We start from the raw sequence: 144,179 nt of genomic DNA on the forward strand, positions 1-144,179 counted from the left end.
TCTCCTCTATTGATGCCTTGATTTCCTTGGTTTCATCCCACTTCGTCAAATAGTCAGTGCACACAGTGATGTATGGCTTTTTCTTAGAAGGAGGGTCAATAGGTCCAATGAAATCCATGCCCCACTTATCGAATGGCTCGAAAGTCACTTGAGGTTGTAGAGGCAATTCATCCCTTTGAGTAGGCTTTCATATCCTTTGGAATTAATCACACTGACTAGTATATATTCTCACATCCCGATGAAGAGTTTACCAATAATAATGAGCTTGTAACACCTTGAATGTTGTCCTCTTAGCTGCAAATTGACCTCCACAAGGCCCATCATGACAAGTCAAAAGGATGTCAAAGACTTCCTCCTCCCTGACACATCTTCTCAGAATTTTATCTGGGCCTAGTTTGAAGAGGTTTCCCCCAATCAAAGTGAATGGGGTGCCCTTCCTCACAATATTTCTTTTATCATTGGAGGAAAAACTAGGTGGGAACTATGCAGACACCAAATAGTTTGCTATGTTAGCAAACCATGGAGAGAGAACTAAAATGGTGAATAAGTGTTCATCTAGTAACTGACCATCAACCATTCCTTCCTCCCCTGCAGGCAAAGTTAATCTGGACAAAAGATCTACAACGGCATTTTCCTTGCTAGGCTTATCAAAAATAGTTAGATCAAACTGTTGTAATAAAAGTAACCATATAATAATCCAGGCATTCACATCAAGTGTTAAATATTTAATTGCAGCATGGTCAGTATGTAAAAATGTTTGATAACCTGTAATGTAATGCCTAGATTTGTTCAATGAATGCACAACAGCTAGGAGCTCCTTTTCAATCACTCTGTAGTTTAGTTCGACCTTTGATAGACTCTTACTGATAAGGTAAATGGCATAAGGCAATTTGTCATCTATCTAGACTAGAGTTGCTCCTATGGCTTTGTGTGAGGCATCAACATGTATATGAAAAAGAAGGGCCCAATTTCAGCCTCAGAGAATAGGTGCAGTGGTCAACTTGTCCTTCAGGGTGTCTGTTGTGAGCAGGATCCCCCAAGGGAAGTTTTGGAGACTAGATTTTTGTCAGAAGTTATAACTCTAATGTAAAGACTCTGCATTTTGTGGGCACGGAGCGCGTAGCTTGTAAATGAGTCATAGGGTTGTCTACCCTTAATTTTGTAATGTAATGTCAGTGATAGAGATCTACCTATGGTCTGTGAACCATGGGATTATATAAATAGAGTGAGGCTCTAAGTGTAAATCAATAATGGAATTCAATGATCATGGAATAGAAGCATAATGAAAGATCGAAGGGTAAAGTCGAGTCTTTGTGTTGTAGAGTAGGAGAAGGCTCTGCATCTGAGTTCGAGGATGCCTGCAATTGAGTGCACAAGGAGAGTCAAGTCTGTAACTGTTGAAGCATTCATAACAAAAAAATTTACATCAATTTTGTGTATTTATTTCTTGTTCTTTGTATTGAATATATTGGGTATAAATTGCATTTATGTTATCTATATGGTGTACGAACATATATAACTGTGTAAATTAAGTAAATGTGAGTTAAAGTATATTTTTATGCGAAGTTGAGTAACATCTATAAGAGGATAAGTAAGATACACAGTGTAACTTAGGGAAATAGCACAAACCGTTACCATAGCAGCGCGAAATCACCTCAACCCCTGGTTAGGGCTCCACAAAGGATAATTATAGTATATCGTGAAGGTATCACAAGTTATAACAGTGCATGAGGTGACCTGTGCAAAGGTAGGCATATTTGGACTAAATCGACCCCTCACACATCTCCAGGGTGCAGAAACTTGGTTCTAGCATCCCCCCATACTACTTCGGGTGAGACTTCAGCCTGCGCTCTGTAGTCTAATGCCGAAAGGGCCAGTATTGTAGGGATTTGTTTTGCTAAATAACTCTGAACCTGGGTCAGGCCCCATCAAGCCGAAAAATGGTTTTGTTTTTGGGACAGGAAGCTGCATAGAGATGTTTGATGTCATATCATTGGAATCCAACTAAGAAGGAAATTGAAGGTTGGTTGGATAGAAGAATTCATGAGTTCACGGTGCAGGAGAATAGGAACCCGCGACTGAAAAAAGAAGAGTGGTTAGACTACTACTTGTACACAAAGATCCACAAAATCTTCTTCATGTCTTTCCCTAGTGAGCTGTATGAGTGGATCGCGAAGCTAGCAGATAGCCAAGGAAGGTGGAAACTTGACAATCCTATTGTGTGGACTCCAAAGTTAGTGCGTAGGTTGGAAGCATCGGAGGATAAGATCGCGTGCACCATTGGTCATTATCTCGATTGGATATAGGAGGATTCATTACTGAGTTCATGGTGGACACCTAAGTCAACTATAGTGAGGCAGAATGATGCTTTCTCAAAGGACTGTGAGGTAAGTACATAAAGTCTCTGAATACTTGAATTTAAATTCTATTGTGTGAAAAGAGGGTTATTGTTATAGACATTTTTGGGCACTGCAACCCCAAGCATGAAATGTCCATAAACCAAGGGCTCCTAAGTCCCTAAAAGTGTTGTTCTAACCCCTAAAGGAACAAGGTCAACTGATTACAGCTTCTCCCAGAAGTTCTCCATGAAAAACTGCTCAAAACTAGTCAAAACAGGATCATTTCAGCTGCTCCATAGGCAAAGTGCGTTGCATCTCACCTAAATACACTGTGTGGGTGCGTTGCATTTTAAAAAACCCTTCTATGGGGTGCGATGGGCGAGAAATAACAAATGGCAGTGTCATTCCGCGAGGTGGAGAGGCATGGAATCTTCCAGAAACTTCTCCTGTGACACTTGCCTCTTTGAATTCGACCAAGGATGAGTAAGAGATCATCAATATCCAAGTGGAAGCAAGAACTATCAGAGGGAAGACACTAATCAAATCACAAGCTGACTCATCCCCCTTACAGATATCTATATATGGATCCCTCATCCCAGAGATCCAAGGGCTGGAATTTTGCATATTGTAAGGAATTGATGTTGGTTTCTTGAGACAACATCATAAGTGTTGGGTTATCTAAGCTTTGTATGAGGTGAAGAAGGGCTTACTTGCTGAGAGGATGATGCTGGGTCAGAACAACTAGTTGTAACTCCCTTGGCTCTTTCTTGTTTATCAATAAAAGCTATTCAAGTTTTCCTCCATACTCTTGTGTCATTTATGGTTTATGCATTTGTATGGTCAATTTACATCTGATCCTAGAGTGTTTATGATTATAGATCCATGTTCTTGTATAGTGCTATGCTATTGTGATCTTACAGGTACTCTGTGAAGCTGGGCGTACAAGGGAGCAAGTAGCGAAAGACTATCAAGAGAGAGAGGAATCGAACTAGGAGATTAGCGCAAGACAGAGGTTGGTCTTCTTTGTTCTTCTCTCACCTATATTTCATAAAGGAAAAAAGAAAGTAGCTTTACTTTGTTTGTTTCTAAGGTAGCTACCACACCTTAGTGGGATAAGCAGTTCTGTGTAGACACTTTTCCCTGTAACAAAATGGCGACTCCGCTGGGGACGAATTAGTTTGTTTGTTTATCTTCCTTGTTGTTTATTTTATAAACTTACAGATGGAGCCTGAAGTTGAGCAAGGTAGCTTTCAAACTGCATTTGCTATGCAAATGCAAAGTAGATAAATGTCGCTTCAGTCAATCTCTAGGATTTTTTTATGACTTAAACAACTGATTCACAAACTCTCTAATTGCCTTCGTGGCAGCTCTTAGAACCTCCTTAGATCTACTCCTGATTGTTGCATTACCGATTACCATTTACTCGGCCAAAACCCATGAACTGAACTGTAAACTGTGACCCGGAACCCAAGGAAAGTCTTGTCTCTGGCCCAGCGTAGGTATTGTTCTGTTAATCTGAAATTCAGCACACTTCCTGAGTGTAGTAGGTGCGCTGCATTTCAAATTCCCTGTGTTACAGGTGCGCTGATCAGACTTAACATTGTTCAGTTTTGGTTTCTGCGATTCATTCTTTTCAGTTCTATTCATGAATTTTGCTACCTGTAATCAGTATATCTCTATTTGAAACCCCTTTTCCTTGCTGTTATTCCGTCTCCATTGTACAAAAGAACTGTAAATGTTTTTGTGTATTTGTTGAGTCATTTTCAGTTCTCCTTTGCAAAAAGTAACGTAATCGTACTGTCGTCCTTTGATTTGGAAGTGTCACAAGTGTCGTTTTCAGTCATAGGAAAGAGTTTGGTTGCTATTGATAGTCGATTATCTTGTTACTATTGTATTTGGTTTGAATTTGTAGTTTTTCTAGTGTCGAAAGAAAGTATTCATTTCTGAATCATAAAGTGTTGTGATTGTCTCCATTTCTGATTTCGAAAAGAAACTTGTTAGTAATTGTCGCTTAAAAAGTAATTCAGATTTGTACATTAGCTTTCTTTTTTACCATTCATCAACTAAGAAAGCCGAAAAAAAATACATGCATGTGCATTTGCATTTAGACCGTTTGATTGGTTTGATTTAGGACAGTGCATTTAGTGTGTGCTCTTTGCTCTTTGTGAAAGAATACTGTCTCTCTTTCCTTAGTAGCTAGGATTTTTATTGCACAAAGAAGATAAAAGACTGTTTATCATATTAGATTGCATTTTAGGAATTATACATCTACATCTCGCGGTGAACCTAAAAGGCAATTTCTTAAGCAAGATCAACTATAAAATCAATTCAATGAATCTAACAACGCTTTGGAACCTAACGCACAACATCTAGAAGTCTAGGCTAGAGACGTATTCTGGCGTCGTAAAGCCTGGTAACTGTTGTTCTCACTGATGGTTGGGTGATTCCTCCACTTTGAGACGATAAGTGCCAGTACGGACTTGTGCTCCCACGTACCGTTGAGTATATTTTGGGAGACCATAATAGGCTTAATCCTTTATCCATAGGAAGCTGTGTCTGCCGCCCTATCGATCGCAATGCGCTGAACACAGCATTTGGGAAGATTGATTGTCGTACCATAAAAAGTATTCTACAGTTTTGCGATTGGTTTGGTAATCCCTCTACCTAGATTTCCATAGCAGTCCCTTTCGTTCCTTTTCAGACTCCTTAACAGAAAAGGTCCATCTGAGCACTTGTCACTTCAGGCTCATTAAAAATCGAAGGCAACTAGAGTCATCTTTTGTTTTTTCTCGACTCTTAAAATTTGAAAAACAAGTTGTGTCAAAGCGACTAAAATTTATTTTAAACGGAATAATCATCACCCTTTCCCACTATGATCTTAGGTTGAGAAAATGGAACCCACCAACCAAGGAATTCCCCTTGGAGGAAATCCTAGTCCCTTCTCCTCTTGGGGAGATGTTAGTGCACCCCATATGGCCACATTGTCGCTTCCAAGATTGACAATCGGCTTGCCCGTATGGCTCTTCTCAACCTCTGTCGTTCAGAACACCGCAATTCCTGAGCAATCGAGTCAGCAACTAGACAAATCCAGAGTTACCCACCAACCTTCTACTTCCTCCAATTCTTCCTCTCCTCCTTATTCTTTGCTTGATGGGGTTGGTAAAGCCAAAAATCAAGTATCTGAGAAGAAGAAGGAAAATAAGAAGAAAGAGAAGAAGAAGAAGGAGACAAAAGTGAAAGGGGGCAACCAAGCATCGTCTAGTGAAAATCCACACACTGCACCAACCAGGCCTAAATCGCCATGTGTCATTTGCAAAGGAGACCACTATCATAGAGATTGTCCTTGCATCCCTCGGATCTTAAGGGACTGGTCTCCTCATTCGCACAACCCGGTGTCGTCAACCTCTGATGATCATGTTGAAAGCACACCATCGACTAATCAAAGTGAAGCCCCAGGACAAAAAGGAAAATATAGATTTCCTTGTAAACTGTGTGAAGGCGACCATGCCGTCCATCGTTGTCCCTTCTTAGACGAGGCTAAAAGAGTTTTGGACAATCATCCTGTTTCACCGTTACGACTTCCTCCGGGATATAAAAAACTCTTGCCGAGCCCATCACTAGTTGAAAAGTCGGCTGACCCACCCAGGTGGTCGGCCGAAGCATCTATCATTGAAGACAAACCATCTAAACCCATACCAGATGAAAGTCAAAAGGTCAAGGTGGCAGTTGACCCGGTCTTGCCTTCAGAGGTTCCATCTTCAGATGATACATTCACAAAAGAGAATAAGGATGACACCGTCCAAATTCTTTTCATAAGCACAAACTTCGATGAACATGGGGGCAATTTACCCATTCCTTTACCGCAGGAAGGAAGTTCTTCACAGTCATACCTGACCGTCTATTCGGTCCCACCTCCAAGCAACCTAGTTGTCTCCTTCGACTGGAATCAATTACGCAGACCCCATTTACCAGCTAGTGTACCATTCCAAATTATTGCTCAAGTATATAGAATGGTTATGGCTGGTACCATCATAGATGAAGGGGCTTCTGTGAGTATCCTTTCCTCGACTGCTTGGAAAGCACTTGGTTCGCCATCGCTTTTTCTTGAGATGAGAAATCTAACAGGCTTTGACAAAGGAACCAGTCGACCGTTAGGGATCCTTCCCAATGTGCCCATAACATTGAGAGGGAAAACCGTTCACATGAATGTAATGGTAGTTCAAGGACCCATGGATTATAATATACTCCTTGGACAAGACTATATTTATTGCATGGGAGCAATTGTCTCATCACTCTTTAGAGTAATGTGTTTTCCGCAGGAAGGAAGAGTGGTCAAGCTCATAGACCAGCTTTCATTTCCCAGATCACGCATAGCAAATAGTCATATACCATCCCTAAATGGTATTTTCACACAAGGAATGTCTCATCAATCCCCAGTCCGTCCACCTGATGAGCGCGAGTGATTCGGGGGACATGACTGAAACCCAGGGGGCATGCACCCTGGTCTGCTTCGACAGGAAAACTTCAGGTATAGGGTAGGTTTCCACGAGAGATATATGACTATACTGTACTCCTGTCCGTGATTGGAAGAGGGGGTTAGACTGGAATAAGATTCCCTCATCAAAGTTATGTGAGTGGATTGTCTCACCTTTGTCTATTTTTGTAGACATCGCCGAAGAAGTGTTTTGTTTGCGGTGTGAATAGAACAATCTTTGGTAACCTGAAAGAGGTAGACCTTTCCTGATAAAATAGATGTTTTTTTGGTAGAATGAAAGGTGACCTTGAAGCTTTATTTTATACCTGGTGGCATGCAAACCTTTTGGTGTGCAAGTGAAGAGCGACTATTTTTTTTTTTTTAATTTCTAGGTCCTCTAACCCTTTAAACTCGTAGGATTGGTCGTTTCCTAACTTGCACAAAGAAAGGATGTGGGGCAAAACTCTAAAAATTGCCGTTTTAAAATGGGACATTCTTATTATACGACTAGATTAATCAAGCCGTTTTAGCACATAGTTCAAGCTCGTTAAAAAATAAACATAAGTCATGAGCAAATGTTTCCCCTAGTGTTTAAGCTCAATAAAAAAAAATGAACCAATTCCCGGTAAATAACCATCTTGAATGTAGTACTTCAGCCTTTAAAGCCTTCGTCGTGTTCTCATCATCGCCTCCACTCTGTATTGGCCGATCATTCACCTCCATTTGATTGTTTACCCCTTTTGAGGAACAGCTGCGAAGAGTGATCTCACTAGCCATCCTTGTAACACTGTCGTGATTGGAAAATTCCAAACCTTACCTGGAATCAGCTGCTACCCAATTTTACCACTCGTTCCTCAAAAGACGAGTCTCCTTTAAGCTCTTTTCAACTGACTCATAAAATATGAAAAGATTGTCGAGCCATTGGCCCCTCCAGCTCGTTAAAGGGGCTGGAAGTGCTATCCCTCCTTTAGATTTTAATCTTTTTGGACCCAAGGGATTATTACACAAAAATATCCAGTGCTTGTTTTGTTCGGCTCGTTAAAAGTATCAAAAATTCATCCCTTCTGTATTGTTTTATAATTTTTTGGACTTAAGGGATCAGATGACGAAAAAGGAATTTTGGAATTTTCTTTACGTCCCTTTTCAGACTCTCTAAAATTGAAAAGGACTGAGTTATCTTTGTTGTTAAACTCGTTAAAACTTAATAGCGACAAACTTGTCCATAGCAGATAAGAACGAGTTTCACTATCATTAGGCTCGTTAAAACATAGCAATGGGTTTTCCCGAAGGGAAAATTATAGAACAAGAATATGTTATCCTCCTCAAGCTTGAAAAAAATAAAGAGGTACTGGTTAGCAATGACTGGGGAAAATTGGGAAGAAAACTTGAAGAAACTTTGTTGGTAGCAAGTAGCTCTTGAACATGACACTTTCACTCCGCATGCAAGTCGGGTTGGGTTGTTTCATTCACCGGTCACATCACCATGGTCCCATCACACCATCCACATTTGGGGTTAATGCTACCAATCCATCACGTCAGTGTCGCCGATATGTTCAAGAGAAGTCATTCAGAGAATTCACCTGTGTCTCACCCACTACAATACATTTACACTCCATTCTTTCATGACCGCCACCCTGAACCTTATGTCATCAGATCGTTTTCACTAAAATCATTTGCTCCGTTCCGTGTCATTGATGTGGGATTTATTAAGGCCCTCCTGTGACAGATCGCTTCTTATCGACATCAGCTCATTATCCAAGAAGTCCATCTAGGAACACCCCGTTCAGTACTTTGAAGCTTGCATGCCTCAATGGCAAGTTTCTCACTTTCGGCGACAAGTTTACATCAATGACCTTCAACAAAAAGATTTTGCGTGGTGTTCGACACCAAGTCCTTTATTCACACCACGTGAATTGTACTGCAGTACCTTGAGGGTCATTATCATTATTGGTGATTCCTCTCGTGCTTGTTAATAGCTTCCATCATTGGCTGGTAATCAAGCGATGTCTTTCCATGTTCGACTCCAGAACATCTCTCACATGGATAGACTTGTACTTCAAGTGAAGATCGAACGAGATTGAAGACCCCGGATCTAGTTTCATCCATCCAGGCTGTGATATATATTCAAGGAAATAAAGACATCAAATGTACATTATTGCTGCACAGATAATCATCCAATCAAAGGGATGATGACTCTACCAGAATCATCAGTCTACACTCAGACGATTGTCTGTCCTATGTACATGAAAATGAATTTATAAAGCTGAGCATGGGAATGCCCACCTCAACTAGATCATGAAAATATTATGAAGATAATGTATTGTATTGTATCTTATTACAGGTCTCCTCCCATCTTGAAAGAACTTCGGATCCTCATAATAAAGCATTTCACCCGACATCAAAAGATTAACGACCTCATGCTTTAGGGGGCAACTGTTATAGATATTTTTGGGCACTGCAACCCCAAGCATGAAATGTCCGTAAACTAAGGGCTCCTAAGTCCCTAAAAGTGTTGTTCTAACCCCTAAAGGAACAATGTCAACTGATTACAGCTTCTCCCAAAAGTTCTCCATGAAAAACTGCTCAAAACTGATCAAAACAAGATCATTTCAGTTGCTCCATAGGCAAAGTGTGTTGCATCTCACCTAAATACACTGTTTGGGTGCGTTGCATTTCAAAACTCGCTTCTATGGGGTGCGATGGGCGAGAAATGACAAATGGCAGTGTCATTCCATGAGGTGGAGAGGCATGGAATCTTCCAGAAACTTCTCCTGTGACACTTGCCTCTCTAAATTCGACCAAGGATGAGTAAGAGATCATCAATCTCCAAGTGGAAGCAAGAACTATCAGAGGGAATACACTAATCAAATCACAAGCTGACTCATCCCCCTTACAGATATCTATATATGGATCCCTCATCCCAGAGATCCAAGGGCTGGAATTTTGCATATTGTAAGGAATTGTTGTTGGTTTCTTGAGACAATATCATAAGTGTTGGGTGATCTAAGCTTTGTATGAGGTGAAGAAGGGCTTACTTACTGAGAGGATGATGCTGGGTCAGAACAACTGGTTGTGACTCCCTTGGCTCTTTCTTGTTTATCAATAAAATCTATTCAAGTTTTCCTCCATACTCTTGTGTCATTTATGTTTTATGCATTTGTATGGTCAATTTACATCTGATCCTAGATTGTTTATGATTATAGATCCATGTTCTTGTATAGTGCTATGCTACTGTGATATTATAGATACTCTGTGGAGCTGGGCGTACAAGGGAGCAAGTAGCGAAAGACTATCAAGAGAGAGAGGAATCGAACTAGGAGATTAGCGCAAGACAGAGGTTGGTCTTCTTTGTTCTTCTCTCATCTATATTTCATAAAGGAAACACAAAAGTAGCTTTACTTTGTTTGTTTCTAAGGTAGCTACCACACCTTAGTGGGATAAGCAGTTCTGTGTAGACACTTTTCCCTATAACATTTATGCAGTTACATTGATGTTTAGGGCTACGTGAAGTGGAAAAACTTACAGGAACGTAGGAAATAAGGACTAGAAAACAACACCTTGATTTCATCTTTGTGAGGGGACAAGGAAGAACTTGTGAAGGTCTCACCACAAAGTGTGATCCATTTGATAAGGAAAAGAATTCCACAAATACCACCCCCACCCACACTGCCACCAGCTTCACCACCATCACCTCCATCTTCACACATACCACCTCAACCACCACCACGATTCAATATGGCAAGCACGATAAAGTTGCCTATGTCAAGGGAGTGGGAAATGAGGATCCGGGCCAATTTTGGTTCGTTGTAAGAGTCGTATGGGAAGCACAAGGAGTTATAGATGACAATATAAATAAAGTGACACTGGTTAGCACTTTGCAGGACCACACACTGACCTAGTATATTAAGCATTCCAATGATAATCCAAATGTGGGAATCATGGATATCCAAGCAGCACTAAACAGAGAATTTAGCAGGCCAAAGTTTGAAGCACAATCAATCATTAGATTCAAAGAAATCACGATGCTACCAGGCAAGACTCCTTGGGAGCTAGATCACAGACTAAAATGAATGATTCATGAAGCTAATATGAATCTGACAAATGGGCAACATCCCGAATGTTTTGTAGCATCGCTAACACCACATTTGAGGAGTGCGATATCGTAGCAGAAATTAACGAATCAGGCAGAGGCCTTAGAGATCATGATGTGGCTGAATGAGGCCCCGATGTAGGATCCTAACTTGGGAGTTCAGTAAATCCATGCGCAGCTGAAAAATTTATGCCTTGAGATGCAAAGTCTGAAATGGGACAGGATAGCTCGACCAGAAGTGCGAAGAGATGTGGTGCATAAAGTGAAAAGGTCAAGGTCATGACAAGGACCACTGCCCGATTTTTGTGAATTACCTTGCGGGATGATGACCGATGCCATTAAGGCCGGAAGTGCAAGAAGGACCTAACACGGTGCCTGCTTTGTGGTGTGCGATTTGGAAAATAGGTGGAAAACATGCTATGGAAAATTGCCATTTGTTACGGAAGTATACATAAAATTCGCAGCAATTGTTCTATAACTTTTGTAGGTCAGTAGGACATGATGAGAACACTTGTAGAAGCTATGAGTTGATGATGGATAGAACTCCCACCTACAAAGTTCAGGCCGAATTACGAACCCTAGACCAGAATATAGGAGTGGCATGAATAGGATTTTAGGGGCGCGGACAAGGCAGAGGTAGAGGAGGACCTAGAAGAGGTCGCGGTCAGTTGATATGCTACAATTGTGGATGGTCAGGACACTATGCCCTTGATTGTACGAACCCAACGCATCCATCATGTTTGTATTGCAACTTGTTTGATCATGGGACCAAAGATTGTCCTACGCTAATAGCTAGGATATGTGACAAAGGAGAACTACCACCTCCCCCGACTCAAAACCTACAGATGATGAGCTCTAAGCCACATGAGGAAGATCCAAATGTGAACATTGTGCTCCAAAGTGGAATCACGACAGGAGATGACAAAGGAAAGAAACCAGAGGATAGTACTTGGGTTTGCAAAGCTCCGGCGAAGGAAGTAAAGTTTGATTTGGAGCATGCTCGGGAAAATTTCATGGAAGCTAAGAAGAGCTTTGCTGAGGCCTCCACTTCAAGAAGCAAAGATATACCAGAGTCGGAGATGGATCTATCCATGCTCAAAACATTCTTGGAAACATGTATGAAGTTACTGAGCGACAGTAAAGCTATAAAAGAATTGTAGGAAGTCATCAACAGATGTGATGCGACCACGCAAGGAGAATTGCATGTGGTCAGAAAGATTTGCAAGCATAAGACAAGGACAGGAAGAGAAATGAAGTTAACCATGCAAATTGGAGAATATGAAATGGAACAAGTAATTATGGATTTAGGATCGGATGTGAACATTCTGCTGAAGCAGACATGGGAGTGAATGGGGAGACCTATGTTGTAATGGTCTCGTCTTCAGCTGTGAATGGAGAACCAACAGAAGATAATACCCATGGGGTGATTGCAAGGAATCACTGTGGATATTGAGGGAGCGAGCATGCTAGCAAACATTGATGTGATAAAGATTTTTGATGACATCAATCCCTACCATGCACTCTTAAGAATTGATTGGGCCACTGACATAAATGGGGTGATTAATCTAAAGAATTGCAAGATGATTTTTGAGAAGAAGTCACTACACATAGTTATACCCCTGGACCCTGCTGAAGGATCACGCTACACAGAGTCGGTTCACGACTATGAAAGTGATGATGATTTGGACTGCATCTATAAGATAACAGCGTGAAACCAGGACTAGGTGAATCCCACCGCGGATGGGAAGATTGCATGGGAGCGCAAAAGCTCCTGTACTTCGGATTCGAATGAGGAAACAGAGCGATGGAAAAATTAGTTACATGAGGTAACTATGCTTAATTGTAATATGATGATAAGGTCGTTGCACTGTGTATCGACAGAAGTAAGAGACCTGCCTACTTATGATGGCCTAAGTGAAGTAGATACCTTCTTGAATAAGTTTGAAAGGGAGGTGCCAGAAACACAATGCTTCTAAGCCTTGGATTGGGTACTACGTGCTATGCTCGCAAGGTGGTGGGGTATGCACAAGGGGAGAATTGATGACTAGCACGAATGTAAAAGGATGATGCACACACGATTTGGGAAGCCTAGGGTACGATTGAAAAACAAGTACAATGGATGGGGAAAACACGCACGAGTTTGGCCAGGTGGATGCAGGCATATGGAAAACAACTGGCGCAGATGCACATGAGCATCACACTAAAAGGTATGGTCAATAATTATGTGTTGGGGGGACGAGTGTGAAAATGGCTCTTAATGTTGGAAAGACATTATGTAGGACAGAAAATCACGTAGAAGGTTATCCACATGAAAGCATTTAATAAGGTGTGCAATGCACTGAACAAGGTATACAATGCGCAACAAAGTGATTGGGACCTGTGCGTACCCGCAATATTATGGGCTTATAGGAAGATATGCAAGAAACTAATGGGATAGACACCTTTCCAACTAGTCTATGGATTGGAAGCTATAATGCATATGGAATACATCGTGCCTAATCTGTGTATAACGGTGCTCACAGGTATGATAGATTGCGGAGCCCTGGAGGAGAGGCTCACGCAATTGGAGGAGCTCAAAGAAGAATGGTTTTTGGCTGGATTCCACCAGCAACTACAAAAGCAGTGCGAGAAGGCCTGGCACGATCGACATATCAAGTTTCACACCCTTGAGGTGAATGATTTGGTATTGTTGTACGATAGTAAGTTTGATAAATTCCCAGGGAAGCTCCAAATACATTGGATGTGACCGTATGTTATTAAGGAGATCACAGATGGTGGCGCAGTGCAATTGGTAAAATTAAATGGCAAACTCTTCCTAAGAAAAGTAAATGGTAGTCGTTTGAAGCTATGCTCCAGTGGCCCAGCAATCTGACTAGCCACAGGAAGAACAGTCTTAGTGCTCCAAGCAGCTCAAATGAGGCACGAGACTATAAGCTACTCTGCCTGAGAGCTGTGTGATCATAGGACTGTGCAGAGTAGCGAAGTGTCAAAGGGTCTGCGACAGCGTTTAGGATAGCTATGCTGTCATGCGGGTTGGTTGGAAAGTGACTGTTACAATCACTATTCACGATGTGATGCTTGGTTTGAGACCAAATGGAGCGGGCGGCAGACATTTAAGGAAAACTTTATGGGCTAGATTTTGGAAAATTTGCCACCAAGGGAGAATTAATGGACCGAAAGTGGGGGGAACGGTCGAATTCAAATTCAAAAGGTGATATAAATTACAAGTGGTTGTTGAGTGAACAACACTTGCAATTTTGAGAACTGAGTTGTTGCGCTATCAACTATGTATGGACCTTTCGAACTTTGAGGCTTTAAGATCAAGCTCACTGTTTAAAACATTGCTGAAGGAAATACAAAACCTTCTAACGAGAATGATGGCAATGCCAGAGGAAGCCATGGATACTGGAACAATGACCGCTAAGGAGGCCACATAGGGAGTAACGGTAGGAGAAGCCCTAGAAAGTGCCGAGATAGTTGCAGAAATCCCTAAATTGCCATGCATGCCAAGACCCAAGAAAGATAAGCAGCCTATGGTACCGATGCGTGTGTCCCCAGGAATCTGTTAATAATGAGGCTCGCCATGGAAGAAAAGGGGAAGGTGGTCAACTTTGAAACTGATGAGGAGGAAAAATTCAAAGAAATCTTGGTAGAGGAGGACGAAGACATAGAGATGGAGGTGGAAACACAGGATGTGGACCCTCTGACCAGGATACCTGCATATGTTACTCTGCGGAAGGGGAAAGCAAGGGTGCCCAAGGACCTAGATGAGAGCAAAAACTATCTTTAGACCCTGCTACTCCCCAACAACATCAATTTTTGATGGAGCGCACTTGGGGTGAGTGCTGGTTTTAAAATTTAAAGACTGGGATCTTGCGGACCACAAGAAATTCCCACATTTGGCAATCGCGCATCTCATGCACCAGAAAAAAAACACATCACTGAGAGTTATAGAGTTGGAGCCACACCAGTGGTTGCGAGGTGTAGAGAAAGCAAGATTTTTAAACCTACTCTGGGTACTGCATTACTGTTATACAAAAAGTTAACACCCTCATCAGCTCAGAGGGGAAAGAAATGATAGCTTAAACAAAGACCAAGATCACATGCCTTGTTTCCACACTAACGCTGGCTATGCACTGACAACCTGCTTTATAAAACTTCTCTACAAGCCTAAGGGTGTGTTAGTGACCCAACTAACTCTAGTTTCTAGTTCGGGAACAGCGTTAGTGGACCCTAATGAAGTTCTAAGGGTCAAAGGAGCAAATTGACTCATAAATATCTAGATATTTTCTCCTAGATCTACTCAAGAAAAGTAAGGAAACATCTCAAGTTCAACCTATTTTTGGGATTTCTAATCCTAATGAAGGAGGAAAATGGGAAAGAGCTGAAAAGCATGGAAACTTCATTTCTTTTACCCTAAGGAACTCATGGAGGAACTTGGCAACCCTAACTCAATTTCTACATAAGAAAAGCTAGGGCTATGATGATAGGGGTCATATCATTTGAAAGGATAGCATACTTGATTGTTGAGCATTGTCTCAAATCATAAGAAGTTGGTAAGAAGAGAGAGAGAGAGAGAGAAGCTGGAGGGGTAAGGGAAGGCTGATGCAACAGATGGTTGTAATCAATCTTCCAACATTAATATAGAACTACAATTGTACTATCTACTCCATGGTGTTGGTATTATCATTCCTTCATTTGTTTGTCCAATACCTTTTAGCATGAGTAGCTTAGTTATGCGTAACTAGATGTTATTTAATGTATTCATGTATTAGTTATCCGATTTGTATGTTGTGATTATGCTTGTCTCTTCTATGTGCAGGACTTGAGCTGGAGCTGGCTTAGGGGACTTCCACCTAGCTGCATTACGCTCTCCAACAAATCTATATAGAGGCTTGAGGTAATTTATTTGTCCTACTATGATAGTTAGTTATTGTTTATGAACATGCATGTAACTTTGTGACGGATGCATATATTCTTACAGTCTTCCAAAGGTCCCGGGAAGACCTTTGAGGGTATCTCCATTCTCCATACACCGTGCATTTTATCCCCAATGGAGTTGCCAATTCTACTATAGGATAAAATGCACAGTGTATGGAGAATGGAGATACCCTCAAATGTCTTTGCGGGACCTTTGGTAGACTGTAAGATTATCTACAATTGTCACAAAGTTACATGCATGTTCATAAACAATAACTAACTATCAAAGTAGGACAAATAGATTACCTCAAGCCTCCGTGTAGATTTTTTGGAGAGCGCAATGTAGCTAGGTGGAAGTCCCCTGAGTCAGCTCCAGATCAAGTCCTGCACATAGAAGATACAAGCATAATCACAACATACAACTCTGATAACTAATACATGAATACATAAAATAACATCTAGTTACACATAACTAAGCTACTCATGCTAAAAGGTATTGTACAAACAAATGAATGAATGATAATATCAACACCACGGAGTAGACAGTACGACTGTAGTTCTATATTAATGTCGAAAGAGTGATTATAACCATCTGTTCCATCAGCCTTCCCTTACCCCTCCATCTTCTCTCTCTCTCTCTCTCTTCTTACCAACTTGTTATGATTTGAGACAATGCTTAACAATCAAGTATGCTATCCTTTCAAATGATATGACCCCTATAACCATAGCCCTAGCTTTTCTTATGTAGAAATTGAGTTAGGGGTGCCAAGTTCCTCCATGAGTTCCTTAGTGTAAAAGCAATGAAGTTTCCATGCTTTTCAGCTCTTTCCCATTTGCCTCCTTCATTAGGATTAGAAATCCCCCAAATAGGTCAAACTTGAGATGTTTCCTTGCTTTTCTTGAGTAGATCTAGGAGCAAATATCTAGATATTTATGAGTCAATTCTCTCCTTTGACCCTTATAACTTCATTAGGGTCCACTAACGTTGTTCCCGAACTAGCAAATGGAGTTAGTTGGGTCACTAACGCACCCTTGGACTTGTAGAGAAGCTTTATAAAGCAGGTTGTCAGTGCATAGCCAGCGTTACTGTGGAAACAAGGCATGTGATCTTGGTCTTTACTTCAGCTATCATGTCTTTCCCCTATGAGCTGATGAGGGGGTCAATTTGTTGTATAAAATATTCTCGCTAGAGTCTGAGATCAAAGGTTGTGACAATGGACAAAATACTTTACCTAACTGTAATTTTCCTTCTTCAACAAAAAGAGAAAGAGGATCGGAGCTTCGGGTGGTACGGGAAACCTGATACAACACACATATATATATATAACTACTAAAATCATGTCTTGAGTCGGGCATTCCCATGCTCAATAGCTATGTCAGAGTGATTTTATCCAAAGAGATTTGACAATGCTGACCGCCGATAAGCACAATGCGGATCCGGTGTCATAATAGAATCATCCTAATAAGCTATCTACAAAAAACAATATACGCAGCTTGGGAGAGGAAACAAGGCTGAGTGATGCAAGCCTCTAACCAAGGTCTTGATTTCCGCATCATCGAACAACATAGATCGATACATGTGAATATTTGCGTTGATGTCGAACATGCATGAAATCATCTGATTACCAGTCAATAATGGAGACCATTAACGGACACGAGGAAGGCCACCAATAATGGTGATGGTCTCCAAGATGCACAGTACAATCTAACGAGTGTGAAAGATGTTTTTGTTATCGAACACCTGTAGAATCACTTAACCAGGAGCCAATAATGAGAACCCCTAATCAAACACAAGGTGACCTGCCACTGATGTCTGCAAGTACGAAGGCACTGAATGTGTTTTTGGGTTGTCTTCCTAGATAGAGTGTTGAAGTCGATAGGAAGATACCTGTTGAAAGGTAGGCAATAATGTGTTCTACATCAATTGACATGAAACGAGACAAGAATGATTTTTTTCTGAGGAATCTTTGAGCATTGGGTCTAAACAACAGAGGACATGATGAAAGGATATACTTGATGGGTTGATGGAGGGAAAAAAAGGTTAACCCTTAAACAATAGAAGGTGCAACAACGGTTTTAACCATGCAGCACTAGACTCATGAATGCCAAAGAGTGTTAGGATACAGAGATGCAGGAACATTGAGGTATTTAGGCTAAACTCATAAGATGGTAGGATTCATATTGAGATGCTATCACAAGGAAGGTTTATCTGAGGGAGTGCCATGTTCAAGGGAATGATTGCTGCCAAACCATGCTTTCTAATACTAAATGTAGTTGTATTGTCTACTTTCCCTGTCTAATCAGTTTAGTCAGTCCAGACAGGTAAACTTGTCGATCTTTTCATATTTTAAGAGTCTAAAAAGGACTGCGAAAAGAGTGACTCTATGCCCCATCTGAATATTTTAATGAATCTATACAGGAAAACTATTCGATCTTTTCATATTTTAAGAGTTTGAAAAGGATCGCGAAAAGAGTGACACTATTCCCTATCTGATTAGTTTAATGAGTCTGGACAGGCAAACTCATCGATCTTTTCATGTTTTTAGAGTCTGAAAAGGATCGTAAAAAGAGAAACTCTATATCCTGTCTATGTAATTTAATGAGTCTAGACTAAACAAGTTGGTGGCCTTTTCATATTTAGAGAGTCTGAAAAGATCGTAAAGAATGACTCCATGGTGGTCCCTTTGTCAGAGTTGTTAACTGGGTGCGACAAAAGGTTAATAGTATACCCAGATCGGTTACTTTTTTGTGAATTAATCTATTGGGTCTGGATAAAGAGAAATATATCTTCAATAGATGTTGAGCTCATTTTGTTATGAGTACAAGGAGACGGACTAAACTCGTTTTTCATCGTGAATTTTGAACGAGTCACGTGATGACAAACTCAATACCTTCATCAAATTTTAACGATTGAAATGAAGAAAACTCAAGGTATCTTTTTCAGTTTATTGAGCAAGGAAAAAGAGGTAAAATAACTCCTCATTCCTTCTTCGTAGATTTAATGAGCCCAAAGAAGGGGAAAAACTCAGGGATTTTTCAATTTAAGAGCGAGAAATGGTCCCAAAAAAGCAAGTGCTCTTGTTGCTACTGTAGATTTTTAACAAGACCGGTGATAAAAACTAGAGATTTTTCAGTTTAACGAGCAAGAAAAGTACCTAAAAGAATGCTCGGGCCATCTTTATAAATGTTTAACGAGCCTAAAGAAAAAACTCAGGATTTTTTCGATTTTATGAGCGAGAAAAAAGTTCCTAAAAAGAATGCTCTAATGATCTTTTTCAGTTTAATGAGCTAGAAAAAGGGAGAAAAGCAGTTGCTCAAACTGTCGTCGTATGTGTTTAACGAGCCCAACAATGACAAACTCAGGGATTTTTTAGTTAAAAGAGTGAGAAAAAGGTCCCATAAAAGAATATGCTCATATCTTCTTTGTAGTAGTTTAATGAGCCCAAAGAAGGAGACTCGAGGTTTTTTGGATTAACGAGAAAGAAAAATACCATAAAAAGAATGCTCGATATTCTTCATGGTAGTTTAACGAGCCTGAAGAAGGAGACTCAAAGATTTTTTAGATTAAAGAGCAAGAAAAATACCATAAAAAGAATGCTCGATCCTTCTTGATCTCATGCTTGACAATAGAAGGGTCTACACCATGCATTTCCTCATAAGACAAAGGGAAAACATCAAGGAAATCCTTAAAAGGGTAGGTGAAGCTCACAATTTCCTCAGGATTGCAATTGGCTCCAATTTGTATGTTTTCCACAATGCCTGTCATGACAGAAATTGATGAGCAATGTTTTTGAAATATTGCCCCTATTTCCTTCCAAGTCCAAAGTTTGGATAGTCGTATATGGTGAGGAAACGATTTCATGTGCATCAGGTGATAGGATTTGAAGAGGCATCATGTCTGAATCAGATATTGAAACATGATGGTGTGAGTCCTCCTAAGTTCGCTCTTCTAAACTCATGATTTCTATAGTAGCTTCGTCTGTAAGTAGGACTTGATTGAGTGGATTGAAAGAAGGAACCATTATGGGAGGGGAAGTGGTGTCGTTGGACGAAACCAAAGTGACCAGAGATTCAGATGCAGATTGAATTGCTTCATAGGCCAATTTAGCTAGCGATAGTGGCATTTGTTCTCCATAAGTGTCAATCTCTGAAGGGTCCGGTAGCATCCATGGATCGGTAGCTTCATGAGGAATGGATGAAAGCATATTCACCATCTGTGGAACCTTTGGCGCGGAAGAGGGAAACAACCCATTAGGGAAGAGCCCTTTAGTAGACCGGTACCAATACTAATGTAAGAGTCAGGTACACCACCCACTAAGGGTACATAGCTACTAGGTAACGGGGAGTAATCTGGGGTGCAAAAGGACAGCTGGTCTACTGTGACTATCTTTCCATCTAAGGGAAATAGGATGATACAGAAGATCGAACACATAATGGCATTCATGGCATAAGTGCAAGTGCATCCCAAAGAAAATTATAGTCGAGTTTATGTTCCATGACTTCAATATCCACAGTTACCATTTTCCCACTCAAGATGAGGGGGTAGCTAGCTAGCTAACCTTTTGGGATGAAAGTTTGGCTGTCGAAAGCTTTAAGGGAATTCAATGGTGGGGATAGGGTTGGAGAACCCAGAGCGTGCCAACATGAATCCAACATGACGTAGGTAGAAGCAGCTTCATTGATGATAGTTCTGTGTATACCTTTACCTTTCAAAAAAAAATTCACTTGATATGCAAGCTGGTGGGAAAGGGGAGGTTTACATTTTTCCATGTCGAAAATTGCAAGAATGGAATCCTGTGGGTCGATACCACCAATAGCCGAAAGCAAAGATTTCCTTTGTGCTAGACATGTTTGTAATACTTCAAGCACTAACATAGCCAATGGCGCTTGCACCAAGTCTTCTACAATGCTGTCGTTTTGGGCGGCATGTGCAGATGTATTGTGCATTGTGTGTCGAAGTGCCCCTTTAGGGTAGTGAATCACAATGTCAGCAACTGGCCTTTCGATATGCAAATTTTTAGGCGGCAGTGGGTTTTGACTTGAGGAAGGTTCCTCTACATGAGCGATAGGAGTTCCATAAGATTTGGCTCTGGTTTGTAGATCTACCATTTCAAAGGTGTAAACAGTAGAAGATCCTTCACCAGATGAAGGATGTTGCGAACCACCATTACCCCCTTACGGGGTTGGGGTTGGTTTGCGATAAGGTTTTGCTGATGCTGAGTGGGGAAAGGATTATTAAGGATAGCGGGGGTCCTACAAGTATCCTTTTTAGCAATGTATTCTATGCATTCCTGAAGATGCAGACACAAATATGTCATGTGGTATTCAGCACAAATTTTGCAAGGGAATTGGGCGGGTTTATCCTTTCCATCGTTAAAGGGTGTAGCATCCTTTTGCTTTGGGTTTTTTTGCTTTGTTGACTGCTCCTCAGAAGGAGCGGTCTTTTTCTTATTCTTCTTGTTCTTACTACCGGGTTTTTGTGTAGAATGCATAGAGTTTATCACGGTGGTAGGAAGAGCAGCTGATTTGGTAGTAGTGGAAGCATTGGAGTTGTGAGGGGCATTGGGGATTACGTTGTAAAGAGTGCCAGACTGTGAATATATGAGATCTAAGTGCTGGGCATGACATATGGATTGGTCTTCTATAACTGCACCACCTAAAGTGACATCTTTAGCGATTTGCGGGAGTAGGGACTTGTAGGACCAGTCCTCTAAGAGATAGTCTGAGAGGGGAGCTTTGACTAACCTCTGCCTATGTCTCCATTCATGTATATGATTAGAGATGTGGGTAGCAGTATCCTGACGTAGTGAAGTGAGGAGCTCTGTCCCAGTCTCATAGTAGATGGGTAGCTGGAAGTGCTTTAGGAATTCCATCGCTAGAGTGTCGAAGCTATTTACTGACGTGCGTGATAATTCAATGTACCACTTAGTTGCGTTTCCAGTGAGGGTGCAATGAAAAAGATGTAACTAGAAACTATCATCCACCATGGAGTTGGAAACACACCAAAGATGATAGATGGTCATGTGAGTGCTCAGATCCTCCCCTTGTTTCCCTTTGAACTTGGGGATATCTTTTGTTATCTTATGCAAGATCGGCGGCCAAAGTAAGTTTTGGTAGATGGGGTCATTTGTAAGTTTGTACAAGTCAGGGATATCCAACGTTGCCAAGAGAGGAAAATTTTGTGGTGCCCCCGACTTGGACCAAGGCGATGACATATGACTTGAGGAACCTTGTGGTCCTCCCATCCTTTGAGTCCCAATATTATACATAGGCTACGTGGTATAGTAGTTTCCTTGGGGTATGGCGTTGTAGTGTGGATTTCCATGGGGAATATGATGTTGGGGTATAAAATTGTCCCGAAGATAAGCAGTGCCCTCTTGACTCATTTGAATTTATGAGTAGGGTGCCCCCATGGATTGGTTGGGACCTCCTTGAGGATTCCCGCCCATCACAGAACTAACCATATGTCCTTGATTGACATAAGGAATGCTCATGTCAATCAATAACTGACCATGCATGCCTGAGAATGGAGGGGGAACTGTTACGTTCCCGACCGATATGTGCATATTGGGAATGCCCCTAGATACTTGAATTTGGGGGATTGAACTGTACAATGGCTATCGACCATATTGTTAGTGGATGGGAACCCTGTTAATAGTGCTATATTGGGTGTTATAAGGAGCGCTATATGTAGTACTTATCGAAGGTATACAGTTTGACACTAAAGGGGTGGAACCTGGCATCGGCTAGGTTCCACTCGTGGAGGGTGTCATGTGAGTGGTTTTACCTGGGACAAATGGGATAGTGAGGTTTGCCATCAATGGTGTGGTGGTGACTTCCGACTGGGGAAGTGGGTGAGGACCAAAAGTATCCACAAAGTTCCACAACCCGTTAGTCATCGACGGGATGGATGTAAATGTTCCTTCTAAAGAGACAGGGATTACAGGTGCCATGGGAACCAAGAGTGGGTCCAATAGATTCGTGTGCGGAGGGTTAAAGGGAGGAAGAAATCCTTCAATAAAGAAATCCTCTGGCAAACTTGAATCGTCAGTTGTCCAAACAGATTTTGTGTGAGATCTAGGAGACTGATTCCCCGAAGATGGGGAATTCGGTTCACTGGAGCTTGGCGGATCTTCCACAATGAGTGGAGGAAGTCCTAACAATCATCTAGATCGATGACGAGGGCCGAATGTAGCCACGGTGACCATCAATTTTTATCAATATATTTTATCATGATATTTGTTAAAGTCTCAATGATAGCACATGGGTACCTAAAAAAATAAAAAATACACTAAGTTGATCATTCAGCAAACAGAGGGAAATGATCCTGTCTAATAAGCACCGATCACTGGAGATGAAACCCAGTATCACAATGAATAACAGAGAAGGATGGCCAAATGTATAGTTATAGTTACTCTAGAGCTTCGCCCGAACCTCATATTGAGGGGCCAAGTACTCTCATGAAGACGGGCACCCTCCCAAAAACTGAAGACAGAGTAGGTCCATCTGTGTTAGGTACCAGGGCAGCCTACCCCAATCACCTTGTGTAAGTCCCTAAAAGCTTGGCCACTAAGGATACCTCAAATCACAGACACTACTAGGGGGGACATAGTCGCAGACAGTATGCTGTTTGGGCAATATACCTAAGTCCTGGACTCAGCTCCGAAATCCCCGGAGGGGTCCCCAATACATAGAATACCCAAAGGATTTGCAGGCAAAGGTGGGCTACCTTCACTTACAGTCTGATGTTGTCTCGTATTTATCTCTGCTTTAACTGGAGTGGTCCTGGTAGTATGAGTGCAGAAGGAATTTTCTCTCCTTTAATGACACTAGTTTTGGTTTGTGATCTTGGGCAGTTTACTCACACTACCTATCCCAAGATCCTAGCCTGAACTAATGTTTGTTTCCTCAATAAAGAGTTACTGGTTGATTTTAGGTAAATTTTATGTGTACTTTTTTAGTGTCTTTGGTAGGGGAGTTGATGTATGAAATGTGATGGGACCCTAACTCAAAAATCATGCACAAGACAATGCTTTGAAAAATATTCAATTCGATGAAAACAAGTTGTATTCTACATGTGAGAGTCTTTCACATATTCATATTTGTTCCATGCATCCTAGCCATTATAACACATGCATAACCAACATAAATCTTTTCAATGCTTTCCTAACAATTATTTGAGACCAAAATAAAGCAGCTTTTAACTAGCTAAACAAAAGAATGAATAAAAGAATTGATGATTTTTTTCTGTGATAAAAACATTTGCAAGAAAGAAAAAACAACTTATTTCCTCTAAAAAGAAAAAAAAAACTTTTAGGACACCTATCTTGCTAACAAAATGCAATAGAAGATCCTCTTTTAGTCCATGAGCAGGCTTCCTATCCCCTTGGGTTTGCAGACACAGCTGGAAATCAAGATTTTGGGAGACTAACGCTTTGTAGTAGTGGCCACAGAGAGTTACTGGGTCCAATTACGCTCTGTGTGTGCAGACATAGTGCTTTATAAAGCACTATGTAGTCTGCTAACTTGCGTTAGTGTGGGAAAACATTTCAAAACATGGCTTCTTGGATCAGATTCAATGATGAATATATGTAGGCAGGATGCGACAAGGTTTTGGTGGGTCTGAAAGGGAATGCAGAAGTATACAAAGGTCTTAGAAGGAGGAGGAAACTGAGAACTGTCCGAGTAAAATGGGAACTAGATGTATAGTCCCCAATGGAGTTGCCAATTCTACTATAGGATAAAATGCACAGTGTATGGAGAATGGAGATACCCTCAAAGGTCTTCCCGGGACCTTTGGCAAACTATAAGAATATCTACAACCATCACAAAGTTACATGCATGTTCATAAGCAATAACTAATTATCAAAGTAGGACAAATAGATTACCTCAAGCCTCCGTGTAGATTTTCTGGAGAGCACAATGCAGCTAGGTGGAAATCCCTTGAGCCAACTCCAGATCAAGTCTTGCTCATAGAAGAGACAAGCATAATCACAGCATACAACTCTGCTAACTAATAAATGAATACGTAAAAGAAGATCTAGTTACACATAACTAAGCTACTCATGCTAAAAGGTATTGGACAAACAATTGAATGAATGATAGTACCAACACCAAGGAGTAGATAGTACAACTGCATTTCTATATTAATGTGAGAAGAGTGATTACAACCATTTGTTGCATCAGCGTTCCCTTACCCCTCTAGCTTCTCTCTCTCTCTCTTCTTGCCAACTTCTTATGATTTGAGACAATTCTCAACAATCAAGTATGCTATCCTTTCAAATGATATGACCCCTATCACCATAGCCCTAACTTTGCTTATGTAGCAATTGAGTTAGGGTTTCCAAGTTCCTCCATGAGTTCCTTAGTGTAAAAGAAATGAAGTTGCCATGTTTTCCAGCTCTTTCCCATTTGCCTCCTTCATTAGGATTAGAAATCCCCCAAGTAGGTCGAACTTGATATGTTTCCTTGCTTTTCTTGAGTAGATCTAGGAGCAAATATCTAGATATTTATGAGCAAATTCGCTCTTTTGACCCTTAGAACTTCATTAGGGTCCACTAACATTGTTCCTAAACTAGCAACTAGAGTTAGTTGGGTCACTAATGCACCCTTAAGCTTTCAAAGAAGCTTTATAAAGCAGGCTTTCAGTGCATAGCTAGCATTAGTGTGGAAACAAGACATGTGATCTTGGTATTTGCTTTAGCTATCATGTCTTTCCCCTTTGAGTTTATGAGGGGATCAATTTGTTGTATAACAATTGCCATAGTGCCCCAGTGACTATTTTCGTCATTAAGAAGCTGCTCTGCCTGGTGCATGATGGGTGTTTATGGCTAGAGGAGCCCATCCCCATCATGAATCATCTAATTCACAGAATTACCCAGCTCCCTTGCAAAGGGGAGGATCCAACAAACGTATCCGAGGGTAAAAGTGATGATATGGCCATCGCAGAGGCCATGAAGAAGAAGTTCAAGCTGGAGAAGAAAAAGAGAGGGTATGTGATCTCCAGTATCAACAATGCAGCGGTCAAAGTCTCAATGCAGATACTGGCTGGGAAGGTTATGTGGAAGTGTCATGCAGATGAGGTACCCGTGCATGTGGTTGCACTTGCCGCCCAATGCACAGAAGGGGTCTAGTTTAACTGTGCGAATTACTTGTGCAGGGAGTTGCTGGAAAACGACTGCGAGGCATAGGAGCAGGGGAAGACTTTCAACTATGCATGGCTTTTGCTATCCATAGTGTTGGTGGCTTGGGAATTTCCCAAGGACAACCAGTTCCCAACGGTTGTGCAGGATCTTCCAGAGGTAGCGAAGTACACATTGTTGTGGGCAACCAAAGATGCGTAGAGAATCAGAGACAACAAAATATTTTGGGTGTTCATGGAGATGAACATTAGAATGGGGTTTAACCACAAGCTACAGTTATCGCCCACAATTTATAACAACCTGCAGAGCTTCACGGATTTCAAGGTGGAATTTCATCACGTGTACATCAGGGCAAGGAAGGACCCTGCGAAGGCATGGAAGGAGCTACCTTATCTGGCGACGGAAGATGTCATATTCATCATGCTTGAATCAGGGCCACCGGAGTGGCGCATTCTTGCCAGCTCCATGTTGGAAGCAGAGAATTCTGCTGCATAGAGGAAGAAGGAGGAGGAAAAATTGCGGATGGCATAGTTGGTAGAAAAGTGAAGGAATGAAGCAGTAGCAATCAAGGCGCGGGAGGCACACGACGCTGCGAAGGTAGCAGAAGAGTAACAGAAGGCAGCAGAGAAGGAGCATGAAGGCCAAAAGTCCCCTTCGCCTGAATGGGAAATAGATCTAGAGGAAGGTGGCATGGACCCGTAGACAGCATCCACATAGTTGAAATGACATCACCCAGGAGAGAAGGTAGGGTTGCGGAAGAATTCGAAGGCATCAAAGACTTCTTTCAACCCGATGACCCTGACTAAGGCTGATCTACATTACATTGGGGAGACAGTGAGGGACGTCATCATGGAGGCCCTCCAGTAGTTTGCAACGGCACACCAAAAGGTGTTGGGGGTCCTCTAAGCGTAGATACAAGAGTTGCAGGTGTGCACTCCACAGGCTGGCACTATGTCAACCAACATCACACTAGGCACGACAGTGACTGAGGAAATGCTACGCACCCACATGACCAAAACCATAGTGCTACTAGAGGGAGCACTCATGACAAAAAATGAGGACGACAGGCCTATGGTCAGCAGATTAAAGGGGATCGGGATAAACATGGTTGCCCTCCCTCAAGATACACTTTATGTTTTGTAGGATGGAGTTACTACAGAACTGCGAGCTAGGGAGGGTCACGCGCTCCAGGTCATGAGTGAGTAGCGCATCAACATCGAACAGTTGAGCCTGCAGCGTGACAAGGTAGTGGTGCAGAACAGACAGCTAGTGTAGGTGGTCGACGAAGCGTACCAAATGGTCTCGGAGCTGGCCATCCAATCAGAGGAACCAATGGAGGCGCACATCCAGAAACTAGTAGCAGGGGTGCGTGAGGCGAAGGAAGAGATGGCCAAGGTTCAGTTGGAGCTGAACCTTCAGATAGCTGAGCTACAATTGAAGCTGCAGCCTTCAACACCACCGAAGGTTAAGGAACAATAAGCCATCACGATTACAGCGGCCATAGCAAAGGTAAACAATGTAGTGAAAGACTACATCAGGCTATTTGAAGAGTCATTTGAGGTTCTCACCACTCTGCAGGAGGACCCAAACATACAACACTTAGAAACAAAGGTTTGTGAGTTGCATTAGAAATATGATGAGATAAAAGGGACCACACAGATAGTTTCCCTTACACAAAGGCTTGCGTGGATGCAGTAGGCAAAAGCGCTCAAGGAGTAGGTGGATGTTGTTCGACACAAGGAAGTTGTTTTAAAGGTACACATACAACCATGGATTGATGAGGCATTCATCATTACATGCTCTATTGAAGCAAATCTCACGCAAACGAAGGGCACACAGGAACAGGTTCAGAGAAGAAGTTCATCTATAGCGGCTTTTGAACAGCGCGTCTAGCAAGTACAACAGGTAGCTGCTCAGTGCACTGCCAACCTTGCAGCAGTCCAAGAAAATTTGGGAGGTCTATGTGCAAAGATCTCAGCATCGAAAAAGTGACTAGAGGGTGAGTCACGATGTTTTTGTTGGGGGCCTGTTGGGCATGGGATCCCCCAAGGGAAATTTTGGGGCTTAAAGCCTAGATTTTGGTTAGAAGTTATAACTCCGATGTAAAGACTCTGAATTTTGTGGGTGCAGAGCGCATAGCTTGTAAATGAGTCATAGCGTTGTCCACCCTTAATTTTTTAATGTAATGTTGTCTATAGAGATCTACACATGGTCCGCGAACCATGGGATTGTATAAATAGAATGAGGCTGTAAGTGTAAATCAATAATGGAATTGAATGATCATGGAACAGAAGCATAGCGGAAGATCTAAGGGTAAATTTGATTCTTTGGGTCGTAGAGTAGGAGAAGGCTCTGCAGCTGAGTGCTCAGAGGCCTAGTAGTCCGCAGTTGAGTGCGCAGACCCCTCCAGCTGAGTGCGCAGGGCAAGTCGAGTCTGTAACTGTTGAAGCATTAATAATGAGAAGTTTTACATCAGTTCTATGTATTTATTTCCTATTCTTTGTATCGAATATATTGGGCATAAATTACATTTCTGTTATCTATATGGTGCGAGAACATATATATCTGTGTAAATTAACTAAATGTGAGTTAAAGTATCTATTTACGCGAAGTTGACTAACATCTATAAGAGGATAAGTAAGATATGCAGTGTAACTTGGGGAAATAGCGCACACCACTGCCGTGGTAGCGTGAAATCACCTCAACCACTAGTCGGGGTTGTGTGAAGGACAATTATAGCAGATCGTGAAGGTATCGCAAGTCAGAACAGTGTACGAGGTGACCTACGCAAAGGTAGGCACAGTTGGACTAAATCGACCCCTCAGACATCTCCAGGGTGTAGAAACTTGGTTCCAACTATTACACAGTAATTTGTCACCGTCCCTGTTACCCCTTCTCCCGCACATTGGAGGACTTATTCCAGGACCTGTGAGAAGTGAAATAACCTGAAAACACTTGCATTGTATCCTTGAGTATGTACTTCATATGCCCTGAAGACACCTTCTGCAAAATACCCATAGAAATAGCCCTTTTTCCATTGGTGTGGGTCCACTGTGTATCACTTGTGCCAATTGGGGAAATCCTCCAAAGAGGGCATGCCAGCTGGCGCTCTGTCTCAGAGTCGCACTCGCGCCAGCCCAGTTGGGTAAAGTTTTTAACAAACCAACTTACGAAGGTTCTTCCTAACCTATTCATGAATTGATTCCATCTTGAGTTAGTTCAGTTGGGCTTCGAATCTCCATAGAAGGGAAGTAGTTCTCCACCTCTCATGGAAGCTTCTTAGTGATAAAGCCAATCCCATGAATCTTGTGGATGACCCTAACTCCTTCTCCTATATCTATAAAAGCTTGTCCTTTTGTCTTTGACAAGTTAGTCTCCAAGCTCCAAATTCTAAGTCTCAAAGTCTGAGAATTGCCAAGTTCATGCTACAAGGAGCCTTATTCATTCCCATGAGGCTAAATCTTAAGTGAGGAGATTCTTGTCCAAGTAACCAAGGAGAGAGAGGCTTGTTCCCCATTCCCAACAAGCTTTGCAAGGCATGTGCTGCTGATCACCCAGCCAAAGGAGGATTTGACGTCAGAACTATGGTTGTATTCTTCTTTGTTTATCAATAATAGACGACTATCATTATGGTTCCACTCTTATTGTCTTTGTAATGATGATTGAGTTATATCCTTTATGACTGATATATAGTTGCATCTATTGGATTTTATGCTTGTATTTGTGTCGTTCTTTGCATGTGCAGGTGTCCGTTCACAAGGATCATGGGGATTGTGACCAGCTGGAGCAAAGGAACGGGAGTGGCAACCGTTCTACAAATATTAGCGTTGGAATCCCGGTAGGCCCTCATCATCAGTCTTTGATTTGCAATTAGGAACCTGCGTGTTAGCGTTGTTTGATTGTTGCTAGACCCCATTTGCGTTAGTAGGGATCGCCTCTATTCGCAGAGGGGATTTACCTCCACAACAATTTGGCGACTCTGCTGGGGAGTTGGCTTTTTGCCTTGTTGTTTGTTTTGTCTTGTTGTTTGATTTGTAAACTTTAGACAGAGCCAGAAGTATAGCCAGATAGCCTTCGAAACGCTTTTGCTCTGCATTAGCAAAGTAGATCAACGCCACTTCAGTCCATCTCCTCTTTGGTTTACGAGCTGCACGGCTTGGAACTTGCCTTGTTTCTTGGTTGTTTCTTGGTTTCTCCTACTTGATTAGCTTTCTGGGTTGAATCCCTGTGTTGCTTCTTGCCCCTTGGTGTACCTGGGTACTGTTGACTTAGCTTTGGCTTGTTTGTTTTTTATTTTTCCATAGCAAACTCGGCTGGCGCTTTTTTATAGCATTACAGTCGCGCCAGTTGGTGCTAGTTGCACATTGACAACCCACGCCAATCCCTGAAAGGCGCTAGTTTCAGCCTGACAGTCGCGCCAGGCCTGGGAACTTTTGAAGTTTGCTTGTTTCTGAGCCTCCTGAGCTTGGTTTTTGTTCTGGGTACCTTTTTTCGACTACTTGAGTGTGTTGGAGTCTTGTTTGACTGGTTTTGAGTATCTTTTTTGAGAAATTCTTAATTTAATTTCCTTTGGTCATTATTTTTCGATCTTTGGAACTCTCACCCAATTTTCTTGATTTGCACTTGATTGGTTCTTGGATTACATTAGAATCATCTTGTGTTTGAGAATTCTCTTGCATAGATCACACTTGCATAATTAGAATTCTCATTTTCAGAATGTGCATAGATTACATTTGCATACTTTTCAAGTGAATTGTGCATAGATTACCTTTACCCTTTGGATGTTTGCCATTTTCTATCGATTTCACATTTCTAGCCCTAGGGCATCTAGTGGCTTTGTGTGTCGAGCCTTCCTCAGGTGTTTTGATCTTCTAGTGGTCCAGTCGATTCTTTGATTACTCCCTTGCACTTGTTTGGTGGTTGTAAATCGTTTTGTTGCGTTATTTGGGTGACTTGCTTTGTCTTCACTTGAATTCCGCTTCGTCTCACTTTGAGCCTAGATTACACGGCTCATTGGTGTCTTTGGGATCTTTCTTGTTCTTTGGAGTTTTGATTTGTGATTTAGGGAACTGAATGTGCTTGTATTGAATAGAATTTGTTTGTTATCATTTCTCAAAGTTGTTTAGTGTGTTTTGCCATCAACAAAAGAAAAAATCTCTTTTGCTTTGTATTAGTTAATGAGAATTAGAAGCTTTTCATTTTGATTAGTGATTATTGATCTCGAAGAAAAGTTTGTTAATTTCCATTAGTTGCATTAGGGAAGTTATTTTTTGTGTTGTGATCATTTCGTTTGCGTGAAATCCCTCAAACCCTCTCGTAATTAGCATTCATCGAATGAAATGACATATTTTGGCATATAGTTTGCATTTAGGGAATTTTGAGAGATTACATACGGTAAGGCGTGAAAACTGAAACCTAATACAAGATCAACTTTAAAATGAACTGAATAAATCTAACAACGCATTGGAACATAACGCACACTTTTTAGAGGTCTAGGCTAGAGACGTGCTCTGGGATCGTTAAACCTAGTCACTTTTGTTTCCACTCAAGGTTGGGTGATTCCTCCTTTTGTGACTCAATTGTGGTCTAGTACGGACTTGTGCTCCCACATACCGTCGAGTATCTGGGGAGACCACACTAGGTTATCATCCTTCATCCATAGGAAGCCGTGTCTACCACCTTACAAGCCGTAATGCACCGAACACAGCATTCAGGAAGATTGGCTGCCGTACAGAAAGTCCTTGGTTTTCATACGACTGCCAAGGTGTATATGCAGTTTTACGGATTTGTTTGGTAAACCTTTTGCCTAGTTCTCCAAAGTAGTCGCTTTTGTTCCTTTTCGGACTCCCTAAAAGAAAAGGTCCATCTGAGCACTTTTCACTTTAGGCTCATTAAACATTCAAAGGCGACTAGAGTCATCTTTTGTCCTTTTCTCGACTCTTTAAAAATGAAAAGGTCAAGTTTTGTTCCTGTGTCTTAAAATTTATTCACCCGCGATCACACACCCTATTAGATTCTGCTTGTTGGCCGTTTGATTGTGTGTCTTGACTCTTTTTCAGCCCCGTGTGTGATTTTCAATTTTTGATGGAAACTTTTCCAGAGTTCACCAACCCAAGAATCCCCTATGACGGGAATCCTGGTCATTTTCCTCCTTTTGGAAATGTTGGTGCTCCTTACATGGCAACGTTGTCCCTTCCTGGGTTAACTATTGGGTTGCCTGTTTGGTTGTTCTCAACCTCTCTGGTCCCTACCGTCTCAACTTCTGGTCAATCAGTTCCTCCACCCGAACAACATCATGTTGATTCTAAGGTGGACCTCTCCCCTTCTTCGCCTGTTTCTGCATCCTCATCTTCTACTTCGCCTGGTGAAAGTCTGGATTCAAGTAACCAGGTGGCTAAGAAGAAGAATAAGAAGACAAAGAAGAAGAAGTCTCCTAAGTGAGAGGTTAAAATTACAACTCAAATCGAGCCACCTTATGCTCCTCCGCAGAAGGTCAAATTTCCTTATAGATTGTGCAAGGATGACCACCTTCTTCGTGATTGTCCTGGCATTCCCAAGATCTTATAAGTATGATCTCGTGATCCGGCCCACCCCTCATCGTCCTCTGAAGCTCATGGCGATGCTACCTTCTCGACTCACAAAATTGAAGAGAAAGGGAAGATTCGAATCCCCTGTAGACTATGTGAAGGAAACCATCCCCTTCACCTTTGTCCGCTCATGGATAAAGCTTCTGCTATTTTGGAAAGTCTTACAGCTTCTTCACCCCAACTTCCTTTTGGTTATCAGAAGCTCTCTTCTGACCCCCTCCCTGTGGACAAAGAGATCGACTTAGATTCTTCTCTTGTCTGTCCTCCTCCTTCCGAACCTGGCTGTGCCAAGCCTGATCCAGACCAACAATTGGTCGGAAAGAGTGTCGACTCGGGTTCACCACCTGTCGATCACTCTGTTTCAAAAGAACATCATGCTCATGTTCTTCTCATCTCCTCAATTTCTCCTGAATCCGGAAATGACTCTCCTATCCCAGCTGATCCCGAGAGTCCCTCTTTGGTTCCTTTAGAGCATGGGGGCAATCATACGATTCCACCACCAAGTAGTTTGGTCACTTCCTTCGACTGGAATTACCTGACTGACTTTCGCCTTCCATCCAATGTGCCTTTCCAGATTACAGTACATGCCTATGCTAAGGCGGTACCTGGCACTGTTCTGGATGAAGGTGCGTTTGTCAGTCTTATGCCGTCCACTACTTGGCAAGCTTTGGGTTCCCCGCCGCTTGGGCCAGTCACGCAGAATCTGTTGGCCTTCGACGGAGGAGCCTGTCCATCTCTAGGAGTCCTCCCAAAGTTCCCTATTACTTTGGGAGGCAAAACCGTCTATATAGACGTACTGGTTACCCAAGGTGCTTTAGATTTCAGTCTTCTCCTTGGCCGTGACTATGTTTATGCCATGGGGGCCCTTGTTTCTTCGCTTTTCCGTGTGGTTTGCTTTCCACACGACGGAAGAATCGTGACTATAGATCAATTATCGTTCTTTAGTCCCTCGGTGCCTCCTGTGCAGTTGTCATCCCCTCTTGTTTTTTATCCACCGGTTGTATCTGCCCCACCGCAGGTCAACTACGTGGCTACTTATCCCGTGCTTGTATCCCATGATGATGCCGTTGTGCATAGTGTCCTGGGGGCATTGGGTCCTGACTTCCAAGATGTTGTCCTTTGACCAGGAGTGCCACTCTTGGAAGCAACGACTTCCTGTTCATTATGATGAAGTTCATTCCGAGCATAGTTCGTGTTCCTATGTCAAGCTCCTTAAAACATGAAACTGGGTCCGTTCGTAGCATAGTTCCTTTCCTATGTCAAGCTCCTTAAAAAATGAAACTAGGTCTGGTCGGAGCATAGTTCATTTCCTATGTCAAGCTCCTTAAAAAATGAAACTAGGTTTGGTCTGGTCAGAGCATAGTTCACTTTCCTATGTCAAGCTCCTTAAAAACTAAAACTGGGTCTGGTCGAGCATACTTCCCGATCTTGTGTCAAGCTCGTTAAAAAATGAAACAAAGGCTACGAGGATAGTTTTGATCTTATGTCTAACTCGTTAAAAAATGAAATAAGGGTTATGAGGATAGTTCTTTTCCTATGTCAGCCTCATTAAAAAATGAAACAACTCCTCCTTTTCCAAATCGAGTCTTTGATTAAGATCTCGTAAAATCCAAGTCGAGTCTTTCCAAGATCTCGAAAGTGAACCTTCATTCCATCCACTTTGTTGAATGCATTGAAGCTTGGGGGGCATATACCTCATTTTGCGTCATTATGTTGGGGGCATGCGAACTTATAACAAGCATAGTTTTTCGTTTCAAGCTTGTGTAAACATGAAACTGAATCCAAGCAGAGTTCTCCATGGTTCAAGCTTGTGTAAAAATGAACCCATACCTAATTCACATCTTGTGATTGCCGCCTATCCACTAAATTCTACTAGATGAGCCTTGGTTGTTTCATTCCATTGCCACCATCTCTTTGGCCGATCATATGCTTTCACTTGGTCGTTTTCCTTTCCTGAGGAACCGCAGCAATGAGTGGTTTTATTAGCCAACCTCTTGACCATTACATGTTTTGAGCAGTTCCACCATTGCCGGAACCAGTTGCTGCCCTTTATACCACTCGTTCCTCCAGGACGAGTCACCTTTAAGCTCTTTTCTGACTCGTAAAATATGAAAAGATTGCCGAGTATTTTTTTCCCTTTTTGACTCGTTAAAGAGAATAAAAATGGAGGTCTGCTTTTAGCTCTTTTCTAACCATCTAAATATGAAAAGATTGTCGAGTTATTCCTCTTGACTTGTTAAACGTAAATAAGAGGCGGTCGTCTTTAAACTCTTTTCCGACCGTGCAAAGACGAAAAGGTTGTTGGGCCCTTATCGTTTCAGGCTCGTTAACGGTTACGAAGCGACGTGGTTTCGATCAATTTTTTACTTTTTCAGATCGAAATCACTACTCATGAAAAGTACTCCTCGATCGTAATGATCAGGCGGTTCTTTCGAGCATTGTTTTATACTTTTTCGGACTCGAGAGGCACAACTTTATGAAAAAGGACCCCCTAGAGTTTACTTTTCTGTTGTCTTTTCAAACTCTCTAAACATGAAAAGACGCCGAGTTTTTCCTCTGTCAGGCTCGTTAAAACTTGATGACATTGGATTCCGTCGAAATGATGCTTTACAAGCATATGGTATCCCTGTCAAGCTTGTTGATAAAAATAACTGGGGTACTCGCCAGAAATGGTGGGGAAAATGGAACCACAATTATTGTTGTGTCGACAGTATGTCTCTCTTGAACATGGAACTTGTCTGCATTCGTGTCTGGGTGGGGACATCTCATCTTGTTTTTACACTTGCCTTCGTGGGTTTGGGTTATCTTGTTTGACCTCTCATCTGCTCATTACCTCGTCACGATGACCCTTGATCATTTCATGTCAAATACTACCAAGTCCACTATCGTGCCACCAATATGTTCAAGAGAAGTTGACCTCTGCAGAATACTCAACCTCACTCTGATACCTCACTCAAAACATCTTAGCCTTCTCTGTCTCGTGTCGATGATGTGGGAAACATTATGGCCCACCTTCGATCAAGGTCACTTCCTATCGACTTTAGCTCATTTTCTAGGAAGTTGACCTAGAGACTCCCTTCTGGTGCCTTGGAGCCTGCATGCCTCAATGGCAGGTTCTTCGATGTTCGACGCGAGGTTTTTATCATTCGCCTATGATCGAATGATTCTACGGGTGTTCGACGCCGGCTCCCTAATTCGCATGCCATAGATTGTACCTATAGTACCTTGAGGACCATTGTCATTATTGGTGGTACCTCTCCCGTCTGTTAATAGTTTTCATCATTGACTGGTAATCAGACGATGTTCTTGCATGTTCGACTTCGACTCCCATATTCACATGCTTGAACTTGTCCATTGTTCGGGTCAAGATGGAGTGGAAGACCCTGGATTTTGTCTGTTGTGATCCAGGTTGCGATTTTGTGGATTATTATGATCATTACATGACTCATTCACTGGATGGTTGCGACCATGCCTGAGTCTACTTATCGATCCTTACTGGATGGCTGCGCCCATACCTTGAATCTGGATTTTTATGTACTCTGCTATGGATGGCTACGCCCATACCACATACATCATGTACATTGTAATTCTTCATGCAAGTTCTCCGGTGGTAGTGTTTTCAGTTGGCCATGTTCTTGTAAAGCATTTCACCCCTCTCTCTCTCTTAGGACTCATGCTTTAGGGGGCATCTGTTACACAGTAATTTGTCACCGTCCCTGTTACCCCTTCTCCTGCACATTGGAGTTCTTATTCTCGGACCTGTGAGAAGTGACATAACCTAAAAACACTTGCATTGTATCCCCTTGAGTATGTACTTCATATGCCCTGAAGACACCTTCTGCAAAATACCCATAAAAATAGCCCTTTTTCCATTTGCGCGGGTCCACTGTGTATCACTCGTGCCAATGGGGGAAATCCTCCAAAGAGGGCGCGCTAGCTGGCGCTCTATCTCAGAGTCGCACTTGCGCCAGCCCAGTTGGGTAAAGTTTTTAACAAACCAACTTATGAAGTTTCTTCCTAACCTATTCATGAACTGATTCCATCTTGAGTTAGTTCAGTTGGGCTTCGAATCTCCATAGAAGGGAAGTAGTTCTCCACCTCTCATGGTAGCTTCTTAGTGATAAATCCAATCCCATGAATCTTGTGGATGAACCTAACTCCTTCTCCTCTATCTATAAAAGCTTGTCCTTTTTCCTTTGACAAGTTAGTCTCCAAGTTCCAAATTCTAAGTCCCACAATCTGAGAATTGCAAAGCTCATGCTACAAGAAGCCTTCTTCATTCCCATGAAGCTAAATCTAAAGTGAGGAGATTCTTGGCCAAGTAACCAAGAAAAGAGAGGCTTGTTCCCCATTCCCAAAACGCTTTGCAAGGCATGTGTTGCTGATCACCCAGCCAAAGGAGGATTTGACGTCAGAACTATGGTTGTATTCTTCTTTGTTGTTTATCAATAATAGACGACTATCATTATGGTTCCACTCTTATTGCCTTTTATAATGATGATTGAGTTATATCCTTTCTGATTGATATATAGTTGCATCTATTGGATTTTATTCTTGTATTTGTGTCATTATTTGCATGTGTAGGTGTCTGTTCACGAGGATCGTGGGGATTGTGACCAGCCGGAGCAAAGGAACGGGAGCAACGACACTTCTACAAATATTAGCGTTGGAATCCAGGTAGGCTCTCATCATTGGTCTTTGATTTGCAATTAGGAACCTGTGTGTTAGCATTGTTTGATTGTTGCTAGACCCCATTTGGGCTAGTAGGGATCGCCTCTGTCCGCAGATAGGATTTACCTCCACAACAATTTGCATGTACCTCGTTTTGCGTCATTATGTTGGGGGCATGCGAACTTATAACAAGCATAGTTTTTCATTTCAAGCTTGTGTAAACATGAAACTGAATCCAAGCAGAGTTCTCCATGGTTCAAGCTTGTGTAAAAATGAACCCATACCTAATCCACATCTTGTGATTGCCGCCTATCCACTAAATTCTGCTAGATGAGCCTTGGTTGTTTCATTCCTTTGCAACCATCTCTTTGGCCAATCATATGCTTTCACTTGGTCATTTTCCTTTCCTGAGGAACCGCAGCAATGAGTGGTTTTATTAGCCAACCTCTTGACCATTACATGTTTTGAGGAGTTCCACCATTGCGAGAACCAGTTGCTGCCCTTTATACCACTCATTCCTCCAGGACGAGTCACCTTTAAGCTCTTTTCTGACTCGTAAAATATGAAAAGATTGTCGAGTATTTTTTTCCCTTTTTGACTCGTTAAAGAGAATAAAAATGGAGGTCTGCTTTAGCTCTTTTTTGACCGTCTAAATATGAAAAGATTGCCGAGTTATTCCTCATGACTCATTAAATGTAAATAAGAGGCTGTCGTCTTTAAACTCTTTTCCAACCGTGTAAAGATGAAAAGATTGTCGGGCCCTTGTCATTTCAGGCTCGTTAACGGTTACGAAGCAACGTGGTTTCAATCACTTTTTTACTTTTTCAGATCGAAATCACTACTCATGAAAAGTACTCCTCGATCGTAATGATCGGGCGGTTATTTTGAGCATTGTTTTATACTTTTTCAGACTCGAGAGACATAACTTTACGAAAAATGACCCCCCTAGAGTTTACTTTTTTGATGTCTTTTCAAACTCTCTAAACATGAAAAGACGCCGAGTTTTTCCTCTTTCAGGCTCGTTAAAACTTGATGACATTGGATTCCGTCGAAATGACGCTTTACAAGCATATGCTATCCCCGTCAAGCTTGTTGATAAAAATAACCGGGGTACTCGCCAGAAATGGTGGGGAAAATGGAACCACAATTATTGTCGTGTCGGCAGTATGTCGCTCTTGAACATGGCACTTGTCTGCATTCGTGTCTGGGTGGGGACATCTCATCTTGTTTTTACACTTGCCTCCGTGGGTTTGGGTTATCCTGTTTGACCTCTCATCTGCTCATTACCTCGTCACCATGACCCTTGATCATTTGATGTCAAATACTGCCAAGTCCATTGTCGTGCCACCAATATGTTCAAGAGAAGTTGACCTCTGCAGAATACTCAACCTCCCTCTGATACCTCACACAAAACATCTTATCCTTCTCTGTCTCGTGTCGATGATGTGGGAAACATTATGGCCCACCTTCGATCATGGTCACTTCCTGTCGATTTCAGCTCATTTTCCAGGAAGTTGACCTAGAGACTCCCTTCTGGTGCCTTGGAGCCTGCATGCCTCAATGGCAGGTTCTTCGCGATTGACATGAGGTTTTTATCATTGGCCTCCGATCGAATGATTCTATGGGTGTTCGACGCCGGCTCACTGATTCGCATGTCGTATATTGTACCTATAGTACCTTGAGGACCATTGTCATTATTGGTGGTACCTCTCACGCCTGTTAGCAATTTTCATCATTCACTGGTAATCAGACGATGTTCTTGCATGTTCGACTTCGACTCCCATATTCGCATCCTTGAACTTGTACTTTGTTCGGGTCGAGATGGAGTGCAAGACCCTAGATTTTGTCTGTTGAGATCCAGGTTGCAATTTTGTGGATTATTATGATCATTACATGACTCATTCACTGGATGGTTGTGACCATGCCTGAGTCTACTTATCAATCCTTACTGGATGGCTGCGCCCATACCTTGGATCTGGATTTTTATGTACTCTGCTATGGATGGTTGCGCCCATACCACATACATCATGTACATTGTACTTCTTCATGTAGGTTCTCCGGCGGCAGTGTTTTCAGTTGGCCATGTTCTTGTAAAGCATTTCACCCCTCTCTCTCTCTCAGGCCTCATGCTTTAGGGGGCATCTGTTACACAGTAATTTGTCACCGTCCCTGTTACCCCTTCTCCCGCACATTGGAGGACTTATTCCGGGACCTGTGAGAAGTGACATAACCTAAAAACACTTGCATTGTATCCCCTTGAGTATGTACTTCATATGCCCTGAAGACACCTTCTGCAAAATACCCATAAAAATAGCCCTTTTTCCATTGGCGCGGGTCCACTGTGTATCACTCACGCCAATGGGGGAAATCCTCCAAAGAGGGCGCGCCAGCTGGCGCTCTGTCTCAGAGTCACACTTGCGCCAGCCCAGTTGGGTAAAGTTTTTAACAAACCAACTTACAAAGGTTCTTCCTAACCTATTCATGAACTGATTCCATCTTGAATTAGTTCAGTTGGGCTTCGAATCTCCATAGAAGGGAAGTAGTTCTCCACCTCTCATGGAAGCTTCTTAGTGATAAAGCCAACCCCATGAATCTTGTGGATGACCCTAACTCCTTCTCCTCTATCTATAAAAGCTTCTCCTTTTTCCTTTGAAAAGTTAGTCTCCAAGTTCCAAATTCTAAGTCCCACAGTCTGAGAATTGCGAAGCTCATGCTACAAGAAGCCTTCTTCATTCCCATGAAGCTAAATCTAAAGTGAGGAGATTCTTGGCCAAGTAACCAAGGAGAGAGAGGCTTATTCCCCATTCCCAACAAGCTTTGCAAGGCATGTGTTGCTGATCACCCAACCAAAGGAGGATTTGACGTCAGAACTATGGTTGTATTCTTCTCGGTTGTTTATCAATAATAGACGACTATCATTATGGTTCCACTCTTATTGTCCTTTGTAATGATGATTGAGTTATATCCTTTCTGACTAATATATAGTTGCATCTATTGAATTTTATGCTTGTATTTGTGTCGTTCTTTTCATGTGCAGGTTTCCATTCACGAGGATCATGGGGATTTTGACTGGCCAGAGCAAAGGAACAGAAGCGACGACTCTTCTACAAATATTAGCGTTGCAGGTAGGCTCTCATCATCGGTCTTTTATTTGCAATTAGGAACCTGCGTGTTAGCATTGTTTGATTGTTGCTAGACCCCATTTGGGATAGTAGGGATCGCCTCTGTCTGCAGAGGGGATTTACCTCCACAACACTAGCATCGCCCCATACTGCTTCGGGTGAGATTTCAGTCCGCGTTCCACGGGCTGATGCCGAAAGGGTTAGTAGAGTAGGGATTTGTTTAGCTAAATAACTCTGAACCTAGGTCAGGCCCCATCAAGCCAGCAATGTCCAAGGCCTCTTGATAGCTTCTTAACCATACAAACTCAGAGTCTTTGGACAGCAACCCAAATAAAGGAGAAGCTAACATGTTGAAGTCTTTTATAAACCTTTGATAGTATCCAACTAAACCTATAAAACTTCTGACGTCTCCCTTCTTTTGCAGAGGTGGGAACCTTTGGATGATGGCTATTTTTTTTGGGTCCACCTACAGTCCTTGCTGCAATATTGAATGACCTAGCACAGTCCCTTCAGTCATAAAGAACTCACATTTTTCGGTACTAAGGTACATCTTCATTTCAATGCATTTGTTCAGAACCTTACCTACATTAGACAGAGCCTCCAGGAAATCACACCCATAGGGTGTAAAATCATCCATATAAATCTCTATTGCATCATGGACTAGCTCGGCAAATATACTCAGGACTGCTCTCTGGAAAGTGGCAGGGGCATTGCATATGCAAAAATTAATGACCCTATAGGCAAAATTACCCCAAGGACAAGTGAAGGTTGTTTTATCCTGGTCTTCCAGGCTGATTTGGATTTGATTGTACCTGCTGAACCCATCTAGGAAAGAGAAAAAAAATTTCCCTACCAAGCCATCTACAACTTGGTCAATGAAAGGTAGAGGGAAATGGTCCTTCTTTGTGGCTTTGTTTAACTCTCTGTAATCGAGACAAATCCTCCACTTCCAATTTTTCTTTGGAACCAACACCAAATGAGAGAACCACTCACTCTCTGAGATAGGGTAAATGAATCCTGCATATAGCAGTGTTTGCAATTCTTCTTTAACTATATCCTTGAGAGATGGATTCATTTCCTTTGGGGTTGTCAGACTGGTTTACAAAATTCTTTGACATAAATGGGGTGAGTACACACTGAGGGGTACACTCCCTTCATTTCTTTGTAACTCCAAGCAAAGGCATCCAAATGTTCCTTTAGCATGTTGCACAACTTTTCTTCTTGGTGTACAAAAAGATATGGGTTGATTTTCAAAGTTCCCTCAGGGCTGAATTATATGGTTTTAACATGGGTAGGGTTTGAATCAGCTAAGAATAGATCAATTTGATGGTTTTTCTGGGTTTCCTTTACTACTTCCTCTAAGGAAAATGTGCTGGAAGTTGGACTTTGGAGTATGTGTTCAATGAAATCATCTTCATCTGGTTGTCCTCCTCCCATGGTTATTTCTAAGGTATAGAGTTGGGTTGAGTAAAATTATCTTCTTCCTCCTACTCCAGCCATAAAGGTAAGTCATGTTCTAGAGATGGCTAGGCAAGAGGTTACAGGATCAACTGCTTGGAAATATGCCCATTTTTTATAGTCATATTTCTAGCCCTGTAGCTAATGTAGGCATCGGTAGTGGCTAACTAGGGCCTCCCAAGGATGAGATGGTAACCAATAAGATTGGCCTTAGGCTGGAGAACTAGGAAATCTCTAGGGTACTCCCAAGAGTCAATGGAGACCATCACATCCTCCACAATCCCCTTAGGGGTCCCTTTGGAATGGTCTACAAGTTGCATGACTGTTGTGGTCTTTCTCAATGAACCCTGGAGGTTGAGCTTGAGCATCGTGACCTTGGTCATCACATTAATGGTAGACCCATTGCTGAGGCACAAATTCCCCTAGGTTCTTGGTTCAATACCCTAGTAGAGCAGGGGTTGTCTACAATGAAAAACAAGCATTCCACACAGCCATGATGCTAATATAAGCAAACTAAAAAAAGAGAGGTGTACCTGGGGGTCCTTTGTTTGGGTAGATCCAGCCAGGGTCCAAACCCTCTTGGAGTTCCTTTCGATCCTTTAACCCGCGAAACAACTAATTCAAGGAAGCATAGAAGTATATGGACCAAACATCATAAAGAAATCAACTTCATAGCATATTGAAAGGTAGTTAGTTATACAATTGAAACAACTATTCATATGCAAATCATAACATTAACATCATAGGCATGAAGAAGATTTATTTAAGGAATGGGACAAGTGTTTCTTTATAATAGATAACTAAAATAAAGTAACGAATGATTTCACCTGAGTCTTCCTCTCGCTGGTCTAAGTGGAACTGTCCTCCGGGTCCGTCCAATCCCAAGCCTTCAACAAACTCCTTCCATGACTCATACCAAAGTATCTCAACTAGTGAAATAACATCAAAGCTTAATGAAACAAGAGTTTCCTATAATGGGGGGAAGTGTTGGAAGCACAAGGATCTTCAAACCTGATCAGGGATAATATCAGAAGAGTGATTTTTCTCTCTATTCTCTCCTCCTTAGGCCTTCCCATTGAAGCCTTTTTATACTTCTCCCAAAGTAGTTTTTTAGTTGGGAATTCGTTGGGAACAATTGGGCCACGGGCACTAATAGGTAATCAACAGGTAAAACCCATGAACTCCGCTCGAAATTAAGGAGATTTAATTTTTTTAAGTGTTTTAATACATATACGCAGGTTGGGTATACATAGACCCATGTACACACGCATTTAGCTCAGGGCAATGTCGGGTATAGGGAGTAAAACACTGTTTTCTAAGTATTGGGACCAAGTCTGGAAGGAGGGGTTGCCCTAGGCCATGAGTGCAGCATCACAAACATCAAGAGTGAGATTTGGAGCTACAACACCCACAATCAATCAAAGTGTGTGGGATAATGGTGCCATTGATGTGCACATCTACTATAGGGCTTCAGGGTCCAAATACTTTGGACAAATTGCCTTCCCTAGCATTAAGTTGGACAACTGTCCAATCACATTAATGGTAGGGGCATATCTTTTTCACCTCCCTAGATGTTTGAAGCACTTCTCCTTAATCAACTTGTTGTAAATAGGTACATATTTTATATCTTGGAGAAGTGAAATTTTGACACGTGGATTTTTTAGTTCTCCCAGAAGTTTAGTCTCTTCTGGGGTAGGTTGGATTGGTTGAGTTAATCCCTCAAGAAAGGGTGGTGGATTTACTTTAGCCATGCTTTCCTCTCTTTCTTCCTCACTCTCCCTAGGTGGAGGTAGAGGTTGGTTGTCTGGGAGTACTCTCCTATATCTCAGGTTGATTTCCTTGATATCCATAGCATAAGCAAGATAGGATGTATCTCCACTATATACTTGTTGTCCCTGTCTATTGTTCGGGTTTGAATTTGGCTGGTAAGGCATATGGGGTTGTTTAGGTGGAGCAGGGTGTAAATGTTGTGGTTGAGAATGTAGTGAAGGCAATAAAGCTAGAGCATTGTTGTATGGGGCCTCCACCCCTAGGACAGTGCATTCCACTGAGGCTATGGCAGAGCATATGGTTGAAATGACTGGCTGGTCGGCTGGGAATGATATTGAGGTGCAAAGGACCAAGCAGGAGGTGTAGAGTAGGAAGGATGAGCAAGGGGGCAGAAGAGGGAATGGATGTGGTCTAGTTGGGGTTGTAATATGCATGGGATGACCCTTACATGCCCTACTGATATGGCTGAGTCCCATGAGGTCTCCTTTCATTTATGTAGCAGAGTTGTCCAGTCACCCATTCAGCTCCTTGATATACAACTTTTAGTCCAGGTAGAAATGGGAACTTGTCTGTGGAGTGCTTTTCTTTAGAGACTGAGCAGACTTCAATCAGGTTGAATGGAAATTCATTCCTAGGGTGCCTTCTTATGCATCTAGGGCAGAAATTGGCTAAGGCTCTCTTTGCTTCATCATGTTTTCTCTTAATGTGAATAGTGTCCATCTGTAGGGCAAGGGTTTGTAGCATCTAACTCTTGAAATATTCCAGCATGTTTCCAATTTCACCCTTGATGGATGTATTGTAAGAGGATGGACTAACAACAGGTTGACTGCCCCTACCCTTTTTCCTAGCTGCCCTAGAATGGTTTCTAAAGACAGTCTAGATATCTTCATAGGGTAGCTGGTAGATGTCCCCTCCTACTAGCAGGTTTAGGGTATCCAGAAGATCATCCCTTACCCCTCTAAGTAGGACTAGCTTCAGTGACTCAGGGCCAAGTGTGCACTTGGCCCTTTTGTAGCTAAGGTAGAATCTTTCTTAGTAATCCTCTAGGGATTCATCATGCCTTAAGGTCATCTTAAAAATTTCTTCTTTAGTGTCTTTAGACCTGCAGTGTCGTGATATTTGTTGTTGAAGGATTTTTGCATATGAGCCCAAGTTGCAATGATATCCCCAAGTAAACCCATGAACTAGTGCAAAGCTACATCCTTGAGAGTGGATGGGAATAATTTCAACTTCTTCTCATCATTGGTGTAATCATAGTTTCTACATATGACAGAAAACTCAAACAAGAAAGTGTATGTATCTTCTGAGGTCAAGCCATGGAAATGAGGAAGGGCAAAGGGGATTATATTCTTCATCTTGGTATCCCCATTCGTTTCCCTGATGGGGAAGGCACCCTCAACTCTTTCTCTATTTCCTCTGTCATTTCTATTTTCAGCCATTGGGTCAGTTGGAATGCGTTCTTCTTCTTCTTCTCCCCCTATAGGCTCTTCAAATATCTCTGGTTGTTCACCTAAGGGTTCCTCCAATTCACAGCCACTGAAGAAGAGGGAATGTTTGCTATTTGAAGCAGTGGGGGTATTTGGAAAAAAAATCCTAAGTTATCTCTATTCTTATGAGCCATGAAAGAAGCATTTTTGTTTTTTTTATGCTTTTTTTCAAGATTTGAAAATAATTGCAGAATTGAAATTGCAGGCTGAATGAAAACTAACTTCTTGAATGAAATATTACTTGCAAAATGGAAAGGAAAGAAAAGAATGCAGAATGGAAGAGAAAGAAAACTAAATTACTTTTGAAGAAATGAAATTAATCATAGAATATCATAGACAAGAAATGGAAGAAACAAAGCAATAATCATATATTACTTAGACACCTCCCCCACAATGGTGCAAAAAAGCGATGAGCATCATTATTGTAGCAAGGATTCTTCAACTCCTAGGGCTACCAACTTTACCTTATCAACTTGAGGTTTGTACAAACTTAGAGGTGACAATGTTGTATACACAAGTAAATGTGATGGTTCTGCTCGTTGTCACTGCTGAGATGGCAATAGACCACTAAGGTTTTTCAAACCAGACTTCTATGGATTTAGAAGAAGCTTGATTACCAATGAGGGAAAAATAAATATGCTCTAAGAGAAATCTTGTCTACTTCAGTAAGGAAAAAGACTAAAATCAAATTCTAAAACACAACATTTTCTAACTAACTGCTAAGAGGCTATGCTTCAAAAGAATGCTAAGTTAACATGTATGCAATTCTACTATCCTAAGCATGCAAATTCAAAGCATCAAACATTCTATTGCTATGCATGTAAATGAATAAAATAATTATGTTTTTCTTTTTGTCTTTTTTATGTGAAAGTGTGAAAGCTAATCTCTTTTAGTGATGTGGCAGGTGGATTAGGGATGATGGTGAATGGCTAGAAAGTTGGGGAGACCAGTAGGGCACCTTTTCTAGCTTCCTAGAGGCTTTTTCCTCAATTCTACATCAAAACAGACCACTACAGGTAAACCTATAGGATGTCCTATTGCGTTCTATAGGATGTCCTAAAAACCTACAAGATCCCCTGTATTTCTACTGGATACATCCGAGAGAAAAAGGATGGGTGTTGAAGGTGATTAAAGGCTTAGGGAAGGTGGTTGGTGGATGGAATGAGGCAAGGGAGTGCTTAGGACCACTTAAGAACTCAAAACCAAGGTTTGGATATGGTTGGATTTGCTCAACAAGCTTGGAGAAGTTTCCTTGTGAAATGATGAAATTGGTGAGGATTTTAGTGAAAGAAAAGAATGACCATGGATGGATGAAGTTGGAATGAGGTTGTTGAATATCAAATCTATCTGTACTTATGAAACACCTGCACTACATCAAACATTGACATTTACCCAAAAATCATGTAAACAAGAAGAATTTCAATTATTTAAGGAAAACATAATTTCATGAGTTAGCTGCCTACTTTATGCATGATGAGAACTTCCAGAATAATATGGAACTTTGATGAGATCTAATGTAAGAATGAAGGTATAAGAAATGATAACTAAATCCTACTCTTGCAAACTAATAAAATGTTGGCCTAAGTACAAAAAACCCTAAATTCCATGAGAAACTAGAATTCTGTCTTTTTGGGGCTGCATAGGAGTTCTTTCCTCAAACCATGATCCCTAAAGGAAGGAGTGAGGCAAAAACCAGCTATTGAAAACTTTTTGATGTCCCTTTATCTCTTATAAACTACTGCTAAAGTAAAGCACAAATGGAAGAAAAATGATAAGCAAACTAATCAAATCTACACCACTTGCAGTGAAATAATTATAAAGGAAATTCAACCATTAATCTATGAATTCAATCTAAGCATACAAATACAAGAAGAGGAGACTTTTCTGATGGGGTTGGGCCCTAACCCAAGAGCTTCAGATTTTGAGTTAACTTAGTGCTAGATCAAGGAATTTCTCATTCTCATTATCAAAACAGAAAATTACATAACAATGTCTTCCACAAGTCTTGAACTCGAAATTGACTAGTGTTTTTACACACAAAAAAAAAATGAATCGTAATGAGGCTCTAGGGCTCTTTATTTATACAACTGAATTCCCCAATTAATTCCTTAAATATAGGGAGGCTTGGCTCCCAAATTCGAGATAAACTACCTCTTTAACTGCCACTTTCTCTGCAGCCTTTTGATCTCCATGACTTGGCTTCTTGTACTCCAAGCTAGTGTGATTAATGGAGGAATATTTGAATGAGGTAGGAATAAATGAGGAGGATCTACCTCCTACAATCTCTTCTCCTTATCTCATTCGAGTTTCCGCCCTTAATTAGCCAAAATTCCATGATGTGCTCTCACAAACCTACAATCAATGCACATTAGTCTACTAGACATAATATCTCACTTTGACTCACCTCATTAAACAAAATATAATCAAAATATGTAATAAATTCTGAGAGGAGTTGGTTTGACTAAGCTAGGAGGTGGATTAAGGTCCATATAGTTACCCAATAATGAGGCTCATCAAAATCCAAGAGGATCTTCCTCATTGTCATCATATCCATCCATTTCTTCTACATTATTTGCCATCTCTTCTTCTTCTCCCTCTAGTTCCTCACTACGTTCATCAGTTTCCTCCTTTGCATCTTCCTCTATCTCTTCACCACTTTCCTTCTCTTTTTCTTCCGCTTCTTCCTCATATATTTCCTCCTTATCCCTCTCTGTTTCTTCTTCCTCTTTTTTAGTTTATTCTTCATCCTCCTCAGTTTCTTCGTCATCCCTTTCATTGGCAGTGGGGCTCTTGTCATATTCAAGGGCTTTTATATCTCCCTATGTCTGCATGTCTCTGAAAGTTTCCCATGTGATAGTGGTTTTTAGATTTTGGAGGGAATCTTCTATGATAAGTCTAAGTAACCCATGATGGGCTAGCTGTTGATGGTTTCCTTCCTACACCTTCATGCTCATATCTATCACTAACTGAATAAGGAAGTATGGGATTCTGAGTCTGTTTTGAGGAGGTGTGTCTGCTCCAAACCTCAATTCTTGAAGAAGCCTAAAGTGGTATCCATATACCATACTATACCTACCTTCACATGAGATATACTTTATAAGGTGGTAGCTAATTTCATTCCAAGTATAGGGTAGGTTTGCGCTTCTCACTCCATTTTTTTCTTCCATGGCATCCTCTCCTTCTAAAAAGAATTTCTTCTTTGTTGTTTGGCTATTTCCCTTATCCTCCTTTCTCCAAGGCACTCGTAATGGAAATGTTGTAATTTTGCCTATGATTTTAGGGGTGAGCTCTATGGAGAGGCCTCTCACCACATCAATGGCATGGGTCCTAGTCAATGGAATGAGGGAGAGAGAAAAATCTTTGGCTACTTCATCAACATACCCCCTCAATTTCTCAAAGAAACCCATCAAATTGTGTCTTGTGAATATCTCTAGCACAAGAGGGTGTTGATGAATCCTCACTGTGTTGATGGGCTCCCTTTTATTAAATCCCCCAATCATTTTCTCTAATGGATGAAAGGTTTTATAAGTCTGCTACCAAACTTAATGAATGAGGAAATTTATATGAAAATTCTATGTATGCAATTCCCTTATGCTACAATTACATTCAACAAACTATAATATTTTCTTATGTTCCTTTCACTTGGAAAAAAGTGGGGAAATGTAGAGCCTACCTCCTTATCATTTCTTGATGAAGCCAACCACTGCTTTCCTCCCTATGAAACTACTCACTGCCAATCCTGGAAGTGTTGGACTGTATCCTGTAGGATCTCTGATAGGATCCTGTAGGATTTCATGTAGGTGGTCTTGCACAGGAAAAAATGAAATTTTCCTTTCTTGTGGACTGCTGGAGGGCCGAGAGTGACTTTGCTGGTGTGGATCCTCGAGAATGTGAATGCTTCTATGCATGGGAATCAGTGTTTATTTCCTCATATGGGTGATTTGAGTGAGGTGGTGTGCTGGTAGCCAAGGTACGAATGTCTATTTTTGGACCATTGGTCCCACTACCACATCATCATTCTCCTCACCTCATAATCAATTCCCACTTCAAGCATCTGTAGCTTAACTAATTTTGACCTCATCCTTATTTTCCTTGACTTGACTGTTGCCACATGTGTAAGGACTAATTTCTTTCTCCTAGTCTACTAAACGAAGGTGGCCCAGTTAACTGGGCACCTTTCGCTTATAAACCAAATCTTTCACAAATTTTACATCTCTTGACCACATTATGCTAATGAGAGAGTGGAAGCGAGATACTTACCTATGGTAATGATGCCTTGATGATATTTGTTGAAGAATGAAGTCATTTTTGTGTGTTGGTTGCATGTGCTTTTCCCCTTTTTTTGTTGTCCTTTGATGATCTTGTTTGATGTGCAGGTACTTGGTTTTGATGATGATGATCCTGATGTTGCTGCTAGGCTCTAGAGGACATTCTTCTACCTCTGGATCTTCCATGCTTGAAGTTGATTACGACTTGTGATTTTTGTTTTGTGGGATAGGCTACTACAAGATTTCCTACTGGATGTCCTGTAGTTACTTCTCCATCAAAATTCTTAATCATTTTCTACTGCTGGAGCCTGAGGATGGTTCGCATAGGCAGAGAAGGGGTCTAGGGATTTGTAAATGAGAAAAATATGCTTCAGGTGTTTTCCAACCCCTTTCTCTCTGTCGTCATCCTCTTTTCTCTGTGTTTTTTCTTCAAAAACTGAATTTTTTTTAAAATGACTTTTTTTATGAATGCAGGGGTGATGATGGTGGAAAGAGGTATGGTGATGAGATGGTGAAGTAGGAATTTATTTTTTTGACATGGGTAGGTCACCCCTTGATCTAGGGTTACTTCCTTGAGGATTCCCAAGCCACTGTAATTACTACAGGGTCATCCTATAGGTTTTTAGGGCATCCTATAGGTTTACAGGGAATCCTGTAGAAAACACAGAGCCCTTGCAAACTGAGGTAGATGAGTGGAAAAATGGAGGGAATGATGGAATGATGAAGGATAATGAATGGAGAAATTAAAAAAATGAGCTGGATAGGTCCCTTTTGATTCTATTTTGTTGCTTTGATCTTCCTCCTGCTAACCCGCAAACGATATTTTCATAATTTTCTTTTTCTCTCTTTTTTTTTATTTATTGAAAGAAACTAGTCTGCCTGCAAGAGGTTTTCATCCTAGGTGCTTTCCATGGCCGCCTCAGGAGAGGTTTTCACCTAGAGATCCTTTTATTTATCTTTTTTGTTTTACACCATTGGGTCACCTCAAGAGGTTTTCAACCCAACAGTAGGACTCAGGTGCCTCATGGAGGTCCTCAATTGAGTCTCCATTTTTTTCCTTTTTTTTTCCCTTTTTACTTTTTTCTCAGTGACTTTATGAGGTAGGCACTGAGACTTGCTCCACCACCATCATTGTTTTTCTGATACGATCAATGAACTCTTGGTTTGACAATGGCCTCTTGTAAACCTTCAAGTTGTGCCCATTAACAAGGGAACGGCCTTTGCATCTATGGTTCTAATCTACATTGAACCATTATCATGAAATTTCTCTATGACATAAAGCCCTAACCATCTAGGCCTAGTTTGAAGAGGTTTCCCAAATTGTTTGCTATGTCAGAAAACCATGGAGAGAGAACTGAAATGGTGAATAAGTGTTCATATGGTAGTTGATAATCAACCATTCCTTCCTCCCCTACAGGAAAAGTTAATCTGGACAAAAGAATTCGCAACAACATTTTCCTTGCCAGGCTTATCAATAATTGTTAGATAAAAATGTTGTAATAAAAGTAACCATCTAATAATCTAGGCATTCACATTAGGTTTATTCATTAAATATTTAATTGTAGCATGGTCATTATGTAAAAATGTTTGATAACTTATAATGTAGTGCCTAAATTTGTTCAATGAATGCACAATAGCGAGGAGCTCCTTTTCAGTCACTATGTAGTTCAGTTCGGCCTTTGACAGACTCTTACTGATAAGGTAAATGGCATAAGGAAATTTGTCATCTATATAGACTAGAGTTGCTCCTATGGCTTTGTGTGAGGCATCAACATGGTTATGAAAAAGAAGGGCCTAATTTGGGCCTTGGAGAATAGGTGCAGTGGTCAACTTTTCCATCACGGTGTTTGGGGCCTCTTGACAACTTTTTGACCATACAAACTCAGAGTCTTTGAACCCAAATAAAGGAGAAGATAACTTGTTGGAGGCTTTTATAAACCTCTATTAGTATCCAACTAAACCTAGAAAACTTCAGACATCTCCCTTCTTTTGCGGAGGTGGGACCCTTTGGATGATGGCTATTTTGTTTGGGTCCACTTGCAGTCCTTGCTACGATATTGAATGACCTAGCACAGTCCCTTCAGTCATCAAGAACTCACATTTTTGGTACTAAGGGATATGTTCATTTCAATGCATTTGTTTAGCACCTTATCTAAGTTGGATAAATCCTCTTGGAAATCACACCCATAGGGTGTAAAATCATCCATATAAATCTCTACTACATCATGGACTAGCTCGACAAAGATACCCAGGACTGCTCTTTGGAAAGTGGCAAGGGCATTGCATAGGCCAAAAGGAAGGATCCTATAGGAAAAAGTAACCCAAGGAAAAGTGAAGGTGGTTTTATTTTTGTCTTCCGGGCTGATTTGGATTTGATTGTACTCGCTGAACCCATCTAGGAAAGAGAAAAACCTTTTCCATGCCAAGCCATCTAGCACTTGGTCACTAAAAGGTAGAGGGAAATGGTCCTTCTTTGTGGCTTTGTTTAACTCTCTGTAATTGACACAAATCCTCCACTTCCCATTTTTCTTTGGAACCAACGCCAAAGGAGAGACCCACTCACTGTCTAAGATAGGGTAAATGAATCCTGCATCTAGCAGCTTTTGTAGTTCTTCCGTAACTATATCCTTCAGAGTTGGATTCAATCTCCTTTGGGGTTGTCGGAATGGCTTACAACCTTCTTTGATATAAATGTGGTGAGTACACACTGAGGGGTACACTCCCTTCATTTCTTTGTAACTCCAAGCAAAGGAATCCAAATGTTCCTTTAGCATGTTGCACAACTTTTCTTCTTGGTGTACATAAAGATATGGGTTGATTTTCAAAGTTCCCTCAGGGCTGAATTCTATGGTTTTGACACGGGTGGGGTTTGAATTAGCTAAGCATAGATCAATCTGATGGTTTTTATGGGTTTCCTTTACTACTTCCTCTAATGACAATGTGTTAGGAGTTAGACTTTGGAGTATGTGTTCAATCAAATCATCTTCATCCAGTTGTCCTCCTCCCATGGTTGTTTCTAAGGTATAGGGTTGGGTTGAATAAACTTCATCTTCTTCCTCCTCCTCTAGCCATAAAGGTAAGTCAAGTTCTACAGATGGCTGGGCAAGAGGGTAAAAGACCAACTGCTTAGAAATATGCCCATTTTTTATAGTCATATTTCCAGCCCTGCAGCTAATGTAGGCATCGGTAATGGTTAACCAAGGACTCCCAAGGATGAGAGGGTAACCAATAATATTGGACTTAGGCTGGAGAACTAGTAAATCTACAGGGTACTCCCAAGAGTCAATGGAGACCATCACATCCTGAACAATCCCCTCAGGGGTCACTGTGGAATGGTTTGCAAGTTGCAAGACTGTTGTGGTCTTTCTTAATGAACCCTGGAGGTTGAGCTTAAGCATGGTGTCCTTGGTCATCACATTAATGGCAGACCCATTGTTGGGCGCGGGATCCCCCAAGGGAAGTTTTGGGGCTTAGAGCCCATATTTTGTTCAAAGATTGTAATTTTGATGTAAAGACTCCGCATTTTGTGGGCGCGGAGCGAGTAGTTTATAAAAGAGTCATAGGGTTGTCCGCCCTGAATTTTTTTATTGAAATGTTGCCTGTAGAGATCTACCCATGGTCCGCGGACCATGGTATTGTATAAATAGAATGAGGCTCTAAGTATTTAAGATAATCAATCACGATAAGGATGAAGAGTTGAGATAGATCTCAAGTGTAAAGTCTAGTTTTGGGTCATAGAGTAGGAGAAGGCTCTGTAGCTAAGTGCGCAGAGGCCTAGTAGTCTACAACTCAGTGTGTGGACCCCTATAGCTGAGTGTGTAGGTGTTTTGCATGGAATCCCCCTAGCACCCTCCCATACTACTTCGGGTGAGACCTCAGTGCGCACTTCGTGGATTGTTGCTGAAAGGGCCAGTAGTACTGGGATTTGTTTGACTAAATCACCTCTGAACCTGGGTCAAGCCCCAAAAAGCCAACAATAGGGCGAGTCGAGTTTGTGACAGTTGGAAGTAATAATAAAGAGAAGTTTCCTACCATTTCTATGTATTTATTTCCTATTTCATGCATCTATTGCATTGGATAAAAATTGCACTTTTAATGCTTACATGATGCGCAAATGTGTATAAATGTGTTGATTAAGTGAATGCAAGATAGAATATCTATTTACACGAAGTTAACAAAGATATATTAAGAAGATAAGTAAGATACATGGTGTAGTTTTGGGAATTAGTATAGTTCGTTGCCATAAGCAGCGCGAAGCATCTTAGCCCTTTGTTAGGTCTATGCGAAAGATGATTGTAATAGATCGCGAAGTTATTGAAGGTTGGAATAGTGCGCGAAGCGACCTGCACGAAGACATACATAGTTGGACTAAACCGACATCACAGACATCTCAAGGGTGCAGAAACTTGGTTCCAGCATTCCCCCATACTTCTTTGGGTGAGACTTCAGCCCACACTCCGCGGGCTTATGCCAAAAGGGCCAGTAATGTAGGGATTTGTTTAGCTAAATAACTTTGAACTTGGGTTAGGCCCCCATAAGCCAACAAATGGTTCCGTTGCCGGGACTGAAATCTGCATAGAGATGTCCGATGTCATATCATTGGAATACAACTAAGAAAGAAATTGAAGGTTGTTTGGATAGAAGAATTCACGAGTTCACGGTGCAGGAGAACTGAAACCCGTGACTGTCAAAAAAATAGCGGTTAGACAACTACCTGTACATGGAGATCCTTCTCTACTGAGCTATACGAGTGGATCGTGAAGCTAGCAGATAGCCAAGGAAGGTGGAAACTTGACAGTCCTATTGTGTGGACTCCAAAACTAGTGCGAAGGTTGGAAGCATCGGAGGATAAGATCACTCACGTTGTTGACCATTGGCTCGATCGGATTATAGGAGGATTCATTACGAAGTTCGTGGTTGACACCTCAGTTAGCTACAGTGAGGCAAAGCGACACTTTCTCAAAGGACTGCGAGGTAAGTATGTAAAGTATTTGAATACTTGGATTAAAATGCTATTGTGCAAAAAGATGGTTATGCAGTTACATTGATGTTCAAGGCTACGCGAAATGGAAAATCTTATAGGAACGAAGGAAATAAGGGACCAAAAACTAGCCCCATGATTTCACCTCCATGAGGGGATGAGGAAGAGCTCGCGAAGGTCTCACTGCGAAGTGTGATCCACCTGATAAGACAAAGAATTCTGCGAATACCACCTCCACCCACACCACCACCAGCTTCACCACCATCACCTCCATCTTTACCCGTACCCACTCCACCACCATCGCGATTCAATATGGAAAGCATAGTGAAGTTGCATGTGTTCAAAGGTTTGGAAAATGAGGATCTGGACCAATTTTGGTTCGTGGTAAGGGATGTATGGGAAGTGCAAGGAGTTACAGATGACAATATAAAGAAAGTGACACTAGTTAGCACCCTACAGGACTGCGAACTGACCTGGTATATTAAGCACTCAAATCATAATCCAAATGTGGGAATCACGGATATCCAAGTAGCGCTAAATAGAGAATTTAGCAAGCTAAATTCTAAAGCATAGTCAATCAATGGATTCAAAGGGATCACGATGCTACTAGGTGGGACTCCTTGGGAGCTGGATCAGAGGCTGAAATCTACGATTCGTAAAGCCAATATGAATTTGATGGATGGATAGCATCGTGAGTGGTTTGTAACTTCACTACTACCACATTTAATGAGTTAGTTATCGTAGCAGAAGATAACGACTCAAGCAGAGGCCTTAGAGATTGCTATGAGGCTACATGAGACCCATATGTAGGATCCTAACTTAGGAATTCAACAGATCCATGCGCAGCTGAAGAATCTATGCCTTAAGATGCAGAGTCTAAAACAAGATAGGACAGTTCGACCAAAAGTGCACGAAGAAGTATGGTGTGTGAAATGCAAGAGTTAGCGTCATGGCAAAGATCACTGCCCGGTTTTTACAAATTACCTCGCAAGAGGAGGACCGAGGCCTTTAAGGCCAAAAGCGCAAACAGGACCTAGCACGGTGCCTGCTTTGTGGTGCGTGATTTGTCAAATAGCAAGAAAACATGCCACGGATAATTGTCACTTGTTACAAAAGTATACACAAAATTCACAACAGTTGTTGGGCAGCAGATCCCCCCATAGTAGGTTTTTTGGGCTTGAAGCCCGAATTTTGGTCAAGTGTAATGTAAAGACCTCGCGAAATGTGGGCACAGAGTGCAAGAGTCTATGGTTGTCCGCCCTAAGATAATGCAATTTAATGTAAAGTGTGTCGACCAACCCATGTTCCGTGGACGATGGGATTGTATAAAAAGAGTGAGGGTCTAAGTGTAAATTCAGTCTTAGTTTTGACAAGTAACAGATAGATGCAAAGGCATGGTTAGAAGTTAGAAGTAGATCTGAAGGTATTGGGTTGTAGTGATAGGCATAGGCTCTGCAGCTGAGTGCACAAAGACCTAGTATAGTCTGCAATTGAGTGCGTGGACCCCTGCAGCTGAGTGCGTAGGGCGAAGTTGGGATTGTACTTGGACAAACAATTAATAAAAGATAAGTTGATTCTGAAATATTGTGTGTCTAGGCTTCTGTTAAATTTATGCATCTCTTTACACTTTTATGATTACGCACACTTGTTATGAATGTTGAATGATTAATGAGAATATTGAGCCCACACAATTAAATTAATATCTATAATAATAGCACAGTAAGGATAAAGGATCTAGATAGCACCTCTTCACACTCTTTATAGAGTTGATCGACAATAGTTGCAAAGGATAGATGGCTGCGCGGAGCAGCGCAAGCATGCAAGTTTGGTTCGCAAACTTCCTAGATTTCATCAATACATCCCTAGGGTGCAGAAACCTGATTCCAACACCCTCACATAATACCTCGGGTGAGACCTCAGTCCGCGTACTGTGGACTGTTGCCGAAAGGCTTGGTAGTTTTGGGTTTTGTTTGACTAAATCACTTCTAAACCTGGGTCAGCCCCAATAAGCCAAAATATGGTTCTGTTGCCAGGACAGGGATCTGCCTAAGGGATGTCTGATGTCGTGCCATTGGAATCCAAAAAACAAGGAAATTAAAGAGTGGTTGGACAAGAAGATTCACGAGTTCGTGACACAGGAAAACAGAACTCCGCAGGTATCCAAGAAAAGGTGGTTGGATCGCTATGTGTATATGGAAATCCATGAGATCTTCTTCGCATCCTTTCCTTCTGAACTGTATGAGTGGATTGTGAGGTTAGCTGATAGCCAGGGAAGGTATAAGCTCGACCAACCAATAGTGTGGACTTCGGAATTAGTGCACAGACTAGAGGCATCAGAAAATAAGATCACGCGAGCTGTGGACCATTGGCTCGACCGGATAATAGGGCGATTTATCATTGAGTTTGCAGTAGACATGACCATGAGCTACAGTGAAGCAGAATGACGTTTTCTCAGGGGACCGTGAGGTAAGTACATTAAATATTTGAATACCTGTATTAAGATGTTGTTATGTGAAAAGCAGGTTATGCGAATACATTAATGTTTGGAACGACGCAGAGTGGAAAGATATATAAAGGTAGTGGGGAAGTAGGAAAAATCCCCTTAATTTCACCTTCACGAGAGAGTGAGGAAGAGCTCGCTTGAGTCTCTCCAAGAAGTGTGGTCAGTTTGATAAGGCAACACATTCCGCAATTACCACCTCCACCCACGCCACCACCCGCTTCACCACCTTCACCTCCATCTCCACCCACTCCACCTCCACCAACCCCGCAATTCAGCATGGTGAGTGTGATCAAGCTACTCATATTCAGAGGAGTAGGGAATGAGGATCTGGACTAGTTCTGGTTCATGGTAAGAGCGGTGTGGGAAACGCAAGGGGTCACGGACAACAACATTAAGAAGGCTACATTAGTGAGTGTGTTGTAGGATCGCATGTTGACATGGTATATCAAGCACTCTAATGACCACCCAAATGTAGGGATAGCAGAGATCCAGAATGCATTGAACAGAGAATTTAGCCGGTCGAAATTAGAGACACAGTCAATCATTAGGTTCAAAGAGATCGTGATGCTTCTAGGTGAGACCCCCTAGGATCTGGATCAGCAGCTGAAGAGTACGATCCACGAGGCTAATATGATGCTCATGGATGCATAGCATCGCGCATGGTTTGTGGCATCTCTAACACCGCACCTAAGGACAGTGCTGTCGCAACAAAAACTTTCTACTCAGGCCGAAGCATTGGAAATGGCGATGAGGTTGCATGAGACACCGATACAAGATCCGAGGTTGGGAGTTCAACAAATCCATGTGCAACTACAGAATCTTTGCCTGGAAATGCAGAGCTTAAAGTAGGATAGGGCACCGCAGCCAGAGGCGCGTGAGGAAGTATGGTGCATAAAATGCAAGGGCCAGGTCCATGACAAATACCATTGTCCAGTATTCGCGAACTACTTGGCAGGAGGGGGGCCAATTCCATTGAGACCAAAGGCACAGGCAGGGCCAAGTGCATCACTCACATTAGGGTGCGCAATCTGTCAGATAGGAGGAAAACACATGATGGATAATTTTCATTTGTTGCAGAAATATATACCGACACCCCAACAACTGTTTTGTAATTTAGTAGGTCAGTGGGCCACGATGAGTGTACTTGTCGTAGCTACAAGTTAATGATGGATCAGACCCCAGCCTATAGAATGCAGACAGAAACGTGAGGCCTTGACCCAGCCGTGGAGATGGCACGCACTAACTTTCAGGGGCGAGGTCGAGGACAAGGACAAATGGGACCAGGAAGGGGCCGCAGACAGTTAATTTGTTACAATTTCAGAGGACCAGGGCACTACACCCACAATTGTACCAACCCGATGAGAATATCCTGTTCATACTGTGCTCAGTTTGATCATGAAATGATAGATTTTCCTACATTGATCACACAAATGCGCGAGAAATGGGTACTCTAGCAACCTCCGACTCAGAATATCTAAATGAAGAGGTCTAAACAACGCGAAGAAGACCCAAATTTGAACATGATGCTCAGAAGTAGTACGACCATAGGGGAGGATAAGGGGAAGTAGCCCGAGGAAGATACATGGGTTGGCAAGGTTCCTACAACGGAACATGAGTTTGACCTAGAATGCGCAAATGAGATGTTCATGGAAGCTAAGAAGAGCTTTGCGGAGGCCTCTGCTTCAGGTAGTAAGGATCAACCAGAGCTAGGGATGTGTCACATGGAATGAGTCGATCTTGCGGACAAGATAGACCTTCCTAGAATCTAAAGAAGACCTAATGACAAGCAACCCAATCACAAAATATCTTTCTCTAAATATGCATTTATAAACAAAGGCAAACAAGTGTTTTAGGCCTACCTTGGGTCCAACGCAAGTTTGTGGAAGCCTTGCTCCTTTGATCCAAATGAGCTCCCTTGTCGCGAAACTGCAAACACAAACAAGCAAACAAATTAAATAGCACCTGAAAAGCCAATATCATAAAACATATTTAACATGAAAGTCAAGGAATTCATGAAAAAAATGACATAAGACAATTTCTTGAGAAAAATGAATCTGATTGTATTAATTCAAATCAAAAGAAGAACTTTACAACCTATGCCTTGACGTTGTACAAGCTCCTCCCAGGGTCCAGCAAGAAGTCTCCTCTACTTTGACAAGTTTCCTCTTCCCAATGAAGCCAAAAAGGTATGTGATCTCTCCTCTCAAGCTCAACTAGGAAGTCTCAATTCCACCAGCATTTACCCTCAAAAATGTTTAGCTTCTAACCTCCCCAGCAACTAGCCCAATGCCTAAATTTATAGTGCAATGGAGGGAAGTTACTAGGTCCTCCTTCAAAGGGACAAAGCCCTTCTTCAAAGGGATAACTCCTCTCATCAAGGGATTAGCTCCTTCTCTTTTGGGATGCATGAACCACCTAAGAGCAGCCAATCGATGTCAAAATTCCTTCTAGAATCATCTAGAATTAACCCAAAGTGAGTTTTTTAGAATAAACTTGCGACTTTTTGACTTTCATAGGGGTCCGCACCCACTCCTTTAGGGATAGAGCGGGCAGGTCCGCATTTTTTGTAAACAGGGGGTGCGGGACCGCAGGCAACAATGAGAGAAAGTGCGGAACCAGAGCTTTGTTGATTTTCAATGTCTTTCTCTCATTTTTAAAGCTTTACTTGAAGAGCTGAGGTCTAAGACTTGCTTAGGAGGATAGTACAAGTGATGATAGACCCATACTGACTGCAAATAATCACGGTGATGATATTTTTGTGTAACAGATTGCCCCCTAAAGTGCGAAGTCTGTAGTAGATGAGGATTTCATTTATCATTTAGGAAGAGTGAAGTACTTTATCATTTCGAGGATCATCTTGTGGAGACCCCAGTCGGAACCTGTAAAAACATTCAATGCAAGATATATATATGAGATCATATCATCGCTGAGGTAGGCATTCCCATACTTAGATCAAAACTGACTTAGAAAACTAACTACTGCTCTAATACAGGAATGATTTTGTAATACATCACAAGTATAGACTCATGTGGACACAGTATGGACGCAGACATCTGTTTATGAATAGTCCATTATATAATGAATAAAAAATTCCTCGCAGCCTGGATTGCGGAAACTAGATCCAGGGTCTTCATTTCTACTTCCCGAAATAGTACGATTCTATCCATGCGAATGATTATGTTGAAGTTGAACATGGTAGAAACCACTTGATTACTAGTCAATGATGTAAGCTGTTAACAAGTGTGAGAGAAACCACCAGTGATGTCAATGGCTCTCAAAGTACCTAGTACAATCCATGATATGTGAATAAATTGGTTGATGTCGAACATGTCACGGAATCCTTTGATCGAAGGTTAATGATGCAACCTGTCGTCAAAGGCGAGAAACCTACCATTGAGGCATGTAGATCCCAAGGTACTGACTATTTCTAGATCATCTTTCTAGATAATGAGTTGAATTCAATAGAAAGCGATCCGTCGCAGGCAAGCCCACAACACGAAATCATAGATCAAGTTGAAGAAATTTAGTTGCAAGGACTGACTCAGGGATGGTCAATATGGATGACAGATATTTTTCAGATGAATGGCTTATTGGCAATGACCTCTTGAACACATAACGACACAACAGATGGCTTGGTGACAATTGACCCAAAGTTAATACCCAGAAACCGGCTGAAGACTTTCAATGTGGTTTGATCAACTGTTAGGCAAAGGATTTCCCAACCCAGGTGAATAAAAGTGTCTTGTTCAAGAGTGGTTACAAAGTATGACAAACAGGTTCGTTTTTCTCTCTTTTCCCCCACCATTTCTGGCAAGTACCTCTTTATTTTTGACAAGCTTGAGGAGGATAACATTTGCTTGATTATAAGCTCATCCTTCGAATGAGTAAACTTAATTTAAATTTGAACCCTAAGAAGGAGTGGTTCGTTCCTGTTTGTAATTGAACAGGTCCTTTACTGTGAAATTTTAACGAGTCCAGTATAGGAGAAACTCGGTGTTTTTCAATTTTAGAGAGTCTGAAAAAAACTTAAGAAGACTCCAGGGTTAACCTTTTTCGTAAATTTGTGTCTCCCAAGCCCAAAAAAGTATAAAATAATACTTGAGAGAACCGCTTGATCTTTACGACCAAGGAGTACTTTTTGTAATTAGTGTCGCTGATCTAAAAAAGTAAAAAAGCGATCAACAACACATCATTTTATAACCAATATCGAATTTGAAACGACAAAAATCCGACAATCTTTTCATGTTCTTACGGTCAGAAAAGAGCTGTAAGTGGACCGTCTTTTTAGTTCCATTTTAACGAGTTTAAAAAGAAAAACTCGGCGATATTTTCATGTTTTAGGAGTTAGAAAAGAGCTTAAAGGTGATAAATGTTTTTTCATCGAAAATGATAGATTTCACCTGAATAATCCTTTATCCTGAACAAAAATGCAAACATTACTCATACCTGTTTGAAGTGGATAAAAATGCTGCAAAAATTACCTTTCCAAAGTGAAACATAAACAAATTTGCAATTTATTTACTCAAAAAACTAATAAAAAGGGTTTTCGTCAATTCATTTTTACCGTTTGAGTTTTGGGTGAGAAAATAGTGCTTTTGTTCAGAAAATTTCCCGTGAAGATTGCGGAAAATCCAACCGTCGGAATCGAACGCCGTCTTCTCCAGGTAATCCACATCATCCTACTCTTCATTTTTAACCGTTTCATTTTTTGTTTTAGGCTTTTATTTCATTTTTTGGAGGGTTTTTAGGCTTAAAAACCGCACGCGGGGGCCCGCAGGTGTAACACTGGCAGCCCGCGAACCCCGACTTTTTCTCAATGGGGAAAAAGTCAGGGGTCCACACCTTCCATGTAGGAAAGGTGCGGACCCACGCACTGTCTCTAATACAGAGGGTGCGGTCCCCACAGCAAGGGTTTTGAACCCAAAAATTCTCAAATTTGACCCAAACAAATTAATTTCTAGCATTCTAATTTGTCTTTTTATTGGATGTAGAGAGTGCATCATGCTATATTTGCGTGAACGAGAGCATGAGGACGTGGATCTAGCCACGTTGAATCACCAACCTTCGATCGATGCATTGAAGGCATGCGGCTTGTACAAATTCTGGTCCATACCTGGCATGAGGGCCCAGGTGGATTTCTTACAGTGGTTGGTTGACAGATGGAGCATACAGGACTAGTGCTTCTTCATTGGTGGCCAACAGCTCGAAATCGAGCTAGCAGACATATATTTCTTGACCTGTTTTCCTAAGAGAGGCGAAGACTTGACTCTATTCGGGACTAGGCCAGGTGGCCAGTCTGTCGATAGCCTCCGGCTAGAGTTCTGCAACAGCCAGGCTAGAGACAAAGGGATAGACATTAAAACCATATCCCTTCCTGAACTCATGGTGATCACGTTTACTATCACCAGACTTTGCGGGAGTGTCGCATTACATATTGCCACCGGATCCTAGATGCAGATGGCAGTTGACTGCTTTCGAGGCACCATCTTCAACTGGTGCGATGTTGTGTTGGCCAATGTGAAAGGCCAACTGACTAGAGCCAAGAATGGACAACTAAAGACCTTTGGTTATGGGGCTTTGGTTGTGAGCTTTGGTCTGGAGAGGGTTCCCATGTTGATCCCGCAGCACCTTACTGTTGGAGTTGGGCTTCCTCGAGAGCCCAAATTGATGCGATGGGTCACAGTTATGGCCCGTCATCCGTACGAGGGGACAGAGGTTGTTCGATTCAAATCTGAGTATTTCTAATAGTTGGAAAACTAGGTTTTTTCTATTCAGGACTTCCCTTAAGCTGGGGTAGATTTTCATGGTGACCCAGACATGGCTCTTCCACCAGGAGAGCAATGGGATGACTCAGGTAAACATCATTTTCAACATTTTCCTATTTTAATTTTTTTTTATTATTTTTCTATCGTCCCAAAATTGATAGTAAAAGTTTCAAATGCAGATGTGGGTCCACAGCGACCAGCCGTTCTCCGGCCTTATGAGAGGAAACAACCAGTTGCAGTTGCGCCAGCCCCACAGGACGAATCAGCAGAGATTTTGGCCGAGTTGGAGAGTCATCTAGAGCGCTTGACAGGAGATATTCCGGAGACCACCATAGATGACATTCCTCGTTGACCTCAGCGCTATGTGATCGGGGTCCCAGGACCTTTTAGGAGGTTCCTTTGCAATGTGGCCCATGTAGTGGTTTCTTATCGAGATCATCACCAGTGATAGGATAATCGCCTATTGTGGGCACATATGATATTTTTGCTTTTTGTACTTATCATTTTTTCCGATCATAAGGTGTTTTTCAACCTATGATCGAGGACGATGTATTTTTGACACACTCCTATATATATATATATATATATATATATATATATATATATATATATATATATATATATATATATATCACTATTACCAACTTATCTTGTAAATCATGTTATGGAATGTTTTTAAATTTACATGTATGATTATTGCAAATGTCTACTTAACATTCGAGAATCAATTGCATCTGCTAATGTATTTAAAGATCTTGGAATATGTTGATATTCAATATAATCAAAATCACGTTCCAAGAGACGCACTCTCAAAAAGAATCTCAATAACACTAGATTTCTAATGGCATACACTCTATTAAGCTGTAATACAGTGAGTTCAAAATCTAACCTCACTATCAAACTCTGAATCCCAAATGAAATAGATTCAAATAATAACTCAATCACTGCACTATACTCGGCAATGTTGTTCGCTGTTTGACCGAGGCTTACCCCATGCATAGATACCAACTCGTCAGAGGGCGAATAGATAACCCAAGCTGCGGAAGAAATGTTCCGTGTATTACGACAAGCACCATCAGCGAAACCAATGTATGTTTGGAGAGGCATCGACATCTGCAATATCAAGAGTAAAACCGAGATAAGCAGGAATAATGACGAAAAAACACTCTCTAAGCTAAGCACGTTGTTTAAACTAAAACACACCAGCTAGAAAGAAAAACTATCCTAACTAAAAATCTCCATACCCATCCTTTAAGCATAATACCTCTTCAAGTAAAGACCATTTCTGGGTTTACCTAAAGAGTCCCCGTCAAAGTCTACCAATTCATAGACCCCTTTTGCTAGCTTTCGTTTGACAACATAGCGACCATGCCACATAGGAATGAATTTTCCAGCGCCTAATTTATCATTAGCTTGATCGTAAACTAAGACTAGATCTCCTTCCGAAAAATTTTGAGGGGTCACATTTCGATCATACTGAGCTTTCATATGTTTTGCGTGAGTCTCGGTCGCCAATGCAGCATCACGTCGATTCTCATCTAATTGATCCAAGTATAACAAACATTTTTCCTCTTTGGAAGTGGCTGGAAGTAACTCGATGGCCATTTGCAATGACGCGATTTCGCATTCAATGGGTAACACAACTTCCAAACCATAAACTAGTTGGAAAGGAGTGAACCCTGTTGATGTTTTTACTGAGGTTCGATACACCCAAAGCTCTGAAAATAACATGTTATGCCAATTCAACCGATGAATCCCAATGATTCGTCGGATCATGATGACTAAAACTTTGTTGATGGATTCAACCAGACCATTAGCTTGTGGATAATAAGGGGTTGAACTATCGTGACGCAAACCAAGCTGGCCTGTAAGTTCGGTCATCATAACATTTCGAAAATGACGCCCATGATTAGTGATAATCACTTGTGGGACACCAAACCTAGCAATTATATGATTGAACACGAAAGGTGTAGCTGTCTTGCTGTCTGCCTCAAATGTAGGCATCGCCTCGGCCCACTTGGTAAAATAATCTACCGCAAGGATGATATACGCATGACCCCTGGCCGAGTGAGGGTTACATGTAATAAAATCGATACCCCATTTGGAAAAAGGACCAACGACAATTATAGGGTGGAGAGGAGCAGGTGGAGCATGCATCTTTCGATCAAAAATTTGGTAGTTGTGGCATTTTCGAACCACGTAATACAATCTTTAAACAAAGACGGCCAGAAGTAGCCAGCGCGCAATATCTTTTGGGCTGTGGCATACCCAGACATATGACCGCCACACGCTCCAGAGTGACAGTCATTGAGAACCCTTTCAGCTTCCTTGTGAGTTAAACAACATCGAAAAACAGAGTCCGCCCCATGGGGATAAAGAGTATCTCCAATAATCCTGAATTGTTGGGACTGGAATCGTATTTTCCGACGTTCTGACCTTGAAATTTCTGGTTGAAAGGATTGGGTCTGGAGATAAATGATGATATCCCCATACCATGGATCTAAAGTGCTGATTAGAAACAAGGATTCATCTGCAATGGGCTCCTTCGCCACAGTTTCCGTGTTAGCACGCGGTAAGTCACACCTTAACTCCGCAAAAACTAAAGATTTCTTAGACTTAGAGTTTTCAAATTCCAAGTCGAACTCCTGCAGGATAACAATCCATTTAGAGTACTTGCCCCCTAGCAATTTCTTGGTCAAAATGTAGATCATAGGGTTGCAATCCGAAATTACTGTAGTTTTATGGAGTAAAATGTAGTGACGAAAACGTTGGACAGCTTGAACAGCTACCAATGCTAATTTCTCCACATGTGAGTATTTTAGCTCAGTTGGATTTAAAGTTCGACTAAGGTAATATATCACATGTTCAATACCAAATTCATCTTCCTGAACTAAGACCATTCCAATGGTAGAATGGGAGGCGGTGAGATACAGGAAGTAATCCTGGTTGTAGTTGGGAGGATGCAATAACGGTGCATGGGTCAATGCGTGTTTTAGTGCATCAAAAGATTTCTGAGCTATCTCATCCCAATAGAATGGATTATTCTGTTTCAAAAACTGGGTAAAACCCTTTGTAACCTCGGCGTAGTTAGGAATGAATCGTCGTAAAAAGTTTGCTTTCCCTTGCAAACTCTGGAGTTGGCGAAGACTCGAAGGAGGAGGCAATTTGACAATAGCTTCGACCTTCGAGGGATCGACGTGAATGCTGGCTTTCGGAACAACAAACCCCAACAATCGACCCATTTCTATACAGAAAACACACTTGTGTGGATTCAACCGAATCCGATAATGCCTACACCTCATAAATATTGCTCGTAAATGGGTGAGATGATCAGCTCGATGTAATGAATGAGCAGGAAAATCATCGAGATAGGGTTGCACAATGTGCTTGATGTCATGAAACGCATAAGACATGGCCCTTTGAAAAGTTTTTCTGGCATTCTTGAGCCCAAAAGGTAATTTGCAATAAGAAAATGTCCCCCATGGACAAATGAAAGCCGTTTTTGGTTGATCGACAGGTAGAATATTGATTTGATTATATCTGGAAAAACCATCCATGAAGGAGAATATTTCGCTGTTGGCACAATCATCAATGATTTGATCGATATAGGGAGTTGGGTAATTGTCCTTTGGGAGGCTCGATTAATGTCCCTATAATCGATACATATTCTTATTGTCCCTTGCTTTTTGTTAAATGGAACAATATTCGATACCCAATCCGTTAACGGGATCGGATAAATGAAACCTGCTTTGAGTAATTTTTCAACTTTTGCTTTAATAGCAGCAACTTTTCTTGGATGAATCTGACGCAAACATTGACGGAAGGGTTTAGCGTTTGGGTAAGTCTTTATTTCATGAACAACAATCGCGGAATCAATTCCTGGCATTTCCTCATAGAACCAGACAAACACGTTGCGGAATTCTTGAAATAGGGCCTTATATATTTGAATTTTGTTTTCTGTACATGAGGCACCTATATGAATGTTCTCAACAATTCCAGGCTTAACCGAAAAGTCAATAGGAATAGTTCGAGAGATGTTTCCTAAATTTAACTCTGAATCAGGATGTTTCATGGGATTCTGAGGTTCCTTGACATATTCAGTCGTAAAAATTGATGAAAAATCATTTTCAAAACGATCATTCTCGGGTAAAAACGAAGATCTGTGATGGAAATCTTCCCATGGTAAATCATCTACACATAGGATTTCACGAATTTTCTCATCAGGAGTGAACAAGTTTAGAAAACATGATTGAATCCGAGCTTGATGTGAAAAGTGATTCTTCACGGACCACATTCATTAAGTCAATTTCAGTTGAAAATGGGTCGGTAAATGATTGCACAGCTTCATACGCAATTTCATATGGACTCAAAGGCATGACATCACCCAATGAGTCTATCTCAGATTCAGAAGGAACGATCCAAGGATCATCATGAACAATGGTGTCTAACGAAATCATATGAATGGTTGCAAATGAAGATGATGCGTTGATTGGAGGAAAAGGAAAAGTTCCTAGTAAACCAGCATCCTTAACTAGTCCTACTCCAACATCCTTATACGGGATAGTCGTTTTACCGACATGTTGAATACTTTCAAAAGAGGCTGGGTCGGATGAAAAGTAAGCCAGTTGGTCTATTGTTATGATATTTCCATTATGAGGAAACTTTATAACCCGAAAGACCGATGAAACGACAGCTTTCATAGCGTAAGACCAACTACGACCCAAGAGAAGGTTGTAATCTAGAGGGGCATCAACCACCTCCACATCAAGATTAATGGTTTTTCCTTCAACCCCTATAGGCAAATCCTGTAGAATGCCAAAAGGATGAAAACCACGGCCATCAAAGGCCTTTAGAATCGTCGGGGATTGATTTAGCAAAGGAGAACCAAGCGATATCCAACACTGTATCGACATAATACACGTTGAGGCTCCCTCATCAATCATAGTCCGATGAATAGGCCTATTTTTTACTATCACTGGAATCTGGAAAGCCATTTGATGAGGTAAGCGCGGTGTACTATTTTCTAGATCAAAAATTATTAGGTTCGAGTCCTGAACGTCAATAGCTCCTATAGCCGACAAAAGTAATTTACGCTGTGCTAGACATGATTGCAGCACCTCCAAAGCCGACATTGCTGATGGTGAAACAGATAAATCCTCAACAATGTTATAGTTTTGAGCCGCTCTCGCATGTGGATTGAAAGCTAAATTTCGAAGTCTACCCTTGGCGAGCGGTTTGATTACTAAGTCTGGATTAGGTTTCTCGATCTGTAGTGGATCGGAACTGGGAGCTGAGGTTGATGGATTAGAATGAGAAGATTCTGCTTCTTTACCATCAACAGGACTTTTACTAGCATAATCATGCGATCGAGTCGCAATCCTAACATGGGACATCATCAGTATGGGTTCTTCATTGGCACTCGAGGAAGAACCTATCATCTTACTGTCTTGACTTGGGAAAGGATCCTTCAAAACAGCGGGCGTTTAGGAACCTTTGAAAATCTTCGCAACCTATGCACAATGAGGGAAATCTCTTGTAAAATGTTCTTCGTCACAAATGAGACAGGGATAACGAGGTTTGCGCTTTTCATCATTAGATTCTGATTTTTCAGGTTTCTCCTTTGAATTTTTGTCCGCTTTATTTTTATTCTTCCCTTTCTTCTTGCAACAGGATTTTGATTTGGCTGTAGATGACTCTACAACGTGAATATCGGCAGAAATCTCTGCGGAAGAATCTCCTGTCGGGGAATCAGGCAAGGTTATGATAGGAGAAGAATTCTTGGAAGACTTCTTCTTACTTTTAGTGTTAACCGTACCAATCGTACCATCAACGTAATGAGACCCTGAAGGAGCTGCAACGATTTGATTTTGCTTGGGAAGATCGGGGATTTTCTCGTGTAACGTACCTGACTGAGTATAGAACAAATCAAGGTACTACGCTTGAGCAATTACTTGCTCCTCAGTAACAACTCCAGCCTTAGCTAGATCTTCAGTGATTTTTGGCAACAAAGATTTTACAAACCATTCAGCCAAGATCTGATCCGGAATAAAAACCTTCACTAAACATCGTCGACGTCTCCATTCATGAATATAATCTGAAATGTAGGTGGACGTTGATTGCTTTAATGAAGTTAGTAACTCCGTGCCATTGTCATATCTGACTGGCAACTGAAAATGAGTTAAAAACGAGGTAGCTAACTGACTAAAATTATAAAAAGTGCCTCGCGGTAACTTAATGTACCACTTGGCCACGAGACCAATTAGAGTGCGTTGGAAAAGCCTTAGACAGATTGAATCATCTGAAGTGGAGTTAGACGCACACCAGAGGTGATAAGTCATCACATGGTTTGATGGGTCCTCTCCTGATTTGTCTTCGAACTTAGGAATATCACTAGGAAACTTATTCGGCATTGGCGGCCAAAACGGAAGATAATTAATGGGATCGTTCGTTAGGCGCGACAAGTCAGGCAAGTCCAAAGTTGCGATAAAAGGTCACTGACGATTAGGGTCCCTAAAACTCTAGGTCATGAGACCAACCCCAAGAGGAGGATATCCAGGATAAATAGGAATAAGAATTGCATTTGGGATATTTTATCCTCCCGGAAAACCAGGATTAATCGGACCGTACTGGGGTTGTTGAGGTTGTTGATATGTGTACCCAGGGTACGGTAGATACTGATAGACTGGCTGCAGCACAGTAGGACCGAATTGGTACTGTCCCTGGTACGGTTGATAAGTAAACTGTTGTTGACTTGTGAGAACCATACTTGAACCAGGTTGTCCTACAGGCATCTGGACTAAAGTTTGAATCGTGGATCCAGATGGAGGTAAAGATGTTTGAGGAGTAGATACAGGAACAGTAGAAACCGGAGCTGTCGATACTCCAGAAGTGGGTGGGGTAGATTGAACAGATGTTGCGGCAGTTGCAGCAGTCGTTTGAGGTGGAGTACAAGGCGTAATAGGCCCAGGCTAAGAAACTACCGAAGGTACAGAAGTTTGAATAGAAGACTGGACAGGTTGCTGGGGTGTACCAAAAACTAAGGGTTGTCTAGTTTGAGATGATACTGTACATTCGGTTGCAAGACCTGTTGAGTTTGCGACGGATCCCACACTAAATTCATTCCGGGGTATGGACCCATAACAGGTTGAGAATATTGAGGACCATAACCGGGTTGAGGGTAGGATGGATAATTCAAAGGTACATTTCCCGTTCCTTGAACATATGATTGACCGGAGGGTGGTTGGAAACCTTGGTTCGAGTACTAACCTTGGGGTTGATACCCTTGAGGCACGTACTGATACTGGGGTTGACCTTGAGGCATAAATTGATACTGGGGTTGACCTTGGGGTACATGTTGAGTCTGGGGTTGACCTTGAGGAACGTACTGTCCCGTAGGTATGTACTGTCCTTGAGGTTGCACCTCAGGCGCAAATTGGGTACCTTGAGGTTGCCCCCCAGGCGATAATTGAGGATTTTGATGCTGCCCCCCAGGTGGTAACTGGCCACCTTGAGGTTGAGGATTGGGAATAGTACCTGACATCATGAGAATATATTCTACACTCAACGTCTTAGTACCATTGCTTCCAGTTAATAACCCTTGTTCAATGGGTTGAGGAGATGCTCCCAAAAAAGTTCCAGAATGTGACTGATACCCAGAGGGAACAGAAGGACCACCATACAAAAATGATTATGGCGATTGAGTAAACATGGATGACTTTCTTGACATATTTAACGGAGGATAATAACCTCTAGGTGTTAGGTGATAAGGAACAGGAGGTGGTGAAAAACTTAACCCTGGGTTTTCTAAGAAATTAGTCAAAGAAAAATACCAAGCACTGCTCCTAGGTGGACTGTAAAAAATTGATTCACGCTCCCTTAGCTCAATAACAGGTTGATTTTCAGGGATAGGGATGTCTACTTCTTCTTCAGGAGTAGCAAGTTATTCGATAGCTATAAGTCCAGAAGGAAGATTTTGGGTAATTATTCTTTCTACCCTAGGTGAACCAAGACCACTAGAAGCTGGAGAAGCAAACCCCGATGTCGGAGTAGCAGCAAATTCACTTTCAGGTTCAGATATTTCAGGCTCCTCACCTATATCACTAGTAGATGAAAAGCTACTAGTAACTTCGGAAACAGACACTGATTGTGGATTATAATCTGCTACTAAAGCTTGAAAATCAGGATGTACCACCAAAGAAGACTCTCCTTCTTTAGGTGACCCAACTCTACTGTCTCTAGGAGTTACGAGGACTCGCAACCCTTCAGGCTGGCTTGGTGAAAACTTAGGAGGTTGGCCCTGAATTCTACAGGACTTCCTCGGTAATTCAGCCACGGTTAAAAAATTTTAACTACTTCACACGCAAACAAAGTAAAATCTCAATGAAAACCACCTAAAGCCTCTAAAGAACCAAACAAATTTGAATCACATGCCTAAAGAATCTAGGAGATCAAACACACACAAATAGTAACTTTCCGTACTGAAAACACTAGTTGGTGATGAAATCCAACGTCGCAGAATTCAATACAGAAATGGCAGTTGGAACAGTTACCCCGGCAACCTGCTTAATGAATAGACTGGCACAAGTTCCTCCACTTAACCGTCTCGAGTGATGAGAACCCCCCAGAAAATCCAAGTGAGTCTAGCCGACGTCTACTCCAGGTACAATGGGATCTTCCCACCACTGTCACCTTAGGAAGAATCCTAAAGAATATGGTCACTAAGGTTACCAACTGAAACAAATATACCTGGGGGAACAGTCTACGATTCGATACGCACGCAAGGGCAGAGTAGAAAGCTCAATCCCCTTGAAGGCTCCTTGACATAATCCAAGGTTTACCAACAAGTGACCCCAGGCTCCTCGACAATGGTTAATCCGAGGTTTACCGTTTTTAATACGTGAATATCTGGCATTGTTCCCAATGAGGAAGGATTGATTCCCACACTGGTTCGGACACGATCTTGTGCTTCTCCTTTAAGAGGAGCTTTCCCAGAGCATAAATGCAACAATTTTATTTCTTCCTTACCACAAGATACAACTACTTGTTTGTTTTTACTATCTTGGAGAGTTAATTACTCTCCTACTCCAAGACACTGGCCTAAGCTATGTTGGTGTATCAGAGCCTTAGAAATAAAAATGTTACTAGATGAATTTTACTTTAAGCGTTATTTTTATTGGTTTTTGTTTAAGTCAAAAGGTGCGGAGATGAAACTCGTGGTATGAAGACTCGACTCAAAATCACTAAAAATGCACTTAAGATGATCAAACAATCTTTTCTCTTCAATGAACTTCTAGCTAGGAAAGAGTTTGAGAATGCAAATACTTGTAAACACAAATCTTTCTTAACAACCAAATTAAAAGAAGAGCTTTTGTCCTTTCCAATTCACTCAAAACGAGACAAGTAGTTATTTTCACAAAAAATTCCCTTTTCTTTTCAAAGCACTCAACCACTACAAAAACAAACTTTTTCCAAAAGAGATTTTTTATTTTGTTTATAAAACACTCAAAACTATGCAAACGACTAACTTTGAGATCTATAAATTATAAAAACCTATTTGAAGTCAAAGCCTACAAGTTTTCTTTTTTAAGGATGTTTTACTTAGCTAGATGTAAACTAAGGACCAATTTATGCAGAATCACAAATCAATCAAAATCAACCAATTTTGTTTTCTTATTAAAAAATGAAATCCAAACTTTTAAACACAAGCTTTTCGAAGTTTTGTAAAGAGAAAACACAAGGCGGATTCCTCAACAAAGGAATATTTCGCAAATGGTCAGACTCATAAGAAGGCTGGTAGAAACCAAGGGGATCTGAGGTTCCTATAGCTTTTAAGCTCAGAGCTACTACAAGACCAAAATGAAAAACAAACCCAACAAGCAAAACTTCTAGGAATTTCACCTAAAACCCTAACACCAATGAAATCAACCTAAGGAAAGTTTCTGACAGGTTATATGCAGGTCTGGGCAGTGGATAATAACTTCTAAACAAAACTAAGCTGACTAACAGGGGAAATCTTAGGTTTTCCAAAATTTTGACAGGGTCCGCAGGCCCACAGTTAACACAGGTGCGGTACCACTCTGTGCTAAAATCAAAAGTGCGGATAAGTACGCACTGTGTCAAAAGAATAGGGTGCGGTCCTCTCCCAAAGTTATGAAAAACAAAAAATAACCCTGGATCTACTATTTCTACCCAATTCCACACACAACAAGCCAAAAATAGAAACAAAATCACAGTTTCTCAAGTCAAAGTAAAAACAAGGAAAAAATCAAGTCCCCAGTGGAGTCGCCATTTTGTCACACGGAACGAGTCGATCTTACAGACAAGATAGACCTTCCTAGAATCTAAAGAAGACCTAATGAACCCATTACAAACTATCTTTCTCTAAATATGTATTTATAAACAAAGGAAAACAAGTGTTTTAGGCCTACCTTGGGTCCAACGCAAGTTTGTGGAAGCCTCGCTCCTTTGATCCAAATGAGCTCCCTTGTCGCGAAACTGCAAAAAAAAAAAATCAAACAAATTAAATAGCACCTGAAAAGCCAATATCATAAAACATATTTAACATGAAAGTCAAGGAATTCATGAAGCAAATGACATAAGATAATTTGTTAAGAAAAATGAATCTGATTGTATTAATTCAAATCAAAAGAAGAACTTTACAACCTGTGCCTTGACACTGTACAAGCTCCTTCCGGGGTCCAGCAAGAAGTCTCCTCTACTTTGAGAAGTTTCACTCTCTTCCCAATGAAGCCAAAAAGGTATGTGATCTCTCCTCTCAAGCTCAACTAGGAAGTCTCAATTCCACCAGCGTTTACCCTAAAAAATGTTCAGCTTCTAACCTCCCCAGCAACCAACCCAATGCCTGAATTTATAGTGCAATGGAGGGAAGTTACTAGGTCCTCCTTCAAAGGGATAAAGCCCTCCTTCAAAGGGATAGCTCCTCTCATAAAGGGATTAGCTCCTTCTCTTTTGGGATGCATGAACCACCTAAGAGCGGCCAATCCACGTCAAAATTCCTTCTAGAATCATCTATAATTAACCCAAAGTGAGTTTTTTATAATAAACTTGCACCTTTTTTACTTTCACAGGGGTCTGCACCCACTCCTTTAGGGACAGAGCAGGCAGGTCCACAGTTTTTGTAAACAGGGGGTGCGGGACCGCATGCAATAGTGAGAGAAAGTGCGGAACCAGAGCTTTGTTGATTTTCAATGTCTTTCTCTCATTTTTAAAGCTTGACTTGAAGAGTTGAGGTCTGAGACTTGCTTAGGAGGACAGTACAAGTGATGATAGACCCATACTGACTGCAAATAATCATGGTGACGATATTTTTGTGTAACAGGATGGATCCTTCTATGCGTACTACCTTTTTGGAGACATGCATGAAACTATTTTGGGACAATAAGGAAGTTAAGGGACTACTGGAATTGATCACCGAGTGCAGAGGGTCAGGGGAACCACGTGTAGTCCGGAAACTGGGAAATCATGCATTGCGTACCAGGAGGGAAACGAGATTGATGGTGCAGATTGGCGAGTATGAGATGGACTAGGTTATCCTAGACCTGGGTTTAGATGTGAATGTGTTACTGAAGCAGACATGGGAACGCATGGGCAAGCCCACGTTACAATCATCCCCTATTCAATTATGAATGGCAAACCAGCAGAAGATTTTGCCCATGGGGAGGTTGTAAGGAGTAACAGTTGATATCAAAGGCGCGAGCACACAGACGAACTTTGAAGTAATAAAGATTGTTGATGACAAAAATCCTTATCCCGCATTGCTAGGAATAGACTGGGCCACTGATATGAATGGAGCCATTAACCCGAAGAAGCGGAAGATGATATTTGAGGAAAAGTCCCTACGCATAGTAGTTCCTCTAGACCTAGTCGAGGGAGTGCATTACACTGAACCAGTGCGCGACGATGAAAGTGATGATGAGCTAGATTGTATTTACTAGATAACAGCATGAGACTAGGATTGTGTGAACCTGACTGCAGATGGGAGAATCTCGCGGGAGCGCGATAGCTCCTGTACCTCGGATTCAGACAAAGAAGTAGAACACTGGCAAAATTGGCTGCATGAAGTGACAATGCTAAATTGCAACGTGATGATTAGATCACTGCATTGCATGACGACAGAGGCAAGGGAACTGCCAACATATGATGGAGAGACAGCGGTGGATGAATTCCTGGACAAATTTGAAATTGCAGTACCGAAACAGCAACGGTACGGTGCGCTGGAATGGGCGTTGCGCGCAACACCTGCACGATGGTGGAGTACACATCAGAAGACCATTGTAAACTGGCACAAATGTAGGAGGCGGATGTGCTTATAGTTTGGAAGCCCCCAGCGGCGAATGAGAACCAGGTAGCCAGGACGAAGCAACTCGTGCACCCACCTGTGTTAATGGGTGCAGACATTTGTTGTGTAAGCACATCCCAGACTAAGGATCAAAAATCATAACCAGATGCGACAGTAGGAAAAGCGATGCGCACCACAAATATTCCATGTCGGATCATTAAAAAATCTATGCAGAATCATCAACAGAGTTCACTAGGCGAGACAAACTAACTAGGACCTGTGCGTACCAATGATTCGATGGGCCTATAAGAACATAAGCAAAAACCGGAGCGCGAAAGTAATCCCAACACCGTGAAAGTAATCCCAACACCGACAAGAGGAGATGAAACCATAAGAGCAGAGAAGAATCCCCCCTAAAATATCTCCCACAGTTGGGATAGTACGCGAGGACCCAGGTAAAGGAATTATGTAGTTACAGGAAGCCATTTGGCGAAGGAACTTGAAACTTTGTGACTTTGACGACGATTGGTTATGGATGAGAATGAAAAGCATGATATTGGACGAAGAAATCAAAAAACTAGAAACCAAAGTCACACCCGCATGCTATGCCAAGAAACTAAGCACGATGGGACCAGGAATAGCTAGGCATATTACTGCAGTAGAAGGATTTATGACCGTGCTACCATGGGTGGGACTGCACCTTACTAGACAAAGTAAACAAGGGAGAGCACCACAATAGGAGGAACGCGAGGTGCTGACTGGAGCGAGGGTAACTAAGGAAGGCGAATTGAAGCCTCACATCGGTGGCATGACCACCTGACTATCTGTAGGGAGCACAACCTCAGCGCTCCAAGCAGTTGAAAGAGAGTACGAGACTATAAAAAAGTCTATATGGGAGATGCGTTAGACAGAGGTTGCGCATAGGATTGGGATGCTAGAGGGAGGTTGCACATAGGATAAGGTTGTGGCCATGCATAGAGGGTTGTGCTGCTGTGCGGGTAGGCTGGGAGGTGACCGTTGGTGTCATTGTTCATGACAAGAGGTCCAATTTAAGGCAAAAAGGAGCAGGCGGTGGGCAATTAAGACACAAATTAAGAACGAGATTTGCGACGATTTTCCGCCAAGAAGGAATTAATGATGCAGAAGTGGGGGAAGGGTTGAATTCAATTTCAAAGGACGCTATAAAACTCCAGGGACAGCTCTAAGGCAATAATTGGTTGTTTAAAAATTGAGCAAGTACAGAGCATTGAGTTCCGTGTACTCTTACCATGCTCAAGTGTACACACAATGACAACTGCTAGAACAAGAGTGTGATTCGCCAAAGTTATCGTGGAGACCGGTATGGCCCATGAGGAGCCTAGAGAGGCAAAAATTGTGGATGAAGTTCCAAAATCACCACGCACGTCATGGCCACAGAAAGATAAGCAAATGATGGGGCTAGTCCATGTATCCCCAAGAAACCCATGATTTGGAAAATTGTCAATGGAAAAGAAGGGAAAAGCCATCACGATTGAAATAGAGGAGGAGGAGGAAGACTTGTAGGCCCTAATCAACCAAATTGAGGCAAAAGATGATGAGGCGGAGGATGCCTCCCAAAAGCATTCTGTGACAAAGTTACCTCCTTACATCCCCCCGTGGAAGGGGAAAGCCAAGGTACCAAAGGACCTCGAGGCCACAAAGAGTGCGCTCCAGACCCTGCTCCACCCCGATGATATAAGGTTTGAAGGTCTGCCATTGGGACGAGTACCTACTATGAAGTTCAAAGATTGGGACCTTGCAGACAACGAGAAGTTCCCACAGTTGGCTGCGGAGAAGTTAATAAAGCAAAAATGGTTACGCAGTGTGGAGAAGGCTGGGTTACTCCATCTTCGATGGATACTGTTAGGTTCCTATACCAATAGGAGTCATAATTTTTGAATGGCTGAGATTAAACCTGTAATATGTACATACCTTTGCTTTTTTGCAAATGTTTTCCATATTAAAAAAATTAAAAAATCTAAAGAGGGTATGTCCTAAAAGAAAAATCAAAGGATAAAAAGAAAAGAAAAGGGTCAAAAAAGATGAAAAATGAACCCTAAGAAAAGAAAAGACCATGAAAGTGTGCAAGTCAAAATGCCACTCCTAGTTACTTTTGATGCAGAATAAATGACTATGTGTAGCTTGTTACCTTTGCCACAATCCAAGATAGTCAAAATGTTTAAACTTGACTATTTAATGCTTTCAATTTTATGCTTATAGATAGAGAATAAAATCTGACCAAACAGTGTAATCTTGGCAGATAATTACATTAGGTAGAGTGAATAAAAGGAGCTCAACTGTTTAATTTGAGCCCTTGGATGTAATAATGTTAGAATTAGATAGATTACTATTGTAAAAGAAAATAAAATGTTTTGATAAGGGTTTTCCAGCTTAAGTGCACCCTAATAAAGAGAAGTAAAAATGGTAGGATGAGTAGGTGGGTAAGTAGAAGAAAGGTTTTAGAATTGTGACGATTGTTAGATAAAAGCATATTAATCACCTTCATCATCAAAGTTCTGAGTATGGATGAAAATTGGGCATGTATCAAGTTCACAAAGTCCAATTGATTAACTTCCCTCACTCATTACACCTTTCACTTAACTAATTTCCAATAAAAAGTCTTAAGTACCCAAAATCTTAAGCCAAAGGGATGAGAGCATTTCTCTGACTTTGGAGGGACCAGACGCTTGGCCCAATGACTTATAGGTCTTAAGTACCAAAAGTCCCCTCATGAACATTCACCCCCTTCAATTCACTCATAGTCCCAAACAAACCCCTTTTCCTAAGAAAAAACACCATTTTCCTAAGGAAAAATCATTTTCCCCTAATAAACCCCTTTTTCTAAAGATAAAACCTTATTATCTTAGGAAAAGTGATCATCCCCCATAAAAAAACCCCTTTCCTCAAAAAACCAAAAAACACTTCAAGCCTAAGTATAATGTGTTATGACAATAACAAATAGATGAGCAACATTACACTTAGCACTTTCATTTTCATTATTAATTTCTAACTTTATATATATTAAATCCCTAAAGCAATAAAACCTTTCCCCACATAGTTATAAAACAAAACCCTTATATTAATACCCTGCCCCAAAGAAGTTTGAAATATAAACATTATAATATGCCCTAACCCGATAAACAAATTAATTAACCGATCTTTGGTTAATTAATAATCGACCTCTGCCAATGAAATTACCCCCAAACCCACTTTAATCCATTATTTAAACAAAATCTACCATGCTTAATCATTGGTCGAGCCCGTCCATTTCCCTTCGTACAACTCCCCACCACGATCACCATGCTATCGGCTTCGAGTTAATCCAATGGTGGACGATCATATTGGGCGGCCTCCAAAGCCCGACCTTTACCCGCCCGATATGGGAAGTTTTCTTTTGGGCCCCAATGCTACCACTATAAACACAAAAGCAGTGCAATCAAACCCACTTAACGCCTCTCGCTAGATGACAAAAACATCCCATCTCCTGCTAAAGGCCAAATGTACCATTTTCCCCATGTGCCTGCCAAATAGTTGACTTTGCAAATATAACTAAACAACTCATTATTTTTTGGTTTCATCATGAAAAGGACACTCAAACCTCCATGAAAGGGACAGACGACGTCCAATTTCCAACCCACGTCCAACTGCCAACCTGTAGAATCCACTGAACTTCCAGTCGACCCTCCAGCTCAAATAGACCACCTGCAACCATGCACAGTCGCCCGTCGATCTGTCAAAGCCAAAATTCCAGGTATTTATCCAAATACACCATAAACCCTGTCTCATTTCTGAACCAATTACACAATTTCTTAGAGTTATTAAGTAATTAAGTCAAATAATTTCCATGCAAACCCGCAACTGCTCTATAATTGAACCAAATTGCCACAATTTAATTGACAACCCTTTTCCCCATTCTTAAATACACAAGAACTAAGAATGGGCACTCTAGTTGCAATGGATTTATGGCAAATTACCACTCCCCATATAGATTTAGACCATCTCCCTCTGGTGGACAAAGACTTCCAAATCAAGGACACCTCTGTCCATGAATCCCCATTGAAATTAGGCTGCCAGTGTTAGCACCTAAATCTGCCCTAGGCTGAAGGAAGGCAAAATTCAGGGTAACCACAAACCACGTTCAGTCTGGTAGCTAGCCTTACCAGAACAGGAGAGGGATCTCTCCGAGTCACTCTCAGTGAATAGATAAGCAAAAAATTGTCTAAGATGACTTACAATGCAATATTGATCTTAGGCTATTAAGTGAATATGGATACAAGAAACAATTTTTATGAATGACCGAGCTTCTGGGATGGTATGGGACCAATGGTTAGCAAAGAACAGAGAATTTAATACAAAGGCACAGATTACTTCGTGAGGCAAGGCAGGCGGAAAGCGTAGCAATTTAGTTTGGAATAAAGCAGAACAGAGAGATTGCTGAGGAGTGTGAAAAGGGCATAGGAACATGAATCTTTTTCAATAGAAGAAGAACACTGAACATGAAATTTTCCCACAGGCAGAGCAATAAAATTGAATTCTACCTAATCTCACTCAGAAAATTTCACTAGAAATGAACATGAATTGAATTATGAAACATAACGAAATACATATGAAAACATAAGAGACACATTTACTACACTCACAACCACAATAATCTCATGAAACAGAGCCGCTGCCTTTCATTAATTCTCTGTCAAAAATATACAGTGAAGAAACAAAGTTTCTTTCCCACAGTCTCCCAGAAGTTACAAACTAACCAACCCTTTGCAAATAGCTTACATACAATATATAGAATTTGCCATGAAGAGATAGAATGCCCAAGGGTTGGGGAGTTACTCGAATCATTAGAAAATGGAGATGAAGAGCCAACCATCAGCTACAGGTGCAGCGCTACAAACATGGCATTTGGCTTGGGTGACCGTTTGCCTTCCCTCGCCACTTGGATAGAAGTACATATGGAAATAAAATGCTTTAAATGCTTCCTTTGGTGCCAAAAAACCGAAGTGTAGATGAGCGGGCCCACTTGGAGAAGTCGCGAACTGAAATTTCGCGAAACGGAAGCAAATTTGGCAATTTTTCCTCTGTGCGCCATGCCATTTTCTCTGTGCACCACGCTATTTTTGGGCCTGTTTTGGGGCACTTGCATGTGTCTAAAATGTGCCCAAGTGGGCTTGTTGGAAATCCTGTCCTATCTACTTTCTAACCCCACTGGAATTTTTGAATTTGGTGCTCATTTGCCCCTCCAAATCTTCATTCTCCCAAGACTGCTTCGTGTGTGTCAAGAAAGGGGCAGAGAGGCCATTTTTTGGGTGTTTTTGACCTCTAGGAGATTCATATCTTCCCCAAGTTTCTTGTCCGGGCACCAGTAGTCATGATTTTCCATGCTGAATCCAAAAATGCAAACCATTCCTCATTTGGAGCTCTAGATTTTTAGCGTCGTGCCACAAGGAGAAAAAACCTGTGTTTTGCCCAAAAATTTGTCATGTGACCAAAAATTCCCCAAATTCCTTGAAATTTGGGCTGGAGGTTCTCTATGGAGTGCTATGATGTGCCAAGGAAGCCTCAGCCAAGATTCGAAGCTGATCTTGCTCTTTTTCCTCTTTTTCTTTTCTTGTTGCTTTCCTCAATTTCGCCTTCAAACTCCTTATCCGGGCCTTTGCACTCATATTTCGTGTCCTGTAATGATAAGCCATGTGTCTCAGCAAGGCAAGGTCCTGATCAGCCTTGTCCAGTAGCTTCTCTAAGTGCATGTTGACCCTCTCGAGGTTGGCCTCCCAATCCTCATTAATTTCTTGCTCCAATGATGTGAGCTCAGCTCTTCTCCTTTGAGCAACTTGGTGATGCTCATGAATGTTTTGCAGCTCCATAATCACCCATTGTTCCTAAAGCTGCTTGTTTCTCTGCTCTAGGTACTTCATGTTCCACTTGGACCTCTCCAAGTCAAGGGATAAGGCGTCAATCACTGATTTCTGCTCCTGGATGATCTCTATAAGCTCTGCATTTGTTGGTTCTGTATCTGTCTCATCATCATTGAGGAGAATGAATTCGGTCTCTCGTTCACCTGATGGCCCTTCCTCCTGCACTAGCTCCTTACCTCTGCCCTGCTCATGTGATGCCAATGTGGGAAGAGAGGCCCCTTCTACCCCGGGTGGAGATAACACTCACTTTGCTGCTGCAAACAAAGGTCTACTGCCTTTTTGATAGGTGATGTATACTGGCAGAGTAGCAGTCTCATGTCTCTCATACTGATGATATGGGCCACCTATCTCATGCTCTGCCTCTGATACTACCCGTGGAGCGCTAAAGAAGTCACGGGAAATGAATTCCTCCCAAGAAATACCCTGCAATCCCAACTGATGATCCACCAAAATCCAGATAAGAGCAAAGTGATAAACATTGTTGAGCTGCTGTTGAGGGGTCTTGTGCTGCATGAAATTTTTCATCCTCTCTATGTTCTCGCAAATGAAAAATGGGAGGTTCATCATCCGCACCCTAGTAAAGTGCATGAGAAACCTAATGTGATAGGCATAAAGGCGAGAAAACCTCCCCTCACAACTAAAGTACTTCATGATCAATTTCATGAGCGGAGCATACTCATCTCTCAAAAATCTGAATGGGAAACTCTCGTGAGCTGACTCAAACAACTAGCCTTAATGTAAGGCTCATAAGGATTCCTCTCCACCTTCTTCTTCTTATGCCACTATTCTCCAACATTTGGTATGCCTGTTGCCACTGATATGGCTTCGGGTGTCAATGTGAAAGTGACCCCAGCCAAGATAAACTAACCTCCATGTTGGTGAAGTGCAAAAAGACGGGACAACTCATGATGAACTCTGACATTTGTCACCCTTTGATAAAATTCAAAACATGATAGGTGCTGGAAACATGACATAGCAAGAGGGCATGCCTGCAACTCAGTGAGGGTGTTTGGCTCATCTCTAACATGTTTGCCACTCCGGTGATGTCTCCTGGGGGCCTGTTCTCCTGAAGCTGTATCACTGTGGGTCTCCACCTCATACTCTGATGAAACCTCGGATTCAATGACTGTTGTTTATAAACTGAATTTAGGCTCCCCTTTTGATGATGGTGAAAGCTAGGTTGTTTTGATAATCTGCCACCAAGGGGACAATGAAACAAGGGAATATTAGGAGGGGAATAATATAATGGGAACAGGGGTTATAGGGAGAATTTTTTTTAGGGACATGTAGGGGGTTTGGGTATTTTTGATAGGGTAGGGTTTGGGTTTCTGGCAAGGTAGGATTTTATGGTTTGTATTGAGTAATAGGAGGAGGGGTAAGGGAATATGAGTTTGGTAGTGTTAGGGTAGTGATAGTAGGAAAAATGGCATAGGGGAATAAGGAACAGGGGTAGGGTAGGAAAAATAAGCCTTGGCAGCAATAACACTGTTACAGAACCCTAGCAAGATAGTTTCTTGGTGTCTTCTTTATAGATTCTTTAATATTTTTGTTTCATTTCAACCATGGGAATAAAAACCACCATATCTTTATCCAATTTTATGAACAAGTGAGTTTGAGAGCCTACCTTGCAAATAGATGAGCACCAAAAAAGATTTGAGGTGATTTGGTAAAGTTCTAGGCATTTTGTCCTGTGCGTCGCGCGCAAAGCCCAGTGCGTTGCGCGCTCTGTGTGCACTGCGCTGGTTATGATTTAACACTGTGGGCAGGCTCTATGTGCGCTGCACCCGGTGTGTGTGCCGCTCTCCTACCTGTGTGCGCCGCGCAGCCTGAAACTCCCTCCAATTGCTCCAAATCGCTCAATTGCTCACCTCACTACCTTGCAACGTTCTCCCAATGCCTTGATTGCACAATGAGTTTGTTTTGTGATGGAAACTTGTGTATATAGGCTTGGAGGTCATGTTTTAAATTTACTTTTTAAAAAACCCACTTTTCTAATGTCCTGTTCAACACTTTTTTTTTTCACTGACTTTAATATAACCCTGATTTTCACTTTTTCTCTGAATTTTGGGCTCAAACGATGAAATTTTCAACACTTTTTGCAGGGATAGCATGACAGAGCATTTGGCCGCAGAAACCATGACTGCACCTGAAGAAATCAATTGTCGACCCTTTTTTGAAAATTTTGTCACCAATAGCACTGTTTGACTTTTCTTCAAAACAGAGTTTTGAAGAACCGTCGAATTTTATCAATAAGATGATAGAAATCTGCGGATCATTACTTTGAAAGAGCATCCCTCTGGCCTGCATGGATTTACTAGACATATTAAAGACCAAATTGTTTAATTCCTAGACCAAATGATCAAAAATGACCTTTGTCCATTGAAGGACCAGAAATTGATTGTCGTGGATGTTTTGATTATTTGACACAAAGACATAAGCCAGCAGGAGCCAGACATGAGGGGAAATTACTAGCATAACTTTCTCCGTCAGATCATGGCATGCCCCTAGCTGAATGAATGGAGAGGGACACCTAAAAATGAAATGCATAAAGAGTTTTGATCTCTGATGGAGAACTGACCAGACCGACTCTAACAACTAGTACAGAGACCAATACCTAAACCATACAAACAAATTAGGTCTTTGGGAGTCTAATTTACCCAGGTACCAATTCCCTTCAGTACATATCTTTCCTGAAATTGTCCATTACTGCTATACAAACTACAATCCCAGCTAAAGAGCAGTAATGTCCCATAACCATAAAGTACTTTTCACCATCACTTCTGAATCCATCAATGAAATACTGTAGTTGCAACCAAGACAAAATCTGACCCCCATTTCCATTGGAGACCTGCTAGACAAATTCCCAAAGATTACCCCTGCCAGTCTTGTTGAAATGCTTCCAACCTTCATCAGGGAGGGAAAGCATGTCCCAACAGAACCCCCTCCATATGTAGCTACCATATTTTTTAAACTTGGCTAGGACAGTGTGTCCATAATATCTAGTGTCTTAGGATATACTACAAGTGAGTATGTTGATGAAATCATTCTAGCCTTCATGTCCATTTTTACCATGGGACAACCCTCTGCCATCATATATGATTATACCAAATTCATAGCAGATAAAAATAATGGTCAATTCTTAAGAATTAACAATGAAAGAGTATTCAAGTATTCCTCATTTCTGTACCACCTTTTCTTATATTATCAAGCTAATAAATTCCCATTTACCCTTCAAAACTTGATACGAGAGGCAACACTAGGTCAGTAGTCTTTTGGACTCGTATGACCCACAAAATGAATCACCATATCCATACACAGACTTCATAGATATTTTTTTTCATCCTGTTGTGACCATGTTGTTAGGAAGTCCTCCTCCGAGGATCAGTTCAGATATTAGGAGGATCCTACAACTTTCAAAACAATGCAAAGTGGTAGATTGGTACTTTTACCAAAATCACACTGAAAATAGGATCTATGGCTCTGATTTAGCACCATACAAGTTACCCAAATACCTCCTTGTTACCGGGAAAAGTGTATATTTAGAACTGCTCTATCCCACTAAGGTGTGACATCTACCTTAGAAACAAACAGAGAAAACTACTTTTGTATTTCCTTTATGAATTAAAGATAGAGGGGGATAGAAAGAACTGACCTGTGTCTTGCGCTAATCCTTTGATCCAATCCCTCTCTTCTTTGACAACTTCCAGCTACTTGCTCCCTTACTTGCCCAACTTCACCAAGTACCTGTAAGATCACAGAAGAAGAAAACTATACAAAGGCATGGATCTATATTCATAAACAACTTAGGATCAGATTTAAGCTAACCATAGAAATGTAACAAGCATCAATGATACACAAGAATGGAGGAAAAACTCAAATAGTTTTTATTGATATAACAAGAAGATCCAGGAGGAATTACAACCGATGATTCCTGACCCAACATCAACCTCCCAGAAAAGAAGCCCCTCCTCACCTCCAATAAAGCATAAATCACCCAATACTCTGATCTCTGTCTCAAAACCAACAGCAATTCCTTACAATGTGAAAAATTCCAGCCTCCGGATCTTTGGGATGAGGGATCCATATATAGATGTATGCAAGGAGGATGAGTCAGCTTGTGATTTGATTAGTGTCTTCTCTCTGTCAGTTCTTGCTTCCACTTGGAGACTGAAGGTCTCTTACTCATCCTTGGTCGAATTCAGTGAGGCAAGTGTCATAGGAGAAGATTCTAGAAGCTTCCATTGTCTTTCCACCTCGCGGAATGGCACTGCCATTTGTCATTTCCCGCTCAACGCACCCTCATAGTTCATTTAGGTGCGTTGGAACGCACCCATCTAGTGTGTTTAGGTGCTATGAAACGTAGCTAGCCAGTGGAGCAGCTGAAATGATCCTGTTTTGACTTATTCTGAGCAGTTTCTGGTGGAGAACTTCTGGGAGAAGCTGTAATTTGTTGACCTTGTTCCTTTACGGGTTAGAACAACACTTTTAGGGACTTAGGAGCCCTTGGTTTATGGGCATTTCATGCTTGGAGCTGCAAGGCACAAAAATGTCTATAACAGTTGCCCCATAAAGTATGAGGTCGTTAATCGGGTGAAATGCTTTATTATGAGGATCCGAATTTCTTTCAATGCTGGGAGGAGACCTGTAATAAGATACAATACAATACATTATCTTCATACTGTTTTTCATGATCTAGCTGAGGTGGGCATTCCCATGCTCAGCTTTATAAATTCATTTTCATGTACATAGGACAGACAATCCTCTGATTGTAGACTGATGATTCTGATAGAGCCATCATCCTTTTGGTAGGATGATTATCTGTGCTGCAACGCTGTACATTTTAATGTCTTTATTTTCCTGAATATATATCACAGCCCGGATGGATGAAACTAGATCTGGGGTATTCAATCTCGTCTGATCTTCACTCGAAGTACAAGTTGATCCATGTGAGAAATGTTCTGAAGTCGAACATGGAAGGACATCGCTTGATTACCAGTCAATGATGGAAACTGTTAACAAGCGCGAGAGGAATCATCGATAATGATAATGACCCTCAAGGTACTACAGTACAATTCACGTGGTGTGAATAAAGGACTTGGCGTCGAACACCACGCAAAATCTTTCGGTCGAAGGGCATTGATGTAAACCTATCGCCGGAAGTGAGAAACTTGCCATTAAGGCATGCAAGCTTCAAAGTACTGAATGGGGTGTCCCTAGATCAACTTCTTGGATAATGAGCTGATGTCGACAAGAAGTGATCCGTCAAAGGAGGGCCTTAATGAATCCCACATCAATGACATGGAACGGAGCAAATGATTTTGATGGAGGTGAAAACAATCTGATGATATACGGTTTAGGGTGGCGGTCATGAAAGTATGGAGTATAATGTATGGTAGTGGGTGGGACACAGGTGACTTCTCTGGATGACTTTTCTTGAACATGTCGGCGACACTTATGTGATGGATTGGTAGCATTAACCCCAAATGTGGATGGTATGGCGTGACCATGGCGGTGTGACCGGTGAATGAAACAACCCAACCCGACTCGGACACGGAGTGGAAGTGTCATGTTCAAGAGCGACTTGCTACCAATAAAGATTCTTTGAGTTTTCTTCCCAATTTTTCCCCAGTCATTGCTGACCAGTACCTCTTTATTTTTTTCAAGCTTGAGGAGGATAACATATGCTTGTTCTATAATTTGCCCTTCGGGCAAACCCATCGCTATGTTTTAACGAGCCTAGCGATAGTGAAACTCGTTCTCGTCTAAAGACAAGTTTGTCGCTATTAATCTTTTTAACGAGTTTAACGACAAAGATAACTCGGTCCTTTTCATTTTTAGAGAGTCTGAAACGGTACGTAAAGGTAACTCCAAAATTCCTTTTTCATCATCTAATCCCTTAAGTCCGAAAAAGTATAAAACAATACAGAAGGGATGAATTTTCGATAGTTTTAATGAGCCGAACAAAACAAGCGCTCGATCTTTTTGTGCAATAATCCCTCAAGTCCAAAAAGATTAAAATCTAGAGGAGGGATAGCACTTCCTGTCCCTTTAACGAGCTAGAAGGCCAAGGACTCGACAATCTTTTCATATTTTACGAGTCAGTTGAAAAGAGCTTAAAAAAGACTCGTCTTTTGAGGAACGAGTGATAAAACGGGTAGCAGCTGATTCCAGGTAAGGTTTGGAATTTTCCAATCACGGCAGTGTCACAAGGATGGCTAGTGAAATCACTCTTCGCAGCTGTTCCTCAAAATGGGTAAACTATCAAATGGAGGTGAATGATCGGCCAATGTAAAAGTGGAGGTGACAGTGCAAACACGACCAAGGCTTTAATGGCTGAAGTACTACATTCACGGTGGTTATTTACCAGGGAATAGTTCATTTTTTAACGAGCTTAAACGCGGGTGGAAACATTTGCTCGATGCGGGTTTATTTTTTAACGAGCTTGAACCTTGCGGTAACACTGCTCGATTACTGGTGTGCCCAGATGATGGACTCGTCTCCTACGCATGATCGCACAGGCTGTGACTTGCTATCACGAGCATCATTAGACTAGGGTGCCCCCTAGCATTTTGAGTTTTTGGGTCATTTGACCGATTTTGTCTTGGTTACAGAACATTATGTGTAAACCATAAACAGTTATATATATTTTTGATTTTCGGAGTTTTATTTTGGTTGAGTTACATGATCCACATGCAAAACATTGATGATATGTTTCTTTTTATAAATGTTGCAAATGTCTATCTAACACATAGTTTGCTAATGAGTCAGTTAATGTGTTTAATTTTCTGGAAATATGTTGATATTGAATAAGATCAAATTGTCTTTCCAAAATCTTAACCCTTAGGAACATGCGATAAATAGCTGGGTTTCATATGGAATATATACCATTGAGTTGTAGTATTACGAGTTGTGAGTCTAGCCTGACAATTAGCCGGCGTATACCATGAGTGATGGCATCAGAGAGAAGTTCTATCAATGCGCTATACTCAGCGATGTTATTCGTTGATCGACCAATACATACACCTCTGAAACTTACTAACTCGCTGCTTGGATCAAAAATGGCCCAGGCTACAGAGGACAGGTTCCGCGAACTACGACTTGCTCCGTCGGCATATCCAACACATGGCTCCAATAGGTTTGACATCTGCAATAATTGTAAAAAGTGGATTACTCGACCAAAACAAACACTTTAGCGAAAACAAAAATATAACAAAAGCATATTGGTTACCATTACGCATAGTAACGCTTGAGGTACAACCCATTACGGGGTTGTGCCAGTGGAATTCCGTCATAATCCATGAACTCGTAGGCTCCCTTTGCTAACACTCGTTTAACAATATAGGGGTCCATCCATAAAGACTTAAATTTACCTGTTCCCAATTTATCGGATTCTTGGTCGTAAAGCAAGACCAAGTCACTTTCCGAGAAGACATGGGGTTTGACATTTTTTTTGAACTGCGCCTTGACTCGTTTCTTATGGGCTTCGTTAGCCAAAGAGGAGTCACAACGGGTTTCATCCAATTGGATTAATTCCAAGAAACGAGCTTCTTCTTCTGAAGTTCCGGGGAGGAGATCAATTGCGAGTTTGAGAGACGAGATTTCACACTGGATTGGTAAGACTGCTTCCAGGCCATATACCAGTTGGAAGGGTGTGAACCCAGTTGCGTTCCTTACCGATGTTCGTTAAGCCCACAAAGATGAGTACAGGATTAGGTGCCATCTTCTTTTGTGAACTCCGATCATCCTTTGCAGCATGCGTTTAAGGACCTTGTTGATCGCTTCAACTTGTCCATTGGCTTGCGGATAATATGGAGTAGAGCTGTCGTGAGACAACCCTAGTTTGGCAGCTAATTCGACCATCATGTGATTGCGAAAATGCGATCCATGATCTGTGACTATAGCCTGTGTTACGCCGAATCTGGCGACTACATGATTGAAAAAGAAGAGGGCACTTGTTTCACCAGTATTATCTAATGTAGGCATCGCCTCGGCCCATTTGGTAAAATAGTCAACTGTGACTATGATATACCAATGCCCCCCGGTCGAGGTGGGGTTACATGTCATGAAATAGATACCCCATTTTGCGAATGGCCCAACATCAACTATTGGTTGCAGAGGTGCGGGTGGTCTTCTGGTTTTGCTATCAAAAATTTGACAAGCATGGAAACTTCTGACTGCGGTTATGCAATCTTTGAACATTGTTGGACAGAAGTATCCTGCTCGTAAAAAATTTTGTGCTGTAGCATATCCAAATTGATGCCCCCAACACACGCCTGAATGACACTCATTCAGGACTTTTTCGTCCTCCTCATGGGTGAGGCACCTTCTCAGAACTGTATCGATACCACGACGGTAAAGTGTATCACCGACGATCATGTAGTCTTTTGCTTGGTATTGAATATGTTTTTGTTCAAAGTGGGAGGTGTTTGGCCTAAATTTTTGGGTTTGGAGATAAACGATTATATCTCCATACAACTCATTGCTTGTAGATATCAGAAACAAACTCTCTTCCACGATTGATTCTTCGGATGTTTCATCGTTGGACGACAATGGGAGATCGCACAATAATTCTACGAAAACTAGAGCTTTCTTTGACTTGGATTTTACAAATTCCAGATCAAACTCTTGAAGGATTGCTATCCATTTTGAGTATTTGCCCCCCAATAACTGTCGCGACAATATATAAGTCATGGGGTTGCAATCTGACAGAATGGTAGTTTTCCGAAAGAGGACATAGTGTCGAAATCTTTGTATCGCTTGAACAGCTGCAAGCGCTAGTTTTTCAACGTAAGAATATTTGCTTTCTGTCTCATTTAAGTTTTTACTTAAATAATATATAGGATGCTCAATTCCATTGAATTCTTGAACTAAAACCATTGCGATGGTCGTATCTGCTACAACCAGATACAGGTTAAAGTCTCTTTGATAGTCAGGGGCGTACATTAATGATGCTTTCATTAGGGAATATTTTAAAGCATCAAAGGAAGCTTGCACAAACTGATCCCAGACAAAGGGTACCTCCTTTTTCAAAAGACGTGTATAACCCTTAGCAAGTTCTGCGTAATTGGGAATGAACCTCCTCAAAAAGTTTGCTTTCCATTGGAGTTTCTGAATCTGAAGCAAATTCGAAGGTGGAGGCAAATTTATGATTGCCTGGACCTTACATGGGTCGAGACGAATCCCATCCTTGGAGACTACAAAGCCAAGTAAACGACCAAAACTGACGTAAAATACACATTTGTACGGATTGAGTCGTATCTTGTAGTGTCGGAAACGTAGAAATATCGCTCTTAAATGCTGTGGATGATCAGTTCGCTTTCGCGAATGAGCCGGAAGGTTGTCGAGGTATGGTTGAACGATGTTTTTGATGTCATGGAAGGCATAATTCATTGCCCTCTGAAACTTCGCCCCTGCGTTCTTTAAACCAAAGGGTAATTTTAGATATGCGAATGTGCCCCACAGACAAATAAATGCAGTCTTTGACTGGTCCTGTGGGCGGATATTTATTTGATTATACCCGAAGAATCCATCCATGAATGAAAAGATTTTGCATCCGGTGCATTCATCAATTATCTGGTCAATGAAGGGTGTAGGGTAGTTGTCTTTTGGACAAGCTTGACTTACATCCCTATAATCGACGCACACTCTAATTGTCCCCTGTTTTTTCATAACAGGGACAATATTCGATACCCAATCGGTTAGAGGAACTGGGTAGATGAAACCAGCATGGAGAAGTTTTTCAACTTCTGCCTTAATGGAAGCGGCTTTCTTGGGGTGCACCTGCCTTAGCCGTTGTCATACTGGTTTGACATATGGATACATCTTAATTTCATGTTCAACGATACTCGAGTCAATGCCTGGAATTTCACTATATGACCAAGCAAAGACATCTCTGAATTCACGAAAAAGAGCGTTATATATTTCCAGTTCTTATGGAGAACAGCATTTTCCAACATAAATATTCTCTACAACATCTGTTTTGGTCGAGATATTTATGGCTATAGTCTCTTCAATGTTGGACAAGTTTCGCTCGGAATCCACCGTATTTACATTATTTGAGAGAAAATCAAAGACTAAAGGATGATAAAGGTCATTTTGAGTATCTTCTTCACAATCCGAAAGAAGAGAACGATGGTGGGAATCATTCCATGGTGCTCCTTCAATTACCATAGATTGGAGAATTCCTTCGTCGGTGACATGCACTCGCGACCCAGGATCTAAAGGAGTACCATATTCTCTAGACCTATCTATCCAAATGCTTGATGAGCGTTGATTTTGGTTTGCCTCCCAGGCTAGGAATATTGATTGCTATAATATTTCCGTTGGGCTTGGGGGCAAAACCACTGCATGATCCATGTCGATATCGTTTTCTGAGATCTTTGTAGAATATATCATGTTGCAGGTTCCTATCGTCGCTACTTCCACCAGATTGATTGGAGGTGGAAGAGCGAAAGTTCCCATTAGTATAGGATCTTTTAGTAGGCCTACTCCGATATTCTGAAGCGAATGGGGGCTTCCATGGATCATGGGAATGCTTCCAATAACTTGAGAACCATTGGGGAGGAAGTTTTGTTGATCGAAGATTGTAATCCCTCCTTGAAAGGGAAATGCAATCTTTCTAAAATAGGTCGACACAACAGCTGCCATGGCATAAATCCATGGTCTTCCTAGTAGGATGTTGTAATCAAGATTCCCATCGATGACTTCAACATCTATTTCTACCGTTTTCCCTCCTAGTTCAACTTTCAAGTTATTCAGGATACCATATGGGGTATATGTCCTTCCGTCGAATGCTTTTAATGTTGTCGAAGATCGCGACAAGTTTGGGGATCCTAGAGTTTTCCAGCAACTCATTGACATAATGCATGTAGATGCCCCCTCATAAATAATTGTTCGATGAACAGTTTTGTTGAGGGCTTTTACTTGAACAAGGAAAGCTAGTTTAGCTGGTAACTAAGGATCGTATCCTTTATGATCGAAGGATACAAGATTAGAATCCTTTGGGTCAATCCCACCAATGGTCGATAATAAAGCCTGCGTTTGGGATGGGAAATTCTGTAGTACTTCAAGAGTCGACATAGCAGATGGCGATTGGGCCAAATCTTCCACTATGTTCTAATGCTGTGCCGCTCTAGCGCAGGGATTAAATGTCGACTTGTGTACTACTCCCTTTGGCGGTCTTATCGTTAATTCAGGAATGGTGGGTGGCACAACTTCTATCGAAGTTGTTGTCGAACTACTTGGTTGATCTTTATCCTTGTTGTTCGACAGTTGTGGATTCCCATAATCTTTGTTCCTTGTCAATATCAAAGCATCATTTTGTTGTTTTGAAATCGACAAAATTAGCACTTGAGACGGGGAAGCATTTCCACTTTCAACTAGATTTGTTCCTAGATTTGGAAACGGATCAGTTAACACTGCGGAGGTTTTTGAATTCTTCAAGAATTTCTTAAGCTCAGCTTTGTGTGGACAATTTGTAGTCCAATGATCCTCATCGCATATGAAGCATGGATTTTTTGGTTTCCTATCTCCAGGAGGGTTTGAAGAATATTTTTCAGGTGATGATTCCTCCTGTTTCTTCTTCTTCCCTTTGCCCTTATTCTTGCTTCCTAGTTGTTTGGTTTCTTTTCCTTTATTTGTTGATACGACATTTACTTCCGAAGCAAGAAGTTCGTCTTTTGCATTTTGACCTGAAATCTTACGGGCCTTTTTGGATGTAGCCTTTGTCAATTTCGTGTCTGTCGTGCCAATCACGCCATCGCCGGCATGAGAGTCATTGTTTGATTTAGGAGGAGGAGGAATTAAGAATTCCGGTCTAGGGGCGTCAGGTACTTTGTCGTAGAGCATGCCGGACTGAGTGTAAATCAAGTCCAGATATTGTGCACAAGCGATAAATTGCTCTTCTGTTACGACTCCCCCCTTTGCCACATCTTCCGTGATGGAAGGCAGTAATGACTTGATAAACCATTCGGCTAGGAGCTGATTGGGGACGTACGTTTTTACCATCCTATGACGATGTCGCCACTCATGTATATGATCAGATATGTGAGTGGTTGTTGTCTGTTTGAAGTTGGTAAGAAGTTCTATTCCCGTTTCGTACCTTATTGGTAATTGAAAATGGGTTAAAAAGGTTGTGGCTAAGGTACTGAAGTTGTCGAACGAAGCTCTAGGCAATTCAATGTACCATTTTGCCGCTGGACCCATTAACGTCCTATGAAAGAGGCGAAGTCTTATCGAATCATCATTTAGGGTGTTTGACGAACACCATAGATGAAAGGTCATCACGTGATTCGATGGATCTTCGCCCAGATTTCCATTAAATTTAGGAATATCTGATGGAAGTTTATGCGGAATCGCTGGCCACTAAGGGGCGTAAGCAATTGGATCGTTTGTTAACCGATTTAAATCAAGTAACCCTAAGGTTGCCACGAAGGGTAACTGTTGATTCAGGTTAGGTGAAGCATACCCAGGATAAGATGGAATCACCTGAGCAATTGGTCTTTGCATACCAGCATAATGCATTTGATGCTGGTATGTTTGGTAAGGTTGGTGGACATGACCATTGTAAAATGGTTGATTTTGACCGTTTTGAATGTACGGCTGTCCACTGTTCGCAAAGATTTGCTGCTCAGAACCTTGGTATACTTGTTGGAATTGCGGTTGTTGGTATTGCACCAGCCATGGTTGTGAAGCCATGTGCTGTTGCGCGATACTAACTGTTTGACCAAGGTGAGGGGTAATTGTACCCGTCTAGACTTGTGTCGCCCCACTAGTCGGCGATTGTGGTTGAGTCGCAGGGTCAAGGGGGTGTTGCATTACAACCTGAGAAACCTGAGGTTGGCATACAATAGGCAGTGCTTGAACTTGCGACACCGTCACAATAGCTGGCGTAGTCGGGATGTTCGACATAGGTACGCATTGTTGCATCGAATACACAACTCTTGGTTGTTGAGGTAGTATAGGTACCCAACCACTTGAGGTAATTCTAGTGTAACCTGAATGTTGTTGTGAACTCCCGTATGGATATCCTCCCGGAGGGGATAATGAAAGGGCATACTGCCCCCCATACGGTGGTAATCCGGAACTCAAGGGAATTGTTTGCCCTTGGGGACCAGACTGCCCAAATTGACCTCCAAATGGATCAATTTGTCGAGACTCAACATAAGAGTTTCCGGATATTATTCCGGATGAACAAACAGGAACGGAACATACTATCGTAATAGCCCCTGAGTGGGCTCCTTCTAGCGGCTGAGAGCTAGTCGGGACAGATGGTATACTGGCGAACATTGTCGGAGTGATAGCGGGGAGTTCTATCGTCGCTGTGTCAGATGACATCGTCCTAGATGTTGACAGTTGCTCAGACATTTGTAGTCTATCCAAAAGATTACCAAGCGATTCTACAGGAGCATCCGCTGGTGGTAGACTAACTTCTGATGAAGAAGGATATAGAGCGATCCCGACTCCAAAGTGCGTTGGAGTACTTTTTTGAGGATCTTCTACAATTTCTTCAATAGCAATCAGACCAGGTGGAAGGGGAAGACCGTCAGGTCCGTAAAATATTTCTGGCGCCGAAGAAGGTATGGAATCAACGGCGACAGATGTTTGAAGAGCAAGACTCTCCGAACCGGTTGTAGATGGAATTGGTTCGGTAACACAAGTGTTTACTCTCAGACTAGGATCAATATCACTATCCCTCTGTGGCTGTTGAACTTCTTCTGTAGAGGCAGGGATTCCAGAAATGTTTGGAGTAACCGGAGTCTCTGATGTCGTTGGAACACTTGTTCTAACTTTAATAGGAGATTTGGAACCGGTTAAACGAGTTCGCTTTGTCCATACTGGTTTCGATTCCGGAGATAAAGACGGTTGACTCGTAAGCCTCCACGAATGACGGGGTTTCAATTGACTTTCTTCCATGATTGCGGATTACTCAATCAACTAAAATAAAAAAGGGAAGTATGTTTCCGAATTAAATGAATTTTAGATGCTTTGACACAACTTGTTTTTTCAGTTTTTAAGAGTCGAGAAAAAACAAAAGATGACTCTAGTCTCCTTCGATTTTTAATGAGCCTGAAGTGAAAAGTGCTCAAATGGACCTTTTCCGTTAAAGAGTCTGAAAAGGAACGAAAGGGACTGCTCTGGAGGTCTAGGTAGAAAGAGTACCAAACCAATCGCAAAACTGCAAAATACTTTTTATGGTACGGCAGTCAATCTTCCCGAATGCTGTGTTCAGTGCATTGCAATCAGTAGGGAAGCCGACACGGCTTCCTATGGATAAAGGATTTAAGCCTATAGGGGTCTCCCAAAATATACTCGACGGTACGTGGGAGCACAAGTCTGTACTGGCACTTATCATCTTAAAGTGGAGGAATCACCCAACCATCAGTGAGGACAATAGTTACCAGGCTTTACGACGTCGGAATACGTCTCTAGCCTAGACCTCTAAATGTTGTGCGTTAAATTCCAAAGCGTTGTTAGATTCATTGAATTTATTTTAAGTTGATATTTCTTATGAAGTTTTCCTTTTGGGTTCACCACGAGATGTATATGTAATTCCTAAAATGCAATCTAAAGATGATAAACAAACTTTTATCTCTTTTCTGCAATGAAAATCCTAGCTACTAGGGGAAAAGAAAGACACAATCTTTTCACAAAGAGCAAAGAGCACACTGTAAATGCACTTTCCTAAATCAAGCCAAACAGACTGTCTATATGCAAATGCACATGCATGTATTTGTTTTTCACTTTCTTAGTATTGATGCTAAAAAGAAAGTTGATGTACAAATCTGAATTTGCTTTCAAGCGACAAACAGAAACAAGCTTCTTTTCGAAATCAAAAGGTAGAGATGATTACGACACTTTATGATTTTGAAATAAATACTCGTTTTGACACTAGAAAGTCACAAATTCAAACCAAAGGCAATAGTAAAAGCATAACCGACTATCAACAGCAAATAAGCTTTCTCCTATGATCGAAATCGACACTTGCGACAGATCTAAATCAAAGGATGACAGTACGATTATTATACTTTTGCAATGGAAAACTGTAAACGACTCAACAAACACACAAAAACATCTACAGTTCTTTTGTTCAAATGAGGCAGAATATCAGTAAGGAAAAGCGGTTTGAAACAGTCATATACTGATCACAGGCTGCAAAATTCAGAGACAAAACTGGAAAGAATGAAGCACAAGACCCTCAGCTGCACAGGGCTAAGCTGATCAGCACACCTGTAACACAGAGAAACTGCATTGCAGCGCAGGTTTCCCTTTCGGGAAGTGCGTTGAAATGCAGGATCTCTTCAAAGTACCTACGCTGGGGCAGAAACGAGAATTCTATCCAGGTTCTGGGTCACAGTTTGCAGTTTAGTCTTTGGTTTTTGGCCTAGTAAAAGCAATCAGTAATGCACAATCAGGGGTAGATCTAAGGAGGGTCTAAGAGCTATCACAAGGGCAATCAGATCATTTGTGGATCAGCTGTTCAAATCATAAACAAATCCAGTGAATGGACAGGAGCAGCATATGTCTACTTTGCATTTGTTATGGCAAATGCAGTTCGAATGCTACTTATAAGTTTATGAAACAAACAACAAAGAGATACACAAACAAACTAATTAGAAAATCGTCCCCAACGGAGTCTCCATTTTGTTACCGGGAAAAGTGTCTATTTAGAACTGCTCTATCCCACTAAGGTGTGACAGCTACCTTAGAAACAAACAGAGAAAACTACTTTTGTATTTCCTTTATGAATTAAAGATAGAGGGGGATAGAAAGAACCGACCTGTGTCTTGCGCTAATCCTTTGATCCAATCCCTCTCTTCTTTGACAGCTTCCAGCTACTTGCTCCCTTACTTGACCAGCTTCACCAAGTACTTGTAAGATCACAGAAGAAGAAAACTATACAAAGACATGGATCTATATTCATAAACAACTTAGGATCAGATTTAAGCTAACCATAGAAATGTAACAAGCATCAATGATACACACGAATGGAGGAAAAACTCAAATAGTTTTTATTGATATAACAAGAAGATCCAGGAGGAGTTACAACCGATGATTCCTGACCCAGCATCAACCTCCCAACAAAGAAGCCCCTCTTCACCTCCAACAAAGCATAAATCACCCAATACTCTGATCTCTGTCTCAAAACCAACAGCAATTCCTTACAATGTGCAAAATTCCAGCCTCCGGATCTCTGGGATGAGGGATCCATATATAGATGTATGCAAGGAGGATGAGTCAGCTTGTGATTTGATTAGTGTATTCTCTCTATTAGTTCTTGCTTCCACTTGGAGACTGAAGGTCTCTTACTCATCCTTGGTCGAATTCAGTGAGGCAAGTGTCATAGGAGAAGATTCTGGAAGCTTCCATTGTCTTTCCACCTCGCGGAATGGCACTGCCATTTGTCATTTCCCGCTCAACGCACCCTCATAGTGCATTTAGGTGCATTGCAACGCACCCAGCTAGTGTGTTTAGGTGCTATGCAACGCATCTAGCCAGTGGAGCAGCTGAAATGATCTTGTTTTGACTTATTCTGAGCAGTTCCTGGTGGAGAACTTCTGGGAGAAGCTGTAATTTGTTGACCTTGTTCCTTTAGGGGTTAGAACAACACTTTTAGGGACTTAGGAGCCCTTTGTTTATGGACATTTCATGCTTGGAGCTGCAAGGCACAAAAATGTCTATAACACTCCCAATGAGGTTATCTGCTCTGAAGTACTACAGGGAGATAATCAATTCAGATGAGGTACATTTTGTGAAATCCAAAAAGAAGGCTCAACTTAGAATAAAAGATCAAATAGGCCCCTTTATGTGCAATAGTCAAGAAGCTGGAAGAGAAGCAGAAGAAATCATTCAAAGGCTCAAACTGAAAAAAAGCTTCATATGGAGATATGACCCCTTTGATTTCATGTACAATAGAAGACAGAAAAAAAGTTGTCTCCCTATATCCACCATAGAATCGCTGAAATAGAAAAATATGCAAATCAGTTGGAGTGGGTGGAAAATACTCTAGTGGACAGAGATAACACTGAAGTTGTTGTTGAAAATGCATTGATTGATCTAGAGAGGAGACTTGATGAAGATTATTTCATATAGGTACCAGAAGAATCCCAAGCCCAAATGGAATCACAGGCACACAGTGAACAACAAGCAAAAGAAGGACCCTAGGTTCAAGAAGAGTCATAACAACCAGACTTATCAGAAGAATTGACTCAAACAAAACTACTAGAGCCCATCATGAGTATTCCCCCTACTGTGTAGACTCCTCTAAATGAGGAGAAGAACCCCAAAAGAGACAGGGAGGAGGCCACTCCTTCAGGTAGAGCAATTTCACAGACTTATATCAAGAGGCAAAGGCTAAATCCTTTCTCTGAGCAAGAATTCATAGAAGAGACAGTTGGAGCCACAAGCACAGAAAGAGAAGGGAGCAGGCATGCTACTCCCTCTAGAGGAACACAAGAACCTTCCACATCACATGCTCAGATGTTGGAAAAATAGCAAAGTGTGGAAGAGTCCTCATTAAGGATTCCAGCTGACCAAGACCAAGATATCATAGAAAAGTACAAGGAAATAAAGGCCAGGAATGAAAAGTTAAAAGCCCAAAGCTATGCACAGTACCTAAAAATGGCTCCCACCAACCAGACAAGGCTTATGTTAGCCTTTGATATGAAAGAAGGAAAAATGTAGATGAATTCTCTAAATCCCACCATTCAGAAGCCCAGATCAGTAGCTGACTACTAGAAAATAGATTTTGAAGTGCTGGCAAAGGACATACATCCTGTTATGCTCCTATACCAATAGGTGCCACATTTCATGATTGACTGGTGAAATGCCAAATATGTTCATCCTTTCCATGCTGCAAAGGTTCCATATTTTGAGAAAAGAAAAAATTAAAAAATTAAAAGAGGGTATGCCCTAAAAGAAAGATCAAAGTGCAAAAAGAATGAAATGGTCAAAAAAGAAAGAAAATGAACCCCAAATGAAGAAGACCAGGGAAGTGTGCTAGTCCAAAATGCCACTACTATTCTATTTTTGCATAAAAATTTCAATGTGTGCAATTTGTTGACCCTTGCCACAGTTAATGGACGGCCAAACAACTTAATCTTGGCCAGTTCATGTTTAAATTTTTGTTTTAGAAATAGAGAACAAAATCTGTACAAACCGTTCAAGCTTCGCAGATAAGTAGTTAGATAGAGAAAAAATGGTGCTCAACAGTTAAATCTGAGCCCCTGCAAGAAATAAGGGAAGACTTAGATAGGATGGCAGTTAAAATAAAAGAAGAGAGTAAGGGTTTGCTAGTTTAAATGCACCCAAGGAAAAAGGAAGAAAAAATGTTAGGTGTAACAGGCTGGGTAGGTAGTTTTGATGTTGCAAAAGTAGGCTTATGAGCAATTTTGTCTTTCAAAGGTGGTTCATCTCATTCCATATCATAAGCAAAATGGCAATGATTTGGCTACAAAACAGATGAAGCATGACTAACTTCCCTCCACCTTTCTCCAAAAAACACTCACTAACCTCCCCACAAGGATGTTGGGATTTTCTCGATACTCCTAGTTCACTTCATTTCATGAAAAAGACTAAGTGAAACTCTGTTTTTACTTAGGATAAAAGAAGCCACATTTCTTGTGTAAAAATCCTTTTCCTTTCTCGTTCACCTAAGTTGTCAAACTTTATGCTTAGCGCATTCAAATTCAAAATCCATATTAACTCCTAACCTATACTATTTAGCTCCCTAGACCTATTCCCTCCCCCATATTAATATCACTATGCAATAAAAACCCCAAATTCTATTATCCCGACCCCTGGCTAAATTATAGCCATATATTAATGTTTTTATGGGATCCAAGGTTTATCAGAAACCTTGTGATAACCCTCCCCCGCGCAAGGTTTTGGAGTCAAGTAACCCCACGTTATTTGATTAACCTACAAACATTGCAAACTATATGAAAAACCCTCCCCGCACGCAAACATTGAAGGCTAATTAACATTGTGTTAATTAACAATTCAACACCCCGACAGCCAATCGCAGCACCCCTGATATGTTTAAAAAACACAGTTTATTGATTGAACCCCGCGCCGTATCTTTACGTCATCTTCCACCGATCGCCAACCGTTGGATCTGGCCCTCCCCATCCAACGGCCCACAGCAATATCGCAAGCCCTCCATCACCTGTACTTTACCACCCAGGGAATGGTGGTAATCCTACCATACCTTGGGACAGGTGGCACTCACCCGCAACGCTCACTGCCCTCCAACCCGATACCACCTTTGCCCAAAAGCAATGCGGGGCCAAAACCACTTACCGGCCACGCTGCCTCCGCCTCACATCATCGCCACCTCATTCGTGACATCATCGTTGCGTCAGCACCACGTCACCCTGCTACACGACAAAACACCACGTCATCTTGATGTCATCCAAAAAAAAAAAGGCGCCAAAAGCCTGCCAAACCAATTTTTCTCAAAAACCCGTGAAAGTGTCATTTTTATTCATTTCTATTGGTTGCTTTCACGAGACCGGTGCATGTGAATTTCGTCAAAGCTGCTACCAGAACTCTAGTCCACCAGCCCGAACAACCTAGTCCAGCATCCCACTCTGCAATTCATGGTCCAAACCTGTAAATTACTCCCATGCGCGTCCAAAAACACAGGTATTTACCCGTTTCACCTCCCAAAACCGTGTTTTTTAGCTTTCCTCTGCAAAATTTTCCAAAGCACCCAAATTCAAGTTCAATTCACCGTACTTCCTTTAAATAAGTGCACTAGAACCACTGTTATTTTGCCCATTTTCCCGCAAAAGCCCCACCCCCAATTTAAAAGCACGAAAAACCGAAAATGGAGGCTCTGGTGGCCCTAAACATTGCTCCCCTTAATGCGCCTCACAAAGAGTTAGAGTGGCTGCCCTTGGCTGATAGGGATTTCCAAATACAAGACTTAACTGGTTACAAAAACCACCTCCAAGCATTCTGTGAAATTAGGAACAGTCACCTAAGTAAAACTGATCTTTATGGGATATGGGAATCCAATCTACCCAGGTACTACCTCCCTTCAGTAAATGTATTCCCAGATGTTATCCACGTATGCTATGCCAATTATGAACCTATCAAAAGAGTAGTTATGACTCCATCTAGAACTGTCCTCTTTCATATAACTCCTGAGTCCATAAATGAAATGCTACACTTCAAACCTACTCAGCCTCTAGCTCGTCTTTCTATGTGATTCTTTCTCAATGAGAAGGGCTCTAAACTGACCAATGCAGAGATAACCAGTGTTGTTCAAACATTTGTGAGACCAGATTGCCAGCCCAAAGAGCCACCTCCCTTTCACCATGTCTGGTTCAATGAAGCTGGAAGATTCATTATTGATATGATATCCTATGTCCTGGGATTTAAGACAAGTGAATATGTTGATGAGACCATCTTAGCTCTGTTGTCCATGTTTACTCCAGGACAGCCTCCTGCTATTAAATATGACCTTGCTACTTTCATTGCCAACAAGATCCATGACCAATTCATGAATCTAGATAGAGAAGGAGTCTTTAAGTACACATCATATATATATCATTTGTTCTTGTACTATCAAACAGACAATTTTTAGTTTCCCATCAGAAAGTTGGATTCTAAAGGAGAAAGGAGGCCTGTGATCTTTTGGACCTCAATCTTCCATGAAGTTCATAACTCTCCTTACACTTACTATGAATTCATTGATTTGTTTATACATTCGGTCTCCTCTCTACTGATGAGAACTCCTCCTCCTAGACTCTCCGGTGATATGCAGAAAATTTTACAGCTCTCCAAAAGCTACAAAATAGGTGACTGGTACTTCTACCAGAATCACATTGAGATCAGGATATATGGTTGTGAGCTGTGCCCCTATAAGCTGCCCAAATATGTGCCTATGAGACTGTTTTCTCTAGAATATTTCAGGCAATTTATCAACTCAGATTTGACTCACTTTTATGGTGCAAATAAAAAAGCTCAGTTGAAATTAAGAAACCAGTTAGGCCCTTTTATCATTAACAAAAAGGAAGCATGGCAAGATGCTGACAAGATTGGGTGAATAATTCAAATTAAAGAGGAGATTTTGGTGGGTACCCTATGACCCAAATGGATTTATCACTAAAAGAAAAGTAAAAAATAGGTTATCTGCCTACAAACATTGTAGGATCCCTGAAATAGAGAAATTTGCTAATCGAGATGACTGGGTAGAGGGCACATTAATTGAAGAACTCACTTAGGAAGAAAGGATGGAACAAGCTATGAAAAATCTTGAAAAGACCCTTGACCTGGACTCTTTTGGACAGGTGTCTTTCAAACTACCTCAGCAAACCACAGTGGGTACATCATCTATTGGAACTTCATAGCAACCTACCCAAGAAAGCACTACACCAGCTGCAGGTACATCCAAAGGCAAAGAAGTGTTGGATTCAGAGTAGCACATAATGACAGATCAGCCAGCAACATTGAAGGAATAGGGCCAAGGGCCAATTCCTCCTATCCAGACCAAAGCGCCAGAGATACTAGCATTACAGACTCCTCTAAATGAGGAAAGGGGCAAGAAAAGGGACAGAGAAGAGACCACACCTGTCAGTGGACCAGCATAGCAACCAGAGGCAAAAAGGCAAAGAATAAATCCTCTACCTGAAGAGGAAATTACTGAGGAAACTAGCCCACAGACATCCCCAGTGGTAGAAAATTCCACCAGCTCTCATAGGCAGGACCTAGAAAGGTAGCATAGTGTGGAAGTTTCATCCACCAAACCATCAAGCAAGCAGGCCTCAGATGTCAAAAGAACATTCACAGAGATTAAGGCTAGAAATGATCCATTAAGGCTGCAACTTTATGACCAATTTCTCAAGATGACCCCTGCCAACCAGCAAAGGCTAATGTCTGCATATGACATTAAAGAAGGAAAAATTATCTTGAGCCACTTTAAGCCCAAAGTGCAGCAGCCACAGTCAGCAGCTGATTACATTAGAACAAATCTAGAGGTCCTTGCCAAAGACATTCATCCTATGGATCAGATTGAGCTGCATAAGCAAACTAGAGAGATGGTCTACTCTACATTGGTAGATAAGGCAATGTTAGCTCACAAATTGCAGAACTCATTGAACAACACATCTGCCCAACTAGATTTGGAGAAGGCATCTTCTTTAGCCAAGGACAACAGGATAAAGTCCTTGGAAGAGATTATCATTGAGCTAGGACATGATCCCAAGGATGCTAAAGGAATAAAAGCATTGATGAAAAAGAAGGAAGAGGACATTGTTTCCCTCAGGAAACAATTGAAGCTACCTATTACTATGCATCCCCAAACTACAGAGGTTGCACAGAAAAAAGCAGAGGAGGACATGATGGACTTGCTGATGAGAATGAATCAAAGATTAAGTGAGACAGAGCAAGAATTGGAGAAAGCATTACAAGAAAAGCAGGGAGTGTCGACCTCCCAGCCATCTCAAATAGCTCCAACAGTCACAACTGCTCCTCCCACAGTTACAATGATAGTGCCTCCCACTGTCCCAGCATCAGCAGCAGGTACTTCAGCAACAACAACAGTAGCGAGCAACAGCACTACCATGACCACAGAGGAGATAATTAAAGCCATGGAGGAATTAAAACTCCAAGTATCAGAATTGAAAGATGCCAAAGAGAAATTGGCAAAATTGGAAGTGAATTATGAAAAATCCAAAATGACTGTGGCAGAAAAGACAAGAGAGGTGAAAGCATTAGAGAACAAGGTAAAAGCATTGGAAAAGGACCTCTCTTTAGAAAAGCCTCTGGGTGAAATCAAAGAAATTTTGTGGGCTAACATCAGTGAATCCATTTGTAATATATGGAGATTTATTCAGATTATATATGAGTAGATTGACTTGATAGCAGCAGCCCAGGTGGAAATTCAAAAGGCCAGAAATTTATTGGGACATATGCCCGAACAGGCCAACAGGTTAATACATTTTCTGAACACTAAGACCAGCGAAGAACTAGCAGCACTGGACATTAGAGACAGGACAGGCACTATTCTTACGATCAAAAGAGTTCTGACCATGAAGACCTTGATGCAAAATTTGGAGAGGAAGAGCCAGGACATGTAAGTGGAGGTAAATTCTTTTGTGGAAAGATTTGCAGTTTTGCATGAAAGGTTCTTGCCAAGTCTGTTGGGAAACAATGAACACCTGTTGAGACAAGCTAAGTACATGCACAGGTTGAATAAACATGCCGCTGATCAAGTAAATGCATCATCAAGTACTCCAGTAGAGAAGACCCTTCCATCTGGCCAAACTCTCTACAACAACTTGGAAATTCTCTTCTATATTGAGCATGAAGTGAAACATTTCTTTACAGTCCATTCTAACTTCTACAGGTACACAGACGCTGATGAGACTTTCAGAAAGATACAAAGACATTAGTTACCAGAAGAGCAGTGGTGGCAAAGCATGTTGGAAATCCTATAGGCACGTTTCAAATTTTGTTTCACCCAGGATACAACAGATACCATAAAGCGCAGGGAGGAAACGGATGAGAGTTACGTGGGGCTGCAATGTATCAAATCAAAATTAAATGCACCCGAGGAAGCCGCGGTAGCAGCGTGGAATATCAATGGAAGCAGCCACCTGCCGACTCACTAAGCTTACAGTCAACGCATCTCACCAACTGAGCAACCAGCACAATAGCATTTACTTCTGCATTTTATTTCTCCCTGTTCCCAAGATCATTTATTTCTCCTTTTCAGTAGATAGAATAATTTATTGCTAGATATTATCTCTTTGAGATATTTTGTAAACATTTTTGTACATATACCTTCCCAAGCGAAGCATTTGGGATTGGTGATACATTTCTGGAACTCCCCTGTAACTCTGAAAATCTTTTGAATACAAAAGTTGTTGGAATCCATTATTGTTGGACTCTTTAGATGTGGAATTGATAGCATAGGACTATATTACAGAATTCCTGAATCATTTTGTGGATCAATAAGTCTCTCTTTCTTTTGTTTTCAATTACTGTGTTTACTATATCATATATGTTTCATGATCTGAATAATAGGGAAAAAGAATAACTCGGAATTTGTTTGCAAGCACTCTGAGTTCAATCTCTGTTAATATTAATGTTTTCTTCAGAATTAGCATAAGCAGGAATTCTTAACTACTCCTGTTTCCCCTTGTTCTTACATCTTGAATATTATCCTAGGGAATTCTTAACTCCTCCATGGCAATAATCATCCACTTTCCCTCTGTCAACATGATGAAGGATTCTTAATTGCCCTTCACCCATTGGCTCCATCCCACCTGATTCCAGCTTATAAATTGTTCCATGATTGATTACCTTGCTTTGTAGTACCACCCTCTGTCAAAGAAACCATTTCCAGTAGTTCATCCTCATAGACTCCATTAGCCCAATGGACTGAAATTCTCAGCTTTACACCCCTGTTGTATTCAAAATCACCATCCAAAAACCAAACAAACCCTTATACTTCATAACTAGCCAAATATACCTCAAAAAAAAGCTAAATCATAAAGAGAGAGCCCTCTCTGGATGTAGATTGGCTAGAACTTGCATCTAAAAGATTGGGCTGTGGTTACCTCGGCCGTATTCCATTTTCTACAACTTTTGGGGAACAACCTGAGTGATAACATCATTAGCGACTCCGCTGGGGAACTGAATGATTGTTTGTTACTACTGTATATTTTCTAAAGCTACAAATGGAGCCTGAAGTTAGCTAGGTAGCCTTTGAAACTATTTTTGCTATGCAATTATAGGAGTAAATAAAAGTTGCTTCAGTCTATCTCTAGCGTAGTTGTAGGCTTTGAACAGCTTTCTCAAAGACTTGATCAGTTTCCTTTTTTTCAATAGATCTTTAGGAAAATTCAAGACTCTCATTAAAATTTCCTAGAAACATATTGTTAAAAGTTGTATCCTTCAAAATATTTCAAGAAAAAACCAAAAATATAGTCAGAAGCTGGCTCCAAAGAAGAAGATCCGTTATACCAGATCAAATCTAGATCCAAATCCTCCACCTATCTTTGAAAATCCTAATTTGATCCCTGAAAACCTTAGAAGCCGAGATAAGCAATAATATTCTTTTGATTTACACCGTGACACATCTCAGTAGAACCCTATCCAAACTGAGCTTACTGCTGAAAAATCACAAATCCATTCTGCCATTACTGTTGCTTCTCCTAGTTCACCATTAGTACTTCAAACCATCTTTTCCACTCCCCCATCCACAACATATATTTCCACTATTATCCATGTTCTTCCAGTTGTTACACTTCCTCTGTAAATATGGAAAACAGATATGCTCCCCTATAGTTACCTGCAAATCCAGGGGCTATGCCCCAAGATTATCAAAGAAAAATTACCTATTTTGATGGTGCTGGCACTTACACAGCTCAAAAACATACCAAGAAGATGACAAATTATTTTGAGAACTATGAAATGGATGATGATGATGTCAGAATGAAAATTTTTGCTCAGAGCCTAACTGTTATAGACATTTTTGTGCCTTACAGCATTGAGCATGAAATGTCCATAATCTAAGGGATCCAAAGTCCCTAAACATTTTGTTCCTACCCCTAGAGGAACAAGGCTAACAAACCACAGCAATTCACAGAAGTTCTCCACCAAAAACTACTCAAAACAAGTCAATTCAGGATCATTTCAGTGGCTACACTAGCTGTTTGCGCTGAATGTCAAAGCCAACACTGGCTACCTGCGTTGAATGTCAACTGGAACACTGGCTACCTGCGCTGAACGAGAGTGGACAAGTGGAAGGCTCATTTCTCAAGGTGTCAAAACCCAGGAAGCTTCCAAAATGACACTTGCCTCAGGGAATTCGACTGGTGATGAGTAAGAGGTTCCAAATCTCCAAGTGGAAGCAAGAACCTCCAAGTGGACTCAAGAACTGATAGAGGGAGAGGACACTAGTCAGATCTCAAGCTGACTCATCCTCTCTCCAAACATCTATATATGGATCTCTCATCCATGAGATCTGAGAGGCTGGAATTTTGTTATTGCAAAGAATTGTTGTTGGTTTGAGATTGGACTCATTGGGTGCTTAATGCTTTGAAGGGGGAAAAGAGAGGAATTCCATTTGCTGGGAAGGAGATGCTGGATTGGAGCCCTCTGGGTTGTATCTCTTCTTGAACCTTGTTATTCATCAATAAAGCTATCTTGGTTTCTCCTATATGCTGATATATTTTGATGTATGAATGTATTAGTGTATTTGGTTTACTTCTAATCCTAAACTAGTTATGAATGTGAATATCTGTCTTTGTGTAGTGTTCTTCTCTTGTCGCAAGTAGCTGTTCTCTTGTTGCAAGTAGCTGTTCTCTTGTGATCTTGCAGGAAGTTGAAGCTGGATAAGCAAGAAGGCAAGTAGCTGTGAACACCCAAAGAGAAGAGAGACCGGATCGAGGGACAAATGGAAGACACCGGTAAGTCTATTGATCTCTCTTCTTTCGCATTTCATAAAGGAAGAAACCAGGATAGCTGTACTCGTTTGTTGCTAAGGCACTGTCACACCTTAGGTGGATAGGATCGTCCTGCATAGGCATTTTTCCCCACAACAAATTGGCGACTCCACTGGGGAAAAATTGGGTATTCTTAATAACTTGAAGGTTGAACTGGGAGGAAAAACAGTAGAAATAGATGTTGAAGTCATCGATGGGAATCTGGACTACAACATCCTACTGGGAAGACCGTGGATATATGCCATGGCAGCTGTAGTGTCGACTTATTTTAGGAAGATCGCATTCCCGTTTGAATGGGGGATTACGATCGTCGACCAACAAGACTTCCTCCCTAATGGTTCACAAGTTACAGGAAGCATTCCCATGATCCATGGAAGCAACCATTCGCTTCAAGACATCGGAGTAGGCCTACTGAAAGACCCCACATTAATGGGAACTTTCGCACTTCCACCTCCATTCTATATAGGGGAAGTAGCATTGGTAAGAGCCTGCAACATGATATCTTCCACAAAGATCTCAGAAGACGATATCGACATGGATCATGCAATGGTTTTGCCCCCAAGCCCTATAGAAATATTGTAGCAATCAATGTTTCGAGCATGGGAGGCGAACCCAAATCAACGCTCGTCAAGCGTTTGGGTAGATAGGTCTAGAGAATATGGTACCCCATTAGATCCTTGGTCGAAAGTACATGGGACTGACGAAGGAATTCTACAATCAATGTTGATTGAGGGGGCACCATGGAATGATTGCCACCATCGTTCCCTTCTTCCATAATATGAAGAAGATAGTCAGCATGACCTTTACCACCCTTCAGTTTTTGAATTCCTATCAAATACTGTAAATACGGTGGATTCCGAGCGAAACTTATCCAATATTGAAGAGACTATAGCCATAAATATCTCGACTAAAACAAATGTTGTAGAGAATATTTATGTCGGCAAAGGATGTTCTCCTTCAGAACTGGAAATATATAACGCTCTTTCTCGTGAATTCAGAGATGTATTTGCTTGGTCATATGATGAAATGCCAGGCATTGACTCGAGTATTGTTGAACATGAAATTAAAATGTATCCTGATGTCAAACCATTAAGACAATGGCTTCGGCAGATGCACCCCAAGAAAGCCGCTGCCATTAAAGAAGAAGTTGAAAAGCTCCTCCATGCTGGTTTCATCTACCCAGTTCCTCTAACCGTTTGGGTATCGAATATTGTCCCTGTTATGAAGAAACAAGGGAAAATTAGAGTGTGTGTCGATTATAGGGATGTAAACAAAGCTTGTCCGAAGGACAACTACCCTACACCCTTCATCGACCAGATAATTGATGAATGCGCCGGATGTGAAATCTTTTCATTTATGGATAAATATCCGCCCACAGGACCAGTCAAAGACTGCATTCATCTGTCCGTGGGGTACATTCGCTTATAAAAAATTACCCTTTGGTTTAAAGAACGCAGGGGCGACGTTTCAGAGGGCAATGAATTATGCCTTCCATGACATCAAGAACATCATTCAACCTTATCTCGATGACCTTCCGGCTCATTCGCGAAAGCGGACTGATCATCCACAACATTTAAGAGCGATATTTCTACGTTGCCGACACTACAAGATAAGACTCAATCCACACAAATGTGTGTTTTGCGTCGGTTCTGGTCGTTTACTTGGCTTTGTAGTCTCCAAGGATGGGATTCGTCTCGACCCTTGCAAGGTTCAGGCAATCATCAATTTGCCTACACCTTCGAATTTGCTTCAGATTCAGAAACTCCAAGGGAAAGCAAACTTTCTAAGGAGGTTCATTCCAAATTACGCAGAACTTGCTAAGGGTTATACTCGTCTTTTGAAAAAGGATGTACCTTTTGTCTGGGATCAGGTGGCGCAAGCTTCCTTTGATGCTCTAAAAGATTCTCTAGTAAAAGCATCATTAATGTATGCCCCGGACTATCAAAGAGATTTTAACCTGTATCTGGCTGCAGCAGGTACGACCATTGTGATGGTTTTAGTTCAAGAAGTCGATGGAATTGAACATCCTATATATTATTTAAGTAAAAACTTGAATGATACAGAAAGCAAATATTCTTATGTTGAAAAGCTAGCACTCGCTGTTGTTCAAGTGATACAAAGGTTTCGACATTATGTCCTCTTTCGAAAAACTACCATTCTATCAGATTGCAACCCCATGACTTATATATTGTCGCGACAGTTGCTGGGGGGCAAGTATTCAAAATGGATAGCGATCCTTCAAGAGTTTGATCTGGAATTTGTAAAATCCAAATCAAAGAAAGCTTTAGTTTTCGCAGAATTATTATGCGATCTCCCATCGTCGTCCAACGATGAAACATCAGAAGAGTCAATCGTGGATGAAAGTTTGTTTCTAATATCTGCAAGCGATGAGTGGTATGGAGATATAATAATTTATCTCCAAACCCAAAAATTCAGGCCTGACACCTCTCCCTCAGAACAGAAACATATACGATACCAAGCAAAATACTACATGATCGTCGGTGATACGCTTTACCGTCGTGGTATCGATACAGTTCTAAGGAGGTGCCTCACCCATGAAGAGGCCGAAAAAGCCCTGAATGAGTTTCATTCAGGCGCGTGTGGGGGGCATCAATCTGGATATGCTACAGCACAGAAAATCTTACGAGCAGGATACTTCTGGCCAACAATGTTCAAAGATTGCATAACCGCAATCAGAAGTTGCCATGCTTGTCAAATTTTCGATAGCAAAACCAGAAGACCACCCGCACCTTTACAACCAATAGTTGTTGTTGGGCCTTTCGCCAAATGGGGCATCGATTTCATGCAATGTAACCCCACCTCGACCGGGGGGCATGGGTATATTATAGTCGTCGTTGACTATTTTACCAAATGGGCCGAGGTGATGCCTACATTAGATAACACTGGTGAAACAGCTGCCCTTTTCTTTTTCAATCATGTAGTCGCCAGGTTCGGTGTACCACAGGCCATAGTTACAGATCATGGTTCGCACTTTCGCAATCACATGATGGTTGAATTAGCTGCCAAGCTAGGGCTATCTCACGACAGCTCTACCCCGTATTATCCGCAAGCCAACGGACAAGTTGAAGCAATCAACAAGGTCCTGAAGCGTATGTTGAAAAGGATGATCGGGGTTCACAAAAGAAGGTGGCACCTAATCCTGTACTCAACCTTGTGGGCTTACTGAACATCGGTAAAGAACGCAACCGGGTTCACACCTTTCCAACTGGTGTATGGCCTGGAAGCAGTCTTACCAATCCAGTGTGAAATCTCGTCTCTTAAACCCGTCGTGATGCCGCTTTGGCTAACGAAACCCATAAGAAATGAGTCAAGGTGCAGTTTTACAAAAATGTCAAACCCAGTGTCTTCTCAGAAGGTGACTTGGTCTTGCTTTATGACCAAGAATCCGATAAATTGGGAGCAGGTAAATTTAATTCTTTATGGATGGGCCCCTATATTGTTAAACGAGTGTTAGCAAAAGGAGCCTACGAGTTAATGGATTATGACGGAATTCCACTGGCGCAACCCCGTAATGGGTTGTACCTCAAGCGTTACTATGCTTAAATAGTAACCTGTATGCTTTTGTTGTATTTTGTTTTCGCTAAAGTATTTGTTTTGGTCGAGTGATCCACCTTTTTACATTTATTGCAGATGTCAAACCTTCTGGAGACATGTGTTGGATATGCCGACGGGGCGAGTCGTAGTTCGCGGAACCTGTCCTTCGCAGCCTAGGCCATTTTTGATCCAAGCGGCAAGTTAGTAAGTTTCAGAGGTGTGTGTATTGGGCAATCAACGAATAACATCGCTGAGTATAGCGCATTGATAGAACTACTCTCTGATGCCATCACCCATGGTATACACCGACTAATTGTCAGGCTAGACTCACAACTCGTAATACTACAACTCAATGGTATATATTCCGTCCGCAATCCAGCTATTTACCGCATGTTTCTAAGAGTTAAGATTTTGGAAAGACAGTTTGATTTAATTCAATACCAGCATATTTCCAGAAACTTAAACACATTAACCGACTCATTAGCAAACTATGTGTTAGATAGACATTTGCGACATTTATAAAAAGAGACACATCATCAATGTTGTACATATGGATCATATAACTCAACCAGAATAAAACTCGAAAATCAAAATATATATATAAGTTGTTTATCGTTCATACATAATGTTCTGTAACCAAGACAAAAATCGGTCATATGACCCAAAAACTCAAAAATGCTAGGGGGCACCCTAGTCTAGTGATGCTCATGATAGCACGTCACGGCCTGTGCAATCATGCGTAAGAGACGAGTCCATCGTCTAGGCACACCAGTAGTATGCCGCTGCAACTGTAAAGGTAACTCATCAATCCTCACATCAGGAATGCCGAGAGTAAGGCTCTAAACCTACTCCTGCACAGCTGTAAGGGTCTCAGCCACATCAAGGTCGCGAAGAATAACCCTCCCAGCAGTCTCCCCTTCTGGGGCAGCAACTGGCGCTCTCGGGCGAACTGCTGGACGAACAGGACCAACATCTGCATGCACACATGAGTTTGATTAAAGTATTGATAGAATAAAACACAAGGACATCATAAATAAGAACAGTAAACAGTAATATGGTCAAATATTTTACCAATAGCGCCCCACTGTTCGCCATCTGGCAGTACCAAGTCCGGATCACCTCGGAAATCCATACCAACATATGGATACTCGGAATAGACCATCTCCTGGCGCTCAAACCACCTGAAGAAGGTATCAGTGAAAGAAATCTGAGTTTGACCAGCATGCCTAGACATGTGATCAACCCATCTCTGCATGCGTGGCTCGGTAGGAGAAGGCAAGTCGAGTGCGATATACTGAGGCCGCATCAGTGGAATTTTCTCCAAGGCAAAGGCAGTCAGAATAGAACCAAATCCAAAGTTCTTCAGCTTCTCGTCCTTTACCTTGTTCAGCTGACTTTTCATCTGAAGAAGTACTGCATCACACCAGTTGAATACTTTTGGTTGGAGACAATCCAAGGCGTGCTGCACATAAGATCTGTTGGCAACATGAAGAGATGCGCTACCAGCCATCCTACCAATAGTATACAGAATGGACCTGAGAGAACTGTCAGTAATCTCACGGATAACAACCTTGCCATCCCTACTCGGCTGGGATCCCTCCTTGCAATACTGGCGGACATAATCTCTCACGGAGTCATTCCCTCGGGCCGAACCTGAGAAAGAAATGGGGGCACCCCGCCTCGACAAACCAGTCAAGAAGTAAATGTCTACCACGGTCAAAGGGATGGATTTGCTCCTGATCTGAAATACTTGGTTAATAGGATCCCAAGCATCAAGCATATACTGCAGTAAAGAGATCTGTGCTCTCATACTAGAGATGTGGAAGAACTTCAGCAGGCCACAGTTCCACAGCGCGTTCACCGTGACAGGGTCATGGAGGGCAATCATGTCCTCTTCTTCATGTTCTCGTTCTCGCCATGTGAGGGTCATTTTGCTCAAAAGTCCCTGCAAAACAAACAAGAGAAAGATTAAGATCCTGGATTTGATGAAAAACTGGCAAAAGTTCATCAAAAACTGTGCAATAGAACTGCTTTTCTATGGTCAACGCAACTGGCTAGTGTCCTACCTGCGTTGAAGGTCAAACTGCCTTCATGCAGCTTGACATTCAACGCAGGTTTCGAATGGACTGCCTGCGCTGATGGCAGAGCGCCATAGCAAAACCCCAGGGGCTCATGGGAACAGGAAAACAGGCACAGAATGGAAAAAAGAAACCATGAAAAGAAAGAGCTAGAGTTTAGCTCCTACCTGGTCCAGACGGCGCCGAAAATCGTCCGCAGAATCTCCCGGAATCAGCTGGTGAAAATCAATGGGGAAGAGGCACCTCCAAAGCTCCAACAAACCAAGTTCAAATGAAATGGTAAAATGAGAGGTGAAAACACCTTTTAATTGCTTTTTACATAGTTCAAAGCGAAATATTAGGGCTCTAATCTCATTTTCATGCAAATGTTATTCATTTATAACTAGTTTTATGCAGCAATTGAGGATACAGTACTATCTTTGAAAAGAGCAAAGCTAGTGATGGTAAAAAATAAAAAATTTGACCATATAATATCGAGCAGTTTTAGCACAAAGTTCATGCTCGTTAAAAAATAAACGCAAGATCTGAGAAGTTTTAGCGCATAGTTCATGCTCGTTAAAAAATAAACATAAGATCGAGAAAATGTTTCCACCCGCGTTTAAGCTCGTTAAAAAATGAACTATCCCGGTAAATAACCACTGTGAATGTTATATCATCAGCCATTAAAGCCTTGGTCGTGTTTGCACCGTCACCTCCACTTTTCCATTGGCCGATCGTTCACCTCCATATGATTGTTTACCCATTTTGAGGAACAGCTGCGAAGAGTGATTTCACCTAGCCATCCTTGTGACACTGCCGTGATTGGAAAATTCCAACCTGTACCTGGAATCAGCTGCTAACCCTGTTTATCACTCGTTCCTCAAAAGACGAGTCTTCTTTAAGCTCTTTTCAATTGACTCGTAAAATATGAAAATATTGCCGAGTTTTGGCCTTCCAGCTCGTTAAAGCGACCGGAAGAGCTATCCCTCCTCTAGATTTTAATCTTTTTGGACCTGAGGGATTATTGCACAAAAAGATCGAGCGCTTGTTTTGTTCGGCTCGTTAAAACTATCGAAAACTCATCCCTTCTGTATTGTTTTATACTTTTTCGGACTTAAGGGATTAGATGACGAAAAAGGACTTATGGAGTTAACTTTATGTACCTTTTTAGACTCTCTAAAAATGAAAAGGACCGAGTTATCCTTGTCGTTAGACTCATTAAAATCATTAAATAGCGACAAACTTGTCTTTAGACGAGAACGAGTTTCATTATCACTAGGCTCGTTAAAACATAGCGATGGGCTTGCCCAAAGGGCAGGTTATAGAACAAGCATATGTTATCCTCCTCAAGCTTGACAAAAATAAAGAGGTACTGGTCAGCAATGACTGGGGAAAAATTGGGAGAAACTAAAAAAAACTTTGATGGTAGCAAGTCGCTCTTGAACATGACACTTTTCCTCCGTACCACATTCGGGTTGGGTTGTTTCATTCACCGGTCACATCCATGGTCTCGCCATACCATCCATATTTGGGGTAATGCTACCTATCCATCGTATCAGTGTCGCCATATGTTCAAGAGAAGTCGTTCAGAAAAAGTCAACCGTGTCCCATCCACTGCCATACATTATCCTTCATCCTTTCATGACTGCCACCCTAAATCATATGTCACAGATTGTTTTCACCTCCATTAAAATCATTAGCTCCGTTCCGTGTCACTGATGTGGGATTCATTAAGGCCCTCCTTTGACGGATCGCTTCTTTTCGACATCAGACATTATCCAAGAAGTTGATCTAGGAACAACCCCTTCAGTACTTTGAAGCTTGCATGCCACAATGGCAAGTTTCTCACTTCCGGCGACAGGTATACATTAATGACCTTCGACCGAAAGATTTTGCGTGGTGTTCGACGCCAAGTCCTTTATTCACACCACGTGAATTGTACTGCAGTACCTTGAGGGTCATTATCATTATCGGTGATTCCTCTCGCGCTTGTTAACGGTTTACATCATTGACCGGTAATCAAGCGATGTCTTTCCATGTTCGACTTCAGAACAATTCTCACATGGATCGACTTGTACTTAGAGTGAATATCGAACGAGTTTGAAGACCCAGGATCTAGTTTCATCCATCCGGGCTGCGATATATATATTCAGGAAAGATAACGACATTGACATGTACATCATTGCAGCAGATAATCATCCTACTCAAAGGATGATAATTTCATCGAAATTATCAGTCTACCATCAGACGATTGTCTGTTCTATGTACAGAAAAATGAATTTATAAAGCTGAGCATGGGAATGCCCGCCTCAGCTAGATCATGAAAGCAGTATGAAAAATAATGTATTGTATTGTATCTTATTACAGGTCTCCTCTCAGCATTGGATGAAATTCGGATCCCCCTGATAAAGCATTTCGCCCGATAAACAGCCTCATACTTTATGGGGCAACTGTTATAGACATTTTTGTGCCTTACAGCATTGAGCATGAAATGTCCATAATCTAAGGGATCCAAAGTCCCTAAACATGTTGTTCCTACCCCTAGAGGAACAAGGCTAACAAACCACAGCAATTCACAGAAGTTCTCCACCAAAAACTACTCAAAACAAGTCAATTCAGGATCATTTCAGTGGCTACACTAGCTGTTTGCGCTGAATGTAAAAGCCAACACTGGCTACCTGCGTTGAATGTCAACTGGAACACTGGCTACCTGCACTGAATGAGAGTGGACAAGTGGCAGGCTCATTTCTCAAGGTGTCAAAACCCAGGAAGCTTCCAAAATGACACTTGCCTCAGGGAATTCGACTGGTGATGAGTAAGAGGTTCCAAATCTCCAAGTGGAAGCAAGAACCTCCAAGTGGACTCAAGAATTGACAGAGGGAGAGGACACTAGTCAGATCTCAAGCTGACTCATCCTCTCTCCAAACATCTATATATGGATCTCTCATCCATGAGATCTGAGAGGCTGGAATTTTGTTATTGCAAAGAATTGTTGTTGGTTTGAGATTGGAATCATTGGGTGCTTAATGCTTTGAAGGGGGAAAAGAGAGGAATTCCATTTGCTAGGAAGGAGATGCTGGATTGGAGCCCTCTGGGTTGTATCTCTTCTTGAACCTTGTTATTCATCAATAAAGCTATCTTGGTTTCTCCTATATGCTGATATATTTTGATGTATGAATGTATTAGTGTATTTGGTTTACTTCTAATCCTAAACTAGTTATGAATGTGAATATCTGTCTTTGTGTAGTGTTCTTCTCTTGTCGCAAGTAGTTGTTCTCTTGTCGCAAGTAGCTGTTCTCTTGTCGCAAGTAGCTGTTCTCTTGTGATCTTGCAGGAAGTTGAAGCTGGATAAGCAAGAAGGCAAGTAGCTGTGAACACCCAAAGAGAAGAGAGACCGGATCGAGGGACAAACGAAAGACACCAGTAAGCCTATTGATCTCTCTTCTTTTGCATTTCATAAAGGAAGAAACCAGCATAGATGTACTCGTTTGTTGCTAAGGCACTGTCACACCTTAGGTGGATAGGATCGTCTTGCATAGGCATTTTTCCCCACAACACTAACTGGTGATGTAAGGATCTGGTTTAGGGCACTCCTTGTAAACACTATTACTGATCCAGAAGCCCTTTATCAAACTTTCTTGAATAGATGGGAAAAGAAGAAGGGCCCTTTACACATCCTATCAGAATATGAAAGCTTGAATAGAGGACCACAAGAAACTATTCAAGATTACTGTGCCAGATTTAATAATGTATACAATGCTATCCCTCAGAATCTCAGACCTCCACCAGACCTGGCCTTGATCAAATTCCCTGATGGATTCGATTCCGACATGGCTTATCAGCTTAGGGAAAGAGCTCCTCTAAGCTTAGAAGACATGCAGAGTATAGCTGTCAGTGTAGAGGCCAATCTGATTTCTAAATGAGCTCGAGCTAGAGCTGAAAGGAGAGCACCTTTCAAAGAAGAACCTTTTGCATTTGAGCAAAAACTAGATGAAATTATTAAAGGAATGGATAGACTAGGTGATAGAGTAGAAACAATTGAGAAGAAATCCTCTTGGGATGGTCAACCAAGTAACACCGGAATAAATCCAAACTTCAAGAAAAATCATAATCCCAATACTAGAAAGGTCGGCCCTGACCAAAACATCAGGCCTCCATTCCAGGAGAACTATACTGAAGCTTCAACTTCTAGTGAGCCAATAGAAGACTCTCAAATTAACTTAATGGGTCTAAATAGTTAACAGCAAATGTTTTTGACCCAGGATGACCAAGAAGATCATACTTGTAATCAATTCCAAACCCAATCTGGGGAGTCATTCAATTTTAGGGAGGGATATGATGCTGCTATCTACGACGTTCACAAGAAATATAAGCTGAGAAGCAGAATGATAGATGTCCCTGAACCCAACAAGCAGAAATATGCCAAGCAGACTAAAAAAGCAAAGGTTAATAACCCCCCTATACAACTCCATGCTAGAACAGACTTCAACCCAAAAGAACCAATAGTTGAGGACATATCAGATAGTCAACTATCAAATAGTAAGCCTTCCACTTCCTTTCCTCCCAAAGAAAATGAAAAGGAACCTCTTGAAATTGATTTTGAAGCAGATTCAGCACATAACAACACTCCTGATAAAGCAAAAAGCATTGAAAACACCGCAGAAAAAGGAAACCTTGCTGCCCGAAATGAAAAAATTCAATTAGAAAAGCCTTTCAACCTTGAAACCAAAATAGGAAAATTAAAAATAGCCATTCCACTGTCAGAATTGGCTAAACATGATGTCTATAGAGAACAAATCAGCAAATCACTTCAAATTTCAGAAAATAGAGATGTCGTGAATGTCCTAGATGACCAGCTAGAATTAATTTTTGGCCCTGAAGTAAATGGAAAATCGGTAGATGGAGGAGTTCCTCCTTTCTATGTAAGTCTGAATATTCATGACAAAGTACTTCACAATGCAATGTTTGATTCTGGATCTTCCCTTAATTTAATGCCCAAATCGGTGACGGAAAAGTTGGACCTAGATATCACCAGGCCATACAAAGACATGTTCTCTTTTGATTCTATCCAGGTCAGATGTCTAGGGTTAATCAAGGACTTATGTGTATCTATAGTTCAATACCCTGCCAAGACAATTTTAATGGATGTAGTGCTAGCTGATATCCCACCAAAATATAGAATGCTTTTGTCCAGATCTTGGGGTGCAAAGCTCCAGGGATCTTTACAGTTGGACAGGTCCTATGCTACCATTTCAGTATTTGGTCAGCTAAAGAGATTGCACCGGGAAACTTTGATGAAATATGTGGTCAGCAGCCAAGAGAAACCCCAAAATTTTCCCATCTATTCCATGCATTCTAATATGGACTCTTTCATCCTATACAATGCTGAAATTTCCCCCCCAACTGATGTCAAGGTTTTAGCATCAGCACAAGAAAAACTCATAAATGAAGAATCTATTGCTCAAACTCTAGAAATTGTTGAAATAATTGATAGAAGAGACACATAAGGGAAACCACATGAAACTCAAAATCCAAATTTGCCTACAAAGCAAATCACTGAGGCCCCTAATACTAGCTATAATCAAGAAGTCCTATGGTATTTAGAGTTTGATGGATCAGTCAATAAACTAAGAGCAGGGGCAGGGATTTGGATACATAACACAGAAAATGATCATGCTGAAGGACATGCATATAGGCTGAATTTCAGATGCACAAATAACATGGCTGAATATGAAGCCCTTTTGCTAGGACTCAAATTGATCAAAAGTCGAGGGGCAGTTAGGATATCAATTTTGGGAGACTCTGATTTAGTTATTCAACAAATGAAAGGAAACTTTCTCACAAATGACCTTAGGTTGAGAGTTTATAGAGGGGCAGCAATCGAGATACTCAATACCTTTCTAGAATCACAGCTTGCCAAAATTCCAAGGAAACATAATTTGCATGCTCACAGTTTGGCAACATTTTCCAGCACTTGTAAATTGCCATTTGAGCCTAATCATCATTTTACAGCTGAAATTAAACACAGGCCAACTGTACCAGACAATGTAAAAAATTGGTAGGTGTTTGACAATGACACTCAGATTAATAATTTCTTGAATTTAAAAGAAGAATTTTCCAGCACAAATATACACACAGGCACGGTTGGTGAAATTGATCAAATAGACAAAGTTGAAACTCATATTTCAACTAAAATAGCAAATCGAATATTACATCCAACAGAATTTACCAGCAAAGAATTACAAGAGCTGAAAGAAATAAACTTTGATGAAACTATTGAAGAAGAGTCTGAAGTTATTGACTTAAGGGATAATTTTTTACCCACAGGCTTGACCCCTCTGGAAGACATTTTTTATTCTAATGACATCCCAAAGAAACCCAAAATGCAGCCTTTAAATGCAGAAATTGAGGACTGTAACATAGGGACTAAACAAAATCCCAAAATGATAAAATTGTCCAAAACTTTGCCTCCTGACCAAAAGCTGAAATATTTTGAACTGTTCAAAGAATTTCAATATGTTTTTGCATGGAGTTATGAAGATCTTAAGTCCTATGATATTTATGTGATTCAACATACAATACCCCTCAAAGAAAATAAAAATCTTTCAAACAAAAACTTAGAAGCGTCAACTCTGTACTCCTCCCTCTAATTGAAAAAGAAGTCAAGAGAATGTATGAAGCTAGGATAATTGCACCCATTAGATTTTCAGAATGGATCTCAAATTTAGTGCCCACTAGGAAGAAAACGGGAGAAATAAGATTGTGTGTTGATTTGAGAAATATGAATAAAGTCTCTTTAAAAGACCATTACCCCTTACCTAATATGGCCCACATTTTACAAAGGGTAATGGTAGCTTCTAGAATTTCACTTCTAGATGGATTTTTAGACTTCAACCAGATCCTAGTTCACCCTAATGATCAAGATAAGACTGCTTTTACAACACCTTGGGGAACTTTTAAATATGTAAAAATTCCTTTTTGACTCAAGAATGCAGGAGCAACTTTTCAACGGGCCATGGACATAGCTTTTGCTAAAGAAATTCATGATTTCTTGGTCATATATCTAGATGATCTCACTGCCTTTCCCAAATCAGATCAGGAACACCTATATCATCTCAAACAAGTGTTTTTAATCTACACAAAATATGGTATATCATTGAATCCAAAGAAATCATTATTTGGCCTAGAAGAGGGCAAACTGTCAGGACACATAATCTCAAAAGAAGGCATTACAATAGATCCAGACAAAATACAAGCCATTTTTCAAGTTCCTCGCCCTAGAAATATCAAAGAACTTCAAGCTTTCCTAGGGAAATTCAATTTCTTAAGGAGATTCATACCCAACCTGGCTGAGCTGATAAGATTTTTGAACAACATGCTGAAGAAAGATTCCAAAGTCAAATGGACAATAGAAGCTAAACAAGCCTTTGAAGAAATCAAAATAGCTTTAACCAAAATGCCAGTCCTCACAAGCCCAAAATTTGACAAAGACTTTATAATCTTTTCCTTTGCATCAGAACATAATTGTTGTTGTTTTGCTACAGAAAGATGATCAGGGATGTGAAAACCCCATTGCTTTTTTCAGCAAAGCGCTTAGAGATGCACCACTTAAGTATCAAATCATGGAAAAACAGGCTTATAAACTAGTAAAAGCTATTAAGGACTTCAGAGTTTATATCTTATACTCTCATGTAATAGCTTATGTACCAAGTACTATGGTCAAGGATATTCTAACTCAAGAAGGAACCGAAGGCAAAAGAGGCAAGTGGATAGCTAACATTTTGGAATATGACATTGAAATTAAACCAACAAAGTTGATAAAGGGACAAGTATTAGCTAAACTTATGACTGAAACTAATTTTCAAGCCCTTAACATCAATGAACTAGATAATGAACAGGAGATGGCGACTCCAGAGATCAATCAAGCCTTTTTACAATCACCTTGGTATGCTGACATAATTTATGTATTTCTCAACCTGCAAGCTCCTCCAAGGTTATCCAGAACTAAAAAGAGATTTCTGAAAATGAAAGCTTCAAAATTCTTTATTTTAGATAATGTTTTATTTTGGAAAATCATGAAGGAATTTTACTGAGTTGCTTAACAAAGGATGAAACTGACAAAGTGCTGAAAGAATTTCATGCAGGGGACTATGGTGGACATTTGTACTAGAAATCAACTGCTGATAAAATCCTAAGGGCTGGATTTTACTGGCCCACCCTGTTTGCTGATGTAAAGAAATTTGTAACTACTTGCCATAAGTGTCAAAGTTTTGAAGGCAAGAGAAAGCTTCTACCTCCACCCCTCAAACCAATTTCCACTGAAAGACCATTTCAACAATGGGGTTTAGATTTCATTAGGGAAATTCACCGTCCCTCCTTTGGCCAGCATAAATGGATTTTGACTGCAACAGACTACTTCACCAAGTGGATATAATCCATCCCTTGTAGACAAGCTAATGATTCTGTGATCATGAAATTTTTAGAGACCAATATCCTGTCTAGATTTGGTTGTTCGGAAAAGATTATAACTGACAATGTTGCTACTTTTAAATCCAAGAGAATGATTAATTTCTGTCACAAGTACCACATTACTTTAGGCCACTCCATAGCCTATTACCCTCAAGGTAATGGTCTAGTTGAATCATCCAATAAAAGCCTGATCAATATCATTAAGAAAGTATTGGAGGAAAAAAAGAAAAATTGGCATAAGAAGCTTATTAATGCACTTTGGGCAGATAGATTGACTACAAAGAGATCCATTGGAACAAGCCCCTATGAATTGGTTTATGGCATGGAGGCTGTATTCCCTTCATCTTTGGGAGTCCCTGTGATAAATTTGCTGCAAGAAGTGTAGGCAGAGCCCAATGTCATTCAAAGAAAAATCAATCAGACTATTTATTTACAGCAGACTAGAGAAGAGGTGTATCAAAGATCACAAATTCTACAAGAAAAACTCAAAAATATATTTGATAAGAGGACTAAGGTAGAGGATTTTTTCATAGGAGACAAAGTGCTGAAATGGGATTCCAGAAGGGAAGATAAAGGAAAACATGGGAAGTTTGACTTCCTATGTAAGGGACCTTTTGTTATTCAGGCCTCACAAGGAAACAACACCTTTTAGAAAAGCCTGGATGGTACAGAAGCAGAAGATGGGCCAGTCAATGGTCGGATGCTGAAGCATTATTTTGATCCAGTTTGTTGAGATGTCAGGACTCTAACTTGTACATAAAAATGTTTACTTTCTGCAGTTTATTACAGCAATAAGATAGGGAGGAATATGTAGAAAATTTTGGGAAAAGGTCAAGGAACTATCCCACCTTTTTGTGTTACCTTTTTGCTTCAAACAAAAGCTGAAGAAGAAGACTTGGGAGCTGTAAATATGAGAACAAACATTCAAACAAACTATCCAAAATAGAGCTAAAATTGTTTGAATGAGCTTATGAGAAATGTATATATGTTGCAAAGGTATAGTTTTGTTTACTTGCAGCAAAGGAAATATTTCAGAATATAGCAAGAATTATACATAAGGCCATCTGACCTGCTGTTCTTGGCTTTTCACCAGGTAAAGCCATCCCCAAGTGGAGCCAGTGTTATGCTCCTATACCAATAGGTTTCATATTTCATGATTGACTTGTGAAATTCCAAATATGTTCATCCTTTCCATGTTGCAAAGGTTCCATATTTTGAAAAAGCAAAAATTATAAAATTAAAAGAGAGTATGCCCTAAAAGAAATATCAAAGAGCAAAAAGAATGAAATGTTCAAAAAAGAAAGAAAATGAACCCCAAATGAAGAAGACCAGGGAAGTGTGCTAGTCCAAAATTCCACTACTATTCTATTTTTGCATAAGAATTTCAATGTGTGCAATTGGTTGACTCTTGCCACAGTTAATGGACGACCAAACAGCTTAATCTTGGCCAGTTCATGTTTAAATTTCTGTTTTAAAATAGAGAACAAAATCTGTCCAAACAGTTCAAGCTTGGCAGTTAAGTAGTTAGATATAGAAACAAAGGTGCTCAACAACTAACTATGAGCCGCTACAAGAAATAAGGGCAAACTTAGATAGGATGGTAGTTAAAAGAAAAGAAGAGAGTAAGGGTTTTCTAGTTTAACTACACCCAAGGAAAAAGGAAGAAAAAATGTTAGGTGTAATAGGCTGGGTAGGTAGTTTTGATGTTGCAGAAGCAGGCTTATGAGCAATTTTGTCTTTCAAATGTGGTTCATCTCATTCCATATCATAAGCACAACGGCAATGATTTGCCTACAAAACAGATGAAGCATGACTAACTTACCTCCACCTTTCTCCAAAAAACACTCACTAACCTCCCCACAAGGATGTTGGGATTTTCTCAATACTCCTTGTTCACTTCATTTCATGAAAAAGACTAAGTCAAACTCTGTTTTTACTTAGGATAAAAGAAGCCACATTTCTTGTGTAAAAATCATTTTCCTTTCCCGTTCACCTAAGTTGTCGAACTTTATGCTTAGCGCATTCAAATTCAAAATCCATATTAACTCCTAACCTATACTATTTAGATCCCTAGACCTATTCCCTCCCCCATATTAATATCACTATTCAATAAAAACACCAAATTCTATTATCCTGACCCCCGGCTAAATTATAGCCATATATTAATGTTTTTATGGGATCCAAGGTTTATCAAAAACCTTGTGATAACCCTCCCCCGCGCAATTTTTTGGAGTCAAATAACCCCACGTTATTTGATTAACCTACAAAAATTGAAACTATATGAACCCCCCCCCACACGCAAACATTTAAGGCTAATTAACATTGTGTTAATTAACAATTCAACACCCCGACAACCAATCGCAACACCCCCGATATGTTTAAAAAACACAGTTTATTGATTGGACCCCGCACTGTATCTTTACGTCATCTTCCACCGACCGCCAACCGTTGGATCTGGCCCTCCCCATCCAATGGCCCACAGCAATATCGCAAGCCCTCCATCGCCTGTACTTTACCGCCCGGGGAACAGTGGTATTCCTGCCGTACCTTGGGATAGGTAGTGCTCGCCCGCAATTCTCGCTGCCCTCCAACCTGTTACCACCTTTGCCCAAAAGCGGTGCGGGGCCAAAACTGCTTACTGACCCCACTTCCTCCCCACTGATGTCATCGCCACCTCATCCGTGACATCATCGTCGTGTCAGCACCACGTCACCCCGCTACACGAAAAAACACCACGTCATGCTGACGTCATCCAAAAAAAAAAGGAGCCAAAAGCCCCCCAAACCAATTTTTGTCAAAAAACAGTGAAAGTGTCATTTTTATTCATTTCTATTGGTTGCTTTCACGAGACTGGTGCATGTGAATTTCATCAAAGCTGCTACTAGAACTCCAGCCCACAACCCCGGCTAGCCTAGTCTGGCATCCCACTCTGCAATTCGTCATGCAAACCTACAAATTACTCCCGTGCGCGTCCAAAAACACAAGTATTTACCCGTTTCGCCTCCCAAAACCGTGTTTTTTAGCTTTCCTCTGCAAAATTTTCCAAAGCACCCAAATTCAAGTTCAATTCACCATACTTCCTTTAAATAAGCACACTATAACCACTGTTATTTTTCCCATTTTCCTGCAAAAGCCCCGCCCCCAGTTCAAGAGCACAAAAAACAAAAAAATGGAGGCTCCGGTGGCCCTGAAAATTGCTCCCCTTAATGCGCCTCACAAAGAGTTAGAGTGGCTGCCCTTGGCTGATAGGGATTTCCAAATACAAGACTTAACTGGTTACTAAAACTACCTCCAAGCATTCTGTGAAATTAGGAACAGTCACCTAAGTAAAACTGATCTTTATGTGATATGGGAATCCAATCTGCCCAGGTACTACTTCCCCTCAGTAAATGTATTCCCAGATGTTATCCACCTATGTTGTGCCAATTATGAACCTGTCAAAAGAGCAATTATGACTCCATCTAGAACTGTCCTCTTTCATATAACCCCTGAGTCCATAAATAAAATGCTACACTTCAAACCTACTCAGCCTCTGGCTCGTCTTTCTATGGGATTCTTTCTCAATGAGAAGGGCTCTAAACTGACCAATGCAGAGATAACCAGTGTTGTTCAAACATTTGTGAGACCATATTTCCATCCCAAAGAGCCACCTCCCTTTCACCATGTCTGGTTCAATGAAGCTGGAATATTCATAATTGATGTGATATCCTATGTCCTAGGATTTAAGACAAGTGAATATGTTGATGAGACCATCTTAGCTCTGTTTTCCATGTTTACTCCAGGATAGCCTCCTGCTGTTAAATATGACCTTTCTACTTTCATTGCCAACAAGATCCATGACCAATTCATGAATCTAGACAAAGAAGGAGTCTTTAAGTACACATCATATATATATCATCTGTTCTTGTACTATCAAACAGACAGTTTTTAGTTTCCCATCAGAAAATTGGATTATAAAAGAGAAAGGAGGTCTGTGATTTTTTGGACCTCAGTCTCCCATGAAGTTCATAACTCTCCTTACACTTACTGTGAATTCATTGATTTGTTTATACATCCGGTCTCCTCTCCACTAATGAGAATTCCTCCTCCTAGACTCTCTGGTGATATGCAATAAAATTTACAGCTCTCCAAAAGTTACAAAATAGGTGACTGGTACTTCTACCAGAATCACACTGAGATCAGGATATATGGTTGTGAGTTGTGCCCTTATAAGCTGCCCAAATATGTGCCTATGAGACTATTTGCTCTAGAATATTTCAGGCAATTTATCAACTCAGATTTGACTCACTTTTATGGTGCAAAGAAAAAAGCTCAACTGAAATTAAGAAACCAGTTAGGCCCTTTTATCATTAACAAAAAGGAAGCATGGCAAGATGCTGACAAGATATTGGGTGAACAACTCAAATTAAAGAGGAGCTTTTGGTGGGTACCCTATGACCCAAATGGCTTTATCACTGAAAGAAAAGTAAAAAATAGGCTATCAGCCTACAAACATTGTAGGATCCCTGAAATAGAGAAATTTTCTAATCGAGATGAGTGGGTAGAGGGCACATTAATTGAAGAACTCACTGAGGAAGAAAAGATGGAACAAACTATGAAAAATCTTGAAAAGACCCTTGACCTGGACTCTTTTGGACAGGTGTCTTTCAAACTGCCTCAGCAAACTGGAGTGGGTACATCATCTGCTGGAACTTCACAGCAACCTACCCAAGAAAGCACTACACCAACTGCAGGGACATCCAAAGGCAAAGAAGTGTTGGATTCAGAGCAGAACATAATGACAGATCAGCCAGCAGCATCAAAGGAACAAGGCCAAGGGAAAATTCCTCCTATCTAGACCAAAGCACTAGATATACCAGCATTATAGACTCCTCTAAATGAGGAAATGGGAAAGAAAAGGGATAGAGAAGAGACCACAGCTATCAGTGGACCAGTAGAGGAACCAGAGGCAAAAAGGCAAAGAATAAATACTCTACCTAAAGAGGAAATTACTGAGGAAACCTTAGAAAGTCCAAGAGGTGAGAGGGCAACCAGCCCACAGACATCCCCAATGGTAGAAACATCCACCAACTCTCATAGGCAGGACCTATAAAGGCAGCATAGTGTGGAAGTTTCATCCACCAGACCATCAAGCAAGCAGGCCTCAGATGTCAGAAGAACATTCACAAAGATTAAGGCTAGAAATTATCCATTAAGGCTGCAACTTTATGACCAATTTCTCAAGATGACCCCCACCAACCAACAACGGCTAATGTTTGCATATGACATTAAAGAAGGAAAAATGATCTTGAGCCAATTTAAGCCCAAAGTGTAGTAGCCACAGTCAGCATCTAATTACATTAGAACAAATCTATAGGTCCTTGCCAAAGACATTCATCCTATGGATCAGATTGAGCTGCATAAGCAAACTGGAGAGATGGTCTACTCTACATTGGTAGATAAGACAATGTTAGCTCACAAATTGCAGAACTCATTAAACAACACATCTTCCCAACTAGATTTGGAGAAGGCATCTTCTTTAGCCAAGGACAACAGGATAAAGTCCTTGGAAGAGATTATCATTGAGCTGGGACATGATCCCAAGGATGCTAAAGGAATAAAAGCATTGATGAAAAAGAAGGAAGAGGACATTGCTGCCCTCAGGAAACAATTGAAGCTGCCTATTACTATGCATCCACAAACTACAAAGGTTGTGCAGAAAAAAGCAGAGGAGGACATGATGGACTTGCTGATGAGAATGAATCAAAGATTAAGTGAGACAGAGCAGGAATTGGAGAAAGCATTACAAGAAAAGCAGGGAGTGTCGACCTCCTAGCCATCTCAAATAGCCCCAACAGTCACAACTGCTCCTCCCACAGTTACAACGACAGTGCCTCCCACTGTCCCAACATCAACAGCAGGTACTTCAATAACAACAACAGCAACGAGCAGTAGCACTACCATGACCACAGAGGATTTAATTAAAGCCATGGAGGAATTAAAACTCCAAGTATCAGAATTGAAAGATGCCAAAGAAAAATTGGCAAAATTGGAAGTGAGTTATGACAAATCCAAAATGACTGTGGCAGAAAAGACAAGAGAGGTGAAAGCATTAGAGAACAAGGTAAAAGCATTAGAAAAGGACCTCTCTTTAGACAAGCCTCTGGGTGAAATCAAAGGCATTTTGTGGGCTAACATCAGTGAATCCATTTGCAATATATGGATATCTATTCAAATTATATATGAGTAGATTGACTTGATAGCAGCAGCCCAGGGGGAAATTCAAAAGTCCAGAAATTTATCGGGACATATGCTCGAACAGGCCAAGAGGTTAATACATTTTCTAAACACTAAGACCAACAAAGAACTAGCAGCATTGGACATCAGAGACAGGACAGGCACTATTCTTACGATCAAAAGAGTTCTGACCATGAAGACCCTGATGCGAAATTTGGAGAGGAAGAGCCAGGACATGCAAGTGGAGGTAAATTCTTTTGTGGAAAGATTTGCAGTTTTGCATGAAAGGGGCCTGCCAAGTCTGTTGGGAAACAATGAACACCTGTTGAGATAAGCTGAGTACATGCACAAGTTGAATAAGCATGCCGCTGATCAAGTAAATGCATCATCAAGTACTCCAGCAGAGAAGACCCTTCCATCTGGCCAAACTCTCTACAACAACTTGGAAAATCTCTTCTATATTGAGCATGAAGTGAAACATCTCTTTACAATCCAGCCTAACTTCTACAGGTACACAAACGCTGATGAGACTTTCAGAAAGCTACAAAGACATCAGTTACTAGAAGAGCAGTGGTGGAAAAGCATGTTGGAAATCCTATAGGCACATTTCAAATTTTGTTTCACCCAGGATACAACAGATACCCTAAAGTGCAGGGAGGAAACGGATGAGAGTTACGCGGGGCTGCAATGTATAAAATCAAAATTAAATTCACCCAAGGAAGCCGAGGAAGTAGCGTGGAATATCAGTGGAAGCAGCCACTGGCAGACTCACCGAGCTTACAGTTAATGCATCTCACCAACTGAGCAACTAGCACAACAGCGTTTACTTCCGCATTTATTTCTCCCTGTTCCCAAGATCATTTATTTCTCCTTTTGAGTAGATAGAATAAGTTATTGCTAGATATTATCTCTTTGAGATATTTTGTAAACATTTTTTTACATATAGCTCCCCAAGCAAAGCATTTGGGGTTGGTGATACATTTCTGGAACTGCGTTGTAACTGTTAGAGTCAGTCTGGTTAGCCCTCCGTCAGAGATCAAAGCTCTTTGTGCATTTCAATTTTAGGTGTCCCACTCCATCCACTCAGCTACATTTCGCTAGGGACATGCCATGATCTGATGGAGATAGTCATGCTATTCATTTTCCCTCATGTCTCACCCCTGCAGGTTCAGGTCTTTGTCCATAATCACTGAAAATTCATGATAGTCAAGGTCTGGTCATATTACAGGACAAAGTCATTTTTATTGTTGGGTCTAGGAAATCATCAATGTGGTCTTTGAAAAACATGTCCAGAACAAGCTATGCAGGCCAGAGGGAGACCTTATAGAGCTATGGTTCCAAAAGCTTCATCATCACCTGAAGGGACATTGACTCTTCTTGAAAACTCTGTTTTGAAGAAAAGTCAAACAAGGTCAACTATGACAAAATTCTCCAAAAAATCATGAGTTGACTTTTTTAGATGCAGCCATGGTTTTCATGGCCAAGTGCCCAGTCACACAGTCCCCACAAAGAAATGCCGAAAATCCCATCATGAGAGCCAAAATTTCAAAGAAAAAATGAAAAGAAGGGTGTTTTAAAGTCAATGAAAAAAGTGCAAAACACAAACATTAGAAAGTGGGTTTTCAAAGAAGAAAAAATCAAACCCATCTCTCCCAAGCCTATATATACTTGTTTTTGCCCAAAACAAAAACCATTTGTGCTTTGGAAAGCTTGGAGAGAAATTACAAAGGTAAGAGAGGAAATTCATGAGGGTTTGAGTGAAGGAGAGCCGGTTTCCAAAGGGCGCGTCGCACACACCAGGGAGCGCGACGCACACAGAGGGCGCGACGCACTGGAAGCCAGCCTACAATTCAAAATCAACAAGGGCATGACACACTCAAGGCGTGCAAAGCACTGGGCTTGGCACACGACGCACACAGCCAGGGAGCTCAAAACACTTGAAAATTCGTTTTATATCCCAGTTGAAGGCTAGCAAGCAAGAGGTAGGCTCGAATGAAACCTCTTCTCTGTCAATTTGGTCAATGGTTTGGTGTTTCTAAGATGTTTAATGATATCCAAAGCACATTGTCCATCCATGAAAATAATCCTCAGAGAAAAAATCATAAACGGGGTTGCAAATTTGTGAAGACGCCACCAAGGTTTTTCTCCCATCCCATTGTCCCCTCACTCCTCATCATTCTCACCTCCATTCCACCTTGTCTCCTAAGGAAACCCCCTAGAAATCTCCACTAAGACCCTACCCCCGGTGTTCCAAGCAAATTAGTGCCATTTGGCAGTGCACGGCGCACTCACAAGGTGGCGTGGCGCACTCAGGGTGAGCGGTGCACTAGGAGGCTGGCCACAGTGTTAATATTGCACTGGCGCAGCGCATACCCAACGCGTGGTGCACTGGGAAAAGCACGCATCTCACAGACCTGTGAGCCTAAAAAAAAACACTGAATCGCCTAAATTTTTATAAATGGCTCTCAACATTGCAAAGGAAGCCATAGATACCTTCACCATTGATCCTTAACTCAAAGAAAAATATGATTTTGGTGACCATGAAATCAGAGGAAATTTTTTTATTAAGCAAACCCAAAAATGACACAAAGAAGGTCAAAAAGCTAGGGTTTTGCTACAGTAACATGATTGCTAAAGAATGCTCCTGCCCTACCCCTATCACAACTAATCCCCCTATAGCATTTTCCCTTAATAATCACCCTAACTCCACTGTGACCATATTCATTTGGTTCCCTTGATTCCTATGGCTAAACACCCAAACCCTACCTCAACAAAATCCAAACCCTGTCCCATCAAAACTATACCCAAAATACTCCTAAATCCCTGATAACTTTCTCCTCTTAAATCCCTATTCCCCTTTCATCATTCCCCTCCTAACACTCCCTGTTTTATTTTCCCCTTGGTGACAGATTCTCAGGGCAGCCACCAGTTTCATTGGATTCAGAGGGCAGCAAAAGAAAACTCAAGGTACACACAGTAATAATGGCATCAGGAATTTCATCAGATTATGAGGGGGATACACACAGTGACACATCTTCAGGAGAGAGGGCCCATAGGAGACATCACCGGAGTGGCAGACATCTCAGAGACGAGCCAAACACCCTCACAGAGCTACAGGCATGCCCACTTGCCATGTCTTGTTTCCAGCACTTAGCACGTTATGAATTTTGCCAAAGGGTGGCAGATGTCAGAGTACATCATGAGTTGGCCCGCCTCTTTGTACTTCATCTATAGGAAGGTCAATCTGTCCTAGCTGGGGTCACTTTCACCTTGACACCCGAGACCATATCAGTGGCAACAGGAATACCGAACGTTGGGGAACAGTGGCATAAGAAAAGGAAGGTGGAGAGGCATCTTTATGAGCCTTACATCAAGAACAGCTGTTTGAGCCAGCTCACTAGAGTTTTTCCGTTCAGATTTTTGAGGGATGAGTATGCCCCACTCATGAGGTTGATCATGAAGTATTTCAGTTGCGAGGGGAGGTTTTCTCGCCTTTATGCATATCACATCCGCTTGCTCATGCACTTCACAAGGGTGCGAGTGATGAGCCTCTCATTTTTCATCTGCAACAACATTGAGAAGATGAAAAACTTCATGTAGCGCAAGACCCCACGATAGCAGCTAAACAGTGTCTATCATTTTTCTCTCATCCAAATTTTGGTGGACCATCAGTTGGGGTTACAGTGTATTGCTTGGGAGGACTTCATCTCCCGTGATTTCTTCAGTGCCCCACCGGTAATATCAGAGGCAGAACATGAGGTGGGAGGTACTTCACATCAGTTTGAGCAAGAGGTGGGAGATCCTTCACATCAGTTTGAGCCTAAGATGGGAAGTCCTTCACATCAGTTTAAGCACCATGAGACTGCCACCATGCCAGTATATATCACATACCAGAAGGGCAGTAGAACGTTGTTTGCAGCAGAAAAGCGAGTGTTATCTCCACCCGGGGTGGGAGGGGACTCGCTTCCACCATTAGAATCACAGGAGAAGGGTAAGGGATAGGAGCCAGTGTAGGAGGAAGGGCCATTAGGTGAGTGAGAGACCGAGTTTGTTCTCCTCCAGGATGATGAGACAGATGCAGAACTAACCAATGAAGAGCTTATAGAGATCATCAGGGAGCAGCAATCAGATATTGAAGACTTGATCATTTATTTAGAAAGGGCCAAGTGGAACATGAACTACCTGGAGCAGAGAAACAAACAGCTTGAGGACCAACAGATGATCATGGAGCTGCAGAACATCCGCGAGCAGCGCCAAGCTACCCAAAGAAGAAGGGTTCCGCTCACATCTTTGGAGCAAGCGATCAATGAAGACCGGGAGTCCAACCTTGAGAGGGTCAACATGCATTTGGAGAGGCTATTGGAAAAAGCTGATCAAAACCTTTCTATATTGAGACACATGACTTTCTGTTACAGGGCGTGGAACATGAGTGCACAGGCCCGGATAAGGAGTTTGAAAGAAAAACTGAGGAAAGCAACAAGAAGGGTAAAACGGGCAAAGGAGAAAGATAGGCTTAGAATCTTGGCTGATCCTTCCTTGGCTAAACATGGCACCCCATAGAGATCCTCCAGCCCAAATTTCAAAAAATTTGGCCAAATTTTGGTCACAGGAAAATTTTTTGGACACAAAACAGGAAATTCCTCCCTGTGCGTCGCGCCACTCGCGTGATGCTAAAAATCTAGGACTCTAATCAAGGAATGGCTTGCATATTTTGATTTAGCATCAAAAATTACGTCTACTGGTGTCCGGGCAAGAAATTTGGACAAGTTTTGGGTCTCCTAAAGGTCAAAAAACACCCAAAAATGGCCTCTCTGCCACTTTTTTGACATACAGAAAGCAGTCTTGGGAGAATGAAGATTTGGAGGGGAACATGAGCACCAAATTGAGAAATTCTAGTGGGGTTAGAAAGTAGACAGGACAAGCTTTCTAACTAGCCCACTTGGGCACATTTTTGACACATGCAAGTGCCCCAAAACAGGCTCCAAAGTGGCGCGATGCACAGATAATTTGGCGCGGCGCACAGGGGAAAAACTGCCAATTTGCTCCCGTTTCACGAAATTTCGCATCGTGACTTCTCCAAGTGAGCCCGGTCATCTACACTTCAGTTTTTTGGCACCAAAGGTGGAATTTAAAGAGTTTTCTCTCTAGATGGGCATCTATCCAAGTGGCAAAAGAATGCAAAGGGTCACCCCAGCCAAATGTCGTGCTTGAGAACGCTGCACCTGTAGCTGATGGTTGGCTCTCCATCTCCTTTTCATAATGATTTGTGTAACTTACCAACCCCTAGGCGTTCTATCTCTTCCACACACATTCTATATATTGTATGCAAGTTATTTGCAAAGGGTTGGTTGGCTTGTAACTTCTGGGAGACTATGGGAAAGAAACTCTGTTTCTGCACTGTGTATTTCTGACAGAGAATTAATGAAAGGCAGCGGCTCTGTTTCATGAGATTCTTGTGGTTTTGAGTGTAGCAAATGTGTTCTTATGTTCCATATGTATCTTGTTATGTTTCATAATTCATTTCATGTTTCATTTCAGTGAAATTTTCTAAGTGAGATTAGGTAGAATTCAATTTATATTGATTTGCCTGTGGGAAAATTTCATGTAGAGTGTTATTCTTATGTTGAAAAGGATTCATGTGACCATGCCCTTTTCACTCTCTTCAGCAATCTTTCCATTCCTCGTTACTATAAGTCAAAATTGTTGCGCGTGCCACCTACCTTACCTCACGGAATAAGTTCTGCTTTCATATTCGATTCTCTGTTCTTTGCTGAGCACCAGTCCCATATACATCCCAGAAGCTCGGTCACTTCATAAAATCTTTTCCAGAATCCCTTTTCACTTACTAGCCTAAGGTAAATATTGCATTGTAATTCATCTCAGACCATTTTTGCCTATCCATTCGCTGAGTGTGACTCGGAGAGAGCCCTCTCCTACTCTGGTAGGGCTAGCTACCAGACTGAGCGTGGTTTGTGGTTACCCTAATTTTTTCCTTCCTTCAGCCTAAGGAAAATTTAAGTGCTAACATAGTGGCAACTCTGCTGGGGAAGAAGTTGAAAATCAAATCCCCTTGTTTCATAAGAATTCTAGGCTTTCGGATGATGAGCTTAGGATTGGAAAGGTTGAGTGAGTTGGTTGTGTCCCGTAATTTATCCCAATAGCACGCTGGCTTCGAGACGATATACCAGAACAAATCCAGGCCTGGACCCTCCTCATATTTACGAAAATCCCAATTTGATCCCAAGACTCCTCCGTCAAGAAAGCACCATAGCTCCCGTGTTCAAATCCCATTCATGTCCCAATATTTTTGACTATCTTGAAGAGCTTGAGTTTGACGAACGATTTGAAATATCTTTGTTTGAGTCTAAATCCGAAAGGGTTGTTGATTACACCGTCCCCAATCCGCAATTTCTTGTAGACCTTGAGACAGAAAGAGCTAATAGATTAATTGATAATTATATTGCCACACATCCCCAAACTCCAAGTGCAAGCCCCTTGCAAACTGTGCACACTCCTCCAACACCTCCAAGGCCAAATCCACCGAGATTGATGGCTGCCCATTTCACACCCCTTGTTCTGCCCCAAGTCCTAGATGACATGCCAAATGACTATCAAAGTAAAATCCCACTTTTGATGGCACTCCTAACAGTGTTACAGCTCAACAACATGTGGATAAAATGGCAGACTTCTATGAACTTCATGAGATCGATGCTGAGAACGTGGCAATGAGGCTCTTTGTACAAACATTTGTAGGTGATGTGAGGAAATGGTTAAGAGGTTTGATAGCTGCAAGTATCACTACCTTGGTGGAACTACAAAGACAGTTCTTGAACCGGTGGGAAGTGAAAAAGAATCCCCTTCAAATTCTGGCCGAGTATGAACAAATCAAGCGGAATGCCGGTGAGTCGGTCCAAGATTATTGTGTTAGATTTAATACATTCTACAATGAAATCCTAAACCATCTAAATCCACCTGTGGGACTATAAATGATGAAGTTTCCAGATGGTTTTGATGCTGACATGGCGTACCAATTAAGAGAGAGAGAACCAGCTACCATGGAAGACATGCAGAAAATTGCGGTCAGCATTAAGGCAAATCTGTTGTCCAAAAGAGCAAGATCGAAAGCAGAGAAGAAAACCACTATGAAAGAAGAATCTTCATCAATGGATCAGTCGCTCAAAAAGGTAGAACAGATGCTTGAGAGAGTAAAACTTGACAAGCCAGAGCCACAAGTTAGGAATCCTAACTTTCATGGCCAACAGCAGCCACAATATAGGATAAGACAAAGAGATCAGCGAACTCAAGAGCAAACAACACAACATCCGGTAGAAACACCTTTGCAGCAGAATTTTGTGCATGGACCAGAGTCAGATGAGGACGGGAATGTAATAGGCGAGGAAAACCATCTCTTTACTCCAGATGAGCTGCCTACTTACATCACCGAAGAACAAGAATGTACCGTAAATTCAACTACACACCAAGACATTGATTTTATTCTAGCTAACGAAACCGTGTTGGAAGAGGAATCGGAAGAATATCAAAGGGGGTATATGAATGCTTTGTCAGCACAACAATAGCAATATTCCCTTAGAAACAGAGATGTGATGGCCAAACCAATTCAGAAAAAGAAGGAGGGTGAAACGACAAAGAATGATCCATCAGCTACACAAAGAAAGGGAAAGGAGGCGGTTTACAAAAAAAATTAGCAGAACAATCACAGCAACCAGCCACATCAAAAGAAAAAGAAAGGAAAGAGATCCAAGTCAAAGAGGTAGAAAAAACTCCCGCTTTCAGCCTAGAGAATGAGATTTCTAAGCTAAAGGTATCCATCCCTTTAACCGAAATCATGAAGAACAGCAATTATAGAGGAAAAATTTCTAAAATGTTGAACTTGGACCCAATGTCCGACATGGTAAACATAGATGATGATCAGCCTGAAATGATTTTTGGGCGAGCAACGAATGGTGAGTCTCCTGATAGCAATATGCCACCCTTTTATATCAGTTTACGATTGCATGACTTTGTGCTACACAATGCCATGTTTGATTCCGGAGCTTCTCACAATCTCATGCCCAAAGCTATCATGGATAAGCTTGGTCTGGACATCACCCAGCAATATCATGATCTCTATTCATTCGATTCCAGTAGAGTAAGATGTATAGGACTCATCAAAGACTTGGTTGTGAGTTTGGATCAGCTTCCTATGAAAAATGTTCTGATGGATGTAGTGGTAGCAGATTTTCCTCTAAGGTTTGGCATGCTTCTTTCAAGGTCTTGGGTAGAAAAATTGAAGGGGACACTACAACTGGATTTCTCCTATGCAACAATCCTAGTGTTTGGACAAATGAGGAAATTATATCAGGAACAAAAGATGAAATATATGATCACAAGCAAGGAGAAACCGATAAATCATCCTATTAACTATGTACATACAGATTTAGAGTCTTTTGTTTTGTTTTCAGATAGTTTAAATGAGATAGATAGTCAGATAGTAGAAGCAGACGACATTCCAGAGATAACAGAAAATTTTAGAGAAATCTTGAAGAAAGAAGGACAAGAAAAGCAGCAAAAGATTGGGAAATCAGCTGAAAATGATGGACAGCAAGGAAACAATGGATAGCAAACAGATTTTCAGCACTTGCAAGAAGATGAAAAAGGCTTGTGGACCATGGATTTTGATGGAGCAGTAGGGAATGATGGCGCTATTATTGGTATTTGGGTACATAGTCCTTTCTCTGCCCCAAACAAAGTGCCTAGCAGCGTGAGAGTTTTCTCTTACAAGCTGGCCTTTGAATGTTCAAATAATGAAGCCGAATATGAAGCTCTGATTGCTGGCCTGAAGATTCTTAGAAAGCTGAATCCAAAGAGGATTTCAGTATATGGCGACTCCGAGTTGGTGATAAAACAGGTCAAAGGTGAGTATCAAGAAAAACATCCTAGGATGCGGGCCTATCGTAATGCAGTTTTAGACATCTTGAAGCTATTTTCCGAATACACCTTAACATGTGTGACGTGAATACAAAATAGTATTGCTAATGCTCTTACCAAGGCAACGAGTAGCTTGAAGATCCCCATGAACTCCAGAAATAAATTTGAAATCCATGTCAAGCATCGTCCAACCATTCCAAACAATCAGCGACATTGGCAAGTGTTCCAAGATGATGAGGAGATTAAGGATTTTCTGCTCAACAAAGGCAACTTCAAAGAAACCGCAATCGATGTGGAAAATGATGAGGGCAAAGGGAATGGAACAGAAGAAGTGCAGATTAATCAACTTGATGTATTGCAGCTAAAGAATAACATCATTCCTAGAGGCTTGATACCCCTAGAGGAACTTTTCGATCAGGATGATGTAGCCCGCAAGCCAACATTGTAACCGCCAGAGAAGGGTGTGGAAGAGGTCAACATCGGCACAGCCGCCAATCCAAAGTTGGTGAAATTGTCCAAAGCATTACCGCCAAAAATCAAAGACAAATATATCAGTTTGATGGCTTCACTTACAGATGTATTTGCTTGGTATTATTCTAATTTAAAGACCTACGATACGAATATCATTCAGCACACAATACCTACCAAGCCCAATCAGAAACCATTTAGACAAAAGTTGAGAAGGATCAATCCAAAGTTGCTGCCATCTAGCGAAAAGGAGGTAAATAGGTTGTACAAGTCAGGTATCGTTGTGCCTATCAGATTTTTAGTTTGGATATCTAACTTAGTACCTATACGCAAGAAGACCGGCGAGATCTGCCTATGCATCAATTTCAGAAATCTAAACAAGGTCTCATTGAAGGACAACTATCCGCTGCCCAAGATGGACCATATACTTCAGCGAGTAGTGGGGGCATCTCGTATGTCACTGCTTGTTGGTTATTCCGGATATAACCAAATCTCTGTCCATGAAGATGATAGAGACAAGATAGCATTCACCACTCCATGGGGAACCTTTCACTATGCCAAAATGCCATTCGGTTTAAAGAATGCAGGTGCCACATTTTAGCGTGCAATGGACTTGGCGTTTGCAAATGAGAAGGATGTGTTTTTGGTGGTGTACTTGGATGACTTGACGGTGTTTTCAAAATCTGATGAAGAACACATGCATCACCTAAAAATTGTCTTTAAAAAATGCAGGAAATATGGTCTATCGTTGAATACTAAGAAGAGCTTGTTTGCCATGGAGGAAGGAAAATTACTTGGGCATATCATTTCAAAAGATGGCATCCACATAGACCCAGCACGTGTGCAAGCAATTCAGCAAATCGATCTGCCGAGGAACAAAAAGGAGATACAGTCATTCAATGGTAAGATGAATTTTCTGCGTCGCTTTGTGCCTAATCTTGCGGAACACTTGAAAGAAATGACCAATATGCTTAAGAAGGATAGCCAGGTGAAATGGATGGATGAGGTGGTAAAATCTTTCAACTTGGTCAAATTGGCCCTTTCTTCAACTCTAGTTCTAGTCAACCCGGACTACACTCAAGATTTCATATTGTTTTCATTTGCTTCTGAGCACACTATGGCAGCGGTATTATTGTAGAAGAGGGATGATCATGAAAGACCCATTGCATTCTTCAACAGGGCTATAAGGGATGCAGCTTTGAAGTACAACATCATTGAGAAGAAAGCCCTGGCATTGGTGAAGGCATTAAAGGATTTCTAGGTATATATCCTACATTCTCACATTTTGGCCTATGTTCCTAATACTGTTGTAAAAGATGTTTTAGTGCAGACTGATCCGGAAGGGAGAAGAGGAAAATGGATCACAACCTTGCTAGAATACGATGTGGAGATAAAGCCTACAAAGCTGGTTAAAGGACAGGGGTTGGCGAAGCTAATGGCTGAATCAAACTTGCATGCATTGGACATAAATCTGATCACTGCCATGTCCGAGGAGAATGAGGAAGGAACTTCAATTCAGGTATCCTAAATGTTTGCTTTGTCCCTATGGTATTCTGATATAATATATGTGCTGAAAAATCTATCACCACTGCCCGGCATGGCTAGAAACAAAGCGAGAACACTCAAATTGAAGGCTACCAAGTTTTGTATCTTGAATTCTGCACTTTATTCGAAAGATCCCGATGGAATTTTGTTAAATTGTCTGGTGGAAGAGGAGGCAAAGAAAGTCATGGAGGATTTCCACGGAGGAGAGTGTGGTGGAAATCTTTTTTGGAAATCAACAACGAACAAAATTTTGAGAGCAGGGTACTATTGGCCTACTTTGCTTGCTGATGTGCATAAGATGGTAAAGCGTTGTCATAAGTGTCAAATTTTCGAAGGAAAACATAAATTACAGCCTTTGCCACTTAAGCCTATCGAAGTGAGCGCTCCATTCCAGTAGTGGGGGTTGGATTTTATTGGGGAAATTCATCTCGCCTCTTCCGGACAGCATAGGTGGATCCTTACAGCGATGGACTACTTCACAAAATGGATTGAGGCAGCCCCTACCAGACAAGCGACGGACACGGTAATCATTTCATTTCTCGAAAATAACATCTTGTCTCACTTCGTTTGTCCAAACAAATTAATCACTGATAATGCAGCAGCTTTCAAATCGAAAGGGATGGTAGAATTTTGCCATAAATATCATATAATCTTGGGTCATTCAACTGCCTATCATCCGCAAGGCAATGGATTGGCAGAATATTCAAATAAATATTTGGTCAACATCATCAAGAAGCTGCTGGAAATAAATAAGAAGAGCTGGAACAAGAGGTTGGTCCACACGCTTTGGGTAGACCGGATCAGTCAGAAAAAGTCTATTGGTATCTCACCGTTTGAGCTGGTTTATAGAGTGGACACAGTATTTCCCGCTTCCCTTGCTACCCTAGTGGTCAAACTTCTTCAGGAGGCCGGAAGTGAGGAAGATCCCATGCAGAGAAGGCTGAATCAAATGATCCACTTGCAGCAAACGAGGGAAGAGGTTTTCAAAAACACATCCAAGTTGCAGGAGAAGATAAAGAAAATCTATGGCAGAAAAGAAAAAGCGGATAATTTCAGTTGGATGATGTGGTGCTGAAGTGGGATGCAAGGAATCAAGAGAAAGGCAAGCACGGAAAGTTTGAAAATCTGTGGAAAGGTCCTTTCAAGATTGCAACATATAGGGGGCAGAATGCCTTTCTTCTGAAGGAGATGAAAGGGGAAGACTGTCCTGGAGGGCCGATCAATGGTCAGCTGCTCAAGTGGTATCACTATTGATCTATCAATGCTGCTTACACTATCATTGTAAATACCATTTTTATTTCAATTTGGTTTTAGTATGTAAAGTCAATTTTTGAGTTATTCCAATTGTCAAGTTTGAGTCAATTTCTTGGTTATTCCAGTTGTATAAATAAGTCAGAGTCCTATGTTGTTTATTAAAATGATGACTCCATAGCCCAATGGACAAAAGGCACTATCTAGCTCCTCCAGAGATCTGCTGTTCTTGGCACCTCCAAGGAGCTACCATCCCCCATTGGAGCCAATCTTAGAGTCAGTTTGGTTAGCCCTTCGTCAGAGATCAAAGCTCTTTGTGCATTTCAATTTTAGGTGTCCCGCTCCATCCACTCAGCTGCATTTCGCTAGGGACATGCCATGATCTGACGGAGATAGTCATGCTATTCATTTTCCCTCATGTCTGGCCCCTGCGGGTTCAGGTCTTTGTCCATAATCACTGAAAATTCATGATAGTCAAGGTCTGGTCATATTATAGGACAAAGTCATTTTTATTGTTGGGTCTATGAAATCATCAATGTGGTCTTTGAAAAACATGTCTAGAACAAGCTATGCAGGCAAGAGGGGGACCTTATACAGCTATGGTTCCGAAAGCTTCATCATCACCTGAAGGGACATCGACTCTTCTTCAAAACTCTGTTTTGAAGAAAAGTCAAACAAGGTCAACTATGACAAAATTCTCCAAAAAATCACCAGTTGAATTTTTCAGATGAAATCATGGTTTTCATGGCCAAGTGCCCAGTCACACAGTCCCCACAAAGAAATGCTGAAAATCCCATCATGAGAGCCAAAATTTCAAAGAAAAAATGAAAAGCAGGGTGTTTTAAAGTCAATGAAAAAAGTGCAAAACACAAACATTAGAAAGTGGGTTTTCAAAGAAGAAAAAATCAAACCCATCTCTACCAAGCATATATATACTTGTTTTTGCCCAAAACAAAAACCATTTGTGCTTTGGCAAGCTTGGAGAGAAATTACAAAGGTAAGAGAGCAAATTCATGAGGGTTTGAGTGAAGGAGAGCCGGTTTCCAAAGGGCGTGGCGCACACACCAGGGAGCGCGGTGCACACAGAGGGCGAGACGCACTGGCAGCTAGACTACAGTGCAAAATCAACAAGGGTGCGACGCACTCAGGGTGCGCGATGCATTGGGCTTAGCGCGCGACGCACACAGCCAGGGAGCTCAAAACACTTGCAAATTTGTTTTATATCCCGGTTGAAGGCTAGCAAGCAAGAGGTAGGCTCGAATGAAACCTCTTCTCTGTCAATTTGGTCAATGGTTTGGTGTTTCTAAGATGTTGAATGATATCCAAATCACATTGGCCATCCATGAAAATAATCCTCAAAGCAAAAAAGATAAACGGGGTTAAAAATTTGTGAAGATGCCACCAAGGTTTTGCTCCCATCCCCTTGTCCCCTCACTCCTCATCATTCTCACCTCCATTCCACCTTGTCTCATAAGGCAACCCCCTAGAAAATTCCACTAAGACCCTACCCCCGTTGTTCCAAGCAAATTAGTGTCATTTGATAGTGCGCGGCGCACACACAAGGTGGCGCGACGCACTGGGAGCCCGACCACAGTGTTAATATTTCACTGGCATGGCGCATACCCGGCGTGCGGCACACTGGGCAAAGCGTGCGGCGCACAGACCTGTGAGCCTAAAAAAAACACCGAATCACCTAAATTTTTATAAATGGCTCCCAAAATTGCAAAGGAAACCATAGATACCTTCACCATTGATCCTTAACTCAAAGAAAAATATGATTTTAGTGACCATGAAATCAGAGGCAAAATTTTTGTTAAGCAAACCCAAAAATGACACAAAGAAGGTAAAAAAGCTAGGGTTTTGCTACAGTAACATGATTTCTAAAGCATGCTCCTACCCTACCCCTATCACAACTAATCCCCCTGTAACATTTTCCCTTAATAATCACCCTAACTCCACTATGACCATATTCATTTGGTTCCCTTGATTCCTATGGCTAAAAACCCAAACCCTACCTCAATAAAATCCAAACCCTGTCCCAACAAAACTATACCCAAAATACTCCTAAATCCCTGATAAATTTCTCCTCTTAAATCCCTATTCCCCTTTCATCATTCCCCTCCTAACACTCCCTACTTTATTTCCCCTTGGTGACAGATTCTCAGGGCAGCCACTAGTTTCATTGGATTCAGAGGGCAGGAAAAGAAAACTCAAGGTACACACAACAATAATGGCATCAGGAATTTCATCCGATTATGAGGGGGATACACACAATGACACATCTTCAGGAGAGAGGTCCCATAGGACACATCACCAGAGTGGCAGACATCTCAGAGATGAGCCAAACACCCTCACAGAGCTACAGGCATACCCACTTGCCATGTCTTGTTTCCAGCACTTGGCACGTTATGAATTTTGCCAAAGGGTGGCAGATGTCAGAGTACATATGAGTTGGCCCACCTTTTTGCACTTCATCTACAGGGAGGTCAATCTATCCTACCTGGGGTCACTTTCACCTTGACACCCAAGACCATATCAGCGGCAACAGGAATACTGAACGTTGGGGAACAGTGGCATAAGAAAAGGAAGGTGGAGAGGCATCTTTATGAGCCTTACATCAAGAACAGTTGTTTGAGCCATCTCACCAGAGTCTTTCCATTCAGATTTTTGAGGGATGAGTATGCCCCACTCATGAGGTTGATCATGAAGTATTTCAGTTGCGAGGGGAGGTTTTCTCGCCTTTATGCATATCACATCCGCTTGCTCATGCACTTCACCAGGGTGCGGATGATGAGCCTCCAATTTTTCATCTGCAACAACATTGAGAAGATGAAAAACTTCATGTAGCGCAAGACCCCACGAAAGCTGCTAAATAGTGTCTATCATTTTGCTCTCATCCGGATTTTGGTGGACCATCAGTTGGGGTTACAAGGTATTGCTTAGGAGGACTTCATCTCCCATGATTTCTTCAGCACTCCACCGGTAATATCAGAGGCAGAACATGAGGTGGGAGGTCCTTCGCATCAGTTTGAGCATGAGGTGGGAGGTCCTTCACATCAGTTTGAGCCTAATATGGGAAGTCCTTCACATCAGCTCGAGCACCATGAGACTGCCATCATGATAGTATATATCACATACCAGAAGGGCAGTAGAACGTTGTTTGCAGCAGCAAAGCAAGTGTTATCTCCACCCTGGGTGGAAGGGGCCTCGCTTCCGCCATCAGCATCACAGGAGCAGGGTAAGGTAAAGGAGCCAGTGCAGGAGAAAGGGCCATCAGGTGAGTGAGAGACCAAGTTTTTTCTCCTCCAGGATGATGAGACAGATGCAGAACCAACCAATGAGGAGCTTATAGAGATCATCACGGAGCAGTAATCAGAGATTGAAGACTTGATCATTGATTTAGAAAGGGCTAAGTGGAACATGAACTACCTAGAGCGGAGAAAAAAATAGCTTGAGGACCAACAGACGATCATGTAGCTGCAGAACATCCGCGAGCAGCGCCAAGCTGCCCAAAGAAGAAGGTTTCCACTCACATCTTTGGAGCAAGCGATCAATGAAGACCAGGAATCCAACCTTGAGAGGGTCAACATGCATTTGGAGAGGCTATTGGATAAAGCTGATCAGAACCCTGCTATATTGAGACACATGACTTTCCGTTATAGGGTGGGGAACATGAGTGCACAGGCCCAGATAAGGAGTTTCCAAGAAAAACTGAGGAAAGCAACAAGAAGGGTAAAACGGGCAAAGGAGAAAGATAGGCTTAGAATCTTTGCTGACGCTTCCTTGGCTTAGCATGGCACCCCATAGAGATCCTCCTGCCAAAATTTCAAAAAGTTTGGGCAAATTTTGGTCACAGGCAAATTTTTTGGGCACAAAACAGGAAATTCCTCCCTGTGCGCCGCGCCACTGGCGCGACGCTAAAAATCTAGGACTCTAATTGAGGATTGGCTTGCATATTTGGATTCATCATCAAAAATTACGTCTACTGGTTTCCAGGTAAGAAATTTTGACAAGTTTTGGGTCTCCTAAAGGTCAAAAAACACCCAAAAATGGCCTCTCTGCCACTTTTTTGACACACAGAAAGCAGTCTTGGGAGAATGAATATTTGGAGGGGAAAATGAGCACTAAATTGAGAAATTCTAGTGGGGTTAGAAAGTAGACAGGACAAGATTTCTAACAAGCCCACTTGGGCACATTTTGGACACCTGCAAGTGCCCCAAAATAGGCTCCAAAGTGGCGTGACGCACAGAGAATTTGGCGTGGCGCACAGGGGAAAAAACTGCCAATTTGCTCCCGTTTCGCGAAATTTCGGGTCGCGACTTCTCCAAGTGGGCCCGGTCATCTACACTTTAGTTTTTTGGATCCAAAGGTGGCATTTAAAGAGTTTTCTCTCCAGATGGGCATCTATCCAAGTGGCAAAAGA

The sequence above is a fragment of the Pinus tabuliformis genome, chromosome 9, assembly GCF_031772625.1.
Source record: "Pinus tabuliformis cultivar Carrire ecotype Pingquan chromosome 9, CPIR1, whole genome shotgun sequence".
NCBI classification, from domain to species: Eukaryota; Viridiplantae; Streptophyta; class Pinopsida; order Pinales; family Pinaceae; genus Pinus; species Pinus tabuliformis.